The sequence below is a fragment of the Neolamprologus brichardi genome, chromosome 13, assembly GCF_056152115.1.
Source record: "Neolamprologus brichardi isolate AB-2024 chromosome 13, ASM5615211v1, whole genome shotgun sequence".
In the NCBI taxonomy this organism is placed as follows: Eukaryota; Metazoa; Chordata; class Actinopteri; order Cichliformes; family Cichlidae; genus Neolamprologus; species Neolamprologus brichardi.
The window spans coordinates 31,837,362-31,981,030 of record NC_142116.1 but is presented as its reverse complement, the minus strand read 5'-3'; the positions used below and the strand labels follow the sequence as shown (position 1 = coordinate 31,981,030).

General features: G+C 48.9%; 8 protein-coding genes, 1 long non-coding RNA gene and 3 pseudogenes across 11 annotated transcripts in view; 1 reads left to right on the top strand and 11 right to left on the bottom strand.

Moving 5' to 3' along the window:
• Positions 1–14,946: 14,946 nt before the first annotated feature.
• LOC148100076 (uncharacterized) lies at positions 14,947–16,899 on the bottom strand. The gene is made up of 2 exons (XM_087849829.1): positions 16,618–16,899; positions 14,947–15,780 (listed from the first exon to the last, which is right to left on the bottom strand). Exons 1-2 carry the CDS (start codon positions 16,882–16,884, stop codon positions 14,947–14,949), a joined length of 1,101 nt encoding a protein of 366 aa, XP_087705955.1. The 5' UTR covers positions 16,885–16,899.
• Positions 16,900–23,829: 6,930 nt separating this feature from the next.
• Positions 23,830–28,043, bottom strand: LOC148100075 (uncharacterized; annotated as a pseudogene).
• Positions 28,044–45,757: 17,714 nt separating this feature from the next.
• Positions 45,758–46,672, bottom strand: LOC102799903 (cell division control protein 2 homolog 3-like). The gene has a single exon (XM_006800547.2). It carries the CDS (start codon positions 46,670–46,672, stop codon positions 45,758–45,760), a length of 915 nt encoding a protein of 304 aa, XP_006800610.2.
• A 1,721-nt stretch (positions 46,673–48,393) lies between these two features.
• LOC148100074 (uncharacterized) lies at positions 48,394–49,680 on the bottom strand. Its single transcript, XM_087849828.1, has one exon. The coding sequence runs from the start codon at positions 49,653–49,655 to the stop codon at positions 49,047–49,049; it is 609 nt and encodes a 202-aa protein (XP_087705954.1). The 5' UTR covers positions 49,656–49,680; the 3' UTR covers positions 48,394–49,046.
• A 20,380-nt stretch (positions 49,681–70,060) lies between these two features.
• On the bottom strand, positions 70,061–82,201 carry LOC148100073 (uncharacterized; annotated as a pseudogene).
• A 13,926-nt stretch (positions 82,202–96,127) lies between these two features.
• LOC148100072 (uncharacterized) lies at positions 96,128–98,212 on the top strand. Its single transcript, XM_087849827.1, has one exon. It carries the CDS (start codon positions 96,128–96,130, stop codon positions 98,210–98,212), a length of 2,085 nt encoding a protein of 694 aa, XP_087705953.1.
• A 6,632-nt stretch (positions 98,213–104,844) lies between these two features.
• On the bottom strand, positions 104,845–105,905 carry LOC148100071 (uncharacterized). The gene is made up of 2 exons (XM_087849826.1): positions 105,284–105,905; positions 104,845–105,194 (listed from the first exon to the last, which is right to left on the bottom strand). Exons 1-2 carry the CDS (start codon positions 105,903–105,905, stop codon positions 104,845–104,847), a joined length of 972 nt encoding a protein of 323 aa, XP_087705952.1.
• A 1,809-nt stretch (positions 105,906–107,714) lies between these two features.
• Positions 107,715–108,436, bottom strand: LOC148100070 (uncharacterized). The gene is made up of 2 exons (XM_087849825.1): positions 108,163–108,436; positions 107,715–108,079 (listed from the first exon to the last, which is right to left on the bottom strand). Exons 1-2 carry the CDS (start codon positions 108,434–108,436, stop codon positions 107,715–107,717), a joined length of 639 nt encoding a protein of 212 aa, XP_087705951.1.
• A 478-nt stretch (positions 108,437–108,914) lies between these two features.
• LOC148100069 (uncharacterized) lies at positions 108,915–109,903 on the bottom strand. The gene is made up of 3 exons (XM_087849791.1): positions 109,866–109,903; positions 109,384–109,652; positions 108,915–109,300 (listed from the first exon to the last, which is right to left on the bottom strand). Exons 1-3 carry the CDS (start codon positions 109,901–109,903, stop codon positions 108,915–108,917), a joined length of 693 nt encoding a protein of 230 aa, XP_087705917.1.
• Positions 109,904–113,524: 3,621 nt separating this feature from the next.
• On the bottom strand, positions 113,525–114,652 carry LOC148100068 (major histocompatibility complex class I-related protein 1-like; annotated as a pseudogene).
• Positions 114,653–128,017: 13,365 nt separating this feature from the next.
• On the bottom strand, positions 128,018–129,811 carry LOC148100067 (uncharacterized). Of its 2 annotated transcripts, none has more exons than XM_087849822.1 (2): positions 129,650–129,811; positions 128,018–129,509 (listed from the first exon to the last, which is right to left on the bottom strand). In XM_087849822.1, the coding sequence occupies exon 2, from the start codon at positions 128,775–128,777 to the stop codon at positions 128,208–128,210; it is 570 nt and encodes a 189-aa protein (XP_087705948.1). In that variant the 5' UTR covers positions 128,778–129,509; positions 129,650–129,811; the 3' UTR covers positions 128,018–128,207. The 2 variants fall into 2 exon arrangements, with proteins under 2 accessions (XP_087705948.1, XP_087705949.1); XM_087849823.1 differs by having other exon boundaries at positions 128,018–129,470.
• A 9,189-nt stretch (positions 129,812–139,000) lies between these two features.
• The window catches only part of LOC148100066 (uncharacterized), an 8,570-nt gene continuing 3,901 nt past the window's right edge, over positions 139,001–143,669 (bottom strand). The window contains exons 2-4 of one of the 2 annotated variants that reach the window (XR_015719899.1): positions 142,895–143,181; positions 140,615–140,747; positions 139,001–139,121 (exon numbers count right to left, since the gene is read on the bottom strand). This is a non-coding gene — a long non-coding RNA (uncharacterized LOC148100066). The remainder of the gene's footprint in view (positions 139,122–140,614; positions 140,748–142,894; positions 143,182–143,669) is intronic. The other variant, XR_015719900.1, reaches the window with a different exon arrangement.

Below are 143,669 nucleotides of genomic sequence, written 5' to 3'. Positions count from 1 at the left end.
AATAATACAATCTGCAGTATTGATATTGTATTCAGATGTTTAAACATATTGGTACCCGATTAGCCTTTACTACAGGTGCATTTATAACCACTCTAAACTGATGAGTTGAATCTATAATCCTAAATGCTTTTGAATGCTTGTTATAATCTGAAATGTGTATGTGCTGGCCTTCTGTCTGGTGGAAAAGGTTACAAGTTGAACATGAGTGCAGTTCATGATGACACACAAACACACAGTAGACCTTATCTCATTTATAGGTGAGAGGTTAATCATGTTTGCCTGTAACTCTAAAATTGTCTCTGTAAAAGAGGAATAGTTTCTTGCTGTCTCTGCAAACAGAGGAACAGTTTGGTTTTCAAGACGGGAAGTGAAAGTCAGAAGGCTTAAGCATCTGCTGTGGAGATGGAGACAATGTTATTTTTAAACTGTGTTAAGTCATTGTGGTTTTGAAACCTATAAACTGTATCTGAGTGACGTTTAGGGGTGTAGTAAATTTAAGCCCAGAAAGGTATAAAACACCTGCTTATGCTCTGTAAGTTGGGGATCGGCGCTGTCTGCGTACAGCGGGCGGTCTTCCCACGCGTGTCATTAAAATCATCGTTTGACTCCACCCGGCCGGACAAGTGTTGTTATTATGGAAGTTGATTACCTCCTCTATCCCTCCTCAATATTGAACCTTAACAGTAGCCAGGTCGGCTGGGCAATGTAGCCAGGTCGGCTGGGAAATGTAGCCAGGTCGGCAGGGTAATGTAGCCAGGTCGGCTGGGCAATGTAGCCAGGTCGGCTGGGCAATGTAGCCAGGTCGGCTGGGTAATGTAGCCAGGTCGGCTGGGCAATGTAGCCAGGTCGGCTGGGAAATGTAGCCAGGTCGGCAGGGTAATGTAGCCAGGTCGGCAGGGTAATGTAGCCAGGTCGGCTGGGAAATGTAGCCAGGTCGGCAGGGTAATGTAGCCAGGTCGGCTGGGAAATGTAGCCAGGTCGGCAGGGTAATGTAGCCAGGTCGGCAGGGTAATGTAGCCAGGTCGGCAGGGTGATGTAGCCAGGTCGGCTGGGAGATGTAGCCAGGTCGGCTGGGAGATGTAGCCAGGTCGGCTGGGTGATGTAGCCAGGTCGGCTGGGCGATGTAGCCAGGTCGGCTGGGCGATGTAGCCAGGTCGACTGGGCGATGTAGCCAGGTCGACTGGGCGATGTAGCCAGGTCGGCTGGGCAATGTAGCCAGGTCGGCTGGGTAATGTAGCCAGGTCGGCTGGGAAATGTATCTTAGGTCGGCTGGGCTATGTAGCCAGGTCGGCTGGGCAATGTAGCCAGGTCAGCTGGGAAATGTAGTTTGAGCAATTAGAAATTATTTTAATGCTATTGTTAATCATAATCATCATTACCATTGCATTAATAATACAAACTGCAGTATTGATATTGTATTCAGATGTTTAAACATATTGGTACCCGATTAGCCTTTACTACAGGTGCAGTTATAACCACTCTAAACTGTTGAGTTGAATCTATAATCCTAAATGCTTTTGAATGCTTGTTATAATCTGAAATGTGTATGTGCTGGCCTTCTGTCTGGTGGAAAAGGTTACAAGTTGAAAATGAGTGCAGTTCATGATGACAAACAAACACACAGTAGACCTTATCTCATTTATAGGTGAGAGGGTAATCATGTTTGCCTGTAACTCTAAAATTGTCTCTGTAAAAGAGGAATAGTTTCTTGCTGTCTTTGCAAACAGAGGAACAGTTTGGTTTTCCAGACGGGAAGTGAAAGTCAGAAGGCTGAAGCATCTGCTGTGGAGATGGAGACAATGTTATTTTTAAACTGTGTTAAGTCATTGTGGTTTTGAAACCTATGAACTGTATCTGAGTGACGTTTAGGGGTGTAGTAAATTTAAGCCCAGAAAGGTATAAAACACCTGCTTATGCTCTGTAAGTTGGGGATCGGCGCTGTCTAAGTACAGCGGGCGGTCTTCCCACGCGTGTCATTAAAATCATCGTTTGACTCCACCCGGCCGGACAAGTGTTGTTATTATGGAAGTTGATTACCTCCTCTATCCCTCCTCAATATTGAACCTTAACAGTAGCCAGGTCGGCTGGGTAATGTAGCCAGGTCGGCTGGGCAATGTAGCCAGGTCGGCTGGGAAATGTAGCCAGGTCGGCAGGGCAATGTAGCCAGGTCGGCTGGGCAATGTAGCCAGGTCGGCTGGGCAATGTAGCCAGCTTGGCTGGGAAATGTAGCCAGGTCGGCTGGGTAATGTAGCCAGGTCGGCTGGGCAATGTAGCCAGGTCGGCTGGGTAATGTAGCCACGTCGGCTGGGCAATGTAGCCAGGTCGGCTGGGAAATGTAGCCAGGTCGGCTGGGTAATGTAGCCAGGTCGGCTGGGCAATGTAGCCAGGTCGGCTGGGAAATGTAGCCAGGTCGGCTGGGAAATGTAGCCAGGTCGGCTGGGAAATGTAGCCAGGTCGGCTGGGCAATGTAGCCAGGTCGGCTGGGCAATGTAGCCAGGTCGGCTGGGAAAAGTAGCCAGGTCGGCTGGGCAATGTAGCCAGGTCGGCTGGGAAATGTAGCCAGGTCGGCAGGGAAATGTAGCCAGGTCTGCTTGGCAATGTAGCCAGGTTGGCTGGGAAATGTAGCCAGGTCCGCTGGGAAATGTAGCCAGGTCGGCTGGGAAATGTAGCCAGGTTGGCTGGGTAATGTAAACAGGTCGGCTGGGAAATGTAGCCAGGTCGGCTGGGTAATGTAAACAGGTCGGCTGGGAAATGTAGTTTGAGCAATTAGAAACTATTTTACTGCTATTGTTAATCATAATCATCATTACCATTGCATTTAGGGTGGCTGTAGCTCAGGTGGTAGAGCAGGTCATCTACTGATCGGAAGGTTGGTGGTTCGATTCCTGGCTTCCCCTAGTCTGCATGCCAAATATCCTTGGGCAAGATACTAACCCCAAATTGCTCTCCGATGCATCCATCGGAGTATGAATGTGTGTGAATGTTATCTAGAAAGCACTTAGAAAGATGTGCTTGGAATAGTTTCTTGCTGTCTCTGCAAACAGAGGAACAGTTTGGTTTTCAAGACGGGAAGTGAAAGTCAGAAGGCTGAAGCATCTGCTGTGGAGATGGAGACAATGTTATTTTTAAACTGTGTTCAATTCAATTCAATTCAATTTTATTTATATAGCGCCAAATCACAACAAATGTCGCCTCAAGGCGCTTCATAGATACAGAGAAAAGCCCAACAATCATATGACCCCCTATGAGCAAGCACTTTGGCGACAGTGGGAAGGAAAAACTCCCTTTTAACAGGAAGAAACCTCCGGCAGAACCAGGCTCAGGGAGGGGCGGCCGTCTGCTGCGACCGGTTGGGGTGAGAGAAGGAAGACAGGATAAAAGACATGCTGTGGAAGAGAGACAGAGATTAATAACAGATATGATTCAATACAGAGATGTCTATTAACACATAGTGAGTGAGAAAGGTGACTGGAAAGGAAAAACTCAATGCATCATGGGAATCCCCCGGCAGCCTACATCTATTGCAGCATAACTAAGGGAGGATTCAGGGTCACCTGGTCCAGCCCTAACTATATGCTTTAGCAAAAAGGAAAGTTTTAAGCCTAATCTTAAAAGTAGAGATAGTGTCTGTCTCCCGAATCCAAACTGGAAGCTGGTTCCACAGAAGAGGGGCCTGAAAACTGAAGGCTCTCCCTCCCATTCTACTTTTAAATACTCTAGGAACAACAAGTAGGCCTGCAGAGTGGGAGCGAAGTGCTCTAATAGGGTGATATGGTACTACAAGGTCATTAAGATAAGATGGGGCCTGATTATTTAAGACCTTGTATGTGAGGAGCAGGATTTTGAATTCAATTCTGGATTTAACAGGAAGCCAATGAAGGGAAGCCAAAACAGGAGAAATATGCTCTCTCTTTCTAGTCCCTGTCAGTACTCTTGCTGCAGCATTTTGGATTAACTGAAGGCTTTTCAGTGAGTTTTTTGGACATCCTGATAATAATGAATTGCAGTAGTCCAGCCTGGAAGTAATAAATGCATGAACTAGTTTTTCAGCATCACTCTGAGACAGGATATTTCTAATTTTAGAGATGTTGCGCAAATGGAAGAACGCAGTCTTACATATTTGTTTAATATGTGCGTTGAAGGACATATCCTGGTCAAAAATGACTCCAAGGTTCCTCACAGTGTTACTGGAGGCCAAGGTAATGCCATCCAGAGTAAGAATCTGGTTAGATACCATATTTCTAAGCTTTTCAGCGCCGAGTACAATGACCTCAGTTTTATCTGAGTTAAGAAGCAGAAAGTTAGTGGCCATCCAAGTCTTTATGTCTTTAAGACATTCCTGCAGTTTAACTAATTGGTGTGTGTTATCTGGCTTTATGGACAGATAGAGCTGGGTGTCATCTGCATAGCAGTGAAAATGTATGCTATGTCTTCTAATGATGCTGCCTAGGGGAAGCATGTATAATGTAAACAGAATTGGTCCTAGCACTGAACCCTGTGGAACTCCATAATTAACCTCAGTGTGTGAAGAGGACTCTCCATTTACATGCACAAATTGGAGTCTATTAGATAGATATGATACAAACCACTGCAGTGCAATACCTGTAATACCTACAGCATGTTCTAATCGCTCTAACAGGATATTATGGTCAACAGTATCGAATGCTGCACTAAGGTCAAGAAGGACAAGCACAGAGATGAGTCCACTGTCAGAGGCCATAAGAAGATCATTTGTAACCTTCACTAAAGCTGTTTCTGTGCTGTGATGAACTCTGAAACCTGACTGAAACTCTTCAAATAAACCATTCCTCTGCAGATGATCTGTTAGCTGTTTGACAACTACTCTTTCAAGGATTTTTGATATGAAAGGAAGGTTGGAGATTGGCCTATAATTAGCTAAGACTGCTGGGTCTAGAGATGGCTTTTTGAGTAAAGGTTTAACTGCAGCCACCTTGAAGGCCTGTGGTACATAGCCGATTATTAGAGATAGGTTGATCATATATAAGATCGAAGAATTAATCAATGGCAGGACTTCTTTGAGCAGTTTTGTAGGAATGGGGTCTAAAAGACACGTTGATGGTTTGGAGGAAGTAATTATTGAAGTTAACTCAGAAAGATCGATTGGAGAAAAAGAGTCTAACTTAACATCAATGGAACTAAGAGTAGCTGTAGATAATATTACATCTGTGGGATGATTATTGGTAATTTTTTCTCTAATGATAAAAATTTTATTTGTGAAGAAGTTCATGAAGTCATCACTAGTTAACGTTAAAGGGATGGTTGGCTCAAAAGAGCTCTGACTTTTTGTCAGCCTGGCTACAGTGCTGAAGAGAAACCTGGGGTTGTTCTTATTTTCTTCAATCAGTGATGAGTAGTAAGCTGTTCTGGCTTTGCGGAGGGCTTTCTTATAAAGCAACAAACTATTTCTCCAGGCTAAATGATGATCCTCTAAATTTGTGACACGCCATTTCCTCTCCAGATTACGAGTCATCTGCTTTAGGGTACGTGTTTGACAATTTTCCACGGGGTCAGGTACTTCTGATTAGAGACCTTAGTTTTCACCGGAGCTACAGTATCCAGAGTCGTACGTAGTGAGGAGGTGAAATTATTAACAAGATAATCGACCTCTGTTGGGGTAGCGTTCAGATAGCTGCTCTGCTCTGTGTTGGTACAGGGCATTGACGATGATAACAGTGGCTGGATTATATTCTTAAACTTAGTTACAGCGCTTTCAGAAATACATCTACTTTGATAAAGTCCACTCTCCACTGCTGCGTAATCAATTATTGTAAATGTAAATGTTATCAAGAAATGATCAGACAGGAGAGGGTTTTCAGGAAACACTGTTAAATGTTCAGTTTCTATGCCATATGTTAAAACAAGATCTAGAGTGTGATTAAAGTGGTGGGTGGGTTCTTTTACATTTTGAGAGAAACCAATTGAGTCTAACAACAGATTAAATGCCATGTTGAGGCTGTCATTTTTAGCATCAACATGGATGTTAAAATCACCCACAATAATTATTTTATCTGAGCTCAGAACTAAATTAGATATAAAGTCTGAGAAATCAGACAGAAACTCTGTGTAAGGCCCAGGTGGACGATAGATGATAACAAGTAAGACTGGTTTCTGAGTTTCACAGCTGGGGTGGACAATGTTAAGCATCAGGCTTTCAAATGAATTAAAAGTCTGTCTTGGTCTTTCATTAATTAATAGACTGGTGTGAAAAATTGCTGCCAAACCGCCCCCTCGACCTGTGCTTCGAGATTTCTGGTAGTTAGAATGACTCGGGGGTGTTGATTCATTTAAACTAACATAATCATCCTGCTGCAACCAGGTTTCTGTAAGGCAGAGTAAATCAATTTGTTGATCAATTATTAAGTCATGTACTAACAGAGACTTGGAGGAGAGAGACCTAATATTTAATAATCCACATTTCACTGTTTTACTCTTTGGTTCAGATGTGGATACTGTATTGTTCTTTCTTTGTAAATGTTTAAGTTGTTTGTTGCTGGTTTTTAGTTTGTTTTTTGTTTTTTTGGAAGCAGACACAGTCTCTATGGAGATGGGTTTTTGGGGGGGGTAGCAGGAGGAGAGAAGCTGCAGAGAGGCGTGTAAGACTGCAACTCTGCTTCCTGGTCCCAACTCTGGATAGTCATGTTTTGAGGGGTTTAATAAATTTGTCGATATTTCTAGAAATGAGAGCTGCTCCATCCAAAGTGGGATGGATGCCATCTCTCCTAACAAGACCAGGTTTCCTCCAGAAGGTTTGCCAATTATCTATGAAGCCCACATCATTTCTGGGACACCACTCAGACAGCCAGCAATTTAAGGAGAACATGCGGCTAAACATGTCACTCCTGGTCTGATTGGGGAGGGGACCAGAGAAAACTACAGAGTCCGACATTGTTTTGGCAAAGTTACACACCGATTCAATATTGATTTTAGTGACCTCCGATTGGCGTAACCGGGTGTCATTACTGCCGACGTGAATTATGATTTTACTGAATTTACGTTTACCCTTAGCCAGCAGTTTTAAATTTCCTTCAATGTCGCCTGCTCTGGCCCCTGGAAGACAATTGACTATGGTTGCCGGTGTCTCTAGCTTCACATGTCTGAGAACAGAATCACCAATTACCAGAGTTTGACCCCCAGCGGGTGTGTCACCGAGTGGGGAAAAACGGTTAGACACATGAACGGGTTGGTGGTGTACCTGGGGCTTCTGTTTAGGACTATGCTTCCTCCTCACCGTTACCCAGCCGTCTTTCCCCAGCTGCTTGGGACCTGCCGGGGAACAGCTAGCGGGGCCTACGCTATCTTCGGCTGCACCAGCTACAGGGGCCTGGCTAGCTAAGGGTGAGAGAAGGGTGCAAAGCCGAGTCTCCAGATCAGTAATCCTGGCCTCCAGAGCTGCAAATATGCTACATTTGTTACAGATATCATTACTGCTAAAGGAGGCCGAGGAGTAACTAAACATCTGACACAATGAGCAAGAAAGTGCAGAAGGGACAGGTGAAGTAGCCATGGTGCTAACGGGTCGGCTACGAGCTAAGCTAGCGAAACAGTACAGAGACAGTGAGTGAATACTTTGGCTATAAATTAGGTAGTGAGTACACAGAAAGTGTGCTTCGGATGAAGCACGTGAAGATTATACTGTGAAAAAAAGAATGTATTTAAAAGTTGTTAATTAAACTGCTAAGCAAATAAGCTACTCAGAAACACCACTGTGTTTGAGCAGGAACAGGAAGCGATACTATACCACAGAGCGAGCGAACACCAAGTGGCAATGTTAAGTCATTGTGGTTTTGAAACCTATAAACTGTATCTGAGTGACGTTTAGGGGTGTAGTAAATTTAAGCCCAGAAAGGTATAAAACACCTGCTTATGCTCTGTAAGTTGGGCATCGGCGCTGTCTACGTACAGCGGGCGGTCTTCCCACGCGTGTCATTAAAATCATCGTTTGACTCCACCCGGCCGGACCAGTGTTGTTATTATGGAAGTTGATTACCTGCTCTATCCCTCCTCAATATTGAACCTTAACAGTAGCCAGGTCGGCTGGGTAATGTAGCCAGGTCGGCTGGGCAATGTAGCCAGGTCGGCTGGGCAATGTAGCCAGTTTGGCTGGGAAATGTAGCCAGGTCGGCTGAGCAATGTAGCCAGGTCGGCTAGGCAATGTAGCCAGGTCGGCTGGGAAATGTAGCCAGGTCGGCTGGGCAATGTAGCCAGGTCGGCAGGGAAATGTAGCCAGGTCGGCTGGGTAATGTAGCCAGGTCGGCTGGGAAATGTAGCCAGGTCGGCTGGGAAATGTAGCCAAGTCGGCTGGGTAATGTAGCCAGGTCGGCTGGGAAATGTAGCCAGGTCGGCTGGGCAATGTAGCAAGGTCGGCTGGGTAATGTAGCCAGGTCGGCTGGGTAATGTAGCCAGGTCGGCTGGTTAATGTAGCCAGGTCGGCTGGTTAATGTAGCCAGGTCGGCTGGGCAATGTAGCCAGGTCGGCTGGGCAATGTAGCCAGGTCGGCTGGGAAATGTAGCCAGGTCGGCTGGGCAATGTAGCCAGGTCGGCTGGATAATGTAGCCATGTCGGCTGTGTAATGTAGCCATTTCGGCTGGGAAATGTAGTTTGAGCAATTAGAAATTATTTTACTGCTATTGTTAATCATAATCATCATTACCATTGCATTAATAATACAATCTGTAGTATTGATATTGTTTTCAGATGTTTAAACATATTGGTACCCGATTAGCCTTTACTACAGGTGCAGTTATAACCACTCTAAACTGTTGAGTTGAATCTATAATCCTAAATGCTTTTGAATGCTTGTTATAATCTGAAATGTGTATGTGCTGGCCTTCTGTCTGGTGGAAAAGGTTACAAGTTGAAACTGAGTGCAGTTAATGATGACACACAAACACACAGTAGACTTTATCTCATTCATAGGTGAGAGGTTAATCATGTTTGCCTGTAACTCTAAAATTGTCTCTGTAAAAGAGGAATAGTTTCTTGCTGTCTCTGCAAACAGAGGAACAGTTTGGTTTTCCAGACGGGAAGTGAAAGTCAGAAGGCTGAAGCATCTGCTGTGGAGATGGAGACAATGTTATTCTTAAACTGTGTTAAGTCATTGTGGTTTTGAAATCTATGAACTGTATCAGAGTGACGTTTAGGGGTGTAGTAAATTTAAGCCCAGAAAGGTATAAAACACCTGCTTATACTCTGTAAGTTGGGGATCGGCGCTGTTTGCGTACAGCGGGCGGTCTTCCCACGCGTGTCATTAAAATCATCGTTTGACTCCACCTGGCCGGACAAGTGTTGTTATTATGGAAGTTGATTACCTCCTCTATCCCTCCTCAATATTAAACCTTAACAGTAGCCAGGTCGGCTGGGTAATGTAGCCAGGTCGGCTGGGCAATGTAGCCAGTTCGGCTGGGCAATGTAGCCAGGTCGGCTGGGAAATGTAGCCAGGTCGGCTGGGCAATGTAGCCAGGTCGGCTGGGTAATGTAGCCAGGTCGGCTGGGCAATGGAGCCAGGTCGGCTGGGAAATATAGCCAGGTCGGCTGGGTAATGTAGCCAGGTCGGCTGGGCAATGGAGCCATGTCGGCTGGGTAATGTAGCCAGGTCGGCTGGGAAATGTAGCCAGGTCGGCTGGGCAATGTAGCCAGGTCGGCTGGGAAATGTAGCCAGGTCGGCTGGGCAATGTAGCCAGGTCGGCTGGGAAATGTAGCCAGGTCGGCAGGGTAATGTAGCCAGGTCGGCTGGGCAATGTAGCCAGGTCGGCTGGGCAATGTAGCCAGGTCGGCTGGGAAATGTAGCCAGGTCGGCTGGGCAATGTAGCCAGGTCGGCTGGGCAATGTAGCCAGGTCGGCTGGGCAATGTAGCCAGGTCGGCTGGGAAAAGTAGCCAGGTCGGCTGTGCAATGTAGCCAGGTCGGCTGGGAAATGTAGCCAGGTCGGCAGGGAAATGTAGCCATGTCTGCTTGGCAATGTAGCCAGGTTGGCTGGGAAATGTAGCCAGGTCGGCTGGGAAATGTAGCCAGGTCGGCTGGGCAATGTAGCCAGGTCTGCTGGGCAATGTAGCCAGGTCGGCTGGGAAATGTAGCCAGGTCGGCAGGGAAATGTAGCCATGTCTGCTTGGCAATGTAGCCAGGTTGGCTGGGAAATGTAGCCAGGTTGGCTGGGAAATGTAGCCAGGTCGGCTGGGCAATGTAGCCAGGTCGGCTGGGTAATGTAAACAGGTCGGCTGGGAAATGTAGTGTGAGCAATTAGAAATTATTTTACTGCTATTGTTAACCATAATCATCATTACCATTGCATTAATAATACAATCTGCAGTATTGATATTGTATTCAGATGTTTAAACATATTGGTACCCGATTAGCCTTTACTACAGGTGCAGTTATAACCACTCTAAACTGTTGAGTTGAATCTATAATCCTAATTGCTTTTGAATGCTTGCTATAATCTGAAATGTGTATGTGCTGGCCTTCTGTCTGGTGGAAAAGGTTACAAGTTGAAAATAAGTGCAGTTCATGATGACACACAAACACACAGTAGACCTTATCTCATTTATAGGTGAGAGGTTAATCATGTTTGCCTGTAACTCTAAAATTGTCTCTGTAAAAGAGGAATAGTTTCTTGCTGTCTCTGCAAACAGAGGAACAGTTTGGTTTTCCAGAAGGGAAGTGAAAGTCAGAAGGCTGAAGCATCTGCTGTGGAGATGGAGACAATGTTATTTTTAAACTGTGTTAAGTCATTGTGATATTGAAACCTATGAACTGTATCTGAGTGACGTTTAGGGGTGTAGTAAATTTAAGCCCAGAAAGGTATAAAACACCTGCTAATGCTCTGTAAGTTGGGGATCGGCGCTGTCTGCGTACAGCGGGCCGTCTTTCCACGCGTGTCATTAAAATCATCGTTTGACTCCACCCGGCCGGACCAGTGCTGTTATTATGGAAGTTGATTACCTCCTCTATCCCTCCTCAATATTGAACCTTAACAGTAGCCAGGTCGGCTGGGAAATGTAGCCAGGTCGGCTGGGAAATATAGCCAGGTCGGCTGGGCAATGTAGCCAGGTCTGCTGGGTAATGTAGCCAGGTCGGCTGGGTAATGTAGCCAGGTCGGCTGGGAAATGTAGCCAGGTCGGCTGGGCAATGTAGCCAGGTCGGCTGGGCAATGTAGCCAGGTCGGCTGGGAAATGTAGCCAGGTCGGCTGGGAAATGTAGCCAGGTCGGCTGGGAAATGTAGCCAGGTCGGCTGGGCAATGTAGCCAGGTCTGCTGGGCAATGTAGCCAGGTCGGCTGGGTAATGTAGCCAGGTCGGCTGGGAAATGTAGCCAGGTCGGCTGGGCAATGTAGCCAGGTCGGCTGGGAAATGTAGCCAGGTCGGCTGGGAAATGTAGCCAGGTCGGCAGGGCAATGTAGCCAGGTCGGCTGGGAAATGTAGCCAGGTCGGCTGGGAAATGTAGCCAAGTCGGCTGGGTAATGTAGCCAGGTCGGCTGGGAAATGTAGCCAGGTCGGCTGGGAAATGTAGACAGGTCGGCTGGGTAATGTAGCCAGGTCGGCTGGGTAATGTAGCCAGGTCGGCTGGATAATGTAGCCATGTCGGCTGTGTAATGTAGCCATTTCGGCTGGGAAATGTAGTTTGAGCAATTAGAAATTATTTTACTGCTATTGTTAATCATAATCATCATTACCATTGCATTAATAATACAATCTGCAGTATTGATATTGTATTCAGATGTTTAAACATATTGGTACCCGATTAGCCTTTACTACAGGTGCATTTATAACCACTCTAAACTGATGAGTTGAATCTATAATCCTAAATGCTTTTGAATGCTTGTTATAATCTGAAATGTGCATGTGCTGGCCTTCTGTCTGGTGGAAAAGGTTACAAGTTGAACATGAGTGCAGTTCATGATGACACACAAACACACAGTAGACCTTATCTCATTTATAGGTGAGAGGTTAATCATGTTTGCCTCTAACTCTAAAATTGTCTCTGTAAAAGAGGAATAGTTTCTTGCTGTCTGTGCAAACAGAGGAACAGTTTGGTTTTCAAGACGGGAAGTGAAAGTCAGAAGGCTGAAGCGTCTGCTGTGGAGATGGAGACAATGTTATTTTTAAACTGTGTTAAGTCATTGTGGTTTTGAAACCTATGAACTGTATCTGAGTGACGTTTAGGGGTGTAGTAAATTTAAGCCCAGAAAGGTATAAAACACCTGCTAATGCTCTGTAAGTTGGGGATCGGCGCTGTCTGCGTACAGCGGGCGGTCTTTCCACACGTGTCATTAAAATCATCGTTTGACTCCACCCGGCCGGACCAGTGTTGTTATTATGGAAGTTGATTACCTCCTCTATCCCTCCTCAATATTGAACCTTAACAGTAGCCAGGTCGACTGGGAAATGTAGCCAGGTCGGCTGGGCAATGTAGCCAGGTCGGCTGGGTAATGTAGCCAGGTCGGCTGGGAAATGTAGCCAGGTCGGCTGGGCAATGTAGCCAGGTCGGCTGGGCAATGTAGCCAGGTCGGCTGGGAAATGTAGCCAGGTCGGCTGGGAAATGTAGCCAGGTCGGCTGGGAAATGTAGACAGGTCGGCTGGGTAATGTAGCCAGGTCGGCTGGGCAATGTAGCCAGGTCGGCTGGATAATGTAGCCATGTCGGCTGTGTAATGTAGCCATTTCGGCTGGGAAATGTAGTTTGAGCAATTAGAAATTATTTTACTCATATTGTTAATCATAATCATCATTACCATTGCATTAATAATACAATCTGCAGTATTGATATTGTATTCAGATGTTTAAACATATTGGTACCCGATTAGCCTTTACTACAGGTGCAGTTATAACCACTCTTAACTGTTTAGTCGAATCTATAATCCTAAATGCTTTTGAATGCTTGTTATAATCTGAAATGTGTATGTGCTTGCCTTCTGTCTGTTGGAAAAGGTTACAAGTTGAAACTGAGTGCAGTTAATGATGACACACAAACACACAGTAGACTTTATCTCATTCATAGGTGAGAGGTTAATCATGTTTGCCTGTAACTCTAAAATTGTCTCTGTAAAAGAGGAATAGTTTCTTGCTGTCTCTGTAAACAGAGGAACAGTTTGGTTTTCCAGACGGGAAGTGAAAGTCAGAAGGCTGAAGCATCTTCTGTGGAGATGGAGACAATGTTATTTTTAAACTGTGTTAAGTCATTGTGGTTTTGAAATCTATGAACTGTATCTGAGTGACGTTTAGGGGTGTAGTAAATTTAAGCCCAGAAAGGTATAAGACACCTGCTTATGCTCTGTAAGTTGGGGATCGGCGCTGTCTGCGTACGGCGGGCGGACTTCCCACGCGTGTCATTAAAATCATCGTTTGACTCCACCCGGCCGGACAAGTGTTGTTATTATGGAACTTGATTACCTCCTCTATCCCTCCTCAATATTGAACCTTAACAGTAGCCAGGTCGGCTGGGTAATGTAGCCAGGTCGGCTGGGTAATGTAGCTATGGAGCCCCCAGTGTGATTTTGAGAATAAGGAGGTATGTCGTCGACCGACTGACACAGAACACAGTGATCGTGAGAGCGAAAAACATAATAGTTTTTATTTCCACATAGTATGCGTAACACACATGATACAGAATGAATGGTGATAACACAATTGCCATACTTTCAAGCAAGGTGCTCCTGTAGTGAGCCTATATTATGTTACATTTGCAAAATAATTAGACCGCCAGGATGAACGCCAACACGCTCATGGAGGCTATCACACCGGAGCCTCGTGTGGATAGTGGAGAACATGAATGTGCACCATCTCCGTGCTTTGTGGACTCGCCGTGTCCTGCGGTTGTGGGGTTGACATGGCGTGGGATCTCCGTTGAGACTGTGTGGTTGACATGACGCGGGACCTCAGTGGGTTCTCCGTGCTTTGCGGACTCGCTGTGTCCTGCGGTATTGGGGTTGAAATGGCTCGGGATCTCTGTTGAGACTGTGAGTTCTCCGTGCATAGTGAACTCGCCGTGTCCTGCGTTTGTGGGGTTGAAATGGCGCGGGATCTCTGTTGAGACTGTGAGTTCTCTGTGCATAGTGGACTCGCTGTGTTCTGTGACTGTGAGGGCGACAAGGCATTCGAACTCTGTGCGGTCTCTGGTTTTACCTGTCCAAACCATACACGCGTACAACCCTGTGTCAGCCACACTGACGTTCCTTACAATCACAGAAACGTTTCCGTTGTCCATAGATGGGTCGATCAGCCGCACTCTGCCGTGGAAGTCTGCGTGTTGCTCGGTCTCCTGAGAACCCTTATTCCAAACGAAAAACACATAACTGTCATCGGTGTATCCTTCCTTTGTCCACAATGCGACCAGGTTGTTGTTGGTACGCCTCAGACTCTCACAGTGAAGAGCGACATCTTGTCCGCTCGTCGCGCTTACGTGTTTGGGATCTAATGGCAAGAAAACACATTCGAGTAGTCACACAGAGGGGTACGATCAAAAAGTGACAACCTTACTTTGGGCGTACAATGGACAGTGTTCAAGCAAAGCAAGGGCAAGAGTGTGGAATACAGGCCATTGCACCTAAACGTTGCAAGTGACTACATACCTGTTGTGTTGAGAGCCTTAGCTAGGGACAAGGCACACAGCAACATCCAAGAGCACGAAAGGCGTAACGTTGTCATATCGTTAGCTGTCGATTCACCGAGCACACTTGTGGTTATTATTAACGTGTGATACTTGTGGCTCCCATTAATGTCTGTGCCATTCAGACTATAAGACTCTTAATAAAACACTTCCCCCCGACCCCGAACTAGGTAGGTTGGCTCCCCGACCTACAGTCAGACACACAAGCAAAAACCACACAACAAGACCGACCGATGTGCTCAACGAGCGTTTATTTGGATGTCACATATGAATTAGGCAGTGTAGTTTCTATACTGTGCAACAACAAAAGGTTCACATAGTCTATCGTTCACCTGTAATACACTTCGCCCTGCACCCGGACCATTTCCCCCGCTTGTTGTAACTCTTCTCTGGTGTGACACAACAAAAGGAAAGCTGAAATCATGTCGTCTCTCGTGTACTGACCGGCCACGGACCTTTTGCCGCCCGTGCTCACGACATCCAAGCCCTTCTGTGACGTTGTTATGGTGACCATGGACATTTCCTCTCTCAGTTTACCCAGTAGCAACTTGCCCTGCGCCGCGTGCATTTTGTCTGTCAACCTGTGATCCGGTAACGATATCACATCGTGCGACTCCAGCACGCTCGCGGTGATAGCTGTGGGGAGATTGCCACGCCTGCAAGATTGCTTGTACATGCCCACGTTCATAGTTGAACCCATTCGGTTGCTGGAACCCGCACCCTTGGTGTAGCCCATAGTCATTTCTACAGCGTGGGTCTTCTTCGTGGCCTCGGAAAGCACGGCCCAGCCTAGAGACATCACTGTGTCGCAGTAACAAAGCGCACCCTTGCATATGCCGGAGACCGCGCTGAGCACCATGTCGAGTTTGGTCTTGGCGCTGACATGTTTCCCGAGCATGTATTTGTTGTTGACGTGAGACCATTTGTTGTAGAATTTGATCAAAGACCCCGAACCCAACAGCGATTGTTCCATCAGGTTTTTCACGTCCACGAGTGCGTTGACGTACGTGTTTTGTTCGAATACTATAACCACAGGAACTTCCTTCCACATGACTCTGGGCATGAGCACCTTCAATAGCCTGACGTGAGCACACAGCAGAGCCGAGTACACGCGAGTCACTTGATCCAGGTCCGCTATTTCCAACTCCTCTAAGCCCACCACCTGTAAGGGCAAAAAGGACAGCGACACACATCATAGATTGCGGACACAATGTTTTGCGATACGTGTGAGATGTGCAGAAGAGACATCCGCCAGTTGCTCGCCGCTCCGTGGGACTATGTGATATTGCACTACGAATTCATGATCGTGTTCACCGCCTACCGCCGCAACATAACGTTCTACTCTAACATGGACCTGGGACAACTGAAGACCATGTATTCTCAACTGGTCTCGTACTCCCCCGCCAGGATCCTAGTGATCGACAAATTGGCATCTACGTACAAGGCGCAGCACCACCACGCCGCCGAGCTCGTCAGGCCCACCGTGCCTTGTACACTGTCGGACGTTATAACCCTGGCGTTGGGCAACAGCGTGCCTAAGCGGTTCATACACGTTTGTATAGCCCAATGTAATTTTCTCAGTTACGACACTATGACGTTGGCGTCTTTCGCGTCCGTGGAAGGCATCCGCGGTGGTGCTCTGAGATACATGGCTGTGTTACAAAGTCAGGGTGAGTGGGGGCGATGCGATCTACACGTAATCATTTCCACCGCCATCACGGGGTGGATGATGAGATTGGCAGGTTTAGAGTGTACGTGCGGAACGTGGGCTCAGGTGATGGACATGGTGTCATGCTCTACTGCGGACACTGAAACCTCGTTGACGTTACAATCAGAGTCCAGGGTGACCGCTTACATTTATACACTGCTAGACCTCCACGCGGACGACTTGCCTGGAGACACACAGGGAAACTCGCAACGACAACGGGCTGCGGTGGATTACGACTACGAGTTTGACGAATTGCTTGTGTCGGGCTTGTCGGCAGACGACCGCACTCACCACCAATTGTCCACCGCTTAGCTCCACGGCGCAGCACACTCTGGTGCAGGACTTGGAGCCTCCGCCGAACATCGGGTCCATGCATATGTAGGCCCTGGCCACGCTACTCTGGACCATGCGTTCCAACTCTACGCAGTTGCTGGATAGGAACTTGTTTATGACACAAGCCTCGAACGGAGTAGTTGTGTCGCACTTGGTGTCCGAAGAGGACGTGCTGCTGCTACCCGTCACCTCGCTCTCGAAGCCCCTAGGCACAATTATGTTCATCGGTTGCTTCAGATGGTTGTCTATGGTGTTATTGACGTGACTGGTGATGTGCACTTGTTTGCTTCCCCTGAACGCTATATTGGGGAGAACGGCTAGTAGCACTTTGGAGCTGACAAATCCCACCTCGTCTACCAAGATCAGATCGGCGCTCTGGCCCCTACTCGCCTGTAACAAAAGCACAAAAACACGGACAAAGTGCGATCAGAACCAACTGCGCGTCATCGCAATCGCGGCGAACGTGCATGCAACGGTCACAGAGGAATTGTGACACAAGACAGAAAAAAAAAGGACAGGAAAAGAAGGGCACACATGCAAAAGACGGCGATGGGATCGGGGGACCCGGGTGCGAAACTCTACCACTACCACACTACCTGTGGGGTTAATAGATGATCCCCAGTGGGTGAGCTATTGCGTCGAAAACGCATGCACGTTTAGCAGCAGCGAGGCCCTAGGACACGTGTGTCGCGATCACTGTAGTAGACACGTGTGCTCCGGCCCGGGGTGTACCTTGGTGCGCGACATGGTGGACTGGACGAAACGTAAGAGGTTACCTCCGCCAGAGTGCCCCGTCGAACAACTGCTGGTGTTCCGCAAACCGCAAGTGGAATTCAGGGCCTCGTACCACATGCCATCCAGGGACCCCAGCCTGGAATTGGGATACGGAGGCCTGGAGTACATGTCCGGACAGAACACATCACCGCCTCGTAACACAGACCTGAACCAGATGATTTTGACGGCTTCGTTGCCGGTGACCATGGCGCTTTTCGCCACGCTATTGACCCGGGACTTTTCCGAAGAGTACCGCCGTGTACATTACGATAGAGGGTCGACCAGCGCCTCTATCGGAATGTTGTGCTCGCTCTGGATGGACATTACCCCGTCCCTTGCCAAAGAGGTAGCGTTTAGGTCTGCCTTTCCACTGGGGTGCTCGAGGGAATATCTGAGTGTTATTCGCGACGCGGCGTTCAGCAACGCCATGGCCGTGTCGACTCTCTTTGATTGCAAAGAGGGTAAAATCAACCGGTTCATGAGAAAACTGGCCGGCAAATACAATGAGAAGCACGCAAGTCGCACCGGGTTCTACACGATGGTGGCCATGGTCTCCCTCTGCCTTTTCCCATATTTAAAGCATCGTGTATTGGGTAATATGTTCGACAACAGAACTCTGGTGATCATGTTCTTTGACAAAGCTATAACTAAGCACAATCAGTGGTCCACTTTATCCACGCACGTGCATCGTCACGCCAACGACACGGCGTTCGCCAAGAGAGTACATCTGACGAACCCGGACAGACAAAAGAGGCTACCCACCGCGGTCAGTGCGATATTGGATACGTACATTTCAAACGCAGTATTACGGCAAGAGATGAACGGCAGCAACCTCGCCAGTGGCAGACGATGCAAAGACCCCAAGCCCACGGACGAGATCACAAAGAAAGGATCCGTCTCCAACCGTGCTACCGAGCGGCAAACCAAAAGGCCGTTGTCGAGAAAACGAAAAGGCCCGTGTTACAGAGGATACTACGAGGACAACACAGATCGAGTTGGACAGAAAGTGACAGTTACGCGTGGGATGCTCGACCTACACACGCCGTATGTTATTCAATTCAATTCAATCTTTATTGGCAGACTTCATGTCCATAAAAACAAGACAGAAACACATGCACAACACCCCCCACCCCCCCCCCCCAACACAAGGTATAAACCATTAAATATATATATGTATATAAATAAGTATATAAAACATTTTTAAAAATCTAAAACCATAATATACATAAAACACAATTACTTAAAATAAATCAATAAATACACAAACACTTTAACCAGTGCTTTCTCAGACTGGATGAGTAACGGGAACCACTCACTGTAAGTGCTAAAATTATACTGTTACTCGAACCATCCAGTCGTTCTCACATGTTATGTAATGTCATGTTATGTTATGATATGATGTTTACCCGATGTGTGAGCGAGTGAGCAAAAAAATAAAGCATCGTGTCATGAACACAGACTAGTGTCTTCACTTTCTTTGTTGTCTTTATTGTCATCACCATTAGATGTACATACATGTTATACAGTACAACAAACAACAATTCCACCCTTAGACATGCACACAGTATGTACAAATGGGGTGGTATGCAAAACGGCAAATCTGTTTTGCATACCATACCAGCCGACGCTGGCCTTTTCCACTTCACGGTGTTTTGCATTCGCTCGGTCGAAGGTTTGCGCCTCCGTCTCGACTGTCTTGATTCTTCGTACTCGCGCCTAAGGGCTTCGATGTGAACGGCGTGGTCTTCAGCCAGTGCCGCGTTCTGTTTCTCCAACACGTCTCGTTTCCATCTCATGTTCACCAAAACGGTCAGAGTCATGTAGCCGCATTGAATGAGTGTATCGTAACAATGTTCGGGTTCTGACATCGATATCTTGTCAACAAAGTCTTTCTTTAGCGCGATCCCGCAATGCAAGCAGTTCCAGAATGCGTGAGAAGGACATGTAGGCCGAGGCCCAGGGCACTGAGCGTCGATCGCCTGCTGCGGCCGGCGTTCCGCCGGACACTCTAATCCCGACGTGGTCTTGGTCGAACACGTAGATTCCGTTGGCGTCCATCTCGTCGGGCGAGTCCCCCATGCGCACGTGTACATGGTCCAGCTGACGAAGCGTGCAATATGCCGCGATGTGCGAGAATAGCCAGATCAGAGCCGATACCTTTCTGTTATAGTTTGTAGGATTTAGCGTTTTTCGCAATTGCAACTCCAGGGCCGCATCCAGGGTCGACTCGACCATGAGCGCGCGTTTCACTGATAGCACGTTCTTCACCAGCATCGAGGCGCTTTCCACGGGAAAGCCGGACGCTGTCAGGTGTTTGAATAGCACGACTCTGTCGGCCACGCATCCGTACCTGGGGTTGTATCTACGCAGGGGTCCTATCATCGCCATGCACACATACGACAGTAGCTTGTCGTTGTTGCCGGTCGTCGAGACGGACTTTAGATTCATGTGGAGGTCCTCCATTTTCAAGGACACCGCGGTCCTTTCCACGGGTGTCAGTGCGTAGTGGTCCGAGAGCAGCTGCGCTCTCTGTCTGCTTCTGTTCAGCGAGCCGTAAAACCTGTACAGCGACGCGATGGGATAGGCGCTCAGATACCGAGGCGTCTCGAGTACCCGGAGAGTTCGAGTGTGCAAGCAAAGTTGATGGAATATTTCTTTGCCCATCGTCTTCTGTTTAATCATTTCGTCTCGTCTCTTAACACTAGAATTACTGAGCCTTTTTTTCCCTGGTGCAGTCCCTACTACTAGATTTACTAGCCTGCGCAGATTTGCGTAAATTCCCCCCCCCCCGACCCTAACACCTCTTGGCACCCCGCTGAGATTTTCACAGGTCTTCAGCTCCATTGTTCTCCTGCTTTTGTTGTGCAAAGACACCCTCCCCCAACCCCCAACCATGAGAGATTCAGGTCTTTCCTTCCCTGCAAGGCTACTTTCCTTCCTTACCTGCAGCGTACAATACACCATGGTAGTTCTTGTCAATCCTTGTCACTACATTGCATGCCTGCCCATAAACACATATACACAGAGTTGTACATATATTTATATAGCCACACCTTACATATTATGCATAAAGTCTAGTTATATACACACACACACACACATCTATATCTATCTATATCTATATATAGATATATAGATATATATAGATATATGTATATAGATATATAGATATATGTATGTATGTATATATGTATGTATATCTATATGTATATATATATATCTATGTATATAGATGTATATATGTAGATATAGATGTGTGTGTGTGTGTGTGTGTGTGTGTGTGTGTGTGTGTGTATACACACACCAATATTTTTGAATACACGTATCCATATTTATGTTTCCAGATTGTTTGTATAGTGCACTTTCTATACCGTGCTCTTTGTACAGTTTTTATTTAGCTGCTTTTGTCTTGCACTGTCCACTTTTTTGAAATGACAATGCAGATTTTCCACTTGTGGGACAAATAAATGCAGATTTGCTGTGTGTGTGTGTGTGTGTCTGTGTGTGTGTGTGTGTGTGTGTGTGTGTTTGTGTGTGTTTGTGCAACATTGGCATTTGTTTACTCAGATCCAAGGCAGGCCAAACCTCTGTGTTACAACCTACATACAAAAGACACACATTCACAATATATGGATACACAAGTCTGTTTTATTTCAAAGTGTTTCAGACTTTACAGCGTTTGCAGACCCAGTGTCCATCATCCCTGCATTTGGCACAGGTGAATTTCTGACATGTTGCACAGGTAAACCTGCTGCGATTCCTGTTGCAGCTCTCTTGCACCTGGCACTGCGTTGTCTTTACAGTCCCTGGCACAGCAGCTGCAGCAGCTTCAGCAGCCTGCCTCTGTGCTAATATTTCCTTGAGCTGCATGAATCGGCAACGAAGTTGCTGAGCTAGAAGACTCAGAAACAATCTTCTTTTGCCTGTCCACCCTGTACATGCCTTGTACAAAATGTAGGCATTCACCGCTGCCAGGTCCAGCATATTGTAGAAAACCGCTACTGGCCACCTGCATGTTGCTGCTCTTACGGAATACATCCACGCCATTTGGTCCAACACGTCTACACCACACTGTAAAAGCAGAGAGAGAGAGTCATGAGTATATGTTTTTTTCTATAGGCCTGTATAGCACACATCAGAAAACATTGTAGCACTGGTGTAAAATTGTACACACATTCACATACCTTCATGTGGTTATAGTCTGTTATTGTGTTGGGTTTCCTCTTTCTGTCGTCACCGATCATCACGTCTTGGTGCATGGGACTTAGAACACACACAGTCTTGTTTTTTTAGGTGCATAAATTGTCAAGGAGACACCGCCACTTCTAAGCACTGAAGTGCAGAATACCTCTAGCTTTGCAGTATCTTTTGCAAGTTGAGGAAGTTAACGCCGGACTTTATTCACCATGCCCAGTAACGTTGTTTTGCGCTGCAGCAGTCTGTGCGACAGTGACAGTGAAGTAAAGAAATTGTCTGTTGTGACGTTTCTCCCATCATCCAAAAACGGCTCCATCAGTTTCATGACCACGTTCTCTGCCAGCCTCTCTCCCTTCTGACGACTGGGGTCCTTTCCCCAAGTAAGGAGATGCACTGCAGACATATTTGGTGTCCAAATCCGTGGCCATCCAGAACTTGATCCCTAATTTGTCTGGCTTGGTTGCGATATACTGTGGGAATGGACAACAAACCTTGGTAGGGAACAGCTGTTCATCTATGGTCATGTGTTCTCCTGGAGTGAAACTCTTAGCACAGTTCTGACAAACTGACAAATTCCAGTCCAGCTCTGTTCTGCGGGCTTGATGTACCGTACAGTCTCTGATGGTCTGCAGCATTCCCACGTCTAACAGGCAAAGGAAGCTTTGGAGCACACTTGTAATCTTACGTTGTCAGAAGATAAACAAATAGAGAATGGTAAATTTACATGAACTTCACTCTAAATGGGTTTATATAAATATCATATGTAATATGGCAATGAGGTGTGAATGTGTGTCTTTTATATTTGCAGGTCAGTCAATGTGTGGGATATTTTGTATAGATACGGCAGGCATTTCTGAAAGTTGTAACACAGAGGTTTGGCCTGACTTGATTCTGAGCAACTCAGAGTAAACAAATGCAAATGTGCCAGGCCTCAAGGATAATGGGTGGTTTGCACAACAAAAGCTGGAGGAGAAACGAGCTGACGACCTGTGAAAATCTCAGCAGGGGTGATTAACACCTCGGGACTTGCACCAGAAAATAAAAAAGCCAGTAATTCTAGGGGGGTTTGGGTTTAGGGAAGTTACGCAAATTTGCGCAGGTTAGTAAACCTAGTGTTAAGCATCGCTATCTGCTCGACGAACTTGACCGGGTTCGCGACGCGCTCGTCCGCATCTGCCTCGTCGCTTGTCGCGCCTGGTCCCGCGCGTAAGGTATGTGTTCGTGTCTGAGCGTGAAGTGACAACAGGAAATCTGCCTCCTGACTTGCTCCCACGAGTCCATCGTGATCTCGGTTTCAAAATAGCACTCGGGGCACTCTTTGGTATCCACCGACAGTTCTGGCATGAACGGATACCTTAGCATTATTATGAAAAAGCCCTGTAACAGGTCCAGCGTTGCCACGGTCTCCTCTATAGAGCAAGTCACAAAGTCCTGCAGTAAAGCTCTGTAGACGTCCACGGCCGCCGACAACGTGATCGGTTGAGCTTGATCCGATAGCATGAAGTGAGATCTCTCTAGCGCTTTGATCGTCAGCCACAGCGTGTACTCGCCGACTTGTTTATCCGTCGGTTGCTCCGGAGTACGCGCGGAGGACTTGGGTTCGCTGTAGGACGAGGTGAAATCTATCAGCCTGGGGTCGATCGTTCCCGTTATTCTGCCTCGACAGGCCATGTCGTAAAGCTCTAGCGTGGTCAACGGAGCGTTTGAAGCGCACACTCTATCGCCCCCGGAGTCAACTTGTCCGCTATAGACCGTTTCCTCTCCCATTCGGCGAGACACAAAGTAAGGTCCAACCATCTCGGGTCCCACGAACTCGTAGGGTGTTTCACGTCACCTCGTTTGGCGAGATGCGGCCAATGTTGCATCAGTTTGCTGTACAGAGACACGCCGACATGGCATAGGAAATCCGTGGGGCACGGACAGTTGCTGAACCTTGACGTTATACCCCTAGGTAGAGCCACGTTTCTGAATTCAGTCTCTAGCGTTTCGGGTAGCCGCTTGAAGGAGTACGCCACAATTCCCCTTCGCTTAATACGAGGCGTTGTCACCACGACGACACGGTTAATGCCTCTGGCGATTGCTAGGGCTTGCTCGCGACCTCCCGGCGTAACAACTGCGACACTTCTGCACGGGGTGCGGGCCATTGGTGTTATGTGATGGGATACCGCCACGGCGCACAGGGCTAGATTCAGCACATTGTCAGCCGCGGCATCCGAGTGCGCGATCCCACTCTCCTACGCAAACACCGGCGTTAGCCTGCATCCGTACATCAGAACGGTGTACAAGTCGCGCGTCAGAGATCTGTAGTTGTACGGCTTGTAGAACTTGAGAACGATCGCAGTAAATGTAGACTCGGTCCAATTCATCGCCTTTCGCCGTTTCGGCGCCTTGCGATGCGTTGTCACAGTAGAGGGTCTCAACAGCGACATGCAGTCCGGCTTCCCTCTGTTGCCGTGAGAGCTGTACGCTTTTGCGATCCGCGTGCAACACTAGGTTACCAAAGCTGTTCACTGTCTCAGTCGCCACGGCGTTAGCGAGCATCGCTTTCACGTCCGATCTCTCGGCGCACTAGGACGTACAAGATACGATGTAACTGCTTCAGCTGGACTTCAAAACATCCACCCCCGCGGGGAGGGTGTGCGTCCACGGCTTGGTGTCACGCTCGGCTTCTGGTGTAAACACGGTCACGTTACGGGACCTAATCTCACCTAATCTCCAGTTCTTCGTGTACGTTCCCGGATAGCATCACACGAGCCAAGGCGTAAACAAATTCTGCCGCCGAACAAACCTGCGCGTCGGAAAACAACAGAAGGCTAGACTCGACGGCCGTGTTGCTGGTGCCCAAAGGACGCGCGTACCATTCGTTCGAGTGTACTATTGTTACGAGGTGCGCCGCTGGAACCGCGGATCTGTCGCCGAATGCATCCAGCGCGTGGTTCGATACTTTACAGAGACCCGTAGACCACAGCTTTTCGGCAGGACAGGCCATCACACGCGAACACAAGATGTCGAAGCCTCGCCACACGAGCGGGTCTTTGAGCCGAGCCATCTCGGAATGCAACTCGAAGCGACCCAGCGTGCTGTCCCCGGATTGCAACGCCGCCGCCACTCCAAAACGCTCAGGCGGCGCTCCGCACAGCCATCTGATAGCAGCGACACCCGGGGGTCCTTAGGCCCTACGCTGACTAGGCTCTCGGATACAGGATACTCTGTTTCCCAGTCGCGTTCAACACCGCCGTGACCGCAGCGCTTGACAAAAGTCCATTGCGCGCATACGAGCGAAGACCACGCTCTTCGCTCCACACTAGATACGTCCAACGGGTCCCTGTAACCATTCCGCATGAACATCTCGTCGAGGACGGCGTGTTTAGGCCTACGTCTTATGGGGTCTCGTATGACAGTAGGATCTGGCCAGTCGGGTGTCTCGTTTCTCAGTACGTCCGTCCTGTACTGCGAGCTACTGTCCACTATCACCGCAACCGATTCCAAGTGTTGCACCAAAGGACCCTCGCCTCTGAGGTAGAACAACGGCGACTCCGAGGCGAACGCTATGGTGTGGCCGTCCACAACAGTTATACCCGGGAACCGCTTGACATCTGAGGACGTCGTCGTCAGTCGCAGAAAACGCCACGCGCCCAAGCTAGTGGTGACTTTCCCTGGGAAAGCGTCGACCCGTTCAAATTCAAACACCGGTCCTAGGGTCCTGGAATACGCTGCCCGAAGCAGCTCTTCTTCGTCCCCGCGAGGCAAGGGGACGAAGAAGAGGCTGCAGCCGTTGTAGAATTCCGAGCACAGCAAAGGCGTCGGGTTGCAACATCTCGCGAGTAGCGTGGCCAATCTGTGATCTTGGGCGCATAGGAAAGCGCCCACCGTGTTGGCTCGCAACATGCGAGAGTTTGTCTCATCCGTGCCCCTAGTCCATACCGACGCCCCCCTGTGTCTACTCAGGATTATCAGTCTATACGAGGGAAAGCAGTTGACCCTGCAACTCTGAGCCAAATGACTAAGAAGCGCATACACTGGATGGAGCCGGCCTCTACCGTGCACCACGAATTCGTAATCGAGCACGATGTCCCCTACTTTCATATCGGGCACGCAGGGATGCACCGATCTGTAGAAACACGTCAAACACGCACTCACGTCGAAGTTCCTTTTGGCGCCCACCGTTTCGGTCACCCTGACGTAGTGTCCGAGTAACACGGCCTCGTCCAAACAGGCCTCGTACGCGCAACCACACTCGCCCACGGATCTGTCGGCTCGGGCCACCGCGTGCCGTCCCGGTTGGGACTTACGGGAAAGGTGGCGTTTGTATTCGGCTAGAGGAGACAATAACAGCTCCTCTTCCTCGATCCTGTCGCCGTCCGAGTCCACGGCGACGTCGATCAAAGGGAAGAACACGCCGTCTCCTATGACAGCTTTCTCCTCGCGCATCCCCGGGGGTTTTTGTCTCTTTGCCGCCACGATCCATGACAGCGTCTCTCGTTGACACGCCGACGGACCGTTGCATTCTTCTGTCACTACGTCGAATAGACATTGTTCGTATTTCGCGTGCGCAGACTTGAATAGGCGTACGAGCCTTTGTTCCTCCTAGCCTCTGGCGGTGTCGCTGCATATAGCTTGTTCTATCCTGGACATCGTCACCTCCGGGTCATCCAATGCGGTCCATTGCGCTCGCTCGTAAGGGGATGATGGGGAATAATTTAGTTGGAAGAAGAAACCCGTTTGCTCCATCAACGGAGCCGGTAGGCCGTCGGTGCGACTTGCGTTGAGTTCAATCACACACTGGTCGTCGCTTAACACTGTGTCTTCACCCAGCCATTTGGGTCTTGGAACGACCCCCTTTGTCCGAGGTATGTGCAGCACAGCTCTCCCGCTGCCATGCTTCTTGTGAAAAAACCCACACGCTCTCAATATCTTTACGTTCAAAACACCCAATGTACGCACACCAACAGTCACACGTGCAAAGCACTTGCTGTCATCCACACCGTGACCAAATAACACACAGTGTCCCGTCGGAATCATGTGCGATCCAAATCTCAGCTTTGTTGTTGTCGAAGGGAGAACGCGATCGGACGCTCTGTCCTCATCGCGATCCGTTGCCCCCTGAGCGTGTTCGGCCGTTATGGCAGCAGCAGCAGTAGCAGCAGCAGCAGCAGCAGCAGCAGCAGCAGCAGCAGCAGCAGTAGTAGTAGTAGTAGTAGTAGTAGCAGCAGCAGCGTCTCCGTTTTCTTTGCCTTTAAAGTACAGTGCTTCTTGTGCGTCGAGTAAACCTTGCTCTATGTCAGGTGCCATTGGTCTTTCGGTACCCGGCACATGCAGTCTCACGGTCGAAACCAAAGGCCTGGGGTTAGCGGATAGCATCTTGCGTAGTTTCATCAAGCTCCCGTGCGATTCCACCCTTAGTTCAAACGTACTGTCGGTAGGCAGGACAAACGAGTTGGATAACGACAGATAAGTCGCCATGATAACTTTAGCTTCATCTAACTCTACATTCCAGGCAAAGAGAAGACCGGTCGGAGTGTTTGACAACTCTGTGTTGTCGTTCAGAGTCAGGCTTCTGAACGCAAGAATGGAATACATGATAGCAATGCAACTGGGAATCTCCAATCGTTTCTGGGTTATAATTGACATAGAGCCGGGCAACAGGCACACCGCGTGGTCAAACGCATAACCGCAAAACCCACGGCGTGTTGTTGGTGCTACACGATTGGAAGGTGTAGCTGGGAACACGCGCAACGTTGCCACTTTAGCCGATGCGCCGTTTGTACACGTGGGAGCGTCACCGCTCATCTGTGCGGTGGATATAGCAAGCGGAGGCACGCCCGTGACTCCTCTGCGTATCACAAACGAAGAGTAATTGCACGAAAACCCTTCCGTTACACAACCCTCGGGTACGACGGAATGAGGGCAGTCTGCGGTCCGGTTTGTTTCCAAACAAGATCGACGTGCCCTATGTTTGGCTTAACTAGGGTCTTGTCGGCAGCCCGCAACAGTTGTATGCTTCTCAGGTCCAAATCTCGTACTCCTTCTGGTATGTTGCACCGCAGCATGAAAGCGCACCCGAGCTCTGGATCGCCTAGGGCCAAAGCGCACAATGTCCGAATTGTATCGGTTCGACAAGAGCTGTCAAACACCAAACACACCGACGTGTTCCACGAAGCCACCATCATATACAGGCACACGCCGTCTGCGGTGTATACGAACTCAGAATCCATTTCCAATCCACGTATGTCTTTTTCCTTCACTGTGAAATACGCATCCCACGAGATACCGACAGACGGCTCGTGAAGGGACCGATGTGAGCCGTCACATAGGACCAGAGACAAAACCGCTCGATCGGCACGCTTCACAAACGCCGCATTGTCAAACAGGACTATGCTCTCCTCAAAACGAGCGCATTCTTCACGACACATAATTCTCTGGTTTCGTAAGGATCCGCAAAGTTGTGAAGTTGCACAATGCGCCCGCGGTCATCCGCCACGGTGCGGGTGCTGCGGGACGTTCTCGCTTCTTACAGCAGCAATCCGTCGCTAGAGAGCACGGAGCTAGACGAGCGTATGTGTTTGCTCACATAGTCATCGTATAACATTCTGCATCTAGTTAGAAACCTCACCATCCAGATGGGATCTAGCTTAGGGAACACGGTGTTATTTGGTCCAAACAAATGTGACAACTCTTCGTCGACAAGCTGTAGCTTGCCTCGCTTTATGTACACATATGTTATGTATTTATCATGCATACGATGCGGCCGTTAGTGGGGTCTGCCGTTGAACAATCACAGAGTTGTGTTTCTCAATTTTGATGACAGCGACAGTGACGTAACCATGACCATTTCGCCATCCGAACTGCATCATCAGCCGGACACAAGTGTGGATCGGGACGTTGAGATCTTGTGGCAGCCTGCTAAGTGGCCACCATCCGATTTACATAACACCTCTAGCTACCACAGAGAGCGCAAGTCAAACGACGAAGTACCGTGTCAGCGGTGTAAGGCCTACGATGCTCACTGCAAGTCGTCGGCCGAAAAGTACAAGAGGACGTTAGACAACTACACGAAAACCGTATCAGAACTGATGGCGGGTTTCAAGAAAGTGTTGGAGCGATACCCCGAGCTCAAAGTAGACTGCAGCGATGAGCGTCTGTACTACATGGTGCAAGCGGCCTTAGGTCGCAATAACCTAGTTTGAGAAATGGTACGCTTATCCGCGACGAGAGCAGCCTGCGCGCCAACGTCCTACGGCGAGTCTACGACGCGTGACATCGCCGCGGTGCACGATGCCCTGAACATCTGCTACAACGACGCAGATGCGCTCAGGTTGATATTAGACAGATACGCTGATCTGTATGTGCGATACATACAAGTTTGGCGCGAAATGTGCGCCAAGGTGTCCAAAGACATCACGGTGATGGAACTGTTGAATTACACTTAGGGAAGACCCGGTGTTGAACACGGAGAACCCTGGTGTGAAGCCAGAGCGTACATACGCCGCATAATCGACAGGTCGAAGCGCCTGGCGCCGCGCTCTGTGGCTGATTACTGCGCTGAGAAACTGAACGCTCTGAACCTCAAAGTGGCACGCGTTCCCCGGGACCAGGGTGTTCACAAAGAGGATCTCGAAGTACTGCTGGAACACATGCGACAGAGATTGGACCTGGATGCGAAACAATGCGCCTCGGATTCTCACATGTCTGACCTGTACTTGGACGTTCGGAGTGACCTCGCGGTACTAGACACGTTAGTTGGTGTGGGATCGCTCTCTGCCAAGACGCTGTTACACGAGAGGCATTTGCTTATGTGTCAGATACGCAAATTGGTGAAAACTCAGGGTTGTGTTCAGTTCCACTGACCGAAATGCCGCAGTGGAAACGCACCCTGTTAGTGAAAGTGCAAGTGGTATTGGAGGTCACGTTACCGTCATGTACTAATAACCTCCCTGTTGTATATGTGATTGTATAAGGCAATGATATCATGGACAGTCAGTGTGACTACTTGGTGACATGACAGCAGGCCCGTATTGGCACGTGGATCGCAAACACTACAATGATTACTTCTTAGGTCCACTGGGGAATCTTGTGTCATTGGGTGTGATGACGGAGGGCGACAGAGGTGCGATCGTCGAAGCGCTACAGCGCGGACTCGTGCCCTGCTTTGCAGGTCAAGGCGATAGCTCATGCGATCGCCTCTTGAGCTCGACTTTAGCGCTGAGCTTTGCCGCATGCGGGGTCACGGCGCTGTCTCGGTCTCGCCATGCCGTTGCCTCAACTCTTACGTGCGACTTGGTCTGCGTTACTTCGGGAGGACTGTTATACTTCACGGCTTGGTATCTCATGATGTATCTATCGGCTATATACGCTCCCCCGACGTTACGGAGCAAGTTGTTACAGTCGGGGTCCGACGCCGACAAGTGCCTGTGTCGCACGTTTGACATTTCCGATGCGGCCGACTCAGTGGTGGAGTACAGAAGTGGGGAAATCTCAAAGGCCACGCGCTTGGTGTTTCGGGACATGCTCGCCGAACACACCCGCCTAAGACTGGTGCAGCTTTACGTGCCCGAGATGCTGACACAGCTGCCTTACGTACGTCGCACGGCCCTGCTACCGGGAAACGTGAAGATGGCTATAGAAAGCAGAGACCATTGGTTCGCCGAACATCACGGTCGAGCCAGTCGACATGAGGCCGATGCTAATACGGGGCCTAAGTTCGAGTACCTGGGTAACATAGCGTACGGTCTTCACAGTAGCATTAAGCGATTCGCTATTTGTGTACAGTACGGACCACGGTGACACAGAAGAATCGCTCCGTGGCACACTGGAGGACGGTGTCACTACTTTCACGGATGTTGCAGGATCACTCGACGAGGGTCTCGTGTCGACACCAGACAAGCCGATCGACGAGACGACAAATTCAAATAAAACCACCGTTGAGGAGAATACACATCAACCCGATGCTGACGTCGAGGTGGACATGTTGACACTGGCTGTAGCTAACCTTAGTGTGTCCCAGGGCGTCGTACCAAGCCAACACTGTGTATGCAAGGGACTTGTGGTCGACAGCGTCGAGAATCTGGGGTTTGACGAGGAGGACGCGTTCTTGGCGAAGCTGGCCCATGTGAACAAAGAGCTGTACACAGTAAATGACGATCCCGTGATAAACAATCCCTGTATGACAAACATAGGTCAGACATCATACAGTGTGATACAAGCGTTATGGGTGCTCACGACTAAACGGTCTCATGGTGCTAGCGAGCCCAGGACACCAGAAACGCTCGCAGTTATGGTACATTTGATAGTGAAAAGACTCCCAAGTCAACCCAGTACGCTTTCGGTGTGCAACAATATTGTGCAACTGCGTGAAATCTGCGACAAAGAGCGTGAGTTTGTCCCGATAACGGCTATAGTCGGAGGTATGTTTGGGCTGAACATCCAAGTGATCGCGCACGGAAGCGATTACAACGTGTTCAATCCACACTATGTAAACCAGCCCCACGGTGCGTTGTATTTGACCCAGCGCGGTTGGTGTGTCATCAGCGACCAACCTACACCACGGGGATCGATACCCGTGGGTGACACCTTGAAGGAATGTCTTCGCTTGAATGACATTGCAGTGAAACCGGTGAAAGGCGACGGGTACTGCGGATTTCACGCCGCTTCGGTGTTATTGGACCTGGAGCAAGAATGTTTAGTCAAGGCACGAGATATATTGGTACAAAAAATGGCGGCTCATATCTTTGCGGACAGAGCGAACCAAGAATTTACAGTGTACCTTAACGACAATAAAGTCGACTGTGAAAACGCTTTGTGAGATGGCTTTCGGTGGAAGAAGTACATTTCATCTTATTAGCCCACGGGAAAACCTCTCTGTGTATAACAAAGAACTCATACCCTCTGTACAGCGATGAACATGTTTATTTCTACATTAACAATAATCATTTCCAGCCTATTATTAGGGCAACAATGCCCTGAGCGGTCCTTGAATGTACAATACAAAAAAAAAACAAGCACTCGTAGACATACAGCAAATGTAATCTCATGTGTGTATAATAAAGAACCCTTGCCCTCTGTACAGAGATGAACATGTTTAGTTTCACATTGACAATAATAAAATTCACTTGTGGATATATAGTAAATGAAACCCAGTGCAGCAGGGACTAGTTGTGTCACTCATTAAAGCATTAAAGCAAACACACAGGCGCGCACACACATAAATTGGCATTAATATATACATGTACCGGTCAAAGTGAACAGGGAGACAAATCAGCCGTCGTAATAAACACTGTTACATGTGTTCATATAGTCAACACCGCGGTTCAATGCATACGCGTAGCTCTGATTGCTCTCAGTGTCAGGGACGGGCGATGCGGGTCGGGGAGGTTGCTCTGTTTCGAGGGAAGGTGGTGTTTGTGGTAGCGACACGGTATCTGCTCTCTGGCGGGATGCTCATGCTTGTGACACGGCTGGGGTTTGTATAGAACTTGACCCACGGGGGGCTGTTCTTTTGGATGGTCTTGGCGCAGGAAGCTGTCTTCGAGCAGGAGCGGTTTCGTTGGGCTCACGTGCAGGAATCCTCGTTGTGGTCGAAGAATGACGCCGTGTGGTCGAAGAAGGACGCCGTTTATTTTTCGATGGACGTTGTGGGATCAACGTAGGCGGTGGCAGAACCACCCGGCACTGGCGCAATGGGACTGTCAAAGTCCTCTTTTGCGTTCTTGCGCGCGTGGACCTGCGAATTCAGTTTGGACGTGATGTGATCGAGCAGACATGCCAGCAAATCCACTTTGAAGCGCGCGCCATCTCTCCATATCCTACCAGGGTGTAGTCTCAACAAGAGAAACCCGAGTATACTCATTGTCAGGATTTGTGCTTTGATAAGACAAGTGGTGACGTGGTACGCCAGCGTACACTTTTGGCTGTCGGTTCATATTTGCCAATCCGTCCGGACCCCCTAAATTCCACTCGCCCACATGCTCCCCGACAAAGGCCGCGGTGACGCCTGTGTCCGTGAAGGACATCTTCATCAGATGCAATGCGAATGTTCTTGCCACAAACGGGTGTATCTGCAATCGCGTGTGCATGTCCAGTACAAACTCTAATAACTGTACGTCTTCAGAGAAAATCCTGTGGATCAAAAGCCCGGTGATGTTCTGTGCGGTCAGTACGTGCCCCAAGTACAAGGCTTGTGTGCTCTTGATCTCAAGAATGGTATCTATTCTCATGCCGATCGGGAATTCGTTGACGTGCAGACACACGTAGCGAAACCCCCGCTCGGGTGGCTTCGATAGATCTACAGCGTAGTAGACCCTATCGCCGGTCTTACAGTTTATTGTCACCGATGGCATATCCGATGGTGTGTAGGTGAATTCGTTTGGACGGGTAAACTTTCTCGTGAGTCTAGAACATGTGTATATGCCCATCATGTAGTTCGAGTCGATATCCTCGACAGCTGTTCTGCAAACACCGGACGCCTCCTGGTCGTTGGCATCACAACCGTGCTCGCAAGCGACTCTCTCTAAGCCTACGGTGGGGTTGGTTTGAGGCGTGTCGGGGATCTGTCTTCACATCAGCCTAGTGGCATAGCCTTTGTGTTTCTGGATCTCGAAGGCTGTCATGTACGTCATTGTAAAGTAGGGGGAGTGTGTCGTCCCGTAGCGTGCATCGTTTAGGTCGTTGTACATCACTCCGTTAGACCTCCATTTCGACACTTTACCTACAAACTTCAAATCGGCTTTGGTTGCAACACGCAGTACTTCTGGCTCGTCCGATGTGTTCGTTTGAGTACAGGACACTGTCAGGCCGTTCCATTGTTGACGTGTCGACTGTCGGCAGTGGACTTTGTCGGGCGCGCTGCTCTGTTAGCCTACCCGGCTGCCGTGCACTGTCGCCGCTCACAGGGCTGTCGAGTCGGATGTCATGCGCGGACCGGGTGGGCTGGTCGCCACAGCTTGGACCCGCTGGTGTGTCACCACAATCAGCCACCGCTTGCCTCTTGCGTTTGTCTGTGTTACTCAAAGCCAATATGTCACAGTCTTCACCATTACTGACATGTATTTTGTCGGCCGCTACGTTGGGAAACAAGCCAGAGATCGTGGTGTCGACATCGAAAGAGGTTACCTCGTAGGGTAACCTCGGAGAAGTCTGCCTCCGAGGGGTCTACCTCCTCAGCGTCTACCTCTATGTTCAGACTTGGAGCCACGATGTCGTAGGAATAATTTGTGGCGTTGTGCATCAGCGCGCAAGCGTCTATAGTATCGAGATCCTCGATGGTTGCCATCAAAGTATTGTTTCCTGACACGCACACCACGTCCGAGCCGTGTGCGTGCGATTCTACTCAGGGATCGGCTCTGTGCACAAGCTGCACTCCGGTGCTGACCCTAATGGAACTGCTGGCTAAGAACCCCAAGCCCCTGATGGCGTCTCTCGCAGAGAGAGCAATACCGGGCAGGGCCCTCATTCGACACACGTACAATAGAGACTTGTTACTGCAAATGTTAAACGATCAACGGTTGCCATTTTGTTCAAACGCACATAACTGCAAAGGCATGCTGGTCAGCGCAGCCGACGGCCAACGCCGGCCGCTGAGAGCGTTGTTATCACCTCAAGCGTACGCCGACATCGCGAGGTGTGACAACGACGCTGTGAAAACATACAGAGCAAGTCCTACGGCTTGTATATTGTGTTTGCTGTTCAACCAGTCGAGCTCTGTGTCACGCATGCTGAGCTCAGAATCACTGTACCTAGAGCCACCACCAGCTGGACCCGTGTACTATTTCAATATAAAGTTGTCACCTGACCTTGGAATACCACAAGTCGATATTGGAGAACATCACAACTACACAGTGTGCTTTAAAGGCACGGCGGGCTGCTTTAAACCAACATTCTATTACAACTGGAGAGACGTGTTGGCTGCATTACAGATAAATAAATACACATGACATATAATGTAATTGCAAGGAGGTATTTCTGTAGTCTATTGATTACTAGATAGTGGAAAAGGGGTGGGAATAAATAAGCTTATGCTTCTTCCTGCTCCTTTTTGAACATGAAAGTTATTTGTAGTTGTGGTTGCTCGTTTTCTTTTTGTTTTGCTTTGTTTATTTGTCTCTTTTAATTCTATGTTGTTGTACTTTTTTAACATGTTCAAAATAAAGATTCAATCAATCAATCAATCTCACCTTTGTATTGAAAATGCAATGAAGCTCTCAAAAAGAATCCTGACCTTCAACAGGATGAAGCTGTATCCTATTGGAGAACATCACAATTAAGCAGTCAGCTTTAAACCCAAATACTGGCTACATTCCAGATTGACAGTGTGGGAAACTTCACAATCTCACCTCTGTACTGAAAATGCAATGAAGCTCTCAAAAAGAATCCTTACCTTCAACAGGATGAAGCTGTATCCTATTTGTCAAGAGATTCATTCTAAAAGACACTTCTTCAGCTGAGAGTCAGAGAGTGGAGACACACACGCTGCAGTTTTTACTTGGAAGGACATGATGACAGAACGCTCACACCAGAGTAGGGCCCCTGTGATCTGCGCTCTGTTCATTCACTTGCCTTTATTTATATACAAAAGAAGGTGCATTCGTTTATTACATTGGAATGTGGATATGTCTATGTGTGTGGGTGTGTGCCAGGAGAGGCTTCTCTACCTGGCACGAAGTGAAACTGCTCCTTCCCTGCATGATAACGGGTCACAGTGAACTAAAAACAGTCTAAGTTATACAGAACCCATCATGCAGTATTCTATCATATGCAAACTTATATCACATAAAAGCTTATACTGACTACTAAGTACAATTTTATATTGACACTATTGGAGAACATCACAATTAAGCAGTCAGCTTTAAACCTAGAGTCTGGCTACATTACAGATTGACAGTGTGGGGAAACTTCACAATCTCACTTCTGTATTGAAAATGCAATGAAGCTCTCAAAAAGAATCCTGGCCTTCAACAGGATGAAGCTGTCTCCTATCTGTCCTCCGCTGTTGCAGTCCAGGTTGCTGAACTCTACACCAAAAGCCACCACTTCAACATCCACTGCTTGTCACATCTCTGTGAACCAGGGTTTTAATAGTTTTGCAATTTTCATTAGTTTTTATTTTTATTTAGTTTTGACTTCAGATTTTCAATTTTATATCAGTTTTAATTAGTTTTTACCAATTGTTTGCTAGTTTAGTTTAGTTTTTATTTTTTTTGAAAATCCTTAGTTTCAGTTTAGTTTTGATTAGTTTCAGTTATAGTTTTAGTTGTGTTTGCAATAATTAAGTGTAACAAAATCCCAGTTTCATCATATCAGTCATTCTGCTCATCCTTGGGTATGTTGCTATTCCAGCTACCATACTGCACCCTGGACAGGTCGCCTGTCTGTCGCAGGGCTAACACGCAGAGACAGACAACTCACATTCCCACCTATGGGTTCTTTAAATAAATAAATAAATAAAGGCAGATGAACAACCATTGATACCAGGCAACTATAAAATGTATATCTTGGCCCCAATGAGACTATTAACTCTCGCAGCACCGGGTGTTCGTAATTTTGGTTCAAGTGAATTGATAAATTTTTTGAAGGCAATTGACTCACACTGTTATGTAGATATCCCCGTCCTGTTGTCTCGGGATGCATCACGCTGCCTTGCCTGGGGTTAGCTTCTGTTTTCTGGGGATGAGGGTTGAGTGTGCTCCCTTACCTTCTCAAGGTAAGCTAGGTTAGCCTTCTTGTGTGAGCTTTTCAAGTGCACTTTAAGGTTTGTGGGATTTTTTTCCTTTTAGAAATGTCCCTCATAATTTGTCTCTTTCCACTACAAGACACTTGCTTTATCCAAAGGGGTGTACTCTGGGTCTGGCGTGATTGCATCCTCTGGGTACGACAACGTGTTGTACTTTACCCTAAATTCTAAAGACGTAATGTTTTTGTTGGATTTGGAGATAGACGTCTCAGAAGTGGAAAAGCACAGGGATGTCAACGTATCCTGGTAAGCTTGGACTGCGGGCAATAGACTGATTGTGGACATACATGCATTCTGGTACAATGTAAGCCTACAAGACCCGTCGGAGACCGACGACTACGACTACATCACCGAGGTCGACGCGCCGTCAAAACGCACGGATAGGAAGAAATGTTCCCTGGGCTTGGCTATGATAACGTCCACATTAGGTCCAGATTTGCACACTTTAGACCTAGTTGCCAAAGTGGAAGAGCAAATTAATCAAACAAAGACCAACTTGGTTGCAATTGCCAATGACATAGCAGAAGTCAGCAGGGAACTTCGCGATATCATCACGGCAACGGAAAACAGCTTGGTTGCAATTGCCAATGACACAGCAGAGGTCAGCAAGGGTCTTCGCGATATCATCGCGCGCTACAACGCTAGCCGCGACGACACAGAGACTGCTGCAGTGTCCCACGTCGATCTAATCGACAGACCGCCACCCGACGCCCCGGTGAAACACACGGCATGCACCATTGTGAGTTACAGTAGAAACGACTTAGAGTCTTCCGGCGTTACCGTGGCTGGCGAAGTATACAGTTTACGTTACGCTGCGTCGTTGAAGTCTGCAGAGCACGAACCCAGACTGTGTCCCGTGATCACCCTAACAAGTGCCTGCGCTATCATGAATGTCATTGCGTCAGACGAAACCCAGCTGCGGAAACTTGGCGGCAATCTCACTGCGTTCTATCTCCGTGATATGAATAGATGTGGGCATAAAGGACAGAACTACATTTGCACCACAGGCAACGTGCGTGGGACAAAGGGACTGCTTATCGACGTAAAATACAGAAGTCCCATGTTGAACTCCGACGATCCGGCGTTGATGGAGTTACCCATCGGACCCCTGGCGCGTTGTGCCGAGAGGGTTTACCATCTAACTGAATGTGAAACGCCCCAGGCGCCGGCGCAATTCACCGGACCGCCACAGAACATCAGGCGTGGCAAGATGCAAAAGTTCTAATGGCCGTTTCATTCATATAATGGTCGTTTATGTGTATCGTGAGAGGCTTGATCTAATGTTGTGTGTCCGCGGTGTTCTGTGCCACTCCATCTGAATGCTGTAGTACATCTTGATATTGTGTTTTTCACATGTGAACTAAATAAAAAGAAACCTGTACTCATTGAGCGTGGTCTTCTTCTTTATTGTGAAGCAGCGACAACAAGCGAATGCTGGTTGATCGACGGCATTTTTATTCATACATGACAACACAAAGCGTGTGTTATAATATCAGGATCGCAGTAACACGAACAGCCATCGATGGCCCCCCTGGTTATGTCTACAATGTCGCAGGTGAGATTCTGGTGGTTGGTTCGAATCTTCCCACCGTAGCCGCTCCGGGCGACACTGTGGTGTTGCCGTGTCACCTGGAGCCCACATTCGATGTCCGGGATTTGACGGTGGAGTGGTCCAGACTCAACCTCGAACCTGACCCGTCCGTACTGGAGTACGTTCACATATACAGACACAAGAAGGAGTATACCGACATGACGAGCGCGTCGTACCTCAGGAGGACACAGTTGTTCACGGACTCCATGAAACACGGGAACATTTCCCTCAAGATTACAAATGTGTCCGAGAGAGACGCAGGCAGATACCGCTGTTTTATACCAAAGCTACAGAGTCGGGTGAAATTTGCGATCGTCGAACTTGTAGTCGGTGAGAGCAAATGCAAATTTCTTTGTTGTTGTTGAAGGTGTTGTGTGGTGCCAAACTCACTCACACAGGCTACAGTGTGATGACGAGCGTTGACTCTTTGTGTTGGCGTTTAGATTCTACATTTGTCAGAACAGAGACACCGCTGCAAACTCTAACGACTACTACTCCAACAAACGGTGAGAACAACACTCCAACCTTTCTGTGTACAATTCACGCTTGGTCCCATTGTGTGTATGTATTTGCAGTGACATTGTTGCTTTTTCTACATCAGCAGATTGAGCCAGGATCCACGAGATCGTAGCTGTCGTCGGCCTACTACTTTTGTCTGTTGTCGACTTTGTTGTATATTGTTGTCCTCCCATTTGCTCATGTTACACATTTTCCTCGTACTGCATGAGTATGCGGTTACGACGACAGCATCGGCCCTGTCACTTACTGTGTTACTTATTTTGTTTTATGATCTGTGCTGAGAGCATATTTTCTAATGTCAATGATGTACTTTGTGATCAATGTATGCGTGTACCTTTGTGTTTCCTGAATTGAATAAACTGTATATTTTGTAGTAATATCACAGTGTGTCTCTCTTACTTATTATTGCTATCAGACATGTAGTCAATAACAACAAACACGAGTAGTTCCACAGTGGATTCTTTATTTGTTGTACATAACAAAAACCCAACACATTATTACTGTTAAGTGACAAAACATTTGTGTTTGGTTTGTGTAGCAAACACTAGAGCGCTGAGTTTAGAGGTAGAGTGCACTCTGTTATGTTTGGGGCACGGGTACGTCGTCGACTTCTCCGTGGCTTGCACGCAGAACAACCCCGTTCCAGTTTCCCTAACAGTCACAGGCACCCCCCACAAATCCATATGTCGTTTAGCCTCATTCTCCACCCGTTCGCCGTCGGGGCTGTCTTCGGCGTCGAATTCGATTGCAGGCAACCCCTGGCGTTCTTTCAGTAAGTCCACGAATTGGTCACCCAGAAACGTGACATTGTCGGTGATGGGATTGGAGGAAAGTCCCACAGAAAGAGAAAGATGACCTGATCGTTGAACGTTTCTACGTATTCGAATCCGGTGCCCTGTTTGTAACAGTTGGGCAATCGCACTGATTTTCTGAAGGAATACGGAGCCTTGTCGATGGCCGAATGCCTTGTCATTTTGCGAGGCGCGTCTGCGCTCAGTCGCAAACAGCGAACGTCGTTCTTTGAAGCGCTCTGCAATATCGCCTTGCTCAGATCGCACAGGCTGCAGGCCCATGTCTCCTCTGGGTACGAAAGTAACACGTAGCGCAGAGAGACCTTCTCCATTTCTTGCAATAACGGCCTGTACGCCTCTATGCCACGGACACTGCACAGTTCCACGGGCAGATACCATAGCATCCTAAGGCTCAACTTAGATTGCACGGACGACGATCTGATGTACACGGCCACTTTACCGATTGCTCTCGTGAGCTCCTTCAGGCTTACACCATCAGGGCTATTGGGCTGTTGGGCCCTTTGTGCCGTTGGCGTTGCGTTCACCATGGACAGTAATGACTCGGCTACCACCAACAACAAACTACTCGCCATCGCTCGGCTAACCTTGTGTCTCGTCGCGCAGTTGGCCTTCACCGTGTACCGCGCGTGACACGACGCGCAACACTTCATGTCTACATCTAGATTCAACTGAGTCACTGGTCTTCCGGGCAGAAAGACCTCATTGTAACAAGGCCGAGTTGTCAGCTCGCTGAGGTGTCCTCTGGATGTTACAACGTAAGAATGCGTAGTCTTCCCGGTAGCAGGGTCGACATTGTCCTCCATAAGCAGCACTGGGTTCACAGAGCCCCATTCTCTACGCGGCGGCAGCGATCCAATCTGGGCCTGTGGTTCTCGTGTCACGCAGTAGTGAATCAGATCGTTGAACGTGACACCTTGTCCCACGTGCACGGCGAACCTGTAAGGGAACGCCATGCACGTGGGACCACCACCTTTGTGTTCCACCTGCCACTCCGAAGGCGCGGTGTGAGAGGGCGCGTGTGTCGTTAGACACGGTGGACCGGGAGTTGTGGGGCGTTGGTGTACCCCATCGGTCGGTTTGACTTCCCCACTGAATCTCTGTTCACAAAGGTGCAGTCGGATGTAAGCGACTCGGACTTGGGATCGGACTTTAGCTCCGGTGCAACCTGAGTCGATTCAGCTGGTTCGTCTTCGCCACAGGTCTAGCGAGTTGTCTTTCACGTAAGGGTAATTCCAACGTTTGAAGGCTAGGTGGTCCAAGCCCGTAACCGAAAGTCCGTGTAAGGACTCGTGTTCACCAACACTCTTGTCAAACAGCCCTCCGTGATCGATTACATCTTGCAGCGAAGGGGGGGCTGTGGTGTCCTTCTCCACATAGTACATGCTCATCATCCGGTTGAAAAGTGGGTAATGGTGCATTATATCGTACTTCCTGGTCAGCATTTCTCGTGTCGCGCAAACAAACAGCGAATGCATGCGTTTGACCAGGTCAAGTTCCTCGGTGTCAGCGCGTTTAACGTAATGCTCCAAGAACGCAGCACATTTTATTCCCTTCGACATACACATTTGCACCAGCTCGCTGTCAGCGGCAGCAAGCGAGACATCGGCGAGAGGTTCTTGGAGCTCTATGTCATGGCCTGCCACACACTGATGATTCTTCAACCCGGGCACCGCCATGTCTCGCACGATACGTATTTGACAGAACGTGGTACGTTCCATGTCCGACCTCACCGCGTGGACACGGGCAATGTCGTCTTTGCGTAAGGCTAAGGCCGAACTAGATGAATTCCACAGGTGCCACACATTGGCCTCCGCTCCTCTTGTCAAGAAGAAGTGTTCCTGTAGACTAGGTGTCGTCTCATCCGTAACAGCGGGCTCGGCGTTCGAGTCCATCGGTGCGCTGGAAGGTTATGTTCGTGTAGCAACTGTAGCAACACAGCACTTACCGTGTGTACGCCACTTACCCGGTTTTTATATATATGCACGCGTGGGTGTGTGAAGAAGAAGAAGAAGAAGAAGAAGAAGAAGGAAAGCTTGAGGAAACAGAAATGAGGTCAAGTTGACAAGGCATCGAAACCAACACAGCGATACTTACGTCGTTACTAGAAGCTAGGAAGTGGATAAAAGCCGAGCCCTTGTATCCATCGCGAAATCTGTAGATCCTATTCTCAGGACTGCCGTACACGCCGACTGGTTTCTCTTCCTCCTTGAACGACGGCAACCTCTGCAGTTCTTCCATGGCAGATTCTACACCCAATCTCAACGTGGTGCACATGTGGTTATTTTGAGCCTGGACCATGACGTTGATGTCCAAGTGCAACAACACAGACACTAGGAGCAGTCTCATCATCAGACTCTTGCCGCACTGCCTCGGTGCTAGGCAAAGCGTGTACGGATTTGCATAACGCTCAAAGTCCTTCTCTATGTGATACCAGTGACTTTGCGTGGGTTTCGCGTGGTCGTACGCCTCGGATCCCAGGGGAGCTAGTCCGAGTTTGGACAGTAATGCGTGTTTGTACTTGTAGAGATTGTCGCCCAGTTGTGTGAGCGTAACACCTAACACCACACCTCGCAGGAGTTCAATTTGAAAGGGTTCCAGTCTCATGTCTTTGACTCGGAAATATTCAAACACCCGGTCAATCATGCTGCCGAATCTGCACATGACAGAATGCGAGTCCTGCTTACTAAGGGCGTTGGTCGTTTGCAAAGTCCGCATTCTCGCCCGAGCTCCTTCTAAGCCGAGCCGCTGTATCAAAAGGGCTTGCGCTGTGCGATTCGTGAGCAACTGCGTGTACTCGGCGATCGTTTCGGTGTGTTCCCTCTCCTTCTCGCTGTCTCTCGTCATCTTGGACAGTCTGATTCGGATACAGTCCACCGACACCCCGATCGGAGCCACTTGAGATGTAACGATGGGATCCTTGGTGAACTCTGTCAACAGCCACTGGGTATCCTCCGCGCACGGGGACAGCGTACCGCAGTGCAACATCGCCACAGCCGGAGAGTGTCCAGCGGACGGAAGCTACAATTATTTCGTCCACGACGACGGCGCGGAACTCTGTCCCGCTCGACTTCTCGCAAATAGTCCTGCGTTGTGTCACACGGAAAAAGAACTGAGGTGTCCCACCAAGGCCTCTCTGATGCAGTTTGTCCTTCCGAATAAAATATACTTCAGATACTGCTGGTTATTTTCGGGTACACCTACAGACAACGGCTACATTTTCACCAACGGAGGGGATGCATTAACCGATAGAGATTTGGTCGAACATAACAGAATTATGATGACGAGCGAGCTGCCCAACGACGTGGATCTCGAACGCCGGTGCGATTGGCGACCCAAGGCGCTCAGGGCCTTTTGGTTAACCAGCGAAGGCCATTTGGTGTACGTGACAAGTAGTTCAGAGGACATGAAATTCCGGTCGATCAGAGCTAGAAACCGCAGTGTGGCACTATCGCTGTGGACCAGCAATCCGGAGCTGTGTGGTCAAACGATGAGGGAGTCCGTGTCGGCCTATTCTAACCTCATCCGCATATGCGAACACGCTAGCGTGTCTAGCAACGGGAGGTTCTATAATCTGTATGCCAACTACCCGCTGCCCGTGCAGGGTGAACCGGACGAACTCGCTGGCTGCGAGCTACACGCGTGTGAGGAAAGGGACGTGTGCGGCATTGAGATTCACGACGGGGAGGTGTTTGGTGACGTTTGGTGTTGCCACCACCGCCTCCTGTCAACAGAAACACTAAACCCGTCGTGAACCGGGTTGCGCGCGAGACACACGGGGATCGTCCTGTTGTTCGCAGAGAGTTAAAGCCCCCGACAGGTACTCGTGAACTAGAGGAAGGCTATCCTCATCCGCCACCGAGACGGTCTCCCGGAGAAGGTACGTGAACATGAGACCCAATGCACCCTTGTAGCGAAGAACCGCATCGCGACAGGACAGTGCTTCGACCAAATCGTTGGCAGGTTTTACATCTGTGAGATGCACCACCTTTGCGGCAAATAGCTTGTGTGCTATGTAGTAATCCGTTACGCCGGAACAGCTGTCCACTGACAGTATCTCAGGTATGGTGGGAAATCTGATCCCCTTGGCCTCGGTGATCAAGCTAGACAAGCAGCTGGCTCCGTGTTCAAAACACACCGGGGTGGTTCTCAGCAAAGCTGCTACGCTACCACATATTCTCTTCCACCGATTAGAAGGATGCTTCTCATCGGGGTATTTGCGGCTGATCGCAATGCTGTCGCAAAGCAACACATGGTCACTGTGAGCGCATTGTGTAGGTGAAACCCAAACCGACCGGGTGTCATTCTTCTCTATAGTTGCGAGCTGGGTCTCGGAGCAAGTGCACCGTAAGTCATCCTCGTGTTCCATACATACAGCCAGCATATTCCTAGGTCGGCCGCTCTTGGCGTCTAGGTCGGCCGCTACTGACGTCTAGGTCGGCCGCTCTTGACGTCTAGGTCGGCCGCTCCTGGCGTCTAGGTCGGCCGCTACTGACGTCTAGGTCGGCCGCTCTTGACGTCTAGGTCAGCCGCTCCTGGCGTCTAGGTCGGCCGCTCCTGGCGTCTAGGTCGGCCGCTACTGACGTCTAGGTCGGCCGCTCTTGACGTCTAGGTCGGCCGCTACTGACGTCTAGGTCGGCCGCTCCTGACGTCTAGGTCGGCCGCTTCTGGCGTCTAGGTCGGCCGCTCCTGACGTCTAGGTCGGCCGCTCCTGGCGTCTAGGTCGGCCGCTCCTGACGTCTAGGTCGGCCGCTTCTGGCGTCTAGGTCGGCCGCTCCTGACGTCTAGGTCGGCCGCCCTTGGCGTCTAGGTCGGCCAGTCTTGCGGCCGTCTGTAAAAACATGGTACACAAAACACACACAAGCATCAGTGTACCGACCACATATGTACCACTTGATGTATAAAGTACGCAGCATACACACAATACATATACTATACACAATGTTCAGTGGAAACAAACAGAACAGTGTGTACCGAACAAAATGTCTCTGTCAGCATTCTAGGTCGGCGGTTGCTCATTCTCAGTCGGTCCGACTCACTACACCGAACCCTTTCACAAGCGTATAGAGCCCCAAGACTACCGGTGTGTTCGTTGATTGCAAGTGGGTTTGCTGGGAGACATGTGGCAGTCAAAAGCTTGCGTTCGCGTGCTAGTCAGCCTGCTAGCACTTTGGCTGGAGTGTTGCAGCCAAAGTGCGATTGGCTACGCTGGCCAAGAACAACTAGCTGTATTTGGGAGACTGTCTTATTCACTCCCATTACCTGGCTATTTGGAAAGTCCTACTTCTGTCTTTCGAAAAAACGGTCAGGTCGTCAGGCCAGCTAGCCACCATCTGTATGAAGTGACACACACTGGATTGGGGTACCAGGTCACCATTCGATTTCTTACTTGCAACGACGAAGGGCAATATGTGTTAGGCGGGGAGAGATTCACTGTCATCGCAAAGCCAATCGATCGAGGTCTATATTATTACACGTCAAAGGCGCGCTGTGGAACGGGAAGGACGCCGTGTAGCGTAACAGACAGCACAGCAGTTATCACTCTGCTAGATGGAGTCGGCGCAATTTACACGTTTCACGTTGAGACTCCCGACATCTGGCGTGTAATAGAGATATGGAACCACACTATGAGCCCAACACAAAGGCTGACCAGTGGCTGTTTTATAACCCCCAAACGGTACAACGTTTGTGGGGCACGGCAATGTAAACTACAAGTATTTCATGTACACACGGCGAAGTGCTGAAGCGGATCAGTCCTGTTCACAAGTCAGTCGGTCTCTCGACGCTAATCCGGACAACGCTGATCCAATCGATGATCCTGCCACTGGGAGCACGGCAGAGGAACCCGAGCACATGACACCGCAGACTACCACTTGCTGTACGTAGTACGCACATATGCCCCGCTGCGATATCACGATATCGCCGCGGTTGTTGGATTTGGTTTCAAGTAAAAAAAAACAATGCACTCTTTTCATCCTTAGTGTGCACAGACGACTACCGCATTGACATACCCAAATTCGACCCCCTGCAGCCCGTGGACACCACCAAGGTGCAGCTGTATGCCATATTAGCTAAACGTAAGCCAGCCGAATGCCACACGTCTGTATATGTGTGTAATATATAAACTACGTGTTAGTTACCATGGTATATGTTCACAGTTGACAGCATAGAAGCCACGATCAACAAAGTCAACGTGTGCTGTTCCAACGCCAGCCGCAACGGAGGACTCGACGCAAAAGTGTTGCTCCTGCCACTGTTTGCGTGTCTCTACATATGAACAACGATGCTGTTGGGGTCTGCTCGGTGTCAACATTTGGTTATTATATGGACTCTGGTTGTATGCATAACAATCTTGTCTTCCACGCAAATAAAAAAAAAACACACGACTGCACAATGACAAAGGGAGTGAGATGCTTTATTGGATGAATGCACAAACATATACACATACATATGACCGTCCCCACATCGCAACACAAATGCACACTAGCGGGATTTACAGGCTGTGCGCTGAATGCCAGCGTAACGTTTCACACGGTCAATATCAACATCGGTGATCACGGCGGCGATCCGTTTCCATCTACTGTTATCCAGTAACGTCCGCGCAGTGAGTCTGCGCTTCGGGTCGTACTGCAGCAATGCCAACGCGATTCTCTTCACCGCCGTACACCGCATCAGGGTGGGCATTACACGCATGGGATTCCAGATGCTCTCCTCGTCGTGGTCGTCGCGGCCGAGAGTTTCCTTGATGATTTTATACGTTGGAAAGTTTTTACTGTGAAAGGTCATCGTCGACTCCATGGCATCTACTATCAGCACGCCCAGGCTCCACATGTCGATAGCGCAGGTGTACTGCGCGATACTCTCCTTCTTTGTGTCAAATAATTCCGGGGCTCTGTAGGACTCCGTTACCAACCCAGAACTCATGGACTTCGCAGCATACCTAGAAAGGCCCATATCTGCCACCTTCACGGTTAGCGTGTCCGCTGTGAGCAACACATTAGCGGGTGTCAGATCTCTGTGTATCATGTTAAGCCCGTGCATGTAAGACAGAGCGTCGGCAATCTTCAGAGAGAAACGGCTGATAAACGTAATCGACAACAGGCCCGAGTGATAGCGTCCCTGGTAGATCACCTCAAACAGCGTTAAAGGGAGGTAGGGCATGAGCGTTGATATCTTGCCGTCGTGAAGAAAACAGTCCAGCGTCTCCACTATATTAGGATGGCCTCTCAAAGCCGATAGACAAGACAGTTTCCGGACGGTGGAGTCCATCATACTGCCATCTTTGTAATTGCGGAGGCACTTCAACGCATAGCGTTGATCGGTAACGCGACATTTAACGTGGTACACAACACCATATGCCCCTTTGCCTACCTGTGCAACAATCTCGTACTTGTCCATGGTGTTCACGCGAGACGCATGTAATGTCAATCCGCTACAGTGAAAAATGAGCGATGGTGGTGGTACAACTGCAGAAGCACTTCGCAGGTGTTGATGTTGAACAGAGTCTTGGTGGTTTCGCACGTGTCGATGTCGGTCGAGGTAATGGGCTGTGATTCGGTGGCACGCTTACGGCGTGTCAACCAGTTAATTTCTCTGCGAAACACACTGTTCCATCGACGACTGTTGGAATTGGAACTGTGGCAGACCGCTGATCGTTTAGCTCTTCTTGTAGCCGTTGCGCGGCGAGCTAGAGTACTCGCCGATACAGGTTCCGGTTTCTGAGTCTCAGAAATCACAGCGGGCAACTGCGACTTTGGTTGTTCAAGTATTGGTGTGCCTGTTGGCGGATCGCGTATAACAATAACATCAGAACACCCGGGTTTGTTTTCAACCGTATATCTTCGAACCAGCAACTTGGACTCCCCCGTCAAAGTAGAGCTGTGTATTGGAGCAATTACATTGTTCACGTCGTCTGTTCTTTGGTCTTTCACACATAGAACGGCAGCGTTTCCATTGGACACTATGGACTTGTAGAAGTCAATGGCGTCCCCGTCAGTTGTGCCTGCGTGGACTGGCTCGATAATCAGGTTGCTGCATAATGATTTCCTAATGCGCCGCGAGCACTTGGCATCTTTTGCATGTATGAACCCACGCACGGTATCTTCCTGTAATAATACTATGTACGATACATAGTTGGATGTCTCCAAGTCGGCCACCAGACACGATAGATCCGTGGAAGTGTAGCCTGTTGCGGCAAACGTATACCGTGTCACCGCTCTGATATCAAATTCCTCTCCGTGTTGCTGTTCGAGCACACCACCGCCATCCTGCACAAGCGAGGAGTACTCCCGGAGCAAGGTGTTGGCGGACTCACACAGAGGAATTGGTGTTACCTCTACTCGGCAGTTTGATGCTATGCTATTTAAGTACGTGTCCACACTGTTGATAGTACCTTGCCTTCTTAAATAAACAAAACCACTAAGCGTTTGGTCACCCGTATATCTGATCACCGTGGAATACAAAGCAAACGCCTTGTTCCTGAGGCGTTCCAATAAGTCCTTTGTGAAGCTCTCTGAGTATATAGGTGTAGTGAATCTAAAACGGTTTAGGTATCTCATCGTTGTAGAGTAATGCTGTAACCCTTATGCCGTCCCTATGTATGATCAAAAAACACAAGGCAACACAGCACAGCACAGCACAGCACAGCACGTTACTGCCTGCCGTCCCCACAGGTCGACAATATAATGCGCGCTGGGTTGGAGCCTGCTGGACACTTATTGGCAGTGGTACTGCCTTTTTATTGCGTCTGTGTGTAATGTAACAATAACGTCAAGTCCACCAAAACCCTGATATGACAAAAGAAATACAAACGACATTGGGTTCATTGTGACATTGAAGACTTATTCATATGTACACAATACTTTGATTACATTATTCAAATAAAAGACAACCATCGCCACTTTCAGCCTAGAGACCAGGTGATAGTGTCACTCCAGTCGCTCCAGTAGTTCTGAACTGCCATTGGGATCCCGGGTGTCCATCTAGCTCTCACGGTCACGGTTCCATCTTCGTACGAGGCAGGAACCTTCTGAACCAGAATCAGAATCAGAATCAGAATTTATTTGTCACATACAGGTTGCCCCGCAGTAAAATGAGACACCCCCCCCCCCCCCCCCCCCCGACCTTACACACATAATACAGACATTACATGGGGGTTACAAGTCGGAGATCGGCAGTTACGGAAAAAAAAACACTGAAATGTACACACAATGGGAAGGTACAAGAGGAAAAAAAAGAGACCCCTACTCATGCTGTGCTTCCATGGTAGGACAGCACGAGAACAGGAAACAAAAAAACTCCTCTGCACAAAAAAAGTACATGAATGTTCACAGCACAACATTATGAAGACATAACAAGCCACAGGGTTGGGTAGGGGGATGAGGAGTAACCCCAGGCAACACAGCAGACATCCTGCCACTGCGCCAACTCGCCAGCGCGGGCCCAGACCCGCCTCATGTTCCCAGGAGGTAACAAGCATCGAAGGCGTTGGAAAGGGAAGGGGAGATGAGTGAGTGCTTATCAGTGTAAGTGTGTGTGTGTGCATGTCCATAGTTCAGCTGAGACAGTGTCCTTCGCCCTATCAGGCTAAGTAAACAGTCCTCCAGCCAATCCAGGTGGCCTTGCATGGGATGGGGAGAATAGTCATCACACAGTCATTATCAGGGAGTGTTTGTCCGGCTTCAGCCTTGGGCCTGTGCAGCTGGCGCCGTGGTGGTGTCTGCATTTTGATCCCGAATTTGTTGATTTATTGAGAATTTTCAAAGCTGATCTTTTAACACTCTGATACTGGTCTCTCGATCTCCCGTTGGAGAGCCGCGAGCCTCCCCATGATGGTATCAAACTTCTGATCCGTGGTGTTATCATTCTTTTGATTCTGAGACCTCACAACTGCAGTGATCCGTTCTGTGATGTGATCCAACTTTCGCTCAAGGTTGTCATTTTGAGCAGGGCCCTCTCTGATGTATCCCACCATACGCTCAATGGTGTTGTTTTGAGCCTTCACAGCAGCTGTAAGCGTCTCCAAGGTGTTAACAATGCTGCGTTCGTTGTGAGAGGTCGCGACTCGTCCCGTCGCTTCGATTCCAGCGGACAGCTTTGGGGGGGATTGAACAGCCGGTTCCGCTCTCTTATTTCTCCGATAAGTCAGGGCCATGCCAGCTCCGATCAGCAAGAACCCCGTTATCATGGTTCCGAATAGGTAAATATCTTCAGCGTCCTCGATCGACAGTCCCGCCAGGCACACGAGCCTCCATTTCTGCCACCCGTCCATCGTGTAACCGGCAGGGAAAGTCCCTCCGGGGCACTCGGGCTCTCCCGAGCCCAGACTTCTCGTTGAGAAGAGGGTGTCAATAGCATTCAGAGACCAGTTGATCAAATCCATAATTCTCTTTTAGGTTTTAGAGAACGACAGTGAGGCCATTTAGTTGACAGCTCTTGTTCCTGACACACCGTCGAATCTCTCTGAAAGATAGAGCATTTTTTTTCCGCCACTCTACGTCCACGTACATGCTGGACATTGACCTGTGACTCCATCGGTCTATGGTAATGGTAGAGCCTGACGCTGAAAGTGTATTCAGCGGCGGTAGCGCACATTGATGTGGTGCATGTTCTGATGTTACTATTGACCTATGCTGTTACTCTTTGTTACAATGGATCTCACCACAGGGCCTCCAGAGCAGTCTGCGAAACTGCTGCCAAGAAAGAGGAAACTTGATTCCGGTGCCCCTGTAAAACAAGCAGCTACGGACAAGGACGACGATGAGCAACTTGTCATTCCAACGCCAGACATGGAATTCGGCTTACAGTCGATGACCAAGGAAGATCTGAAGAAGGCCGTCGTGAGTCAAGTTCGTCTACATCGTGTCCACGCACCAGCGGCTTTTGTGCACACCCAAGGCCTACATGGCATAAACCTGGAGAGGTACAACAATTACAGACTGGCTGCGGTGTCGTGGTTTGCATACATCATACCGCTCTGCACATCTGCACATCCACACTCGATCTGTTGGACAGACATGTGGTAACGTCATTGCAAAACGGCATCGAGCTCCAGGACCTGTTGCACGAGATTAGATCTACACGTGCGGCATGTTTAATGCTTTCGTGTCACATGCACAGCGTTTTCAGGACCGTGGGGTTACAGCATGTGTATCTCGCGTATCGCTGGCCTGTGAAAGCGGTTACCGCGGACCCCAACTGTGATGAGGACGACGTGCAATGTACTACAGTGGACAGTGTACGGCGAAAACTGCAAGAGATAACAGTGTCACTAAAAGGCAGCCTATTCCCCACGTACACAGAGACTGCGATCAGCGTGCTTTGCAAGTACATGCTCCTAGAGCATGTGGGTGAGACAGCGAATCCAGATGCATTCACATCGGAGCCGTGTATCCGGTCTTTAGCCATGAAATTGTACGCACGACGAGCCCTGACCATAGAACTGCTTAAATATAAGCCTGTCCGCTGCATAGCAGCGTGTTGCCTAATAGCCATGACCAAGACGTTAGACATTGCACCCGTCAACGCAAAAACATTACAGCTGACTGTGATAGATCTCCTTCTGGATATGAACTGTCAGGGCGTGAGTGAACAAGAGCTAAATGACATGGCTAGGTTGCTGGCGCCGGAGGACTGCGTGGTGTGCACCGGTCGATTTGTGACAACCGCTTGTGCAGAGAGAGCATTGCGAACATTGTCGGCTTCGTCCTGCTGCGGTTGTAAAGAACTGGTCGGATGACATTGCTGTACAAAGTGTTTTTGTCATGTATACACATTGTGAAAACAAATAAACGAACGCATTTGATATATCAGACTGTATGGTTTTTTTTTATTTGTCGTTGGAACATAAACATTGTCTTGTTACATTCACACATTAGCAAGCAACAGATCGATTGAATGCCACACTCATTACTAATTATATCTATGATCGTTGGCGTGTAACACAAGAGGAATCGTGCCGACTTCGTTGCCTCGCCCGTCTCTTGTAGGTTCCACGTCACGTATTTGCCCGGTGCCACTACGATCCCGGACGGCTTTTTTGATTCTGCTGTCACAACACCAGGCTTCAGTTGGTGAGGCCCACGCTAGTATCACCACGGGGGTCTCGTTTGTGCACAGCCATACCCTCGAGACCGATCCTGGGTTCGTAGTATATGTCACCTCGATGTGTTCTCCAATGCAATACACACGAAGAGGTCGAGCAAGGATCCCCGCTTTACCATAAATAATAATTAGCGCTTCCAGGCCAGTCGAGATATTCGTTTCAAAAATAACGCCTTCGAAGAAACGTTTGAGGCACAAGCACCTGCCCAACGGGTTTTGATCGGGGTGCTTACGGCGGTCCTGTGTGTACACACTGGTTTTGACGATCGTCTGTGTGACCACCAGCTCGGTTTCACCATTGTTTGCTCATAGTTCCACGGTGGTATTCATATTTGGGGGGGGTTTGTGTAATTTACACAAAGTAGATGAAAGACCACAGGTTTGCTCCTTGTCCACTCAAAGCGATCGGCAACAAGTGTTGCGTGGTTGTGCTGCAAAGCGTTGTTACCGGCTTTTTGTGAAGTCAAAGTTTGAGTCGGCGGACTTATGCTCTGGGTAGGCGGACGAATGCTTCGAGTCGGCGGACGAATGCTCTGGGTCGGCGGACGAATGCGCTGAGTCGGCGGACGATTGCTCTGGGTCGGCAGACGAATGCTCTGGGTCGGCGGACGAATGCGCTGAGTCGGCGGACGATTGCTCTGGGTCGGCGGACGATTGCTCTGAGTCGGCGGACGAATGCGCTGAGTCGGCGTACGATTGCTCTGGGTCGGCGGACGAATGCGCTGAGTCGGCGCACGAATGCGCTGAGTCGGCAGACGAATTGACATCACTGTGAATGGCATTGTACATCACTGTGAATGGCAACTGTGATATGCCGGATCGGTGTATTATAAACTCTGTGGAGTGTGCTCTCAGCTGAACACAGATGGTCGGCGATGACAACTAAAGACACTGATTAACACCCAGGCATTCATCGCTTACAACTGCCAGAACCATGGCCAGTAACTCAAGAGACCAGATTACCGATATTCCAAACAAAAGAGCTGTCAAACTACTTGAATAGATGCCACAACCGTGGACCTCAGAGCGTGTGGTGAGACCGTGCTGGCTGAACATAGACGCATCGGGTCCACGGGCATGATTCACATCGCAGGGTCGTACGACACATACAAATGCGTAGACTGCAACATAGTCTTGTCGGGATACAAAAAGGCCGACAGAAGCCTAAACGAGCACGTCCTTCGTAACGCTGCCACAGGGCACCGATGCCGTTACCTAAAGGCTAAGTTTAAACGCCACGAGAACGAACTGCGGCTGTTAGAATACCTGCTACGCTTTCAGGAAGGCCGAGTTGCTTTCCCATTGCACCTACTGCTCGCAAAAGATCAGTACACGATACTGGCGGGGTGCTGGTATTGCGTGCTGTGCTCGCAGAAAAGGGGAGATATTCACCATCCAGCATGTGCCGACATGGCTTCGGAGTTGAAACAGTTTCTTATCAAGACAACTCTGGTGATAAGGCCCGCGGGAGCTCCGTTGTTCACCAAAGCGGCGGTTCCTGGGACCGTAGACTATGCACTGGGCGATATATGGGAAACCGACGCAACCGCCATTCGCACCGTTTGCGATTTCTCGGAGTTAGGACATAAGGCGAACATGGACCATTTGCCATGGACTCGGGACAAACACTGATGTGCTGCTTGTGATTTGTTTCTGCACAACTTTGTGGTAGGAGACACCTTTGTGGGCGAGCACATCTATTACATATACAACGAAGGTAAGCGTTGTCCGTATATCGACGCGAGATACGACAGAGACGAGATACTCTACGAACTCAGACGGCAACGTTCCCGGAGAGGACTACTCGCCTTCCCGAGTTGCGTACTCACAGTTGCGTTCTTTTTGCGGAAAACCTAGTACTGTTTTTGTTTCTTCTTCCTCTTCTTTTTCCACCACCACTCACAATACTGTAGCGCAGGGTTGCAGATACCCTGACAGAACACAACCCCTCGGTTGCTTATCAAGATAGCGTAGACACACTGCTCTTGACCATAATAGATGGAACGATAACACACCGTACCCAGCAGTGTGTCGCTAATAAAGGGCGAGCATTTAGGGTGTTGAAACGTGCTGTCCGTGATGTGTTACGGACGCATAGAACGGAATACCGCAGTAAGCGTTGGTTGTTTCTTCACAACGAGTATCTGTAATATTGTCCTTGGCGGACAGCAACGTAGTGTACTTTGAAAACTTGCAATTGTAATAACCACATGCACGTCCACACAGGCATGCTCTCACTGCAGACCACCGCCACCGAAGTGCCAATGGTCACAGGTGTGGTACGCACCTTGTTTTCAGACGGCATTATTAACTGGGGACGCGTAGTAAGCCTTGTGGCTTACGGCACAGTGTTACTGCAAGCGTCGAAGTCAACCTTGGGACCCGAGTGCGCTTACGGGATCGGCGTGTCGATAGCAGCCTACATTACAGACAATCACATGGATTGGCTTGTGGGCACCGACGGTTGGGTATGTTCTTTCTTTATTTTTGTGTCCCTTTTGCCTAGTAGACACTCTTAAAAATTTACAATGATGGACACAACAACCCTCACATCTGTTGTCACGTGTTACTCTTTTCAGGACGGATTCGTGGACACCTTCGACCGAGTACACCAACGGCTGTGGCTGTCAATGCAAGGAAAGCTGCTTTTGCTTGGTGTGGGATTAGGTTTATTGTCAGTTTTACTATGATACAAGATAATAAATACAATTTACACACACATACGTGGTACATGTCTTCTTTCCATGCTTACACTGTGCAATGTATATGGGGAATATGCACCATCAACATCACAGTCTACAAACAAATCACATCACAGCCCCAAACCCCGTGACTTCGAGCAGTTGTTCCAGTGTGACGTCGGAAGTCAACGTTTGGTCTCCGGAATAGGATTCTAGGTTAGACAAAAACCAACTTGTTGTCAACATATCCCATTCGTCATAGACACACTCGTGGCCCGAGTGCACATTTACGCTGTCCAACACAGGGTCTGAGTCCAGTAATACATCCTCTGGTACAGCTGACGTGACAAGTCCTAGCGTTACCTCGGACCAACAAGAATGGTCTCGCGGACACAGCTCCGACACTGGCCACTCCACATCCAACCCTGTAGTTTGCCACTGCAGGAGAAGCTGCCTCAAGTCGGCCTGTGCATGTTGTACGAGCGCACCACCGGAGCTCGTGCACTTCTCGGGCGTAGCGTTTCTTCGCATCCCGTCGTTTGCGGCTGTAATAATCACTTGATGATGAATTAAAATCGTGCGATTCACCTCTCCCCAGTCCTCACACAGGCGGCCCCACCAATAAGTTGCGCTTAAGTTGCGCTCGTCGAGCCGGGGTGTCAGAGCGTAGCTTTTTATGTCATGGTACACCAGACCGATTGCGTGTAACACATTGAAAATGTCGTACACCCTTCTTTCTTTGACGCTCAGTGTCACAGAGAGACTCCTAGGGACATAGGGTCCGGGATTACTGTGCACGTGCTGATACACCACCTCGGTGTAGTGTAGCAGATGACAATCTCGGTTTTTCTTGTGTCGTATACATATCCCCATCACAGGTACGACTTTGAGGGCCTGTAGGACGTGCAGCGCGTCGTAGAATCTGCGCACCCAGGACTGTGTTTCATGTTGAGCCCGCAACCCCTTCAAGGCGCCGCAAACATGTTCCGGTTCAGTGTGGCGCATTATCATCAGCATTTTGGTAGCGTGGCTCTGCAGAAAAGAATCGCTCCCACGCCTCCGTGTCATGGTGACGGTGTAGCATTGGCGCTCCACCGCCGCTGCTTTTGTACTGCCCTTCGCAGGGTCTGGTTGGCGGGTCGGTCGGGTCGTTCTCCGACCGACCGGGCGCAGTGTTGTAACACTTAAGGTATACATACACAAGACAACACACAAGAGTCTAGTGCGATAGCTTTCGCATGAGGTGAGGCATACTATTAAAGGTTGAAGTAGTACACTACGGCAACCGAGGACTGTGCTAGAATGGCACGGGTTAACGCCCGCACAGAGCGCCCGGTGGTCGATCAGACTGTTTACAAGTTGGTCAGTGGTTGGTTGGGTGATTTTCCAGAAAGTTTGGTAAATGGACTGGTTCTTATATAGCGCTTTTCTACTCTTCTGAGCACTCAAAGCGCTTTACACAACTTGTGCATTCACCCATTCACACCCATTCGCACAAGCACATTTCTCTAGGTGCTTTCTAGATAACATTCACACACATTCATACTCCGATGGATGCATCGGAGAGCAATTTGGGGTTAGTATCTTGCCCAAGGATATTTGGCATGCAGACTAGGGGAAGCCAGGAATCGAACCACCAACCTTCCGATCAGTAGATGACCTGCTCTACCACCTGAGCTACAGCCACAGTTTGAACGTGAGCCTAAGTGAACTTCTCAAGATGAGTCAAAGTGCAGCAAATAAATATGGAAATGTGTTCTCCAGGCGCCATCGCCTCCTTGTCAACTGCATTCTGGACCACTATGCGGACTCACGGGCCTTAATCGACAAGGGCGAGGAGGACGACAGTGTCCTCGATGATGATGGTGATGGTGATGGTGATGATGATGATGATGATGATGATGACACCGACGACGAGGGGGCTAACAGCATCATGCCACACGAGTTAAGGCAAGGGAGTGCGACGGACCGGCTGCACGAAGACGATGACACTATACCTTACGTGTTACACCAAGCTAACAACATGTACTTCAGCAACGCCAATGACATTTCCCCTCACACGTTCGGCGAAGGTAGTGAAATGTACTTCAGCTCAGCCGATGACACTAGTCACGCTTTAGTTGGAAGGAGTCCGACGAACCCACCACACAACAACGCCGATTACGCTATATCTCAGGCGTCAGGGGAAGAAAGCATGTGGATGGGACAGCAGGACGATGAAGACGACGACACTAGGTGTCACGCGTTACTGGACGAGAGTCAGCTGCTACTACATTACAAACGCATGTAGGGTATTAGTGGGTCGTGTCCACTCACATACTAACCATCCACCCCAGGATTTCGTTGTTTATTGCTTTGTCGTGTATGTTACCCACAGCCACCTACTACTCGTGTGTGTATCGTTTTTACCTACAGTATATCTCAAGTTGTGCCCCTTTGTTGTGTGTATATTCTCATCTTAAGACCTCAAATGAGCCTTAAATTAAATGCAATTGACAGAGCGATTTGGGATCTTTCTTTTATTGAGTCTGCTTTCTCTCCTCTTTCACATCGTACAAAGACACACCGCAATATAGCACATTGTACACCATGTTCATTGTACACCACGTTCATTGTGCACATTTTCAATAAGCACAATTCTCCTCTCATACAAAAACACAATCTTGAATGATAGTGTAGGTTGGTTGGTTACAGTCGATTGGGCTTGTCCTGGGACTGTGCGTGCTCTGGAGAAAAAAGACACACCCTGCCGACTCAGAGCATTGTGTCAGCCGACTCAGAGCACGGTGCCTGCCGACTCAGAGCACGGTGCCTGCCGACTCAGAGCACAGTGTCAGCCGACTCAGAGCACGGTGTCAGCCGACTCAGAGCACGGTGTCAGCCGACTCAGAGCACGAGTCCCTTGATAACAGAGCACTGCGCTAAGTGTTCTGTGTACTCGCCAAGTATTAATAACAGTTGACTGTGCATACAAACACCAGGGACTTTCAACTCCACGTTCACAAAGTGTACTTGGTCAAATATTGCCACGCTTACCCGATATGCTATTGCTTACGAGCTGTGTGCTGGCAGCGTGCCTCTTGGTAGTACATGGGGAAACGATACGCATGAATTCGCTAACCCTACCCTGTCACGTCAACCGAAGCAAAGACGTGAGAGGCGTAACGTGGACCAGAGCGGACATGACCGGCGTCTATGTGCTTTTCTACCGCGACAACCGGCTGGATCCAGACAATCAGCATCCGTCTTTCACTAACCGTGTTGACCTTAAAGATAGACGGATGGTCAATGGAAGCGTGTCTCTTGTTATCAATAACATGACACAGGATGACATGGGTGTGTACGACTGTAACGTTTTCAGCAGCAGCCTGGCTTTGTGGCAGAGAATCTGTTCGCTGAATTCCACCCAAGTATACATGAAAGGTTCGTGTCACCAGGCTGGAGGTACCTTTTCTTTGTATCACACCACAGAATTGTGATTGTGTATTTATTTTATTTTGTTTCCATTTCTAGAGCTACAACGGCAAAAGGCAGAGCTGCAACAAATAGAGAAAGAGCGGGTCGTCACATCTGTGGTTGTAGCCGCTGTGTCACTTGTGTCCCTGGCAGTAATCCTTGTGATATGGATATACAAAAACACACATGTCAAGAAAGTGGACTATGAAGGTGTCTGTATTGAATTAAAAAAAGAACCATCGCTTGGGTTTATTGTCTTTATTTTTAATAAACACAAAGATGTCTGTTCACTACACATTTGGTAAGGTTCCACAGTCGACCATTCGCTGCGACACATTGACACACAGTGGCTTGGCGTTGTGGGAAAACCTTACCGACCCAGCGCAACAAACTCCCCGACTGGGAACCCTTACCGACTGAGAGTAAAAAATCTCCCCGACCTGGAACCCTCACTGACCCAGCGCACGGTCGTGGAATGCGCATAAAACACAGCCCGTTTACTCCAGTGTTACACAGTTGTTGCTGTATCATCTCATAAAAGGCTTTGGGTTTCACGTACTGAGTGTGTAACAGATACAATGGAAGAGCTGCTCTGTCTGTATATACGTCTATTTTTTTTTGGGGGGTGGGGGGGTGGGGGGGGGTGTTCACACAGGAAGAGTACATACAGTCGCCACACCAACGGAACCACGGTACGGGTCAGTTTGCCTACAACCAGGGGTGTATGGGTTGGATCCCAAATCTTTGGAATAAGTACTGTCAATTGGGGACTCGGTCAGGGGACTGAGAGCGCAAAAACCCACACTCGTTCTAGTGGAGTGTCGTGTTTGATTTGATGTTTTGGTTGTTGCTGTATGTTCGGTGTACTGTGCTTGTGATAAATAAAGACACATTGAAAAAGAACAGATTCCATCGAGTTTCTCTTTTTATTCAGGACATACACAATCATCATGTCACATACAGCGTGTTGCAATATCCCACTATTCTTATGTTGCTGCAATCTGTGGCATTGTGGCCGCCATGAGTGTTTGTTGTCAATAGCCGCTCGAGTCGGAATGTTCGAGCCTTTGGCGTGTTTCGTTCCAGAGCGTTTCGTACAGTTTAGCCGGTGTAGCGCTCAAGGTGCATATTTCCATGTAGTCTGACACATCATCTTTGTTGGAGGGCACGCCGTCCACTTTCACATACTTGAGTCTGAATGCCGATTGCGATGTTGCTTTGCTCGAAGAAGCGGTGGGGAATCGTTACGTTCGTTTGTTCTCCTGGCCGCTTCCATGACAGCGTACGCCAACATGTTGAAATATCCAATCTCCATTTCTTTGGCGTCGGAGTGGCTTTGTTTGTGTACAACTCCAACACATTGTTTCTTCAGGTTACACACCAAAGTTATGTCTGGAGCGAAATAAACATTGTCACAGCTCAGGTCGGGTTGCAAAAGCAGTAGATTTTCATCGTCGAGATGGAATTCGTTTGGCGTAATCCCACCGGCCGTCCACACCTCCCTAAGAAGCGAAGCCATGAGTTTCACCCTCAGGTACGGCTTCACATTACCGCACAGCTTCAGGGTCACATTCGCACACGATTCTAATCTTGCAGTGAAATTGGACCACATCGCGACGGTTTCACAAAGAATTAATACTGACAGTGTACAACGTAACTGCTTATATAGATCCAACTCCCCGTGTTGAACCCTGGACGCCACGAGCGGATTGAGTATCCCGGTGATAGAGACGAGCTGGTCGTTCTGCTGTTGGCCCGCTTGAGCCCGCGTGAACTTACACACGGGCTTCTCGGACGGGTTCTGTTTAAGCACGACGGGCGGATTGAACGCACATATGCCGTATATGTTCATGAAGTCGTAAGAGGCAGAGGGTGTGCTCATACGCTCTACGTATTCTCTCACCAACATTCGCATATCCCCGAGCGCTCTAGTCACACACGCCTGTATTTCACGTCGAGAGCGGTGCTCCCGTCGCGCTTCGCCTGTACGTTCGAGGGCAGAGTTTCGACCCTAGGTCACTTGGCCTCGTGTTCGGTCGGTCGTTCGAGCTCCACATAATCGGACAATTTGCCGTAGCAAGCTTTAATGGCCGTAGCGGCGAAAAACTGTTCGGGCGCACCTTTGTCGGATCCAGGTCGACTTCGGCCCGCGGGACACGTGAGCATTCTGAAATACGACAGCTTCCTGAGATACTTGGTAGACGAGCTGGAGCGTGCAACGGAGCGCGAAATACGCCTGTATGACGAAGCCTTAATAGAATGTCTGGCGAAGCACAGGGAATTGACAAACGGTCCACACGTGTGGTCGCCTGTAGCCCGATCGTACCTTCCTTTCCAAGAAGCTAGACACGGGCACTTCTCGGCCCTAGTGTCAAATGGCCCGTGTGTTGTGAAGTACATCGACAAGTTGCTGCCGCTTTACTGTAGGCTTTGTTTTGTGGCCGACTGTCACGATCGAGCCGGCTCGATCGTGACAGTGTTGTTGTCGCGCCTGCAACGCGTGGCTAGTTTCCCACCGGATCCCATGCTGGCGTACGAGCTCAGAGCGGTGGAATATTTGATCGACAACCTGCCGGCTTCCCTGCCTCGAGAATGGGGAGATGTAGCTAGGTCGCCCGACGTTTCGGTGGAGACAAAGGTAGCGGTGGAATTACTTTGGTCTCATTTGGTCTTGGTGTACTCGGGGAATCGGCGGCTTTTGCTGTACAACGTCGAACGATTCTTCACTACACCGCAAAACTCTTTCGCCCTGTGCCCCGTGGAACTGCACGGCGCTCAATTCACACACGGGCTACACGACCCCATCTCCAAGCACCATGACCGATACCGCAGAGGACACGTATCGCGATGGACGACGTGTCCGGTTTCACTTCGGCAGACCGAGCACCATCATAAGCGCAGCAGACAACATACGCTCAACAACAGCTTATACTAATCCCGACTATCACGACTCTGCTGGCTCGGGGCCCTGTGGCTTTTGGACTTCGAGTGCAACGAGACCTTTTGCCGCTGGCTTCGCATACCTGAGCCGTACAGAGCCCAGTCCGAACGCTCTGGCGGCGACCCTTGAGGAACACTGTGAATGGCAAAACGTCTCTGCTGGCGACAGTCTAAACGAATGTGCCAACGCTACTCTGAGAAGAACGGGGAGCTGCGTAGTACAATTGGCAAACGGGGTACTTCTGCACGTGTTACACGTCAACACGGTGGGCAATCAAAAGTTCAACGCCACGGTGTTCTCCGAGAGGCATAGACGATACGGACAATTGCAGTCTAACACCACGAAGACCAGGAGGCTCAGCAGGTTGCGCTTTGTCTCGGACAAGAAGAGATTGTCTTCTCAACACGGGTACAAAAACACCAGGATAGAGTTTTCGTCGAATCCGAGCCGAAGCGCCAACTACACGTCTAACGCAAAGTATCTGCTCCAGTCCTATTTCCGAGGCGTTTTCGACACCGTTTCGCTGATGGTAGGACGTGCATCTCAACAGGCTGTGCTGCGAGCTAACCCAAGAGCGACGCGGAATGCTGATCGCTAAAGAGAAACTCTGTTTGGTGTACCTCACGGAATTGCATTTCGTCGACGTGACGGATCGCAGCCACCCGGTTACCTGGAGCGGTTACAGGGCCTCGGTCAAGGGTGCCTTCGTCAAGCAGCATCGGAGTAAACTGTCCTTTTTCCAGGACAAGGTCCTGACCAATTATCACTTAAAAAACCCAGAATTCATCCACATTGTACCCTGGCTACTCGACAACCCTAGTCCACTGCACGCCAAGCTGTTAATGTCACACGAAGCCTACCTCAGCCTCGAACGCAAAGTCACAGCGAGAGTGGAATTGATCGCCACGATCGCTGTCAGTATCGAACGAAACCCCGGCAGACGCGCGCCCGAGGGATTCCCGTCTCTGCGGGACGTGGACTTCCGTGAATTGGGCTACAAGTCGCAAACTTTGATCAGGGCGATAAGAAACGCTAGACTGTCTAAAGTGACACGACCCTACAACGAAACGGACCTGTGAAGAGACATCTTACGGTTACTAGCCCGCAAGGTTTATTGTGTGTGTGTGTGTATATAGGCGCTGCTACGCTAACACTGAACATCGTTTCCCTTGGCCAAACAATGCAACTCGACGAACTCCCCTCAGTGTGTCGCTTCTGACACCGTGCTAAAAGTGTGGGGCATGATCAATCGACACTTTGAATACTGGTTTCGGCTGGCAGATCGGACGCTGTGACTAGAGCGAAGACGGAGATAAAATCGCAAGTAGCCGAATTGCGAGACGTTGTCGATAACTGTGTCAAACGCCTGACCGCGATAGAAGACTACATACACGAACTTCAGAGACAGGAAGGTCGCGAGGCACAAGACCCACTGGCGTCTGTGTCTCGATGCGATGCGCTTACGGGGGACTGGCATTTTCTGTGCTTGTCGACGGGGAATGTGTTTGGTTATCTCAAGTTGATACCCGAGACCGTTACGGCGCACGAGGCCCCGGACCCTGTCACCGGTTCCCGTCGAGCGGCCGCGTTCACCGTTCCCCTAGACGTATTGGACGAGGCGGAGGCTGTCGATGGGGAGCCACACATGCGAGCCGACGGCGGGTGCGCGTTGCTGTGCCCTTGCTGTCAGGTGTCTTTTGACATTACCGTGTTTTGGAAACGCGCTTTTTGAAATTGCATCCAGGGGGAATAGCGTTACGGCGTAGCAAGTGGTGGATCGCGACAATAAACCCAGATGGGTCGTGGATCACGCTTCGGGTTGGAGGGACCCTATTTACAGACCCCGAGATGCGAGAGGCATGTGTGAGATCGGACATAGCCTCGGCGAGTTAAACCTTCTGCACTTTCTATCGGATCAAGACTTCTCGTCCGCGTTGGACGCTACGTTCCAATACTTGGTGAAAGAATTGACGTCCTGAACATGCTGTCCTACACCTACAAACCAGCCCGAGGCACCAGCCAGATAACCCCATCTGAGTCACGTACGAGCGACGATACAGAAACGGATAGATTTCTCGAGGCGATGGAAGACGACGTGGTCACGTTGGACTATTTGATAGGAGTGACGCAGATAAACGGAGCATATGCCTTCGTTCAATACAAGCCCACCGAGAAACACAAACGCTGCGCGGCGACTAAAATCTCCCCCGTTCATCAGACAAACCTTACGCGATAATGGCGTGTCGCTGTAAGCCGCTATATGCGCCATCGCGGAATCTAACCAGCGAACCTTATGGCTACGGATTCCTCTATCAGAGCTAAAGGAACTTAGCCTAGAACCTCTGTGGATTATAAGAGGGGTAGTTCAGCTATTTGGCAAACAGCAATGCATCGCCATCGATGCATTGCTGGATCCCGACACTGCGCTACTGGTCGACTCGTGCGCACGGGAGCAAACGGCGCAAACCCATCGCGATGACGAACCTTCCCAGCGACAGCAGACCCCCAAAGGCTCGCCGTGCTCGTCCCCAACTGAAACCCGCAAACGAAAGCTTACTCTCGCTTCACAACACATGGAGAGTGTCGCCGTCTGCAAAAAGCCCAAACCCCTTTGCTGTGACACACCGATACATGGAAACAAGCAACACAGACGACATGGTGTTACGCCAAAGTTTAATGTGAAAAACAGAAATGTACACAGATACAAAACACGTAACAGGACAAGGATTGACACATCTGAGGTCTCGCTCGCCTCCAGCGACATGGCATGACCAGAGACGCCTTCGGCCTTGCCGGCTGACACAGCAGACGATCCTGCGTGTGATGCAAACCAACTGGACGAGCGGCACGAGGTACTCGTTACACAGGACGAGCTGTCTCGTGGAAGTTACCCTTCCGTTCACCGGATCGATCTCGGTGGAGACGTTTCCTGAGATCCCTCTTTTGTCTCGCTGGCGACCATGACCGTGGATCCGCGTGCGCCTTTGCGAGACTCTCGGTTGCTGGCCCCCCGCGATGATCCCGTGGACGAGTGAACCCAGCTGTCATCGCGTCCGTCTCAGGGGATGCAGCGTAGGTGCCTGGTGATGTAAACAAGTCCTGGTTCTCGGGTGGGCTAGCGTGATGTTCGCATCTCACATCCGAAGGCCTCAGTCCCAGTTTGTTGGCTAACAATAGTCCATACGCTACGGGATGAAGCGAGTCCCGTGTGAGCATAACGTCGTTCACCGTGAGCGAGGAGTCGGGTTTTCTCCCGGACAAGCTGTCCGCAAACACTAAGCCGGACGTGTTCAAAAGTGTCACCAGCATCGAGTGGAAAGTGTGAACGGGAGACCCGGATTCCAACTCCCTAACCGTGTCTCTGTTATTGTACTGTATCGTGTTATGTCTTCTGCTGAACTGATTGAAGCCGGATTGTGCGCTACCTGAGAGAATGGCATCTGCCAAGTGTGTCAATGAAGATCGATCCGCTCCCCCGCTGGTATAAACCTGTAGGCCCGACGCCTTCATTAACCGGGCTATGATGTTACGGAAAAGAGCGGCCCAACATTTGACCGTCTCGTGTACCCTTTTGGCTAGCGTTGAACTGTCCACCCCGGCCGTCCAAGAGCTTTCCCACATCGGTATGTGCCAATACAAAATGCCGTCTACCGCAGCTGTGACGAGGCCAGTCTCGACGTCGAAGAAAGCCACGCACGACGAGGCCTTGCATTCGGGAATGACGGGACATCTGCCGTGTTCGAACGTCTTCATTACACCCCACATGACAATGGCTTTAATCCCCCCCACCCCTCTAATCTTTACCAGTATATAGTCCGGTTAACAATTCTATCCTCAAATATACTTATTATCACCTGCTTTTTAATACGAGCGTGTGATCGTCGTCTACTGTCGGGTCGGGATGGTGTGGATGTTATTCAGAGCGCTTTGCTGCCTGTGTCAAAACAGGGACACTGTGCGCGGTAACATGGGCGGCGGTGGCGGCGGCGAGTATTATCAGGAATTCGAGGACAGCGAAGATGACGACAAGGACGAGGACGACGACTCAAGTAACCATAAGGAATTTCGGCGGAGAGCGTTGAAGTTGTCTAGACTCAAGCGAGAGGCGATAGAGGCCACCACAGATGCGGTCGTTGCGGACAGACTGCTGAAGCGACACGGGGGTGATTCGAGTTTACTAATGTACTACGATGAGTGCTCCCATGAAATGTCCAGGGCTCTACAGCGACTTCCCGTTGGACCGCGCAGGACACAGATCAAGGCGATCGGTCGCTCTTCCTGTGTGAAATCTAGAGCGTTCGTAGTGTAGTATAGTACCGCAGTGGATCTACAAAGAAACAAGCAATCATGAACGTCGTAGTGAAGGACCCGGGCAGCTACAAGCTGAAACCGGTGGAAGCTGTGGCCAGATTGATTGGATCCCCGGGTTTCTCAGAAACCCAAATAGTGAATTTGCCGAATACATTGTGGACAAAGTGATCAGATCCTCTGCTGCCAACACGAGCGTGGTCACGGACGTAACTCTGCTGATGTCCCAGGCTCACATGGGACTGACTCTGTTTCGACAACAGCGAGAAACTAGCCGTTTGCTGGGGGGGTTCGTTTACAAAATGTTAGTCCCGGACAACAAGGTGCCCACGAGAACGAGATTCTTCAGAAATGACAGAATCACGGATCAACGAGAAGCTCAGCATGGCACGTACGACACAATAACCAACGGAGTACAGTCTACCGTGCACAGCGAGGAATTCAGGCCCACGTCCAAAGTTGTGACCATGCAATTCGGTAGTCTACAAGGCGTGACGGTGCCGTCGGTCGCCGTCGACCTCATCACGAGAGACCTAGAGATGGCTAGCATGGCCTGGGAACTGACGAGAACGTGCAAAGTCTTGCAATACTGCGCGGCTCAGCCCACGCTAATCGACAGAATCACCCGGCAGACCAAAACGGCGGGCCGTGCCGAACGGCTCGACTACGTGTTGACCATGGCCAAGCTCACGTGTGGCATGGTGAACATACAGCCCGACATGTTCGTTTGCGCTTTGGAAAACGCCAGGAGAGTGTTAGAGAGCGAAGGCCCAGAGGTTGTGATCATGGGTGAGAGCTTATTTAGAATAGTGTCCCAGCAGCACTCTGGCTCCTTCAGGTCTTGCATAGTTACAGAGGACACCGTCCTCTCGCCGGAGTTTGCGGTGTACACCATGGACAACGAAACGGTCAACGCGTCCGACGGTCACCAATTTGTAATGAAAGAAGTAGCGCACCACAGGTCTCTGGGAACAGGCCTGCCTTTCGTGAAAGGGTCTCTGTCTCAAGAGTCCACCAAGGTGAATTACATAATGCCAGGTGGCGGGCCGACCGACAAGATACCCATCGTACGCGTGGACGGCGTGCAAATGGAACACGGCGTGAGTAGGAACACGTCCACCGAGCACAAAGCCTTCTCCAATTCAGAGGGTTTTAAGTGGGAGTATTTCACGGTGGGGTGCACCGCTCCCGCCGTCGCGCAATTGAATCCGTACACTTTGCTCGACACCAAAGACACAGACGAGCTCAACTTCAAACACGTGGCGCAGAGGTCCACCTTTCTGCACAGATACGACGGGGCGGTGGTAGAAGTCACGCTTCGTAGTCTTCACGCCAGAGGGAACCCCAAGGAACTGTTCACCACCGAGCGAAGGAGATGTCTGCAAACCGAGGTGGATTCTTTGATGACCGGCGGAGAACGCACACGGATCACCAGAGCAATGATGATCGCGTTGGCGAAGACTAGAGACTGGTACGCGAAGACCAACAACCCGGCGTCTCTCTTGGAGTTCGACATGCGACATATGGTGATACCGCAAGACGACCGGTGGCTCGTGAGACCTAGGTTCGCGCTGTTCAACTCCTCGGGCATGAACTCCATCGAGAACGGAATAGCCCAAATCGGAAGCGAGTTACTCGCATGTTTTGGCAAAACCACGCAAGCGCAAAGCGTAATGTCGGGCTTGGAGTTTATCGACCACGCGCTACTACACAGCCCTTGCATCCAGGCCATGTTGACAGTCAGAAAGGAGGCGTTCGCGAACAACTTCGCGCTAACTGCTGTGTTGGACATCGTAGAGTGGCCGACATCTAGAAACTACTGGTCCCTGTTAACCGATCCCATCTGCACGATCGCGATACACATAGCGCTTTTGGTTAAAGAAAGGCGCTCTGCATTGACACCACAGGAGCGTACGATCTTGGTACAATTGGAGGATCTCATAAACGGCGTGCTGTTCCTATTTCATGCAATCGTTGCTGAAAGAACCAACTCGGTTCTCCCCTACATGGTCGCGTTCAACTTTGCAGATGGACAGGAAGACAACCGCGGCTACCCGACGACATTCACCGCCAACGACATCGACTACTGCAACATCATGTACTGGGTAGTGTTGCCTGCTATGGGAGCTAGGGTGTATAGGACTACAGGTTCACGGGATTGTGATCGCGACGTCCGACATGTCCCCATAGTGCAGGACGGAGACCTTGTCAGGCTAGAGAGGGAGTTGAATCTGAGCAACAGTGAGATGCCCACGGTCCCCCAGATCACCGGTGTGTGTTTCTTTTCAAAGACGACACCGGGCGCAGGCTACGACGATGTGACAGATGTCTTCGTTCCCACCGCAGGGTTCTCGGAGAGCAACGATGCGAGCTTTCACCCCACGTCGCTCGTCACGTCCATGTGGGCTGTCAGGATACAAAAACTTACCGGCGTCACCAACTACCTTGCCAAATTCCTCTTTGGAGTACACTATAGCACTCTGTTGACTCGCCAGGTCATACAAGACCACTACGACACCAAGTATTATTCGGGGTTGTCATATCTGATGTTCCGAGGTCTGTGATTTACCGGTTGCGGGATATCGCTCATGCCGCAGAAGTCCATGCTGTACACCTTGGGCACAGGGGTAATATGCAAACCCACCAGCCATAACACTCATCAACTGCTATCCATGAACCAGTACTGCGAATCGACGATCATCCCAGATACGATGGACTCCCCGGGGTTATACATTTCTAACATATACATGAAAGACTTGCGAGGAGGAGACGTTCACATCGACACGCAAGGTCCGTACGACGTGGTGGTAGCGGACGCGTTTAACGGCTTCTGCCCCGAATCTGACACTTCCTGCGGCGACCGCAGACAGCATTCTAACACATGGGTACAAGCCACATAAAGCATTCTAAGACATTGGTACACAGAGTCACAAAACACATTAGATGTTGACGATAATAACATATGATATGGTGGACCCAGACCAGATTCGCCCGGACATCGGCAGGGATGCAACACAGCTGTTGCAGGGCACTGTGACCGTTGAATCTCAGTCGGAGACGTGCCCTTGCACCCTGTGTAGCTCAGGAGTCTTCATCTACCCAGGACAGCCATTGTTTTAGATTATACACAAACGCCATAGGCTCTTCGTTCGCCTGGCACGTGTACATCTCTGCACGCGACTCACCTTGGCAGTCCGTTAATCTGTACATAGATTGCACGGGGTACACACAACTCATATCACGGCCCATATTCACCGGCAGCTTCGATAGGATGTGTACTGTCTCAACCTCCTACAATCCAGTGTGATATCCTTGCAATATCCAACCCGCGTGTCAGGTGATGTTCAGTAGTAATTCTCGATAACTGGTATCGGCGACATCGCGGGTGCAACGCGCTAGTCTCTGTGTAATAGTCGGCATCACACGTTGTTGAAAGTACGCATGTCTGTCTCTGACAGTCCACAGTCCACGAAGCATAGAACAAACGCAACTCCCACTATCCACGTCGGCCGCGTCTTTGAGATCCGTAAAGCACGGTATCCATCCTACATGCTCTCTAGATATCTTTTGCGTATGATCCTCATGAGTTACGAGTATATGGGTTAACACTCTCTCGTGATAGAAATGAAGCAGTAGAGTCTGGCCCATAATTCTAATCAACCAAGGCTGCATCTTTGCAGTTTCCCTCATGGTGCCTGGTTCGTCGCAGACGAGAGTGACAAAAAATGTCTTTACCCACAACACACGTTGACACCGAATAGTGAAGCCCAAAAGGTGTGGCGCGGCGGGTGCTGTCAACATAAACCTCAGAGCTTCGCATATCATCTCAAAGTTGATGTTGCAAACAGGCAATGGCCTGTTTGCAACATCAACTCCAAAGTTGGAAGTCTTCCATTGTACTATGTTGGGTTGTGTGGCAGTGTGAACTAAAGTCACAGCACACTTTACGAAAACCCCATCGGTTGCACCTAGAGTGTAAACCCAGTCCTCTCCCTCCGTATCCATCGCAGTGCAGCAATACAAAATGTCAAAGTCTAACGATCTGTGATCGTATCTGTTATTAATCTCTGTCTCTCTTCCACAGCATGTCTTTTATCCTGTCTTCCTTCTCTCACCCCAACCGGTCGCAGCAGATGGCCGCCCCTCCCTGAGCCTGGTTCTGCCGGAGGTTTCTTCCTGTTAAAAGGGAGTTTTTCCTTCCCACTGTCGCCAAAGTGCTTGCTCATAAGGGGTCATATGATTGTTGGGCTTTTCTCTGTATCTATGAAGCGCCTTGAGGCGACATTTGTTGTGATTTGGCGCTATATAAATAAAATTGAATTGAATTGAATTGAATTGAATTGAATTGAAATTGAATCGATGCTTTTCTTTCACCTCCCCGCAGAGGGCAACGTGGTACATGTACCGCAGCCATTGGCTCTAACTCACCAGCTCACTGTAGAAATCACCAACAACACTCTGGTTAGACCACGAGTACGAAAGATCAAACTGTGCCCAGGTCTTTATTTATATTGGCCGAAAGCACAACAGCTATAGACCTCTGCGACGAACGGGGGTGGGGGTGGGGGGGTGGGGGGGGGTAGGTTTTGGGTTCGTCTTTCACAAGACAAAGGATCACATACACCACATAGTCCAGTTCTTTTGCTTTTATTACATGCATATATACACACACACACAAACCAATACACAGGGATAACACTGACAATTGCATTACAATTACAATACCCCTAAGTAGAAACAGTGGGTTCGCGTTGTCTTGAAACAGACAACCCTTTCATAGCAGCTTAGGTCTTCGGTGAAAGCGAGGCTTCACGCCAACCAGCTGCCAGCCGCCGCCACCTCCTCCTCCTCCTCCTCCTCCACAAAACATCGTATAGGCTATCCCAGCAGAAAGGCCGGTACACCATGCCATGAGTACAGCAACACAAGTCCACAGTGCGGCATCGCTGGCAAAACCTGAAAGCCATCCTCCGAATGTGACCCTGCTAGCGGTTATCTCATCGTAGCGTTTATCGAACGCTTCTATGTTTCTGCTTATGTTGACAAGTTCACCGTGGAGACTAATGAGTTTTATGCTTGTGTTTATATTCTTAAGTAGCTCCAATTCAGGCCCTCCTGTCACGTTGTCCTCCAACAGATCCGCAAAGGACACCGGGCCTTGTGATATATGCGTCCGGGAAAAGGGTTTCAGAGGGGGCGATTCTATTTCCACGGTCGCCACACCTTCCATCCAAGTGACTTGGTTCTTCTGATAGCATACGCCTTTGTGACACGGTGCGCACACGTCCTTGGGATTTTCTAGGCACGGCAGTACCTTCCGTGACATTCTGAAGGCTCGTAATATTTGCCATTTATCAGCCACACCTTGTAATCGGGCCAACAGGGGATGCCGTCGGTGCTCATTTTGGGCATGGGTATAACACCCCTGATTGTGGTTTTCTCCACCGTGTTGGGCAAAGAATGCACTATGAACAGTTTCCTGTCTTTATACAGAGCGGTGGCGACCGTTGGGAATTCAGACAATCCGGGGTGTTCCTGTATCACAGACATGCCGCTCGGGCAACTGCCGGATCGCTTCGATGCGATTTGCCTGAGACAGTTCTCGATCCTTCTGGCCATGAACCTCACCTGCATGGCTGCCTGCATCATTTGATGCGTAACGCTCTGCATCTGAGCATACCACATCTGATAGCTAATGGTGACGGAGAATTTGATGTTGATGTCGCGCATCAAGGCTTCCCTATTTTTCATCATAGTATCTTTGAGCAGGGCAAAGTTTTTGTTGGCCTTCTCATTATTGCGCTGTATTTGCATCTCCTGCTCGTCTAGGCGTCCGTTCACCAATGCTATCTTATCGTCGAGTTTCCTGCTGACTTCTACTATGTCCTGAGAGACTTTGACATAGTTGTTTTTCAAAAGGTCCATCTGCTCTTCCAATTCATCAACTCTGTTCGACGTATGCCAGGCTAACCCCAACGCCACGGTGGCCAAGCCCAGGGCTATGAAACGTTTCTTTCTACCGTGGGGTTTCGGTGGTCTGTCCAGCCAGGGAAACGGCGCCGAGTCCAGCAGTTCGTACATCCTCGCTTTCCATTCCTGCATCGCCAGCTCTTGCAGCCCCTGCTTCACAAATTCACTGGCTCTGCGTGTGTCATTTACTATCTCGTGAGCAGAATTGCACAGCCTGCCGTAATTCCTTTGACAACTGTCGTCCCCTCCGCATATCGCTATTAGACACGGCTGCATCGCGCTCACGTCATAATCGATACACCGCACATCCATATTGATGTAATCTATGCCATGGGTAAAGTTCGATATGAAATACAACGCTTCGGCCGGTTTGACTATTAATCCGTACTCGGCCTCGATCGTCGGCTTATCCACCGTGTATCCGTCGTCCACGGCCACCACGTTCATATTGTGGATAGTCTCTCCGCCGTTGTAGGTGTTACACACTTTGTTAACCGGAGGCTTGTACTCCACCACGGTAGCGGTGTCCAGTATACCCACCATATAGTGACTGCTGTCCGTGGTGGGTACTAGCGTGTGTATGTTGATCGCGGTCTGCGGTGGGGTGCTGGACAATAGGGCCTCGCGTTTCGGTTCAACCGGCGTGCAAGATTGCAACGTGTGAACGTTCACGATGTACATGTTATCGTAGCTTGTCTTGTACATCTCCTTGTATGGCTCTTTGAACACCCCCAAGGCCCCGTTCAAAATTATAAGCCCCGGACACACGAGTCTATTGCTGAGACCGACTTGATACTGTGGGTCAAGGCAATTTTTGGATCCTGACGCAGGGTCCTTGTATTCTCTAGGGATAGCGATAGCTTCCATGGAATCCGTTCCCACGACTGAGTTTGCAGACCACCTATTCCTCACGCTGGCATGGGATGCGGTGTCGCTCGACACCCCCACCACAGCCTGTTGTCTGCGCCAGTCCCTAAGCCTGTGGACTGCGGACGTCACACTCGATATAGCGGGGGTGTTCGCGCAGACCTTTCGCTTGAAATCTGAGTCCATGGGGGAGATCACAAATTGGTTGATACCAAACGCGACCGCTATCAATTCGGGGTACTGCTTGAGGGTTTCAAGGGATGTAGACGTGTACGTTACGTTGACTAACACACATGGTCGTCGTCGATCCGGAGCAACATTTCATGTTCATGTCTTCCTCGCATCTCAAAATGTTATTACTTTCCATGTCGGCCAATGTGAGTTCGGTTGTGATTTCCGAGACATCTGCCACGTTGTTCTCCACGGGTGTAATCATCAGCCCCCTGGTTAGCGACAATGTAGCTATCAGCTTGTTAGCCTTAACGCCACCACGTAATACAGCCAGCACGTAATACAGCCAGCACGTACGGCACGATGCCCTTGATCAAACCCCCTTTCGTCCACATGTTCTGACAGTCTTTGGGTTCGGTCATGTCAACGAACAGTCGGGGGGTGACAAAGGCCTCGAACATTCCAAGGCTCCCAAAGTTCATGGTCTTCACACGTCTCACATCTCTCGGTAAATGAAGGAATAGCTTATTTGCCCGTAGCTCAGTTATTGCCCGCGCCACATCGCTCGCCACTTTGCTTACATCAGAATCTGTGTTGATCTGAGAGCAAGCGGAGGCGCCCCATGCGCTGGCGTCCAGCATGATGGCGCTCGCGTACGTGGCAATCACCATTTTGTGCAGGGTCTTAGCTATGTTCTGTATCGTCGAGGCGTACCTCCCGTCTGTGGAAGCCACGGGACCACGCACCTGTCCAGCGGTATCGTGAGAATAATGTGCCCAAATTCGCTCAATGCGCGGAACCTGTCGATGTCCACGTCCAGGGACAGATGATTCGAGGCATACGTCGCGTTGTCCGCCGATACTACGGTAGCGTCACAGGACGAGGAGGCGATGAAAGCTTCGATTTCACCGGTAGTGGGTCGCAATAGTACATCTCTCCGCAGCAGCTCTGCCACACTAGATATTTCGCACATGGCGATAGGGGCCGAGGGGTCTTTGTTGGCGTTAGTTATGCCCACGCTGTTGGTGTCGGCTTGTCCTATGCAGAACGTGTTTCCGTTTGAGCGAAAACAGTTGTTGTCCAGTTGAGTGTAGCACAGGCCTATCGACTCGCTGTCGCCCAGGCCCACGTACGATAACACGCAAGCGTACGGAGAGTTTCTTATGCTCAGCACGTCGTCGGTTTTGGGCCACGTTCTATTCCCTTCGGTTGCGTATAAGGTCCTTCTCAACAATTTATAGGTTGCGCACTGAGGATCGGGGTTGCACTGCGCCGTGGGATCGTCGCCGAAGAAATACTCTCTGTTTCTCTCATTGGCGTGCAGCATTATGGATACCTTGTTGATGCGAATTGAAGATACCACGCGATCTGCGCATGGGAACTTTCCTGGTATTTCTACGCACGAGTCTTTGTCCAGCTTCAGCACGTACGCGCCTAGCATAACACCTTGACGTTCGTATCTACTCAGATCACCACTAGCGCTCCTGTCCGGTCTCCAGCTCGCGTAAATTTTCCCGGAGCAGTAATGCGTACACATTTGGGCACTCGGCTCCTCGCGCCCCTCGATGTCAACCGTCTAGGCGAAGCTTCCATTGCTGTAACCTTGACACCAGCTGGTCCCCGCAGCACATCTCAGAACCGATATCCAGACGTATGGAGCGTATCCGTACGGCTCGGCGTTTCTGTTGTTTTTGTTGTTGTTGTACACCACGCATGCCGCAAAAGGCAACAACAAACCCACTCACAGAGCGAATGCGACAATCATGGTGTCACAAATGTTTCCCGCTTACAGGTAAAGCTATGGAGGGTACTCTGATAGCATCAGCTGCACAGTGTCATAGCAGAGGATGTGACCCTCCCTTGTCGTTTGAATCTACAGGCCGGTGTTTTAGTAGAGTTCGGCACATGGCCGTGAGTCCGATGAATTGTTTCACTGCGTCGTTGTGAATTTTGGCCACGTCCTGATCCGGTACCAGTATCGCCTTACCCATATGGGTAGTCACGTGGTTCATGATGTGTAGCGAAGTACGGTTCGCTAATGTGTACGAGCGGGCTATCAAGTCTATCAACATGTTCTGTAGTACGCCGATCATGTTTTTGTCCGACGTTACGGTGTGACCCAGATGAACGTTGACCTCTTCGGTTGTAAACCGTTGTCCGCATGCCAACAAAAACGATCTGACTTCGTGAGGTTTGAGTACCTTGATCGCATCCGCGGTGTTTTGGTCCAGTTCGCATAGACGACACTGTTTTGGGGGGCAGAGCTCGACGCCCACAATACCGGGCTGCTGGTCCATGTTTAACTTGACATATAACATCGGGTATTGCTTCTGCATGAAGCGATCGACATCCCCGTTTTGCTGACATTCAAGAATGCCTTGGTCCGACGGCTCTGGAAACAAGCTGAACACGGGATCTGAAGCCATATCGACAGAATACCCTGGATTTTGCGGTGTAGTTACACGAGACCTGTTTTCTTCGATGGGACCTCGCTGCGTCGAGGAGTTAGATCTACTAATGGAGGGTTGTGCACTCGACAAATGTTCCGAGGGGCGACTAGTCATAATTCACGTCGGCAGTAATGACACCTGGTTACACCAATCGGAGGTCACTAAAATCAATATTGAATCGGTGTGTAACTTTGCCAAAACAATGTCGGACTCTGTAGTTTTCTCTGGTCCCCTCCCCAATCAGACCAGGAGTGACATGTTTAGCCGCATGTTCTCCTTAAATTGCTGGCTGTCTGAGTGGTGTCCCAGAAATGATGTGGGCTTCATAGATAATTGGCAAACCTTCTGGAGGAAACCTGGTCTTGTTAGGAGAGATGGCATCCATCCCACTTTGGATGGAGCAGCTCTCATTTCTAGAAATATCGACAAATTTATTAAACCCCTCAAAACATGACTATCCAGAGTTGGGACCAGGAAGCAGAGTTGCAGTCTTACACGCCTCTCTGCAGCTTCTCTCCTCCTGCTACCCCCCCAAAAACCCATCTCCATAGAGACTGTGTCTGCTTCCAAAAAGACAAAAAACAAACTAAAAACCAGCAACAAACAACTTAAACATTTACAAAGAAAGAACAATACAGTATCCACATCTGAACCAAAGAGTAAAACAGTGAAATGTGGATTATTAAATATTAGGTCTCTCTCCTCCAAGTCTCTGTTAGTACATGACTTAATAATTGATCAACAAATTGATTTACTCTGCCTTACAGAAACCTGGTTGCAGCAGGATGATTAGTTAGTTTAAATGAATCAACACCCCCGAGTCATTCTAACTACCAGAAATCTCGAAGCACAGGTCGAGGGGGCGGTTTGGCAGCAATTTTTCACACCAGTCTATTAATTAATGAAAGACCAAGACAGACTTTTAATTCATTTGAAAGCCTGATGCTTAACATTGTCCACCCCAGCTGTGAAACTCAGAAACCAGTCTTACTTGTTATCATCTATCGTCCACCTGGGCCTTACACAGAGTTTCTGTCTGATTTCTCAGACTTTATATCTAATTTAGTTCTGAGCTCAGATAAAATAATTATTGTGGGTGATTTTAACATCCATGTTGATGCTAAAAATGACAGCCTCAACATGGCATTTAATCTGTTGTTAGACTCAATTGGTTTCTCTCAAAATGTAAAAGAACCCACCCACCACTTTAATCACACTCTAGATCTTGTTTTAACATATGGCATAGAAACTGAACATTTAACAGTGTTTCCTGAAAACCCTCTCCTGTCTGATCATTTCTTGATAACATTTACATTTACAATAATTGATTACGCAGCAGTGGAGAGTGGACTTTATCAAAGTAGATGTCTTTCTGAAAGCGCTGTAACTAAGTTTAAGAATATAATCCAGCCACTGTTATCATCGTCAATGCCCTGTACCAACACAGAGCAGAGCAGCTATCTGAACGCTACCCCAACAGAGGTCGATTATCTTGTTAATAATTTCACCTCCTCACTACGTACGACTCTGGATACTCTAGCTCCGGTGAAAACTAAGGTCTCTAATCAGAAGTACCTGACCCCGTGGTATAATTCTCAAACACGTACCCTAAAGCAGATGACTCATAATCTGGAGAGGAAATGGCGTGTCACAAATTTAGAGGATCATCATTTAGCCTGGAGAAATAGTTTGTTGCTTTATAAGAAAGCCCTCCGCAAAGCCAGAACATCTTACTATTCATCACTGATTGAAGAAAATAAGAACAACCCCAGGTTTCTCTTCAGCACTGTAGCCAGGCTGACAAAAAGTCAGAGCTCTTTTGAGCCAACCATCCCTTTAACGTTAACTAGTGATGACTTCATGAACTTCTTCACAAATAAAATTTTTATCATTAGAGAAAAAATTACCAATAATCATCCCACAGATGTAATATTATCTACAGCTACTCTTAGTTCCATTGATGTTAAGTTAGACTCTTTTTCTCCAATCGATCTTTCTGAGTTAACTTCAATAATTACTTCCTCCAAACCATCAACGTGTCTTTTAGACCCCATTCCTACAAAACTGCTCAAAGAAGTCCTGCCATTGATTAATTCTTCGATCTTATATATGATCAACCTATCTCTAATAATCGGCTATGTACCACAGGCCTTCAAGGTGGCTGCAGTTAAACCTTTACTCAAAAAGCCATCTCTAGACCCAGCAGTCTTAGCTAATTATAGGCCAATCTCCAACCTTCCTTTCATATCAAAAATCCTTGAAAGAGTAGTTGTCAAACAGCTAACAGATCATCTGCAGAGGAATGGTTTATTTGAAGAGTTTCAGTCAGGTTTCAGAGTTCATCACAGCACAGAAACAGCTTTAGTGAAGGTTACAAATGATCTTCTTATGGCCTCTGACAGTGGACTCATCTCTGTGCTTGTCCTTCTTGACCTTAGTGCAGCGTTCGATACTGTTGACCATAATATCCTGTTAGAGCGATTAGAACATGATGTAGGTATTACAGGTATTGCACTGCAGTGGTTTGTATCATATCTATCTAATAGACTCCAATTTGTGCATGTAAATGGAGAGTCCTCTTCACACACTGAGGTTAATTATGGAGTTCCACAGGGTTCAGTGCTAGGACCAATTCTGTTTACATTATACATGCTTCCCCTAGGCAGCATCATTAGAAGACATAGCATACATTTTCACTGCTATGCAGATGACACCCAGCTCTATCTGTCCATGAAGCCAGATAACACACACCAATTAGTTAAACTGCAGGAATGTCTTAAAGACATAAAGACTTGGATGGCCACTAACTTTCTGCTTCTTAACTCAGATAAAACTGAGGTCATTGTACTCGGCGCTGAAAAGCTTAGAAATATGGTATCTAACCAGATTCTTACTCTGGATGGCATTACCTTGGCCTCCAGTAACACTGTGAGGAACCTTGGAGTCATTTTTGACCAGGATATGTCCTTCAACGCACATATTAAACAAATATGTAAGACTGCGTTCTTCCATTTGCGCAACATCTCTAAAATTAGAAATATCCTGTCTCAGAGTGATGCTGAAAAACTAGTTCATGCATTTATTACTTCCAGGCTGGACTACTGCAATTCATTATTATCAGGATGTCCAAAAAACTCACTGAAAAGCCTTCAGTTAATCCAAAATGCTGCAGCAAGAGTACTGACAGGGACTAGAAAGAGAGAGCATATTTCTCCTGTTTTGGCTTCCCTTCATTGGCTTCCTGTTAAATCCAGAATTGAATTCAAAATCCTGCTCCTCACATACAAGGTCTTAAATAATCAGGCCCCATCTTATCTTAATGACCTTGTAGTACCATATCACCCTATTAGAGCACTTCGCTCCCACTCTGCAGGCCTACTTGTTGTTCCTAGAGTATTTAAAAGTAGAATGGGAGGGAGAGCCTTCAGTTTTCAGGCCCCTCTTCTGTGGAACCAGCTTCCAGTTTGGATTCGGGAGACAGACACTATCTCTACTTTTAAGATTAGGCTTAAAACTTTCCTTTTTGCTAAAGCATATAGTTAGGGCTGGACCAGGTGACCCTGAATCCTCCCTTAGTTATGCTGCAATAGATGTAGGCTGCCGGGGGATTCCCATGATGCATTGAGTTTTTCCTTTCCAGTCACCTTTCTCACTCACTATGTGTTAATAGACCTCTCTGTATTGAATCATATCTGTTATTAATCTCTGTCTCTCTTCCACAGCATGTCTTTTATCCTGTCTTCCTTCTCTCACCCCAACCGGTCGCAGCAGATGGCCGCCCCTCCCTGAGCCTGGTTCTGCCGGAGGTTTCTTCCTGTTAAAAGGGAGTTTTTCCTTCCCACTGTCGCCAAAGTGCTTGCTCATAGGGGGTCATATGATTGTTGGGCTTTTCTCTGTATCTATGAAGCGCCTTGAGGCGACATTTGTTGTGATTTGGCGCTATATAAATAAAATTGAATTGAATTGAATAGTCATTGTTGTTGTTGTCGTGGTTATAGAACGTGTTCGGTGAGCACGGTTGGAGGAGGATGTCCAGTGTCCCGACCTCCTCGCCTGAGTCACTGGAGGTGAATCGTCGCGCGGACGGTTGCTCATCTTTGCAAGTCGAAGAGTGCGGCGTGGTCGGACGCATACAGTGTGACAGGCTCACGGTGTCGGGTGGATTGCTGTTGGTTTGTTGCGATCGCTTTCGGACCGGCAGCATCTGCTTACATCGAGATTCGGCCGGCGAAAACGTAATAGCTATAGTATATAGCGAACATTGTAAATGGTGCAAGGCACGCGCGACAGACTCGGCAGCGGCCTTTACACCGGTACGTATCTAGGACGGCTGTTTCAGATCAGAGTGTCGGAAGCCGCTAGATTAACGGAGTTGATCGCAGAGTTGACAAAGACGCAAGGAGCAACCCTCGACCGCCGCGACGTCCCCGTAACAGGAACCCCTCCGTACTGTACGGTCACTGACGTGCGGCATATATCGAGCGTGGCTCTTACGATATGACTGGCCTTCGACAACGAATTTGTCTGTTTAACACGAAGGCTCGCCTAGGTTGACTTCGACATCGGCGCGCTTCATTTTACAGCGCACTTCGCCGTGATGGAAGGCCGTGGCGGGAGCCATGGGATCAAGACTCGGTCCCGTATTTGCAACCAAGGACCGGCGGGCGTACATTAAGGTTCGCAAGGATGACAGCGTGCGTGCTGTCGTCGACTTATCGACGATGACCCTAGTGGACTACGCAACTCCGGAACAATACCCGGAACAATACCCGGACGAACCCGTGCGGTGCGACCGATCTCTGTTCATTCCTATCTTTTGCAAAGAATGCTACGGCACACACGACGCACAATACAACGGCGCGATACAGGCTATAAAGTCTTTCTCCGGAGCTTGTCGATACGGAGTACGCGGTGGGCGTCGTGCAACCAGAAACCAGTATGGGTTTTAGCTTAGGTACAGTCGGGGATAACGCAAAGGGGCCCATCACGGAAGAGTGCAATTTGGTCTCTTGGCCCATGAGACCGGGTTGTTTTTGCGTGGTGGTGTCGGCAAAGGACTTGCTGTCGACAATGACTAGAATGGGGTTCTCTTCTGTGAAAGACGCCACACTGGACGCTGGCGAGAATCCCCTTGGCTCATCTACCCTCTGCGCCCCAGAGCCTCTGTCATCTGCAGAGCGAGTGGGCCATCAAGACACAGAGGCTCTGCATAAGATGGTGGCGGATCAGACGGCCGAAATGCGCCTATTGAAAGACGCGTTAGAGGCCGTGAAGGTTCAGAACAACCTATTTACTCGTTTGCTAAAGGGACCAGACGAAGACGCCTTGTTCACTCTACGAGGGGCCAGGGAATTCAGTATGCGAACAGGCACCGGAACCAAAACCAAACTCTGCGCAGGTGACACTACTGACGATAAACCCCTTGACCGAGAACACGACCAGACCTTGGACGCTCGTAACGCCGGCGAGATGGCCGCAACGCAAAGTCAGATGGACGAGATACTCAGGCTCCTGCACAACCAACAGCGTCAACAACAGCCTCAACAGCAAGATATGCAACACGCTCAACTCTATGCATTTCACAATCAAACGCAACCCAATCCAGTTTACCTTCCGTGTTCCGCAGCTATGCAGCCCTACAACCCAACTGTGTTCCACCGACGATACGGAGATGCTGGGCTGCCCGACGCAAACCCCAAGCCTGGTGTTTCACGCTCCGAAAGCCCGATGGATTACGACAGTCTGACTCAAGAACAGAGACGGAAAATAGCCATGGCGTACAATCGAGAGGAAGCGGAGAAACAGGCCGTTGTGCAAAAAGAACAAGAAAGGATTTTGGAGTCCATCAAAGCCACCATAAAAGACGCCCTGAAAGACCAGACTTCCAAATCCGCAACAACGGCGTCCCAGAGCAAACAATACGACATGCGTTCCGAAGTCAAAGCATTGAATGTGATGTTTTTGTGATGTACATGTTGTAATGCTTATAAGAAAAAAAAGAGGAATGATACACAGTGTTTGTACAGTTGTCACGTCTCTTTATTTTATACATACAGGCTAATGATAACACGTCTGTATTACTGTGTAAACCTGGTCGAGGCCACCCGGTAATCCAGTGTATTTACTATCAGCATTAACATTAGAAGAACCCCATGCTGTTCATAGGATCACCATGGACGATGATTGTGAGTGGGTGTTACTACATATAGCACGGACGACGATTACGAAGGTGCGGGTGCTACATGTAGCACGGAAGACGATTGCGAAATTGTGAGTGTTACAGCTGCAGATCCGTTTGTTTTCCATCCCCTCGATCCATTTGCTAAGCAGTTTATGTGTAATAAGCGGCTTTGGATCACTAATGTGAAGAATTCCACGGTACCACGGGCCATCGACATACTACCACTTGGCCAACCCTGCAAACGTATGGCCATAAAAGGCGACGGGAATTGTTTCTTTTGGGCCATCAGTCAAGTTCTTTCCGGCACCGAAGATAACCACGAGACGATTAGAGCGGCACTCGTGTCAGAGTTGCGACTGACAAATGCAGCATGGCAGCTATGTTATCTACGAGAATATATACCTATTACCATGGTCGGTGGCTAAGAACTGTCCACAAGGGAATGTGGAAGCTGAGTATTTATCTCAATAACGACGGCTGTCACTACGAACCAGTGTTATGCACGAAGTCGGCATGCGGTGCCGTTTGCAACAGGTGTGATCGCGGCGTACACCCGCCTATTTACATGGACGTGCCACAACTACCGGAGCACCCAGGTTCACCTGGCTCCGTTGTGTGCTGCAGCAGTGAAAAAGAGCCCCGCTGTGCGCACCGAGAACAAGTGGAGGAAGTGGAGTGTCACAAACAAACGGTCCTCGAGTTTGTCGAGGAAGCCGCCAGCAATATCCCGGACTACCACGGACAAACAGACTGCTACCAGGCACACCCGTCCGTTGAGTTTGACGACGAAGCCCTCGGCGAGAGCTCGGTCTACCACGAACAGGCGCAGGTGGACTACAACAAATACTTGCCCGTCGACGGCGACGAGCGACTCGACCCACAGTGCAACAGGACTGTGAGACCGTGGACATTGCTCGCTGAAACATGGCATGCCTTCATAGCATACGCCGACGAGGGCTGGTGGGGCGATGTCTATTTGTCCACTGTCGCATCCTGCATGGATCTCGGTGCGGACGGTGATATCGCTATCACGGCTGCGCTATCAAGCAACCCGGGGATTGTGTGCTCTGTGACCGTGCGAGCATTCCCTTCCATGGTCACCCATAACGTCGTTCTCTTCGGCTGCAGATTTCAATGTGACACAGTCCCTAATGAAACATTTTCATCTCCCATAACGTGCGTGCATCGCATTGTTTCGACCGTAACCCGCCCCGTTATACTGGCACGACCTAATGGCCTTAATGACGCCCGACCCATGTCGGCGGTGTCGACTACACACAGCCGAGCTGACCATAAGTTGCCTGTCAGGTTGTTCGGGGCGCCGTGCCGCGAGACCTCCGACTGTTGGCTGGAGGACCTTCCATATCAACCCGTCTCCCTGACAAGGATGATCGAAGACATGAGGAGCCTAACGGATTCGCCGATATGGTTTCGGCTGGCGTATGGAGAGGAGACAGATTGTGTTACGCCAGACTGCATCGTAGGCAACCTACGGCAAACCGATCCCTGCGCCGGGGTTGTTGTGTATAACCGAAGCAGGAATATCCCCGGCTACCTATTTGACATAGTTACGGCCGAAAGAACATTGTTTGTGACATTCAGTCAACACCTGGGTTATGTACTAACCAACGATGGGCCCAGCATGTATTTTCGGGCCATGGACTCCCTTATGTCTTACGTGCACAGATATCAACACGTATTGTTTGTGAGCGAGACCGAGCTGTTTCTAGACTGACAGAGAGAGAGAGAGAGAGAGAGAGAGAGAGAGAGAGAGAGAGAGCGACCACTGTTCATTGACATGTGTATTTGTTTTATTTGGTATACCTACAACACAACCGCTCTCATGTGACAATAAACATATATGAACATAATAATGTGCAAACTGTGTGTGATTCGTTCAACATAAACAACACCAAAGTCCTCGGTTTCACGAGGACTGACGATACAATGCAGAGGTTCGTCTGTAAAAGAAAGTCCTCCACGTGTGTAGGTCCATGTCGCCACGCATGTCGAACGCCAAGGGTGCTCGTCTCAACAACACCTGGGGAATGAGCTGGGGAATGAGCTGGGGAATGAGTGGGGCACCGTTGACTAGACCGTAATGTTGAGCTTCGTTTTCTGTCACGTCAGCCGACTGGTGCTGTGTCAACAGTCCGTTGTACACTTCGCGAACGGTGGAGCCGTATATCGTCGTAACACCAATAGATCCTGACACCAGACCAATGTTTGGACAGGGGCTCTCCAGTAGCACCTTGACATTAGGCGTTACGCTGTCCACTATCGCGAAACTGTCCACGTAGTCGCTCATGGCTTGATTTCATGAGCGAATGCGGAATCACAATTCTTCCTTGGTAGCAGTCTCTAGGTGGAAAGTCAGTCGAGAACGGACCTTCGGGTAGTCCGCAGTCCGATCTAGTTAGTTCCGTCAGAATGCTCAGATTGTCGGCGCAAGCGCATCGGATCAGGGTCATGATGTCGCACAAAGCTTGATACGTGCGATCTTGTACATTTCGAGCCGAGGGCATGCAAACATATGTGTCTTCGCACTCTGGAAATGCAAACGACGATCCCGAGTCGTTTTGAGTGTACACTACGCTTCGGCGACCACATAAGTCACAATGCACGTTGAACTCGTTAGCAGCTGAGGCCATTAAGATGTCTAAAGCCCCCCTTGCTTTATCCGCGACCCAAAGACTCTCCGACATCATGAATCGTAACACATTTAGAGCAGCCTGTTTATTCTCATCCTCGTAGACAGATAGCGCACGACTGAACGGTTCACTGTCGGTCCCGGCTATCTTGACGCAACGTCGACCGTCGGAGTGGTCCTTGTTTACGCCAAAGGCTTCTTGTGCACCGAGGTCTACGAGCCACTTAGACGAATGACTGTTGGGATCGTACGTGATGACCCTTGTCTTGTTTCCATTTAACACTGCAAATTTCACAGGCACCTTCTTCCAATCCCCTTGACTGTATGCCATAACGGTCATCGAATCTATCGTGAACAAACGTAGTCGGTGTGGCTGAACGCCATGACGCTGATGTCTTTAAGGTCTCGCTGGCCCGAGGTGAATGTGACCGCGCGTGGCGGTGATACTGTATATATAATACAATCAGCTATGCTGACGTGGTGCACTGAGACCACGGTGGCTCCAATCAATCACGACGCGTCGTGCTTCTGCGTCCAAAGCCAAGGCTTTTCGTTCACACAGCACCCGATCGTACGCATTTTGTCCGGACCGTACACATGAGCAAAGACCGCATGCACGGGCACGTCGTTGGCCAACAGGTCCCTGTAGAAATTTTTACAGCCCGTACAATGGTACTAGACCTGTTTGGTCTCAAACGGCACACCTGGTCGTCTGTCGCTCCTGTCGAGGGTTTTCACAGTGAGCCACTGTGTCTTTTTGAATTCGTCGATCCACATCGCCATGGCCGTCTCGTCTGCCATGGAGTACGGCATGATACAGAGAGTGTTCGATGGGCATAGTGTGTCAGTGGACCGCGTGAATGCACCGGGATTCAGTATCTGTAGCATGAGCGTGGTTTGGTAGAGAAGACCCGCTAGGTCGACCAGGGGTCTTTCGTGTAACTCGTTCCTTGACACGTACAGTTCTCCTGTCTCAGACGCAATCCCCGCTTCGCATAGCATGGCAACAGGTAGCGATATTGATATCTTCTCACCGGTGTGGGTTTGCGTGCATGTGGTCGAAATCGCACCTTGTCTCATCAGCGTGGACAACGACTCTCCCAGCTTACGGCACACGTTACTGTGTCATGTCACCGACCACGACGTTCACGCACGCCGTCAGTTTTTCACCCCGAAGCCGGCTCACGTGCTGCCGGTTTAACATAATCCTGTCCAGCTCGTGCTCTCCGCATGCCGGTATCATGTGCTCGGGGCAGGTGTTCATGATACAGTTGAAGGCAGCGTTGGCCCTTTTCAGCCGGTCCTTGATACAGCAAATCGACAGAAGCAACCGGGTCTTGCAGTCTTCCACCACCTGCTTTTCTGAGTTGTCGCTGTACATGTGTCTAGGTAGACAAAAGTCTATTATGCAGTGCGCAATCAGTTTCGCCGCCCGATTCACCAAAGACCGATCGGCCGAATGGGCCAGCATGACTTTTGAGTTGGCGTAGCATTTGTTACCCAGCTGGTAGGGATGGTCGATCAAGCAATTGTCGGTTCTAGACCCAGGGTCCATGTGTGTAGACGGGGAACCCGTTTGAGTGTCGTCATCTCGTAGAGTAGACTCTACGGTGATTTCGCACAACAAGGAACCGCCGAACATGACTGTCAAACAGCCCGACGTGGCCTGTAAAGCCACCGGGTATCTGTAAAACGTGGCTTCGCACGGGTTGCATTTGTGGAACTCGTAGCATTCTACCGGTTTCACAGCGAGGCCGGTGATGCGCTGCAGCCAGGTCTTAGTGAGCTCAACGTACGTCGTTTTGACGCTCGAGTTGCCGACTTTCAGGCGAGCCAGCGTGTGTTGGCTAAAGTGTTTGTTTTTAGCGCATTTGATCAGGGTGCTCCAGGGGAACAACCCTAAGCCCATTTTAGATGCGATCATTTCAGACGCCCTAGCAGCAAGCAGGTCTCTCAGGATACTTTCCTTTCTGGAAAACATGTGATTCATGCAGTAAACCCCGTCCTTGTACAAACTCAAACAGTACACGGTGCGTCTTGCATCCTCGAGCTGCGTGTTTTCCAACTTGACCAAGACCGCACTCTGACCCCCCGTCAACTGGAGCGTATCGACAGATACGACTCTGTGTGGCGTTAGAAACGACGAGGCCTGGCTGAGTTCGGCCCATCTACTCGACTCGTCGTCAAACGTAGGCTCCTCTTTCATGTACAGTATTTCGTCTCCGGCTTGAAGCCGATGCCACGGTGCAGTTGAAAAACACGACACTTGATCGGTTTCCAATTTGACGCAATCCCCTTTCATTACGCACGATATGAACGTATCCGTGACGGCAGAGTCGCATGGGGATCGCATGCTTTTGAAGGCGGCCAGTCCCCTCACCTTAACCGAGATAGAGGAGAGTTGCTCGCCCAAACAGTTCACCGTGTGCGTCAAGGCCAGATATGTCTTCTTTGCGACATGACAATATATGGAGCAACTGTTTTCGTAGTCTAGTTTCACCAGTCTGTCTTTCACAAACGCCTCGGTGACAGGAACGCGAGCGTCTGCACCAGGGACTCTTGCGAGATACACAGGGTAACCTTCGTCGGTGAGATTACCCTGTAGGTCGCGGTGGAGCTTTTCGTGCTTGTTATCGCGGCCGATCGCGTACATTCGCTTCAAAACATCTTCCACCAGTGTACATACTTTAGGAAATCGGGCACTTGCTCTCCGACTCGCTTCAGCTTCGAACGTATGGCTTCCTGGGCCTTGTAGGCAAACTGTCGAAGCGAGGCCTTTTGTTACTGAGGGTTCATTTCTCTGTCGCGCACGGTGTCCGGCACGTCGATCTCGACCGAGTCCCCGGGTCCGTAACCCACCGCTACCATTACGCTATCCGTGTCGCCGTACACCACGGGGCATTCGTGAAGGTAGAACTCTGACACGCAGTTGTTTACAACCGCGATCTGTTGCCTTCCGTGGCCAGATATCAGAGGCCCACAGGGGTACGGAGCGGTTCCGTAAAAGGAATTGGCCATAACTTTGCACTCTCCTTCTTGCAACTTGAAGTATATTCGCTCTGCATCACCGACTGCGGGGTCCTTAAGTTTTGTTTTGAACGCCGAGCGTTGGTTCAGGTAATACTCCACCGACGAGGCGAACACCCCAGGCGCCCTGATGTACGAGCCGGTGCTCTCGTCGTACTTGAGAATCAGAGACGCGTACTCGTGCCCTTCGGCTTCCCAGCTGTAGCAAATCCAACCCGATAGATCGTGAGGGAAATCGACCGGGGGACACGGTATGGTCGTTTCGGGCGATATGTTGAGCGCGCACATGATGGAAGGGTACATGCCCGCAAAGTCAAAGGACAACTCCAATCCCATACCCGGACCCGAGTAATGTAGACCGGTGAGAGGTTCGCACACAGCGCCTCCTTTCCAGGTCTCGCTGTCTCCGTCGGACACTTGCGATTTAGGGTCCCATCTTAGTCTCGCTTGCTGTTCGCCGCCAACTGGCCCCGCTTTCACTCTGAGGGTGTTGAGCGTGAACTTCAGTTGTGGTATTTGCACCGAATGGATACTCTGTACGAAACCGCTAAACATGTCCCCTCTGCCGTGAACTACAACGTTGATGTTGAGCGTAGTCCTGCATGGAACAGAGCGGACACCGGTTTGAGCACCTTGGCCAATCTACAGCACAACTGCGAATCGACCAAGTTGTACACAAGCACCGCGAACAGGCTTTTGCCGCCCATGCTTATCATCTCGTCCATTTTGTCGTAGCTCACGTCCGCCACCTCGTACAGTTTTCTCGGGTCTTTGGCGGGTTTCTTGTATATCTCTCTGACTTTCGTGACGACGTACGGCGCGACGTCGTTGAGTTTCATGCTGGTACACGCGTACTTGATATCCCTCGTGCCGGCCATTCTGTACAGGTCGATCACGTTCATGCCACAGCTGTTCATTTTGAAGTGGCACAGTTTGGCTTTGTCTTTGTTGAACGTTTCCACGTGCGTCGCTATCTGTCTCAGTTTGTATTCGGTCAACGTGCCGCTGGAAAGCACGGAACCCACGTTTTTCAACATCTCCCTGTACATGTCCAGAAACCGTACGTTTTCAAACTGGAACACAGGCTCCGCATCTGCGCTGAGAGCTCTCGTGACAAACAGGCCTGTCCACATTCGTTTGAGTTTCTCACATCGCTGTCTAGCGGTCGGCTCTAGCATTTTCAGGTAACAGGGATCCGCGTAGAAGTGCACGCGTTGGTTTAGCACGCGTATGTCGAACTCGGCGTTGTACACGTACAACAGTTCAATGCGGTGGGTTCGTAATATGGATATCATTCTCTCCAACAGCGCGAGTTCCCCTCCGCAAGCGTTCGGGGTGAGGACAGAGCGTGGCTTTCTTTTTGTTGTATGCCACCAGTAACTTTTTCCTGTGACCCCCGTACGCCTTGGGCATGTGTGAGTTTAGGACCACAATGGAAACGCACGTTATCTCGTGCTGTTGCCCCGGCATGTCCGAAGGCAGGCTGGGGATGGACACGCGTTTAACGTGTTGAGGAAACCGTTTTTGCTGTTCCTTTAGATTCGACACCATCCTATTGCGGCATGTAGTCATGTCGTCCACTGTACCCTCTGTGCAGTAAGGGAACCTGTACGCGAACGAGTTTGATCGGACCGCAGGATCCCGGTGAGCCCCGGCGAACACGGTTTCAATGTCCAGACACGCCGCTTTGTAGAAATGATTCACGTGAGAGGCGTCGAACGCTCTAGCCTCGATCTCTGAAGCTCGGTGGTCGTAGACGAGATCTCTCGGGGACACGGTGCGATTAAGTTTGCTGACCGGAATGTAATACATTCTTCCAAACATTACATCTGAGCAAAGCGCCGGTGTGTTGCCATCCCTGGCTAGGTAGTAGCCCTTGTCGGGACTGAAATCCCCAAACGTCAGCGCGCCTCATACAATTTTCATTTACGCAGATGCCCGCGCCACAGATTTCAAAGGAAAGACAGCGGCATTCACTGCCCGCTTGATGTCTTCGTGCGAGACGCTGATGAAAATTGGCTCTGCTGCAAAATGCCTGGACCATGTAGCTTTCACCGCGTTCCAATTTTTGCTGTCATCCGCATCCATCTCTAGGCCGTAACCCACCACGGGTGCCATCTCGGTCACTTCCAAATTGACAGTAGTGTACAGTGGCACGGTTTCGCATTGCGACCGAATCACCAATCCCCTGCACAGCAATGATTCTTTGTGATAAAATATCGACTTCAGTAACACTCCGACTACTGTCGGTTCGCGATCGATGTCAACGCTTCTACGCTGGGGATATATGTCTGGAAAATAGTCGACAAACGGCAGCGGCTTGTCCATAGACACAACACATGTATACCGCTGCATTATATATAGCGTTATACAGTAGAGGTAAACACAAGTGGATCAGTTTGATCATCTTCCACATCTGGTTGTTATAGGAATCCAAGTTGCATAATCGCTCCAGTTACTCCAGAACTTTTGCGTGAAAACGCCAGGGTCGACCAACGTCGAAGGGTTGTCCCATGGTATCATCCTTGTTCTCACCCTATATGCCTTACGTGGATGAAGATCCCGAATGGTTGTTTTGCACAGTGTACCTCGTTTACACATGACCTGTTTGGTGTTCGCCGTGTCGCCAGGATGAGGCAGCTCCGTTGACCACTCCACTTCGATTTTGAAGTGCGACACAGCGTGATGGGTAAGGGTGCCAATGGTAACCGTACGTTCGTGGCGTAGGAGGCGGATTTAATCTCGTGTAACACGCTGGGTTGTAGTTGTCGACCGTGGCTTGAACGACGTTGTCGCGGATCGTGTCTACGGTCCATCTCTGCTCGTGATTGAAAATGCGTCGTTGTGGAAATTGCATGGTGCAACTCATGCTGCCGTCAGTGGCCTTAGTCAGCACACAGCTTGCCCGATACTCTTTGCCAGGACTTGCCATCGCGACGCTGGTGTTCTCCGGGGCTTCGTCTGCAGAACAATCAATCTTGTAGTCGTAGTCATTTACGCAGCGTAAGCCATAGGGCAATGGTGGGCAATATGTGAGGAACGGACAGTCATCGTGAGAGGGATACAAACGTACTCCGAGATACAAATATCCGGTAGCGGCGACAAACTGTGAAGACCACAGGAACATAGCCGTAAAGGCTAAGAAAGACACCATGTTCCACACAAACACAACACTGGTCAATAACGAGCAGAGTTGGGATTCTAAAAGTCCAGGTTCACGCTGTGCTCCTCTCTTTGTATGTAGTGGCTAACACACTTAAGTCTCAATATAACAACCACTGAGAAAGAAGAATCGTCCCCACGAAGGGTTTCGAGCTGCCGACCTGCGGGTTTCGAGCTGCCGACCTGCAGGTTTCGTGCTGCCGACCTGCGGGTTTCGAGCTGCCGACCTGCGGGTTTCGAGCTGCCGACCTGCGGGTTTCGTGCTGCCGACCTGCGGGTTTCGAGCTGCCGACCTGCGGGTTTCGAGCTGCCGACCTGCGGGTTCACTGTCTTTTATTTCGTAGTGTGGTTTCTAAATACACGCATACACTATATTAATTCCTCGGACAGAGTAATTGAAACAGCACTAAATACAATCCCTGATAGCACATCATATAGTCACAAAACGCAATTGAGGTGATACGTTCATCCAGAGTGCGTAGGTGGACCAATAAGACCTGTAGATCGAGCAAACAACTTAAGCGACTATGTCTTTGAATATCGGAAACCGTAAGTGCGTAAACGCGCAGCCCGTGGACGACATGACCGGGAGTCTGTTGCCACCCAAGAAAAAATGGCGAGGAGCGACGTTGGGCAGACGGGATTGGGACACTGGAAATGCCTTTACTATCACTTACGATGTCACAGGAGGTCTCCCCTGTGTGACGTTCATGAGTACATGGCCAACTGTGAAGTCTGGCCATAAGGTTCTACTCACGGTTGACAGCGCTGGTGAGCAGCTGTTTGCCGATAAAGTGGTCATCCCGCTCAGGGTCTTTCTGGATTTACTGCACATGCATCTCACGCATAATGAAGACAAATATCTGTACTTGTACACCGATGCATTTCCTAGTACGGAAGACCCCGACGTTGTTGTACAGGACATGCCTGCTAAATGTAAAGATGCAGGTTGTTACCACACGGTGGCAATACATGGTCCTGCTGAGGACGAGGAGGAGGATGAGGACGACGGCAACATCGCCGAACGCATACGCATGCCTCAGGATGAAGAGGGGAATGACAACAACTGGCCTAAGATCCCCGAAGTGTCAAAGGAACACTTAAGATACACCGGTGTTCCAGGCGTATGTTGTACTATAGTCAGACAACCTAAAGGTCCACTCTTTCTTACCACCGGTCGCTGGCACATTCAAACTGAGGATGGAGAGAAAACAACCATGATGCCCGGGGACTGCGATGAGACGGAGTATGTGTTTCCTTTATGTCACACTGAACACCTACCGGGCCTGGTGGCTGTTGTTCACAAGTGGTTGGAAACAGACTACCAGAAACTGGGCCTGTTAGTCACATGCAACATGCCGAGCAACATGACGCTAATACCCACGCCCATTGAAGCGCACAGCAAGAGACATTGTCCCATCAAGAAGCGTCCGTGTCCTTGAACATAGGAGATATTGAAATGCGATACCGGTGTCGGCAACAATAAGAGCTGTGTATTAGGAATACTCATTACCGCTTCAATGTTTACGCTGTTTTTCCTGTATCTAAAAATAAAACAAAAACACAGATTCAACTCCATACTGTTTCTTTGTGTTTCCTTGTCATACGTGCGGTCTAAGTTTTATATATATATATATATATATATATATATATATATATATATATATATATATATATATATATGTCAAAGCGTTCTTTCTAAAAACACACACACACACACACACGGATATCTATCTGCACATACAACAGAGATTAACACCAGACCGCACTAGAGGTCCACATGGCGACATTAAAGCGCACCATCGACTACGAGGTTATCGCAGCTCCGAAACGACAGAAAACACAGCAAGATCCCCCGGACACTGTAGACCGGCACCCATGGGTATATGTTGATATAGGACCAAGCGAGTGGAAGATCGGACCTTCTTTTACCGTTCAGTACATCACACCGACAATTGGTGTGCTGTGTCTGAAATTCACCTCCCTCACAGAGTCCGTCTCGGAGAGCTGGCCTTGCAAAGTGCACGCCGAGGCACCCCTGGGGTATTTTGCAAAAGTGCTATGCATGCCCCTGAGAGGTGTGTTGGATTTACTACATGTGCTCCTAACAGGGAATATAGAGTTGGTCGACCACGTTGGTTATGACGGCGCTTTCTCTAAACCCGATATGCACAGTGACGGATGTTACTTTAACCTAGCGGCAATTGCCTCTAGGTTAACTGGTATAATGGTCCCGGAGCGCATGAACATCTCGGCGAGACACGGCGATATCTCACGGAGTGTAACCGGATACTGGGGCGTGTACAAGCACCTAAAGGCCCGGTGTTCATCAGCAGGGACACATGGGTTGACTGGGAAAATGAGCCGCTAGAGTACGGGGAGAATGCTGCAATCAAAGATCCAGTGCTAAAACCGCTCATGGGTGACGCTCAGGCCTACGAAGACTCTGGGTTTGAGGAAGACAGTTGTGAACTAATAGCCAACACCCACCGCGTTGATACAGACTGTGGCATACAGTACGACGAAGAAGACGACAGTGACATACGGTACGACAAAGAAGAAGACAGTGGCATACAGTACGATGAAAAAGAAGAAGAAGAAGAAGAAGAAGACGACAACTATGACATTCAGTCCGATGATACAGGGGACGACGATCCCACCAATGAGTCTGTGTTTCCCTGTGTCACAGCGAGCAACTACCAAGCCTGATAACCGTTATACACACGTGGTTGGAAGACATGGACCACAAAGCGCAAGGTCTTGTGGTGCACTGTAAAGTACCTGAGCGTATAACACTTGTCCCACAGCCCACAAAGGAAGCTGGTTACGAATACACACCGTTCAATTGTGCTGTGCACTGGGTACATTTGACGGACGACGAAGTTGCGGCCATGAATACGGTCACCTACAACGGTATATGACAGAGGCTCACTTGTCAAATGTGATGTTGATGATGACGATGATGATGATGATGATGATGATTTCAATGTACTTGCTTGGCCATACTAGTGTTCACTTAACAGTGTTTCAGTGTCTTTTTTTGTGTGTAATTGGGTAACCGGATAAATAAAGAGAATGTGTGCAACATCGTCTCCTATCTTTTGCTTGCTAATATTATTCAATGTAATAACTGCTAGAATCACAGACACATAGACAAAAAACTTGGGCAGAAATCAGAGTTGACATTAAAGTTTATTGGGGTTTGCTATTACCGTCGCATACACAATTTTGTAGCATACATTCAGAAAAAGCAGCTGTCACATACAGTCAGACTAGATCACCAGCATCGTACGCCACAGGTGAGATGCGGGCGCTTTGTAACGAGGATCATTGGTGTCACACCAGAGCATGCATTCTTCGTGCTGTAACTGGGTACGATACACATCGCCCAGAGCGGGTAGTTTGCCCAAATGACCCTCTATGAGATTGTCAAAGTCCTCCGGGTGTTTACGGATCACTTGCACCCTGCTATCCTCAAACTCCCGGTCCTCGTACAATCGCGTCACATTGTACGCCGCTGTCTTCGTGACGCCTTTGGGTAACCAGCTGCGACGAAAGTAGTCCTTGAAGGCTCGCCACAAGGTCTCTACGAAACGCGCAGCGTCGACCTCGGTCTTGTCGGCATCTGCTAGCACCGCGTGAAGCCGCCAACAGCTATTGGGACTTTGGTCCACCTGTATATATCACCGGCCCCAATCCGGAGTGCAACTGATGCGATAGTTCATCCAGAACTCCGCCATGTGGAACCCGAGCAGGCTCTCGGTGTTCAAGTCGGCCACATCCAAAACGTAGTCAATGTAATGACCTCCTTGGCAAAAGTGTAGCTCCTCAGCCGTGAATTTTTCTCTGATCTCGGTGTGTAGAACGTGTAACGCCATTATATCGTCTGAGCCTTTGTTTGTGAATCGAGATATGGCGTCCACCTTTCCAGGCCATACGGCCTCCGGGTGGGAGAGTGTAATGTGGTAAGCTGAGGGCATTGTGTGCTGGTGAATCGGGTGGATCTGTGAGTCTCCTTCTAAACAGCTTTTAAAGAGCTTTTATATCTGGCAGCCTAGGTGTGTGTCGGTAGCGCGATGTGGACGTTATACGGAAAGAAGTGTTGTGAGGCCTAGGACTGTGAGGAATGCGATGTGTGGTGTTTGCGTTTCTCCCCTTGTGGGAAATGCGATCTCACCGACTGACGTACATCTGTCTCCGACCGAGAGTGAGAGTGTCCGACTGAGACACATCATTTCGACGCGAAGGTTTTTATATTGACACCCAACGCGTTCATAATATTACGATTGACAATGAAATATACATGCTGTAAGCACTATGAGTGTGCATGTCTCGAATAAACACAGACACTGTATGGGAACTGTTACGGGTTGTCTTTATTTTTATAACAACATAGAATCGTGTAAACTACTTAGACAGTAGCATCACAACACATCATCAGCAACATTATCATCATCATCATCATCATCATTATCATAGTAAGAAGGAGTATTCCGGTTAATCAGAGTAGTCGTATCCGCAGTCTGCGTCGCTGTCATCCACCACGGACAATTCCGCAGGCGCACAACGTTCTGTCTCACTGTAGCTATCGCGGGCCACGTTGCCAGCTGAAACGTGTGCAATCTTGCTACTCTTTTTACCACCGGAAAGCAAGTTGGCGGGTTCTTCCTCTTCCCTGTCCTTTCTCTTCAAAGAATAGTCCGCCCGACGGTTGTCATTTCGATCGGCCTCCTCCCGTGTGTATGTCGACGTCTGCGATGCAGGCAACGGGCTCGGCGTCTTGGCTGAAGCCGAGGGCAACAAAACCAGACCGGTCACTTGGATGTTTTTCTTCTCAATAGCGCAGATCAAAGACTCAAAGTCCTCCGTTCTCAAATCCACCGCCAACATTCGTACCCAGTTGATGTCTATGCGAGGCACCGTGAAAGACACCTCCTTCGCGATACTTTCCATCACATCGTCCACTGTGCTTTGCGTGGTCCTCATCAAACACTGGAGTTCCGACAAGTCGTCTCGGTGATACAGCTGTGTCTTTATGCAAGTATTGCTAAACACGTTGACCAGGTAGTAGCTGCCCTTGTTGGAAATTTACAAGCGGCTTAGCTCTTGGTGCTGTTGGTGAACAACCTCATGTTACACATCGCCATCAGAGGGGCATGCACCATACCCTTTTCGTTTTCGTACAACTGCATCATGCTCATCTTACTATTGTTGCTGAGGAACACGACCCTGTTGTACGACATGTTCTTGTCTCTCATGATCTTTTCCACTAGCTGCCTGGTGTCCCCCAACATGTTCAGCGACGTGCGTAAGTATTCGGGCAGCCTGTAGTCTTTGGCATCAAGCCATTCCAACGCGTTGAGATCGAGGCGTGCTCTGTTCGAGGAAATGCCGAACATGGGACCTGTCACTTTCAAGAGTTCGCCAAAAGGGGTTTTGAGCATGTTGACCCAGATAGCAAGGAGACATTGAACAGATGTTGATTTTCCATCTGAACCATCAGAATCGTCAGGGTTGAAATGTCAACACAAAACCAATGTTGAAACAACACTGAAATACTGACGAAACCTGACACTGACATTGAAATAACATTGATTCACTGTTGTTCTGTCATCGTTGATTGTTGATCTATTTATAGTTGACAAGGCGACAACAATCACGTTGAAAAGCCATAGATTTATGGTTGAGCGGGAAATTTAAGCTGCTACCACTTGGACTATTCCAAAGCACCCCCTCTCACAGTGGTACATCCCTCCAGGTAACCATTGTCTTGTACAGTAGAGCGGGACATTACTCTCAGCGGACCGGAGAAGGCATCAGTTCTTGCACTGCACTGGCCTGCACCACGATTAGTATAAGGTAAGAATGAATGATTTTTGTTCTATTCGTTATTTCCACAGTTGCATTTGAATAACAGTAAAAAACAAACAAACTTGTTAATGTAAAGTTTCGGACAAAATATGGGAACCCGAAATTGTGTCTACTTTCATCTTACAAACCGGCAACAAATAAATTGCACAGCAAACAAAGTCTATCAACAAAGAAGACATTTTCGTTTCAAACTTTTCCGTTATATTCGCTTACAAAGCTAGCTAGCTAGCTAGCTTTAACGCTTCGAGGCTTTCCTTTGTTCTTGCCGTCGCTTCGCTTGACCCAGACTTTCGCTCTGTAGTTTCTTTTTAGCATAGTACTACAAAAAATTGTAAATCTGAGATATATGATTGATAAATGTAAAGGTAACTGTATAAATGTGTTCAATGACTTTGTTACTTTTAATGATTGGAGAGCACCCGCTTTGATTCGCACTCAATTCAAACTTTACGTTGCACGCCCACCTAACTTTACGCTGCACGCCCACCTAACTTTACGTTGCACGCCCACCTAACTTTACGCTGCACGCTCACCAAACTTTACGCTGCACGCTCACCGAACTTTACGCTGCACGCTCACCGAACTTTACGCTGCACGCTCACCTAACTTTACGTTTTAGCATTTACGTGTGGACCTATTTTGCGCCTATTTTGCCACACTGTGCGCCAGGTTTTTGTCTCGGTGCCATGAATTCATACAATGGCAGACTTAGACGAAATACTGTTAATTTTATTATCTTCAGTGTTTAAATGCTTACATATACACATGCAGTTACTGTCCCTTCACACATAGGACTCGGTTCAGCTTCTATGAGCCGTCTTTGTATCCAGTTTTCACTCTTTATTGACATTGTTCCCTATTTTTCCTCTTTTTTACAGATCTGATTTGGTAACTACCATCCACCCATCGATAAGTAAGAAACTCACGTCCTTAAATAAATTCCTAGTGTTAAACAATTTGCTTATTTGACTATTTCCAAATATAGCACTATTTGTTTAATCTGATATACACTGACAATGACATCACGCTGGTCAATGAGGCGCAAATTACGGAAAATGGTTGAGGCAGCAGAGTCCGATATACTCAGGCACTTTAAAGAGATGGTTGCTGAAAAACATAACCAAAACAGCAATGCACAAGTTGAAGTTAAGCGACCGCAGGTTGCAGAAGAGTCTGGTGTGTCCCACTGTTGTCACCCAGGTATAGACAGTCAAGTATTTACCAGTCGCTGTTATGAGCAGATTTCAGAAGTATGTGAGACCTATGTATCACCCGACACGGATAATGACTGTGACTTTAGTTTTGACAGCTTTGGTTGCCATGCACCACCGTTTGATTCTGATAATAGTGATGACGAAGCTGATGACAAAGCGCCAAATACTGAATTCTTAATAACAAGTTTAAGATACTGGGCTACATTTTCAGTGTCGTTGGTGGCAGTAACAGCACTCTTGGGAATTTTGCGTGTGTTTCACCCAGACCTACCAAAAGATGCCAGGACAGTTCTCAGAACGCAAGGTCAAATAAACACAATAAAAATGGATGGTGGGGAATACCATCATTTTGGTTTGGCTAAAGGGTTGGTCTCTCGACTAAAATCCTTGATCTTGCCTGCCAAGTTGAACGACTTAAAATTGCAGTTTAATATAGATGGTTTACCCCTTTTCAAAAGCAGTAAACTTCAGTTCTGGCCAATTCTTGCAATTGCAAATGTTGACTACACAAAATCACCATTCCTTGTTGGTCTCTACTGTGGTCTTTGTAAGCCAAAAAGTGTAGTTCAGTTCTTGGACCCATTTGTGAAGGACCTCAGGCACATTTTGAAGTATGGCATTATTTACAATAGCTGCCAGATAACAGTTAAAGTATGTTCATTTGTGTGTGATGCACCTGCAAGAGCTTTCATTAAAAACATAAAGGCTCATAATGGTTATTCTGGTTGTGATAAATGTGTTCAAGTAGGTGAATGGAAGAACAAAATGACGTACCCAGAAGTTAATGCAAAGCTTAGAACGGATGCAGATTTTCAGTTGATGATTGATGAAGACCACCACTTGAATCAAACATTGTCTCCTTTAGCTGGTATGCTTAAGATGATAACGATGTTTCCCTTGGATTATATGCATCTATGTTGTCTTGGAGTCACAAGAAAACTCATATACTTGTGGACAAAGGGCAAAGTACTTGCAACAAGGCTGTCCAGTCGAACAGTAGGTGAAATTTCAGAAAAGTTGAAAGCTCTGCGACCTTATACACCAAATGAGTTTAACCGTAAGCCAAGGGAATTGTCTGAAATTGATAGATGGAAAGCAACAGAGTTGCGAAATTTTATGTTGTACACAGGGCCCGTAGTGCTTAGGAATAGCATTCCAGTTGAGTTCTATGATAACTTTATGTTGTTTTCTGTAGCAATGCATCTGCTGTTATCCCCCTCTATGTCTAATGAAATGGTCAATTGTGCCAATGAATTCCTGGTGTCATTTGTTTCTCACTTCGGCGAATTGTATGGTAGGGATGAAATCACATACAACGTACACCAGCTGACACACCTGTCAGAAGAATATAGACTCTTTGGCACGTTAGATAACATTGCTGCTTTCCCCTATGAAAATTATTTAGGCCAGATTAAACATCTCTTGCGAAAGCCTCACTTGCCTTTACAACAAATTGTAAAAAGACTTTCTGAAAAACCGGATGTGAAGCCAGCACCACCAAGAAAAGCACAAAAGTTAATGCATCAGCATTATGATGGTCCACTTGTGGCTCCGATACACCATTCAGAGCAGTACAAGAAAGTAGTGACAGAAAAGTACATCTTGTCTGTAGGGGATGGGGACAACTGTGTGCAGGTAGTCAATGACATTGCTTTAATCCGCAACATTGTGAAAGTAGATGGTGACACATTTGTTATTTTCCAAAAGTTTTGTCACAAAGAGTCTTACTTTCAGTACCCCTTACCGTCATCCAGAATTGGATGCTACAGAGTGTCGCAGCTGAACAGCAGACCTGGCATTACAAAGCTCAATAATGTTACTGGCAAATATTTTCTTTGTCCAGACAACACAGCTTTCATTGCATTGCCAATCATGCATAGTCAATAAAAAAAGAGTTTGTTTTATCGGGTTTGCTTGTAATTGTTGCCTATATACATTTTAAGCTACTATTTATAATTTAGTTCAGTCAATAGATCAAGTTTTTTAGTGACTATGAAATATATTGTAATTACATGTTTCCTGTTTATCCTAGACAGGGCAAAAAAGGACTCCAAGTAAAATAAAAATGAAAGACTGGTGCATTGTGCAGTTCAGCACTGGTGGTACCGAAATTGTCCCTAGTTCATGGATAAATGGGGAGAAATTGTCATGGCCTCCATATCCTCCGCGAGACACATTCAGGATCCACGCCGCAGTAAAGAGGAGAGTTCATCCTGGTGCAACATGGCTCACCTACGCACCAGTCCGACTTCTAATAAGCCATGGTGGGTATCATCTGGGTTGATGTTGTATAAATGTAACAATAACAAGTTTTTCGTGTCCTAATTTATGTCTGGCCATACATTGTGTTTGTACTTCCAGACACATTTCACGAAGCAGAACGCAGTCTTCAGAAATATCTAGATGAACACTGTGATACGTCTGACCTTCAGTCCGAAGCTGAAACTCATACCACGCATAAAAGAAAGCACAAGTAAAACTTTTTTTTATTTCACAAACATATCTTTGATTGCTAAGAATTTATGATCTTGTCTTTTATACATATCTGTGGTGCTTGCATACTGCAATATCACCACATAATATAGTCCAAAAAGTGGAAGCTTGTAAACTTTTTAAAAATGCAAAGCCGTGTACACTTGTGCACTTCAAAAATTCCTTGTATACTGTACCTTCTTGCACATCTCCATTTCCTGTGTGTGTTTTTATAAATCAAACTGTAACTTTAGGAAAAAATATTCCAAAAACACATTTGTAATTACTTATGACCGTTTTCAACTTTTTGTCTTTAGACCAAATCCCCTGTACACATATAGTGACTCAGAGGATGAGCAGCCCACAAAAAAAAGGTTTCCCCAGGCCCCTCGAGTGAAAATACCAGGTAATAAAATACTGTCTAGTGTCTTTGTACATATCTGTGTGTGACACAAGGAAACTTTTTTGACAAGTTGTCTGTATTCTTAAATACTTAAAAAAAAAAAAATCTTTTTCTAAACAGCCCTCACCACTCCGCAGTCTTCCCCCCAGCCCACTGACAGCAGGAATCATAATGCCCCACCCAGCTGCCGGCACCTTTCTCCACTCCAGCACAGCTCCAGCACAACCGACACAGCTTTGCGATTTCCCCAGCATGCTGAGTCTGATGTCGAGGCCTTCCCTATAGATGGTATGCTTTTAAAATTGTTTTAAAGCTGAATCACAATGTCATTGTACTCTTATCTTCAAAACACCAGTTTATACTCCTGAATGTCATCTTGTTGTGATTTGTTTTTCTGTAGATTCCAGAGACTCTGTGAGGCCACTATTACAAGGCAAGTTCGAAAGTCTTTGAATTTCAGATTTTACATGGTATAAATGGTAAATGGCCTATATTTGTACAGCGCTTTAACTAGTCCCTAAGGACCCCAAAGCGCTTTACACATTCAGTCATCCACCCATTCACACAAAATTCATGCACTGGTGATGGCAGCTACATATACAAATATCAAATATATGTGACAGGCAAAAATTAGCAAAAGCTCTTACAGTTAGAACAACTTGTACTTGAATGCAGAATGTTACACCATCACTTATGGATACATTAGTTTTTCGCCTCTCACTGCTTAAGCCATTAATCTTTCTAGAATTGTTTTTTTTTAACAGATGCGACTATGCGACAGATGTTAACTATGCTGTCAGACCTGACGCGAGCAGTTAACGAACTCCACGAGGAGGTCAGAGCCATCCGCAATACCGGCTGCAATCAATCGGTAGATGCTGGGGTACTGCCTCTGGATTTGCCCTTGCACAACATGGAGGAGCTAAATAATGCAGAGGCAGCTCTTCTATCACAAGAGGCCAATAAGGCAATGGTAAGTATATAAAGGTTATGTACACTTTGTAACTATAAAGTGTAATAGCTGTCAGATGTGATTTAAATACATAACAACGGCCTGTTGATTAAACACACAAGCACTTGCATACACATTTAAGACATGAGACACGCTAATTCCATCTCTTAAAATGTGTCTATAGGTGAGACGCTTTGCCTTGGTTGGAGGGACCACACTGGAGGTGCGAGTCCGCCGTGTAATGTCGTTCGGGTCCTCGTGTTGCGCGGCTCCAATGTTCAATGTGCCGCTTAGCACCAGAGACGTCAACACGTGCACATTCACTGACATGAAACAAATGTACATAGCCTGCCCCAAATGTACGCAACCGATTTTTTCTGAAGTACTAGTGGATATCGAAACGCTATACCCCCAGTGCGTAAGCTGCCAAACACTCGCTCGCGCCTAAGACATAGCCACAACAATGGAAACTAACCTCGCCGTAATGAAAGCCGTCACAGGCATGCTGTACACCGAGCTTCTAGATGCAATAGGGAGACATTACCCAGACATGTTCGACGTGAGGGCCTGGGAAATGGATTGTACTCTGCAGGGCTTAGGTACACAAAACAATTTGATGTTGTACCTAACCGTTATAAACACCATGGGTGTCAAGGACGAGTTTATCAATGAACTGATGAAAGTAGCATCACAGCAACAAGAAGGATTCGGTTCCTCCGCTGGCACAGTGAGCACCATAGCGTGTGTAGATGACTACGACCTAGAATCCGATTCCACGTACGTGATGAGTTTGGCCTGCAACACTACACGGAGCTGCGTATTTGATCTCGAATGCGAGGATGGTGAGGATGTTGGAGACGACAGCAATTTCCCCGCAGTCTCTGATAATACAACACAGGACCAATCCAAAGCATCTGAGGCGCTGGATGTGTTAGATGTGACAAGCAAGCCATCTGTAAAAGACAAAGAGATGGACTCTCCCGGGCAGGAATGCCCAGACTCAGCCGAACAGGGCTTAGAGACTCTGACACCCGCATCTATTGCAGAGCAGGCTTCCGAACAGGGCTTAGAGACTCTGACACCCGCTTCTAACATAAAGATCGACAGTGAAGAAGGACCAAAGACTGTCATGGATGATGATGATGATGATGATAATCACTGTCATGTGTTTGTTATAGACTGTGTGTAATCCCATTTGCAGGTAGTATATCTCACGTTGTTGGTGTTGCTTTTGTTTCACAGTACATACAATAAACTGTTTTTGTGTGTTACCAAGCGCGTGTGATTATTGTACAACTTATGCTTTGTGTATCACGCACAACACGCCACGCTATTCCTTCACACATGGCATTATCAGCGTTGTGTAGTTGCAAACATGGATCTGAGTCAAGTGGACGACTGGAGCGGAGCGTATCATTTGACGGTGCGTTTGGCCCAACACACCTCTAACGTGCAACTCATAGAATATTTTTGGTCGCACACGGTCAACATCGAGAAAGTGATACCAACAACGGTTATTCTCACAGAGCCGGGTGAGGATGGTCTCTATCGTATCCCACTGACCAAGGCGCAGTCCAGAGTCGGCAACTGTCTAATAATTCGGGTCGCGTACACAGAGAGCAAAAAGGACGATCGCGGTCTTATCACAGCCAAACACCTCACCGGCATGTACACGAACTCTAAGGGCCACGAAGTAAGGACGGTGAGCATCCTAGCAAGAGCACCGTTCGCATGGGTGAAACCGCACGTCCCGTCACACGTAATCGCAAATCCGTTTTTCGGGGACACGGTCGACGGTCATCGCCCGGAGTCGATCGTATCTAGGATATACTCCGCCGCGGATATGGAATTTCGGAACTTGCTATTTCACGTAAATGGCGAGGACAAAGACATGTACATAGCAGAACTTGTCAGAGATACGCTGTCTAGGCTGGCGGCTCCTTTGGCGTTCAAAGTCGTGTACGAGCAAAGCAGACTGACCCTAGAGCACCTGCGTCGCGAAACGTCGCGAGTCGCCGACTGTACTTCTTTCATCGAACCCAAAAGGGACCTGTGGGGCACATCCGTATTATGGACACTGTCTAGCGACATAACACCCGTGGCATGTACGACTGTTAACCAACACGACCGATGGCTCATGCGTGCAGCTAGAGAGTCCGCTAAACGATCCGCTCTAGGTTGGGTGGAAGTGGAACTGACATGCACTGGTCTAGCTATATCGAAGCGCGTATCGCAAGCCGTCGCCCGGGAGGTCATAGACGCTCCGTAGCCTGCCCCGCAGAACCCAAGAGAGTTTTGGCCGTGACGCAGATTGACAAAGTGCTCTTCGGTGACCTGTGTACGTCTCTGTGCGCTAGAGTGTTTTCGACATGCTCGTCTTCCGAAAATGGACACGCGTATGCGAGAACCCAAGGACCAGGATGATGCCTTAATCACAAGCGCCCCTACACCACGAGCCTCGAGGAGGAATGGGAAAACGAGCACCGCAGCCACCGGAGTGCAGCAGAAGAGAGAGGATCAACGGCGCAAAAGCAAGTCGAATGCACGTCGGACCAAGAAGACAATCCAGACCTCTGCTGCGGACACGGCGATGACACGTCAACAACACACAGGGCACACTACAGCGAGCGAGGCGAGTGCCACGACCACGAGCAAACGTACCCATGTGCGAAAAGACAGAAAAGACAGAACAAGCCGCCACGGATTTCGACGCCATCACCGAGCATGCCCGCGAGAACGATTTCGGTCTCTGTGAGAAATTGTTGTCAATCGTGCAGCGATTGAAACCCGTCCCATCACAAAATATACCCGACACCAGTGATACGTTGACGCGGCGCTTCCAAGCACTGGTAGAGTTGGTAATCCAGCTCACGACTGTCATCGTAAACACTATCAACAAACTCACACGTACAACGGTGACATGCAAACAACTACAGGCCGATAAAACAAAGCTAGCCAACGTGTTATCAGCCAAAGAGGAAGATCTCCAGTCACAAGCTGAAGAGCACAAACTGACGTCGGATAGTCGAATTCGAGATCTGGCCGCGGAAGTCGATGAACACAAAGTCATGGTTCGGAAACTGACGCAGATGCACGAGAAGTACAAGCGAACAAGCGAAGACGGTAGACAGAGGCTTGTGCAGGAATTAGAAAAAGCTAAAAAGGACACCCATGACGTTAAGAGAGAGTTCCTTTCATTCGAAAAAGACAGCGACCGAGCTAAAGCTTATCACAAGGCGTCGATAGATAATCTCAGCCACAGGTTAGAGAAACTTGTAGTCGACAACACACAGTCGCTGCAGAAGAGGGAGAGTGAAATCCAAACCCTCTCTGAGGAACGTGAGTCGCTGCAGACCAGTCTGAGTTCTCTGAAAAAACAGAACGTTACACTGAACTAACAGAGAAAGTCAAATACATTTTCAATCTCGAGCGTTCACTCGAGATCGCGAAGGCCGAGGTTGATCACATGGAAGCTAAAGTAACTGAAATGGACACATTGGTGTCGTCGATCTGCGTGTTGTCTACCGCACTAGATGTGGACCTAAGACGCATGCAGCCTAATGGCATACTTCGTGTGATCCGCGACAAGACCGAGGCGTCGGCATTGCGGCTATGACATTTGCTGAAGCAAACTTGTGTGGTCCGCGAAGGTGCAAGAGACGCAATCACGCATGTGACATATAACACCGACATAGTGTTTGACTTGTATGAGAGTGTGCTAACGGAAGCGATTTGGTCACTTGGTACGGAACAGGCCCCCATGGATGTCAGCGGGGCTAGTAGGCGCCGAATTAAGCGTAAGCATGCCTCTGTCACCATAAAACACGACAAGCAAAGGAAATATGAATCATGGGCCCAACCACTAAAGCCCAAGATCAAATCGACGAGCGTTGGGTCTGAATTAAAGAATGAAACAACATTCTCTGATCCCACTACGTGTATCGCTGGTAAAGCTGAGAGAAAGAGTGCAGGTTTCACATTGGAAATCAGTGGCCGATTCAAAAAAAAGTACATCGGTGTACCGAGTTGTATAGTACAAAAGGTGTTTCGTTTGTATACTAAGTTCATACTTGTGAACTTGGGATCGGAGTCTCCGCTATCGTGTCTTTACGAGATGCTGGCACCTGATGACGACACACACCGTGACACACCCAGTCAAACCGCATCATGTTATTGTGCACAATTCGCTTCCCTGGCAGAAAGATATCAGGTCGGTGTGCTGGTATGCTGGTCTCCCTGTGGCATCTACAAACTGTACGGTGTGGATCCCATGAGCGAGGGTGTGTATATAATAGTGGTCGAAACCGGCAAATCAGGCCTGGATTCAAGCCTCGATCTTGTGAAAAGTTATTACATTATGGCCGGTGGAAACAACATGGACAAATACACTTATAACCTAGTGGACATGGGGTCCCTGACTACAGACTTACCGGCGGACCGGCGCTTTATACATAATAGCAGCATGCTGTGCATGGGACCGGTCAATGTGCCTATCGAGCGTCATGGCACAAACACAGATGTCATGACGGTTAAAACCTGTAATATTGTGTTGAATGGATCTAAATGAAACTCACACAGACATTTTGTATGTACACATGGTTTATTGATGAATAAAACAATATCTGATACACGTACACCAAGGCTTCTTTACTGTGAGTACTTCCCAATAACCGATCATCCAACATGTACATGCTATATGTACATTCTCAGAACTTTTTTAACACAGTGGGCACAGACTTTACAGGTAGTATCACAAGAAACACAGCACACATGACCGCAATCCGACAGCCAACACTTGTCCTTTCCACATAATGTGCAACTCCTGTAGGTCACGCCTGCGGTTGTGATGTTTTTCTTGCCAACGTGTTGCTTGCAAAGAGGACATGTGATCAGCATGTCCTCTTTGTTTCCCAAAGAGGTTATGCACGCTTGGCAACAAAGGTGGCCACACTCTAGGTAGACATCACTTTCCTCTCGGCAGACCGTGCATTCGTAAGGGTATGTGAAGATGTGATCCTCATCAGGTGGGGCCGTTCTCGTACCTACCGAGCATACGAAACAACTGTAAGTAACTATGACACACACACACACACACACACACACACACACACACACACACACACAGCCTTACCCACAATGCACAGCTGATTGTGCTGCCACTGACAAATGGGTGTCTCGCCCGAAATGGGGACATCTGCTGCGTCCAGGATATGGCCGTCATCGTAAGATGCGGAGAGTCGACAATCAACGAGAAACCGACCATCGTTCCTCAGCACATCGGTGACCGTGGACAGCGGGTCGCTGTAATATAGCACGGTGGGTAACGTTGGGTTGGAGTCGTCTTGGGCTAGATCATCGTCCAGGAGCGGCGCGCCTCTCGGTACATTCTGCGGTGTCGTAGGTATCGAGTACGGCTTGTTTTTCATGGTGCGGTGCTTTGTGCGAACTTTTAGGTGTTTCATGCGATGATCAAACGTGTCCTTGGTCCCCGCTGTGGACCGGCCAGTGATCATACCTGGAGTGGCCTCTGTGTAGATGATGTCCATGTCATGGTCAGTCAAGGCTATACAGGGAGAGTTGGATGACAGTGACATGGTGTCGTTCCACACCGTATCACAATGTATGTCATATCTCTTCAGCAGGTCTCGGATACACATAGGTTCATCGCATCGGATTTGCAGCAACTTAGTATCACCCGACTGGCTTTTGACGAGGAGAGTCACGCTGTGGGGCTCCTGCACAGGGGGATACATTGGAATGATATTATTATTATTATTATCATCATTATTGTTATTATGTAAACACACATAGCTTACAGTGGGTTAACAGACACCACGAAACAAAATAAAACCACCTTACATGTTTACAATGCAGCTGGAAGATAGTGTGAGAATCACAGGCGGTTGTTTTGGCATCCTTTGTCCAACCCTTAGCAGTGACAAGGGCGTCGCAGTCATTCACGTGCTTGTAGAACGAGGTGCCGGAGCATGGAGTCGTCAGTATGATGTCCGTATGTGACACTGTTTTGCTTGCGTCTACATAGGAGTTGATCAAACGAACCCTCCGTCATAACGACACAACTAGTGTCCACCCACAGATTTGTTGCTCGGCGTAGCAGTTGTTTCTTGATGACATCAGCCGACAGGGTGTTGATTTGCATGCACACTATCGATAAATGTTGAGTTGGTATTTGATAGGATTCTGTTTCCCATCTTGTCAGACTCCACTTTCTAACATCTGAATCCTCGGGCGACCACACATTAATGTGAGCTTTAGGTTCCAGCACCATCGAATGGCCAATGTTATGTACTCCATGGTTGTCAGCCAGCGAGGAGTGGGGGGGAGAAACAGCCTGTGGTGGTGTTTGCGTTTGTTGCACTACAAAAGAATCTATCTGAAAACACACTGTGTTACCTCTAAACTACAAAACTTAAATGTATCTGGGGTTGAGCAGCCAACCTACAGCTCCGAGCCAGCCGACCCGCAGCTCCGAGCCAGCCGACCCGCAGCTCCGAGCCAGCCGACCCGCAGCTCCGAGCCAGCCGACCTGGCTACTGTCGCTCTCGGTCGGGGGTGTAATCTCATCGTGATGAACGTATAATGATCGCATCGCACATTCTCAGTGGAGCATTGAAAATATGGCCACGTTAAGCTGGTTGTCCTTGTGGTTGTTGATGTGCACTCCAATCCTGTCTTTGTCTCTTGTCTCAAAAGGTTTCTAGTCGCTCCTAAAACACCATTGTGTATGTGAATGTATGTGAATGTCTGTGAAGTCGCTTTAATGTTGTTTGTTTCCTGGCTGAAAAGAATGTAGTGTTATAACCTTTATGTGAATAACTAACCAAATGTGTTTCTCTCCTTTAGCTGACACATACGTAACAGCGATATGTGGACAAGACGTGGTTCTTCGTTGTCAGAATACTACAGCGAGTCCAATTACCCCGATGGAGTGGAAGAAACTGGTCCTATCTGATTATCGCCTGTACTTCTTTAGGCACCAACGTTGTTCCGACAACTACCAATGTGCTACATTTGGAGGGCGTGTGGAGCTGCTCGATCAATCCCTGAGAGACGGGAATGTCTCTGTGCTTCTAAGGAACGTTAGTCCAGCCGACACAAGGCTGTATACATGTCTGATGATAACCAGAAACGCAACAATCAATACAAGTCGCAAAGTGTTTGAGAGACGTATCAACCTCACAGTCTCAGAGTGCACAAAGGCTCCTTCTTCACACTCTCCACAAGCCAGAGGTCGCCCTGGTATAATAGCCTCCCTGATCCTGTTGCTGACCGTCATCGCCATGTTGTGTGGTGTAGTGTGGATCCACACAAAACAAGAACATAAGACCCCTGATGGTGAAACGTGTTCCAATGTATGAGTCTGACCACGTAATGAAATGTATCTGTACCAAGGTTTGTGCATAGGTGCTTGTTGGTATCATTTATGGAAAAGGAAAACACTGACAAGGGCAAATAAAGTACTGCAATGTGTAATGGTTGTCTTTTTATTGTCACATACAGTCAAACACCACGCTTTACACCCATGCTGGTACACCACGTGTCTACACGACCGAAGCCCCCGGTTTAGGAGTTACAATCTCCAACAAGCTATAAGGGTCATCGGGGGAGATGCCGAAGACGTGCAGGTTGTACACGGCCAGAATCAGCGAAATACTAGCCTTGGTCTCGTCGGGTACCGTAGGGCATCCAAAGAGGTATCCGAGCGCATGCACCTTCCCCTCGGTGGATTCGAACATGTGATATAGCATATATTGTTCCTTGGGTAAGATCAGATCTTCCCGGACCATGATGTCGAGAGCCTCATCAACAGTCGTGATGATGTCCAGCAAGCTGCGGTTCTTGACAACATTATGGAACGCGAACGTGGGCAGCGTGGAGCCGAGCATGTGCTGTGTCAGTTTTCGTTCTGAAGAGATATAGACATAAGTATACAAGCAACAAGGTATTTGTCCAACACAATGGTTATTACAACGAAAAGAAATACAGTACCTGCCTTTCCCTGCGGTCCCTGCTGCACCAGGTCCTGGTAAATGTAGGGATTGATTTTACGAAGCAATGACAGTAACAGCTTGGCTCGCACCTCATCCTGCAAGCTGTATTCGACTAGGGCACGTAGGCGATGCACATGGTTTGGTATTTCCGTTATACCAGTTGCATCTAGGGCCTGGTCCCCGTCGGTGTATCTGTCAAAAATACTTTCGGTTAGGTGAGTGCACGGCTCTGCAATGTCATGCTTCCACGACCTGAGTTGTTCCACAGCCATAACTGTATCGTACGTAGGGTGGCAGTGTATGTATATACGCGGATGGTTATTCAAGAGATATAGCAATAGCAACTCTGTATTACTCGTACAACTTTGGGACCGCTTTATCCAGCAAGTTTGGAGGTACCCGACTGAGTTGCGCACAGCGTTCGACCTGCAACGCTTGCCGACCTGCAACACTGGCCGACCCAGCCGCAAGAGTGTCCGACCTACACGCAAGACTGTTCAACCCAACTGCACACAAGTGTCCAACTGAGAATCGTTCTCGCATAAGTGCACTTTACAATAATACAGCAAACCTAGCATGTGCAATGCTATTCCCATGCGGTGCACCAAGGTTTGCGCCGAGGTACTTGTTGGTATCATGTATCAAAATAAATACGCTGCACAGAAATTTATAATGGTGTTTTGTTTATTGTGAAATACAGGTAATCACACAACACTCTTTATATACCAGTCATAATGGTAAACCTCATGTCTACACAACCGAAGCCCCCACTGAGGGAATAGACACAATCTCCAACAAGTTTTTGGGGTCGTCGGTGAAGATGCCGAAGACGTGTAGGTTGTACACGGCCAGAATCGGCGAGATGCTGGCCTTGGTGTCGTCGGGTACCGTAGGGCATCCAAAGAGGTATCTGAGCGCACGCACCTTCCCCGCGGTGGATTTATATATGTGATATAGCATATATTCTTCATCGGGTAAGATCAGCTGTTCCTGAACCATGATGTCGACTGCGTCATCAACAGTCGTGATTTTGTCCAGGAAGCTGCCTTCTCTGACTGCACGTTGGAAGCTAGGCAGCGTCAAGCCGATCATGCGCTCGGCAGCGTCGGTTAACTTCAATTGTATCAGTTTTTGTTCTGCGGAGATATACACATGAGTATACAATCAAAAAAGTGTTTGTCAGACACGATGTTAATTACAACGAAAAGAAGTACAGTACCTGTCTTCCCCCTTGGTCCCCGTTCCACCAAGTCCTGGTACAAGTAGGGATTGATGTGACCAACCAATGACAGTAACACTTTGGCCCGGACCTCATCCTCCATGCTGTATTCGACTAGGGCTTGGAGGCGATGCACATAGTTTGGTATATCCATCATATCTGGTGTGTCTGGGAGCTCACTCGTGTATCTGTCGAAAATACTTTTGGTTAGGTAAACGCACCGCTCTGCAATGTCAACGAGCTCAGTCGTTCCACAGCCATAACGGTACCTTATGTGGCGATAGGAGTGTTTATATGTCAGTGGTAAAGGTACAATTATATATATATATATATATATATATATATCAATACCTACTCTCGATTACTCGTGCAACTTTAGGACAGCTTTATCCGACAATGAAAGGGGTTATCACCAGATCCACACAGTGGCCGACCTACAGCTCCGAGCCAGCCGACCTACAGCTCCGAGCCAGCCGACCTACGGCTCCGAGCCAGCCGACCTAGACGCAGCAGTAGCCATGAGTGTCCAACTGCCAACTGTTCTCCCGTAAGTACACCGCGTAATAATACAGCAAACCTATCATTCTAAAGCGTATCCACATTCGGGTTGATAACAATGAGCATGTACAAACTGCAATCGTACAGGCACGACATCATTGAAGGTTGCTGGTGCTATGAACCTGTAATATACAAGGAGTTCATTTATCGTTACCCGGACACCGAGCTATCCAGGGCCCTCGAGCACTACTGTCTGGACAACAATGAGCACGCCGAGGCGTTGCTTCGTATAGTACGGACGCACTGCAAGCACTTATATGCCTGGCTAGAAGAAAACGGCCCGAAAGGCCCCCAAGGTACCATTGATAAACGCACAACTTAAAGAAACAGGAGACGGTCTGTCGGTGTTATTTGTGTCTTCATTTTGTATCATGTCTTACGGTTTTTGTTGTTCTCACTAGAGCGAACCAGAACCACTCACAACTTGACCCCTGCAGCGATGCTTGCTTTGGGGTGGAAAGGGAAGCGACTCAACCGCGCTGAACTAATGGAGGACATGGAACTACACCAGTTGTTATCCAGACTCACCACAATCCAGGACGCCGTTGAGGACATGTGGGCAGAAGGCGTGTTCCTGACCGAGGAATACGAAGAGCTTGCTTAGTGATCCATACATACCAGTATTGGTATGTATGCACAGTATTGGCCTGATGCTCATGTCACATAACACGCACATATACGGACTGACGGACGAATGGAAAGGCTATAAAGTGTTTCGAGCTACAGACTCGTAGACTGCGCACCGTAACCAGTGAAATGTATATGTGTCGCTCCCGATGTTATTGTGAATGTGAATGTTGACAACAGCAAATAAAATCAAGGTGATACATACAAGGTTTATGTGGTTTCTTTTATTAATGTGGTCCAGATCGGACGTTTATGGTCACAATTCATGTAGGTACACACTGTATGTTACACAAAGAACAATCTTACTAAGTTTAACATTGCTTTCATAAGCACCGTAGCCGGTGTTGTCGTTGTTGTATGTTACACACATCACAGCTCAATTGTGGACACGCTTCACTGAATCCCATTTCATCTCTGGCGTTCTGGATATCAAAACAAAAAGTCTGGATACCATGATAAAAGTGGAAACATACTGTTATCGTGTGGTGTTTTACACTGTTGTATTTGTGTTGAAAACTCAATCATACACTGAGCTGGGTTTGATTCCTTTATACACCAAATGTCAACTGAAAGCCCCGTACAAGATCACAGCGTACGTTTGTTTATTCACGAATACATCAGCATGTTGCGGTTACATATAGAGTTTTATATCACAAGTAAAATAGACTTATCGTGGTGGTGGCTTATACAAAAATATACACACACTGCATGAAAAGAGCATGAAATATCCCCTTTGCCCCCCCCCCAATCAGCAACGCCTTGCCATTATGTCCGGTACCTGCTTGGCTAAAAACTCATCTGGGTAGAGCATAACGTTCTGAAGCTTGCGCTTTAGCAACTTGACAGCTGTCTGAGATATACCGTTTATGTGGAAAATCGGGGTTATGCGCACCCTCAGAGGGTACGGGTTCATCTTGAGCGTGCTCTCCCACTCGCTCTCTCCCCCGAGGTCGTCCCCTCCTATCTGCACGTATTGAGACTGTCTGGATATAGACGACAGTGCTTTCTTCTGATACTCTGACAGCCCTTCCGTGTTACATCATGACGTGCTACCACCAGCGCTAGCTCCTACACCTAAGCCAGAGACTTCGACTTTTGCTCCCTTCTCTCTGCAGCGCTCAGCAGCATCGTTCAAGCTGTCCTCAGCGTCCTTGTTGCAGGTGGAGAACACCTCAAACGAGCTGTAATACCCGCCAACCTCCACTGAGCTTACGAACCCATAGCCCCAAGTGTCCAGGAACTCATCGATGTATCCGTCTGGGTCGAGGTTAAGCTCCTTCACTGACATGCGGAGCGCAGTGGTGGGTTCGTAGGACGAGAAGGTGGCGCTGCCCACTCGGCACTGATATGACGATGACGAGACTAAAATTTTGTTACTCAAAGACACCGTCCTCTCCATCGACCTCTCCACAGCATCAGTCTTACTGAACGTCACTTCGGCCGAGGCTGTTACACCCAGCATGGACCCAGACACCCCTGCGTGACTGGAGACAGAGTCCTTGCTACCATGGGATTGCTTGATCTGCGATGCGTCACCGGATGCTCTCTTGTATTCTCTGCTACCTCTCAAACACCTGATGACCTTGTGAAACTTGATATTGGCGGGCACCACGAACTCATTTTGTTTCCTGCATCTATTCAAGAACCCTGAGAGCGCTAGGGCCTCCAAGTTCCGACCTCCTTTGCTTGTCACAGTGTAGCCCAGCGGAAAGGTGTACACAGAGATGGCCAAGTCACAATAGGTCGTTAGCAATCGGTCTGTTGCATACAGAGTTCCAAATATAAGTGTGCCCAATAGGGTGACAGTCGTAACAGCATACAAGATGATAGTCACTCGGACCCCCGCTATCTTTCGCTCGCCGATTGTACGCACTTGGTCACAGTCAGTCATGGGTTCTTCACGATTAGGTGTATCGGAGATGACATTGTCGGCATGCGACACAGTAAGCACAATGGCAGTCTGTGTAGCTGGTCTTTTGCCTAACTAATCCTGTGATACAGTCGTTGACAGCCGATAGTCCAACACGGCATTCGTTCCCAGCGCGTACACACACAACGCGTAGCGCACTGTGATATCTGAAGCTTAGGCCACATATCAGCAACAGCACAAGCACGACATAAGCAGAGATAATCCCTGGGGTTGATGTCCTCATGTCAGAGTCCTCAGACAGAAGCGGAGGGGCAACGGTGTGCTCTTCCCCTTCAATGCAGGTCATACATTCATCACTAGAGTTGTGGAATCCGGGCTTACACATACATCGGAGCCGTTTAGTCGGGCTGTACAAACTGTACTTGGGGTCGTATGTGTTGGACCACTGTGGTTGTCCGTTGGCAAATTTAGGACGCACACCCCGTTGGCAGACAACCGCGGTGCCTCCTGTAGAAGGCCAACACGGCATACAGTAGGTCACAAAGTGGTGCAGCTTTGAACATAATGGTGTCTCGAACCTTGGATGCGTGCTATACATTGCTCTTTTACTCCGATCTTCTACGGTTCTAATGGAATGCCGTCCATCCATGTAAAAAAAGGCGTATGTTAGGCTGGAAGAACTTTTTTGGTATATAAAGTTTTTGTTGGGATCGCAGTAGGGTTGTCTCATACAAGTAGTCAGCCTGTTGTGCTTGTCCATGTATGTGTATAGGTCACAAGCCACACACCGGGGTTGCTCACAATCCCCCCCAGCTGCCATAACCGTGCCAGCACGACACATACAGCAACCGGCTTCGACGACCACACAGTTTTGTGCTGTAGTTCCACACAGAAACATGAGAAACATAATCAAAAGACACATCATGTCTACAATCAATGATCAGAGAATGCATCGTCTCAGAATAAGTGATACAACACTCCATCTGGGACACTTGCTGTCGACACATACACGTAAACACTACAGTAGAGGTTTTATTGAAACATAGATCATTTCTTGAGACATACACGCATACAAGGCACTGTGTATCAAACTCCAGATGTCTCATCCTGTAGCCCGTTGTGTTGTGGTCAACAATCGGTTTGGTTTGCATTTTGTCCAGTCCTCCGTTTTTGTACGATACACGCCACCACCAGACACAAAGCTACAGTGCACAAACACACCATTGTTGACATTAAGGCCCAGAGCAAAACAGCGTTCGGCCAGCCAAGTGCGCAAAGAGTTTGGCGATCCCCCACTCGCCAGTGTTTGACAACGTGATACCCCGTTACTTCCTCCAACACCTCGCAGGTGAAGTTCCCCGTGTCAGATGGTAAGATATCCACAGCGATCCGTCTTTGAAACGTGTCGTCGTTGTTTGGGAGAGTGTCAAACACCTTAAGACCGTCGTCAGTATTGAGAACTCGGCCGTTTCTCATCAGTCTCATCGCAGGCGTGTTTGTGGAGAAACCAGAGGCGAGCCAAATCAATGTGAGAGTAGTGCCGTTTGTCTTCCGCGTAAACACGTATGCGTCAGGAACGGTTGCCCTTTCTCCGAGTTCCCGTGTGCTGTATCCAACAAACCTGGTCAACCAGTTGATACACTCGCTGCGCAAGTACTGGATGGTGTATTCCGTGAATACGGTCGCACCGTTCCATTTGTCCGCGATGGTTTTCGCTGCTTCGGTTTCAACTGACCACCTTCGTGTGACAAGATCAAAAGACAGTAAATCGTCACCATCGTAAGTGTACTTATCCACCTTGCTGACAAACCGCAGCCTCTCCTCGGAGGGGTTCGTTTCCCCGTAACATCCGTGTAACCACTGTAGAACATGTAGATCCCCCTCGGACACCGAGTGCCCCATCCGAGTCATCACGAGATCTAGGTTAACGCCAAACCATTTCTGCTCATTGAGTAGACTCTGCGTGCCCTTATCCAAGTAGTCAGTAGTCAAGTGTTGTCTAGCCCAGTTTGTTGTGGGGGTTTTCCGTGGGGTGTCAGTGTCAAAACGGTCAAAGGGTTTACCGTCCAGTAAACCTATTGCTGTAAACTTGTGTACACCCGGCAATCCAAGGTCTTTGGACAGCGCTGTACAAATGTAGATCAGCGAATGAGTTGCCGAATTCACTGCCAGTATACGTGTGACAAAGTACAAAAACACATACCGCACGTCCATCGTAAGAGCTACCTCAATCATGTGCGGTGTGCAAATGCAAGTGAGTCCAACGCTCCCACTGTTCGGGCAAATAAACTCGCCAACGTTTCGGCCAGCTCACAACAAAGCTCGCTATCCGACCGACAATCCCACACCAGCTGCCCTGTTCCACATCCACCGCATATACCCCAGCTAAGACCTAGCCATCCCCACGTGTGTCGGTCTTTGTGAGAAATGAACGCTGTAACTGAGAGGTATCTTACTTATAGTTGTACAATGTGTGTGACTGTGTATATAAGTACAGCACGGTAAACGCAGAAGCGGGGTGCGCGTGTTTCTGCCGCAATGGAGTAAGTCAGTGTTTGTGGTGTTAGAAGAGCGGACGGCTGGACTGAAATGAGAGTCATGTAGGTTTATTATTACAAGCAGTATGATAACAAGCCGATACAATACAATACAGTGCACACTTTGCCCCTTCTACTGTTCGGGGTACCAGAGCCTAAGAGTTGCGGCCTTTCGCCTCGCATCCGTGTCGTTGGTCTTGCAGCACAGAAGACAATCGCTGCCGTTCAGTTCCGTCCGAAAGACCTCTCCCAGACGCGGCATCGCTGCCATCCGCTCGTTGACTAGCCGTCCAAAGTCACCGCGTTCGCCCTCACTTGTGGTAACACATAAAAGTTTGTCCTGCACGACTTCATATTCGCAGTCGTCATAGGTGGTCTCGGGGTTGCGCCTGTCACCCCTCAAGCCAGGCTGCTCGACGACCTATCTCGATCCAAAGTAATCCCTGTAAGCCATAGCTGTCGAGCGAGTGCTTCTGCGTCCGCCGCCGCCTTGCCCTCGTCTTCTAACAGCAGGGTCATACTAGATCCCACCGCGGCCACTCTGTCCACGTACACGTACCAACGAGCCCATCCGACCAGCAAAGCCTTGAGTTTGCAATCAAGCCAAAAGTGCACCATGTGAAATCCGTCGAGGCACAGCACACTCAGGTCTCGTAGGTCCATAAAGTCTATGTAATTGGGCGCCATATCACCCCATTCCTCCGGGTACTTGATCCTCTCTATCATATTGCCAGACAACATGTGTATCTTCATGATGTCATCGGCCCAAGGGCTATACACCGTCCAAGGCTTCGTCATTTCTCCGCCGGGGAACACCAACCTCGGGTGCGTTAAACGTATGCTGTGCACTTGCATCACTTGCATCACTGGCTTTGCTCTGCTGCTGCGTTATACACCGACACTGTCACAGAGTGAGCTTCACTGTATTGCAATCACATCCATGCAGCTTATATAGCATCCCACAGCTCGACACCTACCCAGGTCAGGGATAAATGTACAGCGTAGGATGCCGTCTCAGACACATCCGTCTCGTCGCACGGGTGTCCAATGTAGCACTTTCGCTCTCCTTGGTTTTGGCGGGTATTGCATCGCCAAAGGCATCACGATCGCAGGTCTCTGGATGGCTGTATTGACACAGAACGTAACCGCAGGCGGCGAAAGCGAGGAACAGCCCTGGCAGTCCCAGAAGCAGTGAACTATACCCACACATAAGCAGTACTGGTCGAATGTCAGCTCTTATTGTACCTGTCCCCGTACCAAATGAGCTTACGTTCAGATGACATAGAATGCGCTTGAGTTTGTAGCGAACACAGAGACCAAACACAGAGGATCACACGCAGAACAACAGAATGTAAAATGCCATTTAGTTTATTACAGTCAGCAATGGTGATACAATGCACACAGTAACATTGGTGACAGCCCTCAGTTTACCGCAATCCTTTACGTGTGGCTTCCAAAAACATCAGGTCGTTTGTTATATTGCTATCAACATTGTGATGCGATCAGAAAAAGACACACATCATGTCAGGTTTTATTCAATTCAATTCAATTCAATTTTATTTATATAGCGCCAAATCACAACAAATGTCGCCTCAAGGCGCTTCATAGATACAGAGAAAAGCCCAACAATCATATGACCCCCTATGAGCAAGCACTTTGGCGACAGTGGGAAGGAAAAACTCCCTTTTAACAGGAAGAAACCTCCGGCAGAACCAGGCTCAGGGAGGGGCGGCCATCTGCTGCGACCGGTTGGGGTGAGAGAAGGAAGACAGGATAAAGACATGCTGTGGAAGAGAGACAGAGATTAATAACAGATACGATTCAATACAGAGAGGTCTGTTAATACATAGTGAGTGAGAAAGGTGACTGGAAAGGAAAAACTCAATGCATCATGGGAATCCCCCGGCAGCCTACATCTATTGCAGCATAACTAAGGGAGGATTCAGGGTCACCTGGTCCAGCCCTAACTATATGCTTTAGCAAAAAGGAAAGTTTTAAGCCTAATCTTAAAAGTAGAGATAGTGTCTGTCTCCCGAATCCAAACTGGAAGCTGGTTCCACAGAAGAGGGGCCTGAAAACTGAAGGCTCTCCCTCCCATTCTACTTTTAAATACTCTAGGAACAACAAGTAGGCCTGCAGAGCGAGAGCGAAGTGCTCTAATAGGGTGATATGGTACTACAAGGTCATTAAGATAAGATGGGGCCTGATTATTTAAGACCTTGTATGTGAGGAGCAGGATTTTGAATTCAATTCTGGATTTAACAGGAAGCCAATGAAGGGAAGCCAAAACAGGAGAAATATGCTCTCTCTTTCTACTCCCTGTCAGTACTCTTGCTGCAGCATTTTGGATTAACTGAAGGCTTTTCAGTGAGTTTTTTGGACATCCTGATAATAATGAATTGCAGTAGTCCAGCCTGGAAGTAATAAATGCATGAACTAGTTTTTCAGCGTCACTCTGAGACAGGATATTTCTAATTTTAGAGATGTTGCGCAAATGGAAGAACGCAGTCTTACATATTTGTTTAATATGTGCGTTGAAGGACATATCCTGGTCAAAAATGACTCCAAGGTTCCTCACAGTGTTACTGGAGGCCAAGGTAATGCCATCCAGAGTAAGAATCTGGTTAGATACCAAATTTCTAAGCTTTTCAGCGCCGAGTACAATAACCTCAGTTTTATCTGAGTTGAGAAGCAGAAAGTTAGTGGCCATCCAAGTCTTTATGTCTTTAAGACATAAAGACTTGGATGTGAACATTTGGATATGATGAAAAAACACAACAGCAATACAATTAAGCGTGAAGCAGAGAGTGTGACACGACGACAGGCTGCTCGGTACAATAGCCGCGGTCCAATCTGTCGATTCTTCTACTGTTTGCGGGTACCACAGCCCAATCGTCGATGCCTTTCGCTTCTCATCAGCGGCGTTGGTGTGACACCACAGAAGACACTCTCCTTCGTGACGTTCGGTCCAATAAACCTCGCCCATACGCGGCATCACGGTCATCCGATCGTCAACCACTCGTCCAAAGTCACATCCCAGCTTTTCTAGTGCTATTCACGACGGTGATGGTATCGACAATGGCGAACCTGGTGTACATAGTATGCGACCCAGCCCGTTCCTAAGTTGTTATGTCTGAGCACTGGTTCTACAGCCATCATCAGGGCCACCTGTCCAAAAGCAATCGTGGTCAAAGAATGCTCAGATGTCGATGTCTTTTAGTGAAAGAGAACGATTTTAGAGGAAAACTCATGTACTGACACAATGAAGACCAAGTGTCATAGTCTGACTACTAGCCACTTTCCCCGTGCCCCACATCGACATACGTGGCTCACAATGGACTCGTTCGATCGCAACGACAAGAAGAAGAAGAAGAATAGGATCCCCCTCTCCCAAACAGACCACGGGACGCTCGAAAAGTATGTACAGGAGGTGCGATCGACACGGGCAGCAACACAGCGCCCCGAACCAGTGCAGGGCTCACCCGAGAAGTACTGGGACAGATAAAAAAGAAAGGCAGCGGTTCAAGCCGTTGCTCCGTTCGACAAGACGTGCATATGTACCGCGTGTAACGCTGCAAACAGCGCCCGCTACGCTTCCGATGTAGCCCATGAAACACCACAGCGCAGAACAAACACAGCGAGACTCGTATTCCAGCACTATGAATGGATTTTCGATCCACCGCAACCAAGGAATCACCATCACGATTAATCGACAGTCGCAGCTATCCCCAACAAAGCACCTCGCCAAAGCGGTGGAACGGGACAGTGAACGTCGAGTAAACCACCATCACGATTACGCGACATTCGCAGCTATCCCCAACAAAGCACCTCGCCAAAGCGTTGGAACGGGACAGCGGACGTCGAGTAATGTCTTATGTCAATCGAGAGTGCACCGTTGTCTGTATCGTATCATTTGCTACTTTCCAATAGAATGTAATGTGACGACGACGAGGAATAAAAAGCAGTGGATGCAAAGATATCGTTCTACCATGTGTTTGTTTTGTCTGTCACACAAGTTAGTGTCTATGTCGACCAAGCGCCCCATCGAGAAATGCACAGAAATGGTCGCACACAGCGCACAACATCAGTGCGATCGACATGCCAGTAACCCCGATGGAATCCCGACAGTGCAAGTCAGAGTACAAAACGCGGGCCCATGGGCCGGATACCCCAGGTATCCCCGCGAGCCCCGCCTTTCCGTCCGCGGCTGTGATCCGCCTAGCTGAAACAACAGCGTTTTCGCGCAGGCTCTATGGCACGCGGCCAACGGAGGCCGCTGTTAACCCTGATGCACCTGCCAGGGGGGTGGGGGATGCGGGTCCCCCGCGGAGGGACGGAGGGATGGAATGAGGAGGTCGGGGTCGCGAGATCCCCCGAGTGGATGGGGGGGGGGGGGGGGGGGGGAGAGGAGAGAGAGAGAGAGAGAGAGATTGGTGGTCGAGAAACACCCCGGGGAAAACACAGCGTGTCGCGTGGCGAGACGATAAGAGCGTGGATGGCGGGTACTAAGTGTGTCGGGGTTTGGTTACGGAGGCGGCATCCGGGCGCGTGCTGTACTACAACAACAACAACACTTCTGGCAACAAGGTGCCAACGTGAAAGAAGAAGACGAAGAAGACAATGTCACGCACTAGACCGTGGGAGCCAAAGAGCACAAAGGTCGGTACAGGTGGACCGCTTTCGCTGGCGGTGTCATCGTCCTCCTCCTCCTCCTCCCGCTCACCATCACCGTCGCCATCACCGTCGCCATCGCCAGCGCGATTGGCGTACGCGGGGTGGGCTGCGGTTGCTCCGTTGTTGCGACCGGCAACGTTTCGTTATCGAGGGCTAGCGGTCGAGGAAGACCAAGAGCAGCAGCAGCAGCAGCAGCAGCAGCAGCAACAACAACAAGAGGAGAACTCGGAGGAGGAGGAGCAGGAGGAAGAGGAGCAAGAGGCCGAGGGGGACGACGACGAAACGACAGCCCGAACACTCGCAGACAAGAAGCGCTACTGGGAGGATCGGGAGGAAGAGACCGAGGAAGAGGAGCAAGAGGCCAAGGGGGACGACGACTCGACAGCCCAAACGCTCGCAGACGAGGAGCGCTACTCGGAGGATCGGGAGTCGGACGAAAACGATGAGGCGGCGGACCAAGGGTACGCAACCACAGAGGATCACGGTTACGAAATGCCGTCGCAACTTTGCCAGGACGGCGGGGCGAGCCGAAAGGCCGAGAGAACAAAGAAGAAGCAGGCGCCGAACCGGGGCGGGGGGTTTCGGAGCTTTTGCAAGAGGACGCCGGCCGTGCCGCAGGTGGCGTTCATGATCTTGGTCGCGATCGCCACCACGGCACTGTCGGCGAAACTCGCGATGCAGATGTAGCCGATGATTATGACGAAGAAGAAGAAGAAGAAGGAGAAGAAGAAGACGACGAAGACTATGAAGAAGACGACGAACACTATGAAGACAAAGACTGTGGAGGAGGAGAAGAAGAAGAAGAAGAAGAAGAAGAAGAAGACGACGACGACCTCGTCCTCACTGGTCGAGGACGAGGAGGCCCCACCGAAGAGACCGTGGCGGCGGCGCGAGACGAGGCCTCCTCGTTCATGGCCTGCTTCCCGCTGGAGATAGAGGACTCGGTGATCGCCATGACCAACCTGGAAGTGGACAGGCGCAGGCCCGGCATCGACGGATGGAAGCCCATGGGCCGCATCGAGTTCCGAGCCTACGTGGGGCTGCTCGTGCTCGCCGGCGTGTACAGGTCCCGGGGAGAGGCCTGCGAGAGCCTGTGGGACGCCGAGAGCGGCAGGTCCGTGTTCAGAGCGGCGATGCCGCTCAAGACCTTTCGAGCCTACTCGAGCGCACTGCGCTTCGACGACAGACAGACCAGACGAGCCAGGCGAGGGCAGTCACGACAAACTGGCCCCCATCAGAGCCGTGTGGGACGAGTGGTGCACGAGGTTGCCCGCCATGTACCGCCCGGGACCGGAGGTCACCGTCGACGAGAGACTGGTGCCGTTCAGAGGTACGTAGTGCGTGCGTGTGCGTGCGTGCGTGTGTGTGTGTTCTATCGCGAAAGAGGCCACACCGTGCAGGGCACATCGAACAGGCCCGAGATCCCCAGAGAGCTGCGCTGCGTCAAGGGCAGGGCCATGGGGTCCGTCGAATCCGTAGTACTCGGCGGCTCTGCGGGACGAGGATGAGGAGGAGGAAGAGGGCTCGACACGATCATCCTCTCCTACGTGGCCAAGAAGAACAAGAACGTGCTGCTCCTCACCACCGCTCCTCGTTACCACCACCGCTCCGACCCCTAACCCCGGCCTAGCCGCCGCAGTAGCAGCGGCGGCGGCGGCGGAAAACCTCCCTTGGTGCGGTTGTAATGCAGCACCAAGGGAGGTTTCTAGGGTTTGTTTTCTTCTTTTTTTATGTTGTTCTTTCAGTGTTTGTCTTGAGATAAGGTTTGAAGTGTCTGTGGTGCAGCTGGTCTGGTCTGTCTCGAGACCTGTAACAGGTGGACACTCACCAGGACATTCAGAACTCACAAGTTTTGTCTTTCTAAACTCTTCTGTAGAGGGTTTCTCCGAGAAGCAAGGGGAAGGCAGTGAGGCCTGGGGGAGGTCCACCAATATAAAGCGTGGCCAGGAGGAACTTTACAGATAAATTGTCCAAGTAAAAAAGATACAGGGATCCACAAATGTCATGTGACAACCTAATTGGCTTGCGGGATAATGACGTCACATATATTTAGAATCTTACAACCAGCCTTAAATTCTTTGATCCTTAAATCCATAAATGGGGCTGAAAAGTGACGACTTTTAGTCCGTTAATTACAGCAATTATGTTTGCAGAACTGAAACATTCGCCAGAGAAGTATTTTGAAACATCTGGATCCTTTTCTAAGCAACTGTTTACATATTCCAAATACAGATTCCACTTTTTTTTTTCTTCTTATGTTGTTCATTAACGGAAACAGTGCCACCCCATCACAAGGGCTGGCAAGGCTTTCGGAGCCTGGGGAGCGGACACCCGCACAAAGGGTGGCCAAGCGGCCCGGTCCGGGTTTTTTCTTCTTTCTTTCAAACGCCTGGTGGGCGGTGTCACCCGATCACAAGGGCTGGCAAGGCTTTCGGAGCCTGGAGAGCGGACACCCGCACAAAGGGTGGACAGGCGGCCCGGATTGGGTTTTTTCTTCTTTCTTTCACACGCCTGGTGGGAGGTGTCACCTGATCACAAGGGCTGGCAAGGCTTTCGGAGCCTGGGGAGCGGACACCGGCACAAACGGTGGCCAGGTGGCCCGGTCCGGGTTTTTTCTTCTTTTCTTCTTTCTTTCACACGCCTGGTGGGCGGTGCCACCCCATCACAAGGACTGGCAAGGCTTTCGGAGCCTGGGGAGCGGACACCCGCACAAGGGGTTGCCAGTCGGCCCGGTCCGGGTTTTTTCTTCTTTCTTTTAAACGTCTGGTGGGCGGTACCACCCGATCACAAGGGCTGGCAAGGCTTTCGGAGCCTGGGGAGCGGACACCCGCACAAAGGGTGGCCAGGCGGCCCGATCTGGGTTTTTTCTTCTTTTCTTCTTTCTTTCACACGCCTGGTGGGCGGTGCCACCCGATCACAAGGCCTGGCAAGGCTTTCGGAGCCTGGGGAGCGTACACCCACACAAAGGGTGGAAAGGTGGCCCGGTCTGGTTTTTTTCTTTTTTCTTTCACACGCCTGGTGGGCGGTGCCACCTGATCACAATGACTGGCAAGGCCTGGAGCCTGGGGAGCGGACACCCGCACAAAGGGTGGCCAGGCGGCCCGATCTGGGTTTTTTCTTCTTTTCTTCTTTCTTTCACACGCCTGGTGGGCGGTGCCACCCGATCACAAGGCCTGGCAAGGCTTTCGGAGCCTGGGGAGCGTACACCCACACAAAGGGTGGAAAGGTGGCCCGGTCTGGTTTTTTTATTTTTTCTTTCACACGCCTGGTGGGCGGTGCCACCTGATCACAATGACTGGAGAGGCTTTCGGAGCCTGGGGAGCGGACACCCGCACAAAGGGTGGCCAGGCGGCCCGGTCCGGGTTTTTTCTTCTTTTCTTCTTTCTTAAAAAAGCCTGGTTGGCGGTGCCACCCGATCACAAGGGCTGGCAAGGCTTTCGGAGCCTGGGGAGCGGACACCCGCACAAAGAGTGGCCAGGCGGCCCGGTCCGTGTTTTTTCTTCTTTTTTTCACACGCCTGGTCGGCGGTGCCACCCGATCACAAGGCCTGGCAAGGCTTTCGGAGCCTGGGGAGCGGACCCCCGCACAAAGGGTGGACAGGCGGCCCGGTTCGGGTTTTTTCTTCTTTTCTTTCACATGCCTGGTGGGCGGTGCCACCCGATCACAAGGGCTGGCAAGGCTTTTGGAGCCTGGGGAGCGGACCCCCGCACAAAGGGTGGCCAGGCTGCCCGGTCCGGGTTTTTTCGTCTTTTCTTCTTTCTTTCACACGCCTGGTCGGCGGTGCCACCCGATCACAAGGCCTGGCAAGGCTTTCGGAGCCTGGGGAGCGGACCCCCGCACAAAGGGTGGACAGGCGGCCCGGTTCGGGTTTTTTCTTCTTTTCTTTCACATGCCTGGTGGGCGGTGCCACCCGATCACAAGGGCTGGCAAGGCTTTCGGAGCATGGGGAGCAGACACACGCGCAAAGCGTGGCAAGGTGGCCACCCGATCACAAGGGCTGGCAAGGCTTTCGGAGCATGGGGAGCGGACACACGCGCAAAGCGTGGCAAGGTGGCCACCCGATCACAAGGGCTGGCAAGGTTTTCGGAGCCTGGGGATCGGACACCCGCACAAAGGGTCGCCAGTTGGCTCGGTCCGGGTTTTTTCGTCTTTTCTTCTTTATTTCACACGCCTGGTGGGCGGTGCCACCCGATCACAAGGGCTGGCAAGGCTTTTGGAGTCTGGGGACCGGACACCCGCACAAAGGGTGGCCAGACGGCCCGGTCCAGGTTTTTTCTCCTTTCTTTCACACGCCTGGTGGGCGGTGCCACCCGATCACAAGGGCTGGTAATGCTTTTGTAACCTGGGGAGAGGACACCCGCACAAAGGGTGGCCAGGCTGCCCGGTCCGGGTTTTTTCGTCTTTTCTTCTTTCTTTCACACGCCTGGTCGGCGGTGCCACCCGATCACAAGGCCTGGCAAGGCTTTTGGAGCCTGGGGAGCGGACCCCCGCACAAAGGGTGGCCAGGCTGCCCGGTCCGGGTTTTTTCGTCTTTTCTTCTTTCTTTCACACGCCTGGTCGGCGGTGCCACCCGATCACAAGGCCTGGCAAGGCTTTCGGAGCCTGGGGAGCGGACCCCCGCACAAAGGGTGGACAGGCGGCCCGGTTCGGGTTTTTTCTTCTTTTCTTTCACATGCCTGGTGGGCGGTGCCACCCGATCACAAGGGCTGGCAAGGCTTTCGGAGCATGGGGAGCAGACACACGCGCAAAGCGTGGCAAGGTGGCCACCCGATCACAAGGGCTGGCAAGGCTTTCGGAGCATGGGGAGCGGACACACGCGCAAAGCGTGGCAAGGTGGCCACCCGATCACAAGGGCTGGCAAGGTTTTCGGAGCCTGGGGATCGGACACCCGCACAAAGGGTCGCCAGTTGGCTCGGTCCGGGTTTTTTCGTCTTTTCTTCTTTATTTCACACGCCTGGTGGGCGGTGCCACCCGATCACAAGGGCTGGCAAGGCTTTTGGAGTCTGGGGACCGGACACCCGCACAAAGGGTGGCCAGACGGCCCGGTCCAGGTTTTTTCTCCTTTCTTTCACACGCCTGGTGGGCGGTGCCACCCGATCACAAGGGCTGGTAATGCTTTTGTAACCTGGGGAGAGGACACCCGCACAAAGGGTGGCCAGGCGGCCCGGTCCGGGTTTTTTCTTCTTTCTTTCAAACCCCTGGTGGGCGGTGCCACCCGATCACAAGGGCTGGCAAGGCTTTCGGAGCCTGGGGAGCGGACACTCGCACAAAGGGTGGCCAGGCTGCCCAGTCCGGGTTTTTTCGTCTTTTCTTCTTTCTTTCACACGCCTGGTGGGCGGTGCCACCCGATCACAAGGGCTGGCAAGGCTTTTGGAGCCTGGGGAGCGGACCCCCGCACAAAGGGTGGCCAGGCTGCCCGGTCCGGGTTTTTTCGTCTTTTCTTCTTTCTTTCACACGCCTGGTGGGCGGTGCCACCCGATCACACGGGCTGGCAAGGCTTTCGGAGCCTGGGGAGCGGACACCCGCACAAAGGGTGGCCAGGCGGCCCGGACCGGGTTTTTTCATCTTTCTTTCAAACGCCTGGTGGGCGGTGCCACCCGATCACAAGGGCTGGCAAGGCTTTCGGAGCCTGGGGAGCGGACACCCGCACAAAGGGTGGCCAGGTGGCCACCCAATCACAAGGGCTGGCAAGGCTTTCGGAGCCTGGGGAGCGGACACTCGCACAAAGGGTGGCCAGGCTGCCCGGTCTGGTTTTTTTCGTCTTTTCTTCTTTCTTTCACAGGCCTGGTGGGCGGTGCCACCCAATCACACGGGCTGGCAAGGCTTTCGGAGCCTGGGGAGCGGACACCCGCACAAAGGGTGGCCAGGCGGCCCGGACCGGGTTTTTTCATCTTTCTTTCAAACGCCTGGTGGGCGGTGCCACCTGATCACACGGGATGGTAATGCTTTTGTAGCCTGGGGAGAGGACACCCGCACAAAGGGTGGCCAGGTGGCCCGGTCCGGGTTTTTTCTTCTTTCTTTCAAACCCCTGGTGGGCGGTGCCACCCGATCACACGGGCTGGCAAGGCTTATTCTTGAGACAGTCCCAGTCTACAGTCTACAGTCAAACTGGTCGCTCGTGTGTGTAACTCATTGGTGTGTGTTATCTGGCTTCAGGGACAGATAGAGCTGGGTGTCATCTGCATAGCAGTGTAAATGTATGCTATGTCTTCTAATGATGCTGCCTAAGGGAAGCATGTATAATGTAAACAGAATTGGTCCTAGCACTGAACCCTGTGGAACTTCATAATTAACCTCAGTGTGTGAAGAGGACTCTCCATTTACATGCACAAATTGGAGTCTATTAGATAGATATGATACAAACCACTGCAGCACAGTACCTGTAATACCTACAGCATGTTCTAATCGCTCTAATAGGATATTATGGTCAACAGTATTGAACGCTGCACTAAGGTCTATCAGGACAAGCACAGAGATGAGTCCACTGTCAGAGGCCATAAGAAGATCATTTGTAACCTTCACTAAAGCTGTTTCTGTGCTGTGATGAGCTCTGAAACCTGACTGAAACTCTTCAAATATACCTCTGCAGATGATCTGTTAGGTGTTTGACAACTACTCTTTCAAGGATGTTTGATATGAAAGGAAGGTTGGAGATTGGCTTATAATTAGCTAAGACTGCTGGGTCTAGAGATGCTTTTTGAGTAAAGGTTTAACTGCAGCCAGCTTGAAGGCCTGTGGTACATAGCTGATTATTAGAGATAGGTTGATCATATTTAAGATTTAAGAATTAATTAATGGCAGGACTTCTTTGAGCAGTTTTGTAGGAATGGGGTCTAAAAGACATGTTGATGGTTTGGAGGAAGTAATTATTGAAGTTAACTCAGAAAGATCAGTTGGAGAAAAAGAGTCTAACTTAACATCAATGGTACTAAGAGTAGCTGTAGATAATATTACATCTGTGGGATGATTATTGGTAATTTTTTCTCTAATGATAAAAAGGTTATTTGTGAAGAAGTTCATGAAGTCATTACTAGTTAACGTTAAAGGGATGGTTGGCTCAACAGAGCTCTGACTTTTTGTCAGCCTGGCTACAGTGCTGAAGAGAAACCTGTGGTTGTTTTTATTTTCTTCAATCAGTGATGAATAGTAAGATGTTCTGGCTTTGTGGAGGGCTTTCTTATAAAGCAACAAACTATTTCTCCAGGCTAAATGATGATCCTCTAAATTTGTGACACGCCATTTCCTCTCCAGATTACCAGTCATCTGCTTTGGGCTACATGTTTGAGAATTATACCACGGGGTCAGGTACTTCTGATTAGAGACCTTAGTTTTCACTGGAGCTACAGTATCCAGAGTCGTACGTAGTGAGGAGGTGAAATTATTAACAAGATGATCGACCTCTGTTGGAGTAGTGTTCAGATAGCTGCTCTGCTCTGTGTTGGTACATTGCATTGAAGATGACAACAGTGGGTGGATTATATTCTTAACCCTTGTGCTCCCCTTCGGGGCAACTCCGGACACCGGGGGTCCCAGAGTACCCCTGGGTCGCATTTCACAGGCCGCGCATCAGGGTTGGCTCCCGCGCCCCGTACACCCACGTTTCCCTCCCTGAATGCCACTCCCGTTTCAATTTTTCTCCTAGTTTCAGGCAGGCTCTATCACGTTCGTCCATGGGAGGCCGCTGTTAACCCTTGTGCTCCCCTTCGGGGCAGCCCCAGACCCCGGGGGTCCCAGAGTACCCCACCCTCAGTAGAGACAGGTGAATGAAAATGAAAAAAAACCCAGAACAATCATTTGGGGTCGTCGAGTGCCCCAGAGCGATTCTAATGGGTTTTGTCAGGGGATCGGCAAAGAAAACGTAGCACTTGGGGGCCACGCACAGAAGCTGCTGCGGCAGCGTGGGGGTCATTGATACCCCAGTACATGAAAATGAAGCATAATCACAATAATGATAATATTATTAATAATAATAATAATAATAATAATAATAATAATAATAATAATAATAATAATAAAAAGAAGAAGAAGAATACAACACACAGACGCTTCTTAGTTTTATTTTATTTTATTTGAAATTACACTCACAATACAACTGAGGCAATCTGGAAGTTAAAATAAAAGTCAACAACGGGGTTGAATCAGCCTTTCAAAACAAACGAATCTCAGTAGATATGTCAAGAACAGGTTTACATGAAAAATATCAACAAACTGTCCGTGTTTCAGGCGCTCGGTGCTGTACAGCGCCTCCTGTGGACGAACGTCATAGAGCTTGCCCAAAAGTAGGAGAAAAATTGAAACGGGAGTGGCAGCCACAGAGGGAAATGATGACCTATCCAGGCCATACCATCTAGGGACATGCGCAATGGGGGGGGAGGGGCGTTTTTAAAAGCCCCCCCCCCCCCCCCCCGGGGCTTTATTTTTGATTACAATATCAACAAACTGTCCGTGTTTCAGGCGCTCAGTGCTGTACAGCGCCTCCGGTGGCTGTGAATACATGATAAAAATATCACCGTAGGATGCGTGCATTGAGAGAATCAGCCTTTCGTGACAAACGGATCTCAGCAATCTCCTTTGTAACACTCTGTGACCAGCCGCAGCTGGCCGATTTTCACCACATCCTCTCCCAACAGTTTGTCGTAGGCCTCGGTGATGGCGTCGAAGAGTTTCCTCGCCGATTTCAGCTCATGCAACAGCGTCTCCACCACGGTGCCGACCTTGACGTCGTCCGCTTCCATGTTGCGGGCGATCAGGAGACGTTGAATGGAAGGAATGAAACGAGGCGTGAGGAGTCTTTTTCTGATGCTGTAATAATGTTCAGCGTAAAAGTCATCCTCCAAGACTCGCAGACACTCGTGTTGTCTCTGGCTGGGGTGATTGGTCTTGCACCCGTTGCACGCTTCATTGTGGTACTCGTTGATCACTAGGTCGAGTAGGTGATACACCGCAGTTTTCACGGTATCGACGAGTAAAGAAGACGCCCAACCGTCAAGCTTGGCGTCTTGCCGCTCGCCCGCCGCCGCCGCATCACACTCCGCGTCGGACAGTATCTCCCCCTCTTCTGAGGAACTGTCAGTTGAGCCGTCTGAGGAACGGTCCTCCTCGTCGCGACGCAGGGGTGCAGAGTCCATCTTTTTCTATTTTTTTTGTTGTTTTATAGCGACTTCATAGAACAGCTACAGCATAGGCAAACATTTAGTGAGTAAGTAAGTAAGTAAGTAAGTAAGTATATAGACTGCATTGGAACTAGAAAGCCTAGAAAACAAGTGAAATGAAACTCAGCCTTCATAGTTTAACAAGAAGAAACGGGGTGGGTTTAGCTAAGAGAACGTTGACAGTGTACAATTTAACTGAAAATATCCAAGGGCTCCACCGAGCCCCATGAGAACATAAGATGTAAAGTACGGTCCTGCGCCAAATAATCCCAAGGAAAGGAGGCCGAAGAATTTACACCGCTCCTTCAATTCGATCCTCTCCTCTTCTTCCCTTTTTCTTTATTCTTCCTCCTTTCTCCTCTTCAGCCTTTCTCCTTCGAGTTTCTTCTGGGCCGCCTTATACATCTCGTCGGTGTAGTGGTTTCCTCCACTGAAATCCACCATTTCATCTATTTCATCCAGAAGACAGCCCCGGAATGTCGATCACAGCGATATTTCTTCCGTCTTCGCCCTCTGCCTCTTTTCTGAGACAGCCGTCGGTGACAGACTCGGGCGAAACGTCTTCTTTGAAAGCGTTCGCATCCCCCAGGATGGTGTTTCCGGACACACTCTTTCCCGATCCTGTTTTACCGACCAGAAGGAGTCTCAATTCTTCACGGGTCGCAGAGCCTGCTGGGTTGGGGAAATGATGGTAACATTTGAATCATTCTAGAAAAAAAACAAACCATAAAACACTACGTTACACTAGGCTATTCTTTTGTTATCTTTGTATTGATGTTGACAGCAAGCAGTTTGTCCACATAAAGCGAGTACCACAAGCAGCACACAACCCTGGGATTGCACTTTACCTTTGTATCGATGTTGACAGCGAGCAGTTTGCCCACATAATGCCAGTAGCACAAGCAGCACACATCCCTGGATCCGGCCTTTGGTCGCCAACATTTTCAGTAAGCTAAGAAAAGAAGAAAGAAAAAAGAGGTGAAATTAAGGTACATTCAAGGAAAGTATTTCAGATCAGATTAGCAAGTTAAACCACACTGAAAATACACGTTGAATAAACCATGGCCCCAAACTAGTTGGTTGTCCCATGTGTTTCCCCCGTAGCTGCTCCAGGCGCACACACAATGAGCCCTGGTTTCGCGACGCAGGCGTAGCAACAACCTCCTTCTACTCCTCACTGCCTCCTGTGTGTGTGTGTGTGTGTGTGTATGTGGGAGGTACTGGGTTCCTCACAGACAGTGGTGTTCGCAAAACCCGCCCTCCCCAAAGCTAAAGGCTCGCCAGCGGGGCCCGTGAGAGCGAGGGTCCGAGGTCCAAACTTAGGGCTGTGTTCGCATAACCCGCCCTCCGCAGACCTAGGCGTACGCTACCGAGGCGCTTGAGAACGAAGTAGAGGGAGCAAGGATGAGGAAGAGGCAAGGAGTGTCTGAAGTCCAAACGGAGGGCGGTGTTCGCATAATGGGCAGGCCACAGAGCTGCTCTTTCACTAGCGAGGCACATGAGAACGAAGGAGAGGGAGCGAGAAGGACTAGGGGCATGGAGAGCCCCAGGTCCAACTGGAGGGCGGTGTTCACATAATAGGCAGGCCAAGCAGCTGCTCTTTCACTAGTGAGGCGCTTGAGAACGATGTAGAGGGAGTAAGGAGTACGAGGAGCAACGGAGAGCCTGAGGTCCTCACTTAGGCACATTTACGCGTAACCCAAGGCCCATCCGGCAAAGCGCTCACCTGTGAGGAGCAGGAGAACGGAGCAGAAGGAGGTCGCAGGACGGGGAGGCAGGAAGAGTCCGAAGTCCTCACTTAGGCCGGTTTACGCAAACACTGCCGAGAAGGAGACATTGATGATGATGATGATGATGTGAAGTTGAGAGTTGTTTGCTCCGGCGGTTCGGGGTCCCTCCAGACCCCAGTGTTTGCCATCGTAACTTACGAATGTGTATTGGGGTTGCGAAATACCCCATCGCGATTACTAAGGGGTCACAGTGTACCCACGGAGTAGAAAGCACCCCCAGTCCTCGCGAAGGCCGGTTTACGCGTAACCCGGGGCCCAGCAGCTAAGCGCTTGCCTGCGAGGAGCAGGAGAATGGAACAGAAGGAGGTAGGAGGACTAGGAAGCAGGAAGAGTTTGAGGTCCTCATGGAGGCCAGTTTACGCGAACACTGCCCTTTGCAAAGCTAAGCGTCCAACACCGAGGAGCAGGAGAACCGAGGAGAAGGAGGACGCTGAGGCAGGGAGAGTCCGAGGTGCTCACTGAGGCCGGTTTACGCGTGACCTGGGGCCCATCCGGCTAAGCGCTCTCCTGCGAGGAGCAGGAGATCGGAGCAGAAAGAGGAAGGTGGACTAGAAGGCAGGGAGAGTCCAAGGTCCTCGTTTAGGGTTGTTTACGCGAACACTGCCGAGAAGGAGATGATGATGAGGATGATGATGATGTGAAGTTGAGAGTTGTTTGCTCCGGCGGTTCGGGGTCCCTCCAGACCCCAGTGTTTGCCATCGTAACTTACGAATGTGCATTGGGGTTGCAAAATACCCCATCGTGATTACTAAGGGGTCACATAGTACCCACGGAACACAGAGCGCCCGAGGTCCCCACTTAGGCCGGTTTACGCATAACTCGGGGCCCATCCGCCTGAGCGCTCGCCTGCGAGGAATAGGAGAACGGAGCAGAAGGAGGTAGGAGGACTAGGAGGCAGAGATAGTCCGAGGTCCTCACGGAAGCAGGTTTACGCGAACACTGCCCTCTGCAAAGCTAAGCGTCTGACAGCGAGGCGCAGGAGAACGGAGCAGAAGGACAAAAGAGGACAGGGAGGCAGAGAGAGTCCGAGGTCCTCACTTAGGCCGATTTACGCGTAACCCGGGGCCCATCTGGCAAGGTGCTCGCATTCGAGGAGCAGGAGAACAGAGCAGAAGGGGGTAGGAGGACTAGGAGGCAGGGAGAGTCCGAGGTCCCCACTTAGGCCTGTTTACGTGAATACCGCCCTCTGTAAAGCTGAGTGTTCGCAAGCACGGGGCAGAAGGACCAAGGAGAAGGAGGACAAAAAGTGGGTGATGATGATGATGATGATGATGATGACGATGATGTGAAGTTGAGAGTTGTTTGCCCCGGTGGTTCGGGGTCCCTCCAGACCCCAGATGTCTGCCATCGTAACTTACGAATGTGCGTTGGGGTGGCAAAATACCCCCCATTGTGGCTACTAAGGGGTCGGCAAATACCCCCGAGGTGATGAGACAGGGATAACGAAATACCCCGATGCGAGTAAAGCGGGGTAGCGAAATACCCCACCGAAATACCCCACCGCAACATCGATATATGAGTTACTAAGCGTGTCAGGGTTGCGGACAAATTGCCAGCCAGAAAGACAGAAAGAGCGTATACCACCGACAAGGACATGTCCCGCACCAGGCCGTGGGTGGCGAGGAGGGATCGAGGCGTAGCAGCATCAACGGCATCAACATCTGTGTCAGCGTCGCAAACCTCTTGGGAAAACCGCGGCTCCTTCAGCGGAAGAAACTTAGGCGCATCGTGCACTGCTGCTGCTGCTGCTGCTGCTACTCTATTACGACCCGCTACGTTGCATTATCAAGGCCTAGCCAGCAAAGATGCAGAAGACAACACGGTCGCCGGTGGTCACGTAATAGACAGGTCCGAACACGAAACCTTCTCCAGAAAGACAGAAGAAGAAGAAAAAGAAGGAGTCAGTGTCCATCTAACTGACGAGGTTGAACATGACGAGAAAATTGCCTTTGTTTGGGCCGAGGCGCAAGCATCCGGCTTTGAAATCTCATCGCAAAATTACCAGGGTGACGACTCGGAAGATGACTAAATGACTGCACGCTCGGAAAATGTTAGTCGCAAGATGACAACGAGCACTCTGAGGCCGAGCTTCATGACGAGGATGCTATGGGGGGCACTGAGGATGGCGGTGATGATGGTCGCGATGATAATTACGGTGAAGACGACGACGCGGTGCTCCGCGGCGGCCCGGACGGCTGGTCGCCAAACGCGGTCGTCCTGTCCTACGTGGCGAAGAAGAACAAGAACGTGCTGCTCCACACCACCTCTCCCCGCTACGTCGGGCCCTCAGGGTCGCTGCTGGAGCCGAGCAGCAACCCCGACGGCGGCCCCGCGAAACCCTAAATGGTGCTGCATTACAATCGCACCAAGGGAGGCGTGGACAACTTAGACAAGGTTGTGGGGACCTACAGCTGCCGGAGAAAGACTTCTAGGTGGCCCGTGGCCCTTTTCCACAACATGGGGGACGTGGTGGCCTACAACGCGTTCGTCCTCTGGAGGGGGATCCACCCGGACTGGATGTCGGGCAAACTCAACAAACGAAGGCTGTTCCTCGAGCGTCTGGGCAAAGCGCTCGTTCTCCCGATGCTCGAGGCCAGGCGACGACGGGGAAGGCGAGGAGGAAGGCAAGAAGGAGAAGGAGAAGCCTTCTCCGCTCCCGGCTCGTCGCAGCGGGAAACCCCGGTCAAGAGGCAGAGGTGCCGCGTCTGTCCCAGGAGCAAGGGCGTCAACACCAAGATTGTTTGCATCGCCTGCCGCGTGCATGTGTGCTCGAGGTGCGCGCTCACGTACTGCCCCAACTGCGCCGCGGCCCGCCCTCCGGTTTCGCGACGAGACCCCTCCGACGACGGCAACGAGCACCGGGGCCCACCAGTGTCCGCTTGACCCCTCTTTCTTTCTCTCTCTTTCTCTCTCTCCCTCTCCACCACTGAAGATGGTCGAGAAAAGCTACCTATTGACACACCGACTACTCGTAGGCCGAGCGCATCTGCGTCGACGACTCGGGACATTTACGAGCTCTTTCTCCAAAGCTCACGTCACTGGGAATGGACCCGTTCGGTCGCGACGGCAGCAATGATGGGAACAACAGCGACGAGGGGATCCCGGTCTCCGAATCGGACTGTATTGGAGCGATCGGAAAGCGCTAACCGGGGGAGGAGCGATCGTTGCGGAAATCGAACGAGCGTCCCCGTGTGCTTCAGGGGTCACCCGCCAGTCGCTACTGGGACAAACACAAAAGAAACGCACCGGTTCAAGCCGTGGCTCCGTTCGACGGGACGTGCGCGTGTTCCGTTTGCAAAGCCGAGAAAACCCACCGCGCTTCAAACGCCACCCCAGAAACAGCGAGATACACAGCGAGAGACGTCTTCCGACACTATGCGTGGATTTTCAATCTGCCGCAACCGCGCGGCCGCTGTCGCGATCGATGGAGGGCTACAGACGTTTAGGTGTCTTTGTCCGATGCTGCGACAAAACCCACTTTAGCCGGTGGTCCGCCTGACCCCCACCTCCCCCACCCCGAGCCGCCGCCGCAGCCCTTTTTCCCGTTTCGCGACAAGACCTGGGTCCGCGCTGCCGGGGTCCGCGTGACCCCCTCACACGCACACACCTCTCTCCCTCCACCCCCCTCACTGAGCCTCTGTGCAAGGTCCAGCTGCACCGCGGGGTGGGAGCCTGCGTGACCCCGCTCCCTGAGCATTTTCTTTTTTTTTTCTTTTGGTCCAGGCCCAGTGCAGGGGACTTTTTGTGCATGAGATGTACAGTGCAGTAAAGGCTTTCATGAGGAAGTCGCAGCTTATCTCAAGCCAAGTGAAGGACAACTTCCTGACCCACTTGCCAACACTAAAGGAGGCTATTCCAAATGCCAATCACCTCCACAAGTACTCAGCCATGTTAGAAGTACTGCATGCAGGGTTTTCAAGGCGATTTCAAGATTTCAAAGCTCTTGAAAATGAAATGGACATGGTTTCTTCTCCCTTCACCTGCAGTTTTGATAATGCTTCAAGTGATGTTCAGATGGAACTCATTGACCTGCAGTCTGACACACTTCTGGCAGAGCACTTCAGGTCAGTCTCACTGCTGGATCTTTATTCCTCCCTCAAAGAAGAGAACTTTCCACACCTGAAGAATCATGCTCAGAGGATTCTAGTCCTCTTTGGATCGACCTATGTATGTGAACAGACATTCTCGGTGATGAAGTTCAACAAATCCAAACACAGGTCCTCTGTCACTGATAACCACCTCTCAGCTGTTCTTCGCACAGCCACCTCAGACATTCAGCCAGATTTCAATGCCCTTGTTCAAAACCAAAACAGGCTGGATTATTCTCACTGAAAAGGAGGAAAACATGACACAAGTCATTATATTGTTGCATTTCTATAAACTTGTTGTTTATTGAGTTAAACATGTTAAAATAAAATGACACTGATTCGGTGGTTGTTTTTGTTTTATTTGGAATATGCGCCACAATTTCACATAGCATAGCCCAATACAAATATTTACATTATTTTATTTTTATTCTTCTGATTACCAGTACCAGCTATTCGTAATATATAATTTAGTGAATTTTACAATTTAAGAAAGTTAAGCAGACTTGGGTCCAAGATGTCGTTGATGTGGCCCTCTGACGCAACTCGGGTTTCTCATGTGGCCCCTTGTAAAAATTAATTGCCCACCCCTGGTGTAGAGGGTGGAAATCAGCCAGGACAGCTCATGAAATATAATAATAATAATAATAATAATAATAATACATTTTATTTGAAAGCGCCTTTAAAAACACTCAAGGTCGCTGTACAGAGTAGAATAAAAGCAACACAAAAGCAGTTTACAGAATCATAAAAGCATAAGACATAAACAAATAAAATAGCAGAGTGGAGAGGTTATGTGGGATAAGGTATTTTATACAAGTGGGTTTTGAGTTTGGACTTAAAGAAGGAGAAGGAAGAGATGTTTCTTAAATCAGGAGGTCGGGAATTCCAGAGTAGTGGAGCAGCTGAAAGCCTGGCTCCCCATGGTGGCAAGACGGGGGAAAGGGACGGAGAGTGAAAGGGAAGAAGATCATCTGAGACAACGAGATGGGGCGGTGATCTTAACCAGGTCAGAGAGATATGGAGGAGAGAGATGATGAATAGCCTTAAATGTGTACAAGAGTATTTTGAAATTGATGCGACCAGGAGCCAATGAAGCTGCTGCAGGACAGGAGTGATGTGGTGGACAGAAGGGTCCTGGAGATGATACGGGCAGCAGAGTTCTGGACGCGTTGGAGCTTGTGGACGGATTTTTGAGTAAGACCAAAAAGAAGTGAGTTACAATAATCAATCCGGGAAGTAACAAGACTGTGGACAAGAATGGCAGCATGTGGGGAGAGAAAAGGACGGAGACGATTAATGTTGCGTAATTGAAAATATGCAGACCGAGTGACGTTATTAATGTGTGAATTGAAAGATAGAGTACTGTCGAGGATGACACCCAAACTTTTCACAGAGGAAGAAACGAAGACCGGTGAGTTATCGATAGTAGTAGAGAAACTGTGGGGAGAGCAGAATCAGGTTTAGTGGACAGCTGGGTGTCTGCTTACATATTATTGATTTCAGTTGTGTAAATCTACAAGAGCCACTACAGCTGATTTTAGGGTTCCCCACCTGCTAAATTACACTGTAAGACAGAAACCCCTGCTGAGCAAAAGGAACAAAGGCTGCTCTCAGTTTTGCCAGAAAACATCTCGATGATCCCCAAGACTTTTGGGAAAATACTCTGAACTGTCTCTGCTGCTCGTCTTCAGAAATGACGAGTATCTCAGCCGTCCACACAGCTAGCCTTTCGTTCTCATCATTCAGATTGTATCATTGACTTTAGGATCTGTTGTTTGATCTTTTCCTTCCATCTCTCCTGGTTTATTCCTCACCGATCTCACTTGCTGCAGTGACTACAATATAAACATCCCGTTTGTGGAATAGCACATATGTGTCTGATCACTCTGGACTGCACGCTCAATACAAATCTCACCGCCAGTAAGGACCTCAGTCACAAAGAGAAAACCTCAACACATAATATACACAAACCCCATAATGTGCACCAAATTAATGCTGTTTTTTCTCAGTCCTTACAGCGCTTTCTGTCACCTAGAGCCAGTTAATGTCTCCAGACCAGCCCTAAAGCAGTAAAAATGAATCCACTGTGAGTGAACATGTCATTGTTTTAAGCCCCACAGATACAATCATAGTCTAACTGTACAATGCAATGTAGTCCAAATAATCCAGCACATATACAGCAGTGAAGAGACAGAGGGGTGAGTGAGCAGGGACCTTTCAAAATGCTACATTTTAGTTTTTACCTTTGGCAGAATCACACTCTTACTTTTCTGTGTTCGTGTATTTGAAGTGAAATTAAAGCTAATTAGAGCTTAATGGCAAGAAAGTGAAAGTGGAAAGTGCTAAAATAGAGAATTATCCTTTTAAGTGAATCTAAATATTTCCTTCCTCTGTCTAAAAGAAGCTTCATCTCCTCTCTCTGTTTATACCAACTCTACTGTCTGACTGGCTTTTGGAGACTCAGATTTGAAGCCAAACAGAAAAATCGATGTTTTCACTGAATGTTTTCTAACAGTAAATATTTTCAAACATTTGTTCCCAGTTTCTGTCTTTCCATGTGTTGTCCCTTAATCTGAACTGGAACCCAATGAATCAGAGTGTGATCACCTCCTACGAGCCATCCTGTCACAGTGAGTGGAAGCTGCAGTATCAGATACTGGCTCTTTGTGATTTACAATGTGAGCTGTTCATGGTGGCCTAAAACAAACTGTGTGCTCCTGTTGTTAAAGGGAATCATCCTGCAAAGCCACAAGTCAGCGTCACCTCTGTTTCCTGCTTGTCCAAAGTGAACCGTGATGAAAAGATCAATTCATACAGAAGTGAAGCAGCAGGATCAGTCATGGACGCAGGAGTCTGTTTGTTTTGTGGCACCACATGGGAGCCTGGAGTGACTGGAGCTCCACTGGATCCTCACCAGTAGGAAGAAAAAAAACACCACGTGGAACATTTTTGTAGAATCGTTGCAAATTTTCCAGCACACACTGGATGTGATCTGGGAATGCAGGTTCTTGCAACGTGTACTCAGATATTTCTGCAATACTTATGTAAGAATGTTGTTTGTTGACTTCAGCTCAGCATTCAGTACAGTCATTCCCTCCAAGCTGATCACCAAACTTGTGGCTCTTAGACTCAGCAACTCCATCTGTACCTGGATCATGGACTTTCTGACCAACAGACCCCAGCATGTTAGGTCAGGCCATAACTGCTCTACCACCATCACACTCAACACTGGCACTCCACAGGCTGTGTGCTGAGTTCCTCTTTGACTGCAGACCTGGGTATGGATCCAACTCCATCATCCAGTCTGCAGATGACACCACGGTGACTGTCTCATCAGAGACAACGATGCGTCTGCTACAGGTAAAGCACCTAGCTGTGTGGTCTGACAATAACCTGCTCCTGAGTACCAGCAAAACCAAAGAGCTCACTGTGGACTTCAGGAGGGAGAACAGAGACCCCCATGTCCCCATCTACATAAATGGCACAGCTGTTGAACGGGTCTCCAGCTTCAAGTTCTTGGGGACCCACATCTCTGAGAATCTGTCCTGGTCAACTAACACCTCCAGCCTGGTCAAGAAGGCCCATCAGCGCCTCTTTTTCTTTACGACACTGAAGAAGAACCACCTGTCTGCTGACATACTGGGTAACTTCTACCGCTGTGTGATAGAGAGCATCCTGACCAACTGTGTCACAGTGTGGTATGGGAACTGCAGCGGGTGGTGAAAGCCGCCCAACGCATCACAGGGACTCCACTTCCTGCCATTGAGGATGTCCACAAGAAGAGATGTCTATGCCCAGCACGCATCATTCTCGGGGACTCCTCTCATCCTGCCTCCAGCTCCTCCCCTCCAGACGGCGCTACAGGAGCCTTCAGACTAAAACCATCAGGTTTAGGAAGAGCTCCTCCCCCACAGCTGTCACCCTACACTGTTCACTATTGTAGTCTGTTCAGAGAGCTACGCTTCCACTGCTGTAGATATATTCATAGCACTCTGTAGATCTGTTTACCTCACACCGATACATCTGTATATTTGCTCTTATTGCACTTACTGATAAGATGCAAACTGTATTTTGTTACCCTGTATTCAGACATGTATGACAGTAAAGTTGAATTCTAAATGCTAAACATTTAAACAAAAGCAGCTACAGGAGAAGTTTTTAGAAGTGATTTTTAGAAGGCCAGTAAAGAGAGCATGGAGACAGATGGAGGACGCCAAATCCACTGAATCTACACGCTTCCTGTTTCCACCTCATCCTTCCAGTGCTCTACTATACTCCCTGCTCTCTCTACCACAGCTGTCTTTGAACTTGCCTGGGACAGGTCTGAGTCCAGCTTTGCAACTCCAGCCAGGTCACATGACACAGGGGTTTGCTTTGATGTCAGCAGGCAGGTCAGTGGAGCCCTCTGGTGATGGATTTATGCCAGTGAAACAGGAGGAGGCCTGAGAACAGACAGCAGGCTTAACTAGCAGGACAAAGTAGCATGTAGTACTTGAAGGAGTCATCACAGCCAATCAGCTCTCAGGAAAATGGAACATCACATACATTTTCTCTTCTTTGATTTTCATCAATGTATTTCCTTTGAAATTTAAATTTTTATTTTTTTTTTAATTTTGAAATATTTCCTTCTGTCCATATTTCTGCCTGATTAGAAGCTCGTAGGCACTTCCTGTCACTCTACAATAAAACAATGTAAAGGCTGCCCTCTCTGCCCTCCCACTAGCTGACCTAACTGACACAAGTAAACTGTGCTACGATGCCCTACATGGACTGAGGTTCTTGGCCACATACATATAGATTTGTGTGGCTGTAGAAATCCTGCCATGAAGCTCCCAGCACACATTTTTGATGCTTCTGTCTGTGGCAGAGGAGGTTTGGAGCTCTGCAGAGCCTTGGTGACTTTTACTGACTATACACCCCTACCCATTTATTATGAACTAACAGCACAACTGTTTGTGTTTTTTTCTATATTACACTTGCATGATTTAGATTTATACTTATGTGGCAGCTGTTCACTGGCCTGACAAAGTTATTTTAAATGATATCATGTCATGAATAACACAAGTTATTTTCCATGAAAACTAAAAGTGGTGAAATTCTCCAAAAATGAATGAGACGTGTAATTTGACATGTTTTGTTGTTTTGTGTGTTTGTCTGTGTGAAGTTTTGACGTATCTGAAAAACACAATTTTGAAAACACTGGAAAGACCTCGAGACATTTTTTCTTTTGCTTTCTATGAAACAAAAATTCCCACCAAGGCTTTTCAGTGTGAAATTTAGTGTGTAGAGAAAACACCTGTGCCAGGTTGGCTCCATCTAGTGGTGAATAACGCATTACCACTACATCAGGTGAGTTTTTCTCTGTGCACAGTGACACAAAACTCATTTAACAACATAAACTATTTAAAAAATGATGCAGGCAGACCAAGGCAATGTTACAGATTCAGTAAGAACAGAAGTTTATTCCTTCAAATATGCAGGGCGTCACACTAACACAGCTGCTTATGTCCAGCATCGCTCTGTTCTTATCAATTTGATTCAAACGTGTCCAGTTTATCGTCTTAAACTGGCATTAAAGCTTCAATGAACTAAAGTGGTCCCTCTGAGTCAGCACCCAGAAAGCTCGTCTCTTTGAAAAATGTGGCCATAAATACGAGCGCTGCTGGGATCTTAAAACACTGGGGCTAAATCCACACCTGAAATCTTTGTTTCACTCAGTAACAGCAGCTTTTTAATATTATTGACTATATGTTACAGTCACATTTATATAAAATGTCAAACATTAGACATTAGCTAAAGGTTGAAGTCACAGAATTATACTGAACAACAATGCAGATTGAGTTCTTCTTGTTTGTATATATTTGATTTACTGTCAGCAGCGGGAGTAAAAGCTAAAGAAGAAACAGTAAAGATATGAATGAATCTCTGCTCTTACAGCTTTTATTGTGCCGTGATGTCTCCTTTGAAACTGTCCTCTTGCTCGTCTTTTGGATGCTCTCCTCTTCTTCACCTTTCCTGTTCCTTTCACTAAACTGCTGCACTCTTGTTCTCTGCTCTCGCCTCCTGTTCTGGTTACAATCAGAATGCAGTCAGCATGTGCCAAACAAACTCCCCCAAATCGATCATGTTTGATATGATGATGACGTTTTTAACATCTTATTTATCAACTTATTTGATGCACTGTATCGATCAATTATTAAACAAATATCAGACTGTAAAAAAGCCAATAATAATGCACTGAGCACGTTCATGCCATAAGAGCTAAATGTTCATCAAAGAAAACCCTGAATGCCTAATACAGGACAGGCCAACAGTTAATGCAGCCACAGATGGACATCAGTCAGCTTTCTGCACTTTCCACCTGATCACATCTGTCCTCAAAGTCATGTCACTTCCTCTGTGGTTCATTTATGTTTACTTTTACATTTGCAGTGACAATAACTTTAGTGACATAGTGCACACATTGTTTCCTATGGACTGCTGGGTTATCTTGGTTTATTTCAGTTAGTATTTTTAAAGGTGAAGTCAGTCATTTTTAGGTTATTTGATAGAAAAAAGGATCTTGTACTGATAAACAAACAGAATAGTGGATAACAATGACACATTGTTAAACGTGTCATTGGTCACTGCTTACTTTCCTCATTATTTAAGTATTACTCATCCTTAGTGTGTCATTTATAAATACAGATATACGTTCTTAGAAAGAACCACTTCTGAGCCTGATCTCTTTACTCCAAGGAGCTTTTGTGAGTTATCATTGTGCCAGAGGAGGAGGGCATCCACTACTTCTTTCATTTCACCTGAGTTCACCTGTGGGAAAGCACAGCGCTGAATCCCCTGACTATTTCTTTGAATTCAGGAGGACTAGTGAACTAATCTTGAGTGATTACTGAGTTATCTGAATAAAGCTAATGAACCAGAGAAATTCTAAACTCTTAAACATCCAGAGATGTCTGAATTTATGTCTGCACCTTCACACTCCAGATATGAAGGATCATACCTGTTTTACCTCCAGTGTTGTGCCAAAAAGTCATCGTCTGACAAAAACTGATTTCCAATGTCTTTACTTATGTTGGTAAATAGACTTTAGTGAACATGATCTACAAAAGGGTTTATATCAAGTTTAATAACCACCCATTTTTTCAAGTATATTTATAACTCTGTGTTATTGTAACTATATTAAAACCAACCCAGTCCTTTTGGGACACTTAAAATATGTTTAGAGAACTATTATTATATTTGTTGCAGTTTCTGCTCCTCTTGGCCAGATTACTCTTTAAAAAGTCATTTTAATGTCAAATGAATGAATAAGAAGTAAAAAAAAGCCAAAAAGTGATTGCAGCTTCTACCTTGTGACAGGAATGTTGTTTGTGGCACAAGATGACTCGATATCACTCATGAGGGATACATGTGACATGTTTCACATATTAGAGACCAAAAAGTTGTCTATAGCAGTTTATCCCTCCTGTTATGTTGCGGTCAGATTGACCCAGAACAGAAGAGATGTCACATGTCATCTGCATCACTACAGAAAACAAAAAAAATCTAAATTCTAAAAGAAAATGGTAAAATAATCAATGCCAGTGTTTCTGACACTTTTGGATGAGTAAATTTGCCCCGGGTCAAATGAACCCAGAAGCATAATTGGTGTTCCTGGAAACCAACATAACAGGAGGGTTAAATATGATCAACTGGTTTTTGACAAATACCGAAAATGAGTTTATGGCAGATATGACTTTTTGACACAACACCAGCTAACTGACAAGACCTAGTTAAAAGCTAATATTACGGTTGAATATTAACCTAACCTTAGGCTCCAGTATTCTAAAACTGGCACTTCCCCTCTGATAAACCACATGATCATGTAACAAATATGTCAGCTTACCAAAGAACAGAGGACAGTTTATTCAGGGTGTGGCAGCACTTTACCACCTGTGTCCAACATATTATACACATTTCTGGACTGGAGCACGTACATCCTTAAAAACTCCAGGACTTCATCACAGCCTCTCTCACATCCGCTTCACATGTGTAGTTTACAGGAAACTTAAATAACACTGGCTGAATATGTTTGTAGCAGGATAACATTAGGCTCCCTTATATGATGGGATTTAAACAGGGAGAAAGAAGAAAAATGTTGGCATCAGTTACCAACACTTCACTCAATTGAGACTCACTTGTGTTTAACACTGGAATATGTGAACAGATTACTTACTGAGTCCTTTCTCAGTCCATGAGTTGTAAAACTGCAACATCCTCCATCCGTAGTAAGAGAAAGCGTCTGTGGCAATAACCAAAATGTCTCCATACAGCCTTTGTGAATAAGAAAACAGTTTTAAAAAATCTTTTTAAAATGTATAGAGCTAAATATGAAACGTGTCTGTGAGTCCTTCAGTCCAAATACTCGAGGTCGAGAAGAATATATAGCAGCCGCTGATCCCTCAATGGCACCAGTAAGACGGCAGGACAGCAGGGCCTCTTCCTCAGCAGAAGTCTTCTCCACTGGAGAATGACACATGAGTATTTTAAAGGTACTGCGTGTACAGATATCACCGCTGGCTCACACAAGCTTGCTCTGACACAACTACAGACCTTGGCTGTGTCCCAATCCAGCGACCGCACGCTCCTGAGTACGCATTTTGAAACCTATTACGTCACAGCGACGTGACGACGGCCAAATGTAATAATGCCAACATACAGAAGGAACAATATTTGTCTCTTATATATGATACATCTATATCAGGGGTCGGCAACCTTTCTGATGACGAGTGCATCTAAAATTTCCTCAGAAGTCAGTGTGCCATATGATGCATTAGCAATAAATTTAATAACGCTCTATACTAACAGTTACTCACTATATAGAACAACTTTATAGATTATATTTGTTCACAGATGTTTGCAGCTGTCAGCGAATAGTTATCAGCTATTTTGAAACAAAAAAAGACTTTTTATCCATAACAGCAAATGAACTGAACAACAGAAAATACAAA

Excerpts from the sequence above, each read along its gene's own strand:
- LOC148100076 (XM_087849829.1), bottom strand. The coding sequence starts at position 16,884 with ATGAACATAATTGTGCCTAGGGGCTTCGAGAGCGAGGTGACGGGTAGC. Across the intron at positions 15,781-16,617 it reads TAAGCGGTGGACAATTGGTG|GTGGTGGGCTTAGAGGAGTT; the intron begins GTGAGTGCGGTC and ends TTGCCCTTACAG.
- LOC102799903 (XM_006800547.2), bottom strand. The coding sequence starts at position 46,672 with ATGGACAAGTACGAGATTGTTGCACAGGTAGGCAAAGGGGCATATGGT.
- LOC148100074 (XM_087849828.1), bottom strand. The coding sequence starts at position 49,655 with ATGGATTTGATCAACTGGTCTCTGAATGCTATTGACACCCTCTTCTCA.
- LOC148100072 (XM_087849827.1), top strand. The coding sequence starts at position 96,128 with ATGACATCACGCTGGTCAATGAGGCGCAAATTACGGAAAATGGTTGAG.
- LOC148100071 (XM_087849826.1), bottom strand. The coding sequence starts at position 105,905 with ATGTATCCCCCTGTGCAGGAGCCCCACAGCGTGACTCTCCTCGTCAAA. Across the intron at positions 105,195-105,283 it reads CAATCAGCTGTGCATTGTGG|GTACGAGAACGGCCCCACCT; the intron begins GTAAGGCTGTGT and ends TATGCTCGGTAG.
- LOC148100070 (XM_087849825.1), bottom strand. The coding sequence starts at position 108,436 with ATGGCTGTGGAACAACTCAGGTCGTGGAAGCATGACATTGCAGAGCCG. Across the intron at positions 108,080-108,162 it reads GGGACCGCAGGGAAAGGCAG|AACGAAAACTGACACAGCAC; the intron begins GTACTGTATTTC and ends ATATCTCTTCAG.
- LOC148100069 (XM_087849791.1), bottom strand. The coding sequence starts at position 109,903 with ATGGCTACTGCTGCGTCTAGGTCGGCTGGCTCGGAGCC. Across the intron at positions 109,653-109,865 it reads AGGTCGGCTGGCTCGGAGCC|GTACCGTTATGGCTGTGGAA; the intron begins GTAGGTCGGCTG and ends TCGCCACATAAG. Across the intron at positions 109,301-109,383 it reads GGGACCAAGGGGGAAGACAG|AACAAAAACTGATACAATTG; the intron begins GTACTGTACTTC and ends ATATCTCCGCAG.
- LOC148100067 (XM_087849822.1), bottom strand. The coding sequence starts at position 128,777 with ATGGACTCTGCACCCCTGCGTCGCGACGAGGAGGACCGTTCCTCAGAC.